We start from the raw sequence: 110,326 nt of genomic DNA, 5'->3' as shown, positions 1-110,326 counted from the left end.
CCATCTATTGGATCCTAATATCTATACCTCAAATTCTCATAATGAAAATGAAAAATCTTCTTTTTCCCATGCTATTTAACTGATCAACAACATTCTCAAATTTCAATTACCCATTAAAACCTAATTCTGTTTTAATGGGTAACTTTTATTTCCAATTTTGACTTCCAATGATTCACTTCCTGCTAAAGAGCCCCCTGGTGGTTGAAGAAAAATCCACATATAAGCCGCAAGGTTCAAAGCTTAGGAAAAAAGTAGCGGCTTATATGTAAAAAAAAAAAAAAAAATATATATATATATATCTAAATGCTCTATTATTCAGGGGGCCGGACCAAATGTGGAGGCAGGCCAGATCCGGCCCACGGGCCGTAGTTTGGGGACCACTGTTAATGTATCGTCGCATCACCTTTTTAAAATTATGTAGTCATTTAAGAAAAATCTTTAAAGTGAAAAATTCTTCTCTCACATAGATCAATTTATTACACATTGTTGCCATAATATAGCCATTGTTGTTGAGATACTGTTAAACTGAAACGAATACTCCTGATAAAGCAATAACAGGTCTCTCTGTTCAGAGGTGTTGATGATGATTTACTGTTTTCTTCAGCCGTGGACTTCTTCAACCAGATCAACATGCTGTATGGCACCATCACAGAGTTCTGCACCGAGACCAGCTGCCCTGTGATGTCTGCAGGACCAAGGTAACAAACATTTTCAATGCATGCAACCTGTTTACAAATTAAACAAAAACCAAAGTTGCACTGGAAATATTAATACTTCAATAAATGGGAAGAACCTCACATGTGGCATTAGAAAGGGTTATTCCACCTTTTTTTGGAACATTGTTTTTTGTAGATTTTTAATCCTACTATACAGACTCACAAATGCACTCTTCCCTTTGTAATAATGGTGAAAAGACAATTTAATTAAAACCTTCAACTTCAGTACTTAGAAAATTAAAGGCAGCCAATATTCTGTGGCCACAGTGTGTAAATAAGACTGTCACAACAGACTCCATGTTGAATTTGGTCAAAGGCGGCTATGATTCAGACGAACAAGAATCACAAATGACTTTCAATATTTGAGCTCCTAAATCAAGAAGCGTTGCGACCACCAAATTTAAACCATGTGAACTTCACTTTCAGAAACTCTTCTCTGACCTATCACTTTTTTTCTGAGTCATTATTTCATGTTGAGAAACAGGACAATGTGAAACTTTATGTTCAGCTAAAATGATGGAGGCGATTGGTTTGTTTGACCGTCACATGAGGAAAACAGGAAATGAGCTTAGTATCTAGATTTGGCACTTCCTCTATCCTCAGTCCATCCAAGACTTTGTGCTCAGCTTCTAATCAGGAGGAAGAGACATGGTTTTGTTTCCTGTTGACACAACCTCTACCAAGAACATCATGCAAATTACCTTCTTTTTTTGGTCATTTTATTTAATTTCACCTGCACTTGAATCAAATTAGTTTGACTGCTGATTGCATTTCCTTTGTAGGTATGAGTATCACTGGGCTGATGGGACCAACATTAAGAAGCCAATCAAATGTTCTGCACCCAAGTACATAGACTACCTGATGACCTGGGTGCAGGACCAGCTGGATGATGAGACGCTCTTTCCCTCAAAGATCGGTGGGCTTTGTTCATTTCTAGTTTGACACAGAATTAAATTGATTCTAGTTGTTTCTCACTTCTTCTTTGTAAACCTTTTTAAACTTCTGCAGCCTTAAAAGTAGACAGAGCTCAAAGTGAATGTGTAAAGGTCACAAATGCTTAAATTTTTTTTTACTACATTTTCATCTTGACTTATTTTTTTATAATCTTTTGCGTTGCAGGAGTTCCTTTCCCCAAGAACTTCATGTCTGTGGCCAAAACCATCCTGAAGCGCCTGTTCAGGGTTTATGCTCACATCTACCATCAACATTTTGACTCTGTGATACAACTGCAGGAGGAGGCTCACCTCAACACCTCCTTCAAGCATTTCATTTTCTTTGTCCAGGTGAGGTCATCACACTACAGAGGGGGAAATTTGTGCAAGACTGAAATACCTAAGCATGGTTCTTATGCAGACTGGAAAAGGTCAGAAGTTTGATTCCAGTCCTGATTGGGATCAGGAGCAGAAACCCTGATTATCACTGGGAAAATGATGATCATTTTGCACAACATTGCATTGAATAATTGTTTAATGTGGAGCTCTGCAGAGTGACGACCTGATGTGGCTCTGACCTCTGTAATGACTTCATCTAGTACTTCAAACATGACTGTTTAGAGACAATGCTGTCAAAATATATTGGGATTTCTAATGTCTTTGATTATGACATTAGTCATCTGTTGGGATGCTGCCATTTCAAAAGCTAATGAAGTTTTTTTTCTTCAAATTTGTAGGAAAGATCAACAAAGCTGTGAATAAATAGGAGTGAAATCTCTAAATTCATTTTGAGACTGGCCCAAATATGGAGAATTTTATAAATTATCTGAATATTTCAAAGTCTTCTTCCTCTTGCAGGAGTTCAACCTTATTGACAGGCGGGAGCTCGCTCCTCTGCAGGACTTGATCGAGAAACTTGGATCCAAGGACAGATAGACATTTCATCATACATTTCCTCCCTTTTAAATGTTTGTTTTTTTCTCCTTTGCCCTTTCTCTTCTACCTCTGATTTCTAGCCTCAACTTGTAAAGAACATTTGTGCCTTTACACTTAATATTTGTACTGTACATTTTCTTATCACCTTTTGTTCTACACAGATTTTGAGCCTTTTTAGCCTCTTGGACTTGTATACAGTAGTGCAGTAAAGGAAAGATATTTTTCACAGGACTGGTTACCGACTGTAGGAGTAGTCTACTGAATCCTTTTTCTTTTTGGACCAAGGTAAAAACGGCTGCTTGTTTTAAGAGTTGCTGCAGAGTGTTTGGTTTGTCTAAACACTTGCTTACTTTTTAACTCTGGGTTATTAGAACTGCAATGAATCAACCAAATATCCCAGTTTTTTGTCTTTGTGAACGGAGGAAAGTAACAGAAAGCGCAATATAGAGTAAACCTGGTCTTTAGTGAGCTTTTAGACTTGTTACAACACAGCAAATGAAGGCAGACACACTTGTGCAGGTGTGTTTATGTATAAAGCTGTTGGTAACATTGCTCCTGTTCAGACCATCTTTAAGTCAGTTTAATTTAAAGAGATGGATTATTGCAATACCTTATTAAGCCCATCTTCAGGCAGCTATTTTATGTTGCCTAAGCAATACAGTGTTTTCCACACTTAATATGTTGAATGTGCTGAAGTTTTCACAGGTAGTTTTGAACATTTTTCTTATCAAGAGCCTATAAATCCTTGGGTTATCCTTTTAATATTAGCCTTATTATAGAAATGATGACAAAGAATGAAGATCATTGTGACCTTTTAGTTTTACTTGTATTTCTGCTGAACCCCTAACCACTCTTTTTATTTTGTGTATTTTTCCTTGGATTGGAAAGCTATGTAATTCCTTTTTCATCTGTATGCCAGTGATGGTTGTAGTTTTGCTTTTTTTTTTTTAATATACTTAGTCTGTTTCCTGTGATATTAGCAGTTGTTGGGCTTTACACTGGCTACAGCAGCAGGTTCTGTCCATATAGCCGATGAAGCTAATTTTCATCCTGGATGTCTGGTCTTCAAAATGTTAATCATGAAATCGATTTATTACGTGGCTTCACATTTCACCCAAACTTGCGTCAGTCTTGTAACTCGCTATGATCGAGCTTATGGAAGCCTGTTAAAATCCCTTTAAATCTAGATTTTCCTCTTACAGATGCAGAAGTGGTGTGTCCACTTATTATTTTTCAGTGTTTACTCTGCCACTATGTTTTTGCTTCAGCTCACAATATCATGTCTAAACTCCTGGTTACATTTACTATTTCAGGTGTAGGAGTTAAAGGTTTTTATATTTCATTGTTTGGTCCAATTATTGAATGGTTGTTTGTGATGGAGTGGGAGTTTTGGGGATAAATGTACCACATTCAAAATGTATTGTAACAGTGTTTTTCTGAACAAAATTGTGCCTTACAATAAAAGTCGTCACAGTATTGATGGATTAAACTTTCAATAAACATCTTAAAGACAATTCTGTTTTGAGTCATTTTGTTTTGTGGAGCAGTGTTTTTTGGATTAATGTAAGTAAAATGGTGATTAAAAAAAACACATGACAGTGATGCCAAGGAGATTATTAAATGTGATTTAATCTATAGTTCTTGAGGAATGTAGCTTGTGTAGGATTTATCGGCGCTGATGGGTATTGGCTGCAATTTAATCAAATTATAGTAATGAGGGGTAAGATTAATCCTGAGCTGTGTACACATTAAACCAGAAGAGTTGAAAGGGGTATTTGGCGTCTTTTACCATAGCTATGTATGAAAATATTCTTGCAGGGTTTTATCTGAAATGGTATTTATATTAAACTCTCCCGACCCCACTAGGGACAAGGGTGTATAGAAAATGGCTGGATAATTAAACTGCATAGGAACGCGTATTTAGAAACTCTGTATCACCCGACAGATCTTACGCTGCACGTTTTCGGTTTTTTTTTTTTTTTTTACTGAACCAATCAAAACGGAGCTAAGACTGTTTCGTATTATGCCCTACGTTTAGACTTGCAGGAAAACGTGTTTAAACCTCAATTAGTTTTGGTAAGCAAAACCAAGTGTAGTTTTTTCTCAGTAAAGATGAATGGGTCCTTTTTCTTGGCAAGATATACTTAACTGTTCACCATAGTTATGAATAGTTATTTTTATGGTAGCAAAGTAAGCACGCCTGAAAGACTTTACCCAGGGCAGTAATTTCCCACCTATCGGGACGGAAAATTAACAAACTGTTTCTCTAAGCTAACATCGTGAAGTAGTTTGTCATCCGGCTGTTTGGTTAAATACCGTCGAAGGACCAAAGGTAAACTCGAATTAAAAACTTTAACAAAAAAATCTCTGGTTAATTTGGCTTTGTGACGCTATAAATGCGTTATAAAGGGAAGATAATGATACTTGGTGTTAAGCTAAGTAGTTTGCTAAACACAACTGATATTTAGAATACAACTCTCTGAAGTCGCTTGTTTACTAATGTTGACTAAGAATACTGATGGTGATATGGGCTATTTTTGTACTTAACATTAGTAAGCTACGTAAAAACGGTGAATAAAGCGAAAGTGCTGCCGATTAGTTTCATTTCAAGATGTAAAGTTAGCTCCGTTTTTCAGATGATTCATGGAGCTAAACTAAGTTTAGTTTCACTTGTTGACTTAATCGACTAACCAAATTCCTCACTACAGTTGACTGAGTGAACTTCAGCCACCTAATCATCACAGACAGATTGGTGCAATTTCTGGTATGTTTCCTTTAGGTCACAAGTGGAATCATGGCAGATGAAAACACACAGTTCTGTGGTAATTGGTGCGTATAAACTAGTTATATGTCATGACTAATGTTTTTGATCGATTGTCTGAACTTAAATGCTTCTGCCTTTCAGCAAGCATGACATTCCAGAGGCCAATTTTACCACTCATGAGATCCATTGTAGAAGAAACATTGGACTCTGTGACGTGTGCCAGGAGCCAGTTCCCCACTCAGAGCTTCAGGAGCACAAGATTCAAGAGCACACACAGGTATTATACCCCGCTTAAGATTGCTTATGTTTATAAACCATATTGTGGGGGGGGGAAAAAGTAGTTACCTTTCAGCCTGTTGAGTATTTTTACTGAAGTGGAATATTACAGGTTAAAATCTTAAGTACCTTCAGAAAACCACTGATCTAAAATTAAAATAATAATTTGATTTTTAAGTATGGACACTATTTCCATTTTCACTGAACTTTATTCTGACCTTTCAAGTCAGACTTATTCCACTTCTACTTCAACCTGTCAACTTGTAGCTCAATCAGCAAGAAAGCAAATTACAGCCCCAAAAATATTGTTACACTTTTATTTTGGTTTCTCCAGATTACATGCAAGTGTGGACTAAAGATCGAGAAGAATCAAAGTGAAGTTCATCAGGTATTGCCTTACTTTTCTTTACATTACATGTTGCCAACAGAATGTTTTCTCCAAAAAATACTTTTAGAATCAGTGTTTACATTTTTGCGGTGTAGGAAATTCTGACATCTATTTAGGGGTAAATTTACTTAATTTGATGAAGCGTTAGAGAAGCAGTACAACTTGTACAAAAAAGTATGTAGACTATACATTTCTTGACTTATAATATTTAACAATCTGAATGAAGGCCACTAAATGTTCCTTATGGTTGTGTCTTGCAGAGCTCCGAGTGCCCTCAGCGGCTGGTCCCGTGCCCGTACTGTGAGCTGGAGCTTGTGTTCAGCCAGTCCAAGGAGCACGAGGATTACTGTGGTACACGCACCGAACCTTGCCCCAACTGCAAGTGCAATGTAATGCTGCGGGAAAAAGCTGTGCATCCAGTCCTGTGCGGAAGCCTAACACCACCCCAAGAGAGGAACAACAACAGGATGGGCTGCGGTCAGACAGAGAGTCGGTCTTCTGATGACTGGTTTGAGGCGCACTCGATCAGAAACCCCCTGAGAGCGCAGGAGGGAGTCCCTAAGAACAATAACATCAGCGCAGCGGAACGCCCTCACTTTCTTCGGCCGTTTGAGGCCTCAGTTTACAGCGGCTCCAGTGGGGATCGGGAGGCGGGGAGCTGGAAGAGTTCTCACAGTACATCTAACCTCTGTGAGTTGATTCTGAATTGTCTTATAGATGCAGAACCCCAAGAAATTTGATGTGTTTTCATCTAAATGAGAATTAAGTTTGATTTTTTTTTTTTCTTCCTGTAATAATTGTGTGAACGTTTGCGTTTTAAGTTCTTGGACAAGGTGATTTTCTTCATGGCGGCAGCAGCAGCGTGCGCCCTCCTGATGAGGAGTCGTCGGGCCTCGACTACGACTATATGTTGGCCCTCAGCCTCCAGAGTGACGGAGAATCAGCAGCTGGAGGAGCAGAGGACAGTATGTGGAGGACTATCTGGGAACGAGAGGACAAGAAGACTAACTCGTCAGCAAACACATTTCCTCTGGCCCACAATAAAAACACTAACTCACCTGAAGGGACGAGCGCAGTTCAGGCCTCCGGCCCAACAGGTAAAATTGGGAGGATTGCGTTCATTCATCCGAGTGTGCACTCGGTTTATGATTTCACTTTGTTCTCACAGATACCATGCTGCCTTGTGAGTTTTGCGAGGAGTTGTTTCCAGAAGAGGACCTTATTCTGCATGAGGTTTGGGAATGTTTTTGGATCCACTGTGGTCTAAGTGGGGAAGTATCAAAGTGGCAGGGATGCAGTTAAGGCTCGTGGTCAGGTGATCATCAATGTGACTGCATCTATAAAAGCATGAGTTTGAGGCCATTTGCAGGTAAATTGGAGTCCATGCGATTATTCCCACATGGGAAACAATTCAGGAAGCTCATATCAGAGGAAACTCCAGGTGTCCAGCAGGGAGGTGGAGGGTTGATGATTTGGACTTTTACTACTAGTAAACGATCATGAGGCGCGCTTAATTCTTCCATGTGCAACAGCATGGAACCTGTTGTGTGTATGCTTGATGTTAGAGTTAAATAATCTTAGACCTGATCACTCTCCTTATGTCCTGATATGTAAAATTGTGGAGCTGGAAGAGAGTGTGCTTTCTTTTTACAGTGGCTGCATGTTTTGCACAAAAAGCTGAATAAAAATCAATTAGGAACTATGATTTTTAATGAAGCGACATAATTATGTAATAGTTCAGAAATGAATGCATTCAGATCCCTTCAGTGACACAAACTGCCTTTCCGTGGGCGAGTTTTGACTGTCAGGTAATTAATTAGTTCATTTTAAAAATCAATCCTAAACATATTCTAGTTAGACCTCAGAGACACCTCTGTACTTTTCTTTGTTTCAGTTCAGTTCCAGTCATCCCAGCCCTTTACGTGGCTGTGGATTTTATCTGCGTGTTCAGGGAACGTGACGTCTAAAACACGTTAAAAACAAAGATTTTAATCTTTGTTTTTTTTTTTTTTTTTCCTTTTTCTTTGTGTCAGACCGGATGCAGCCCCACCTCTGCGTTTGCATCTTTCAGCAAGAAACCGTCTTCACCTCCTAAAGATGACAGGATGGGCAGGAATGCTTCATCAGGGCTGATGCAGAACTTTCCAAACACGCTCGCTTCCAACATTCCCACCTTCCCTCGGTCAGTCTCCCCAGCCTCTTACAGTCCTCCTGCCAGTCCACTAGAGGGCGACGTGGTTATTCCATGTGAATTCTGTGGCGTGGCTCTGGAGGAAGCTGTTCTCTTTCACCATCAGGTATTTTTCCATTTTTCTCCTTTAAAAAAAAAAAAAAAAAAAAAGCTACTTCTCCTGTTTTAATTAAATGTGTGTTTTGTACAGAATAATGCTTCACACTTGGTTTTTAGCCATTGCTGGCTCTATTCTTCTATTTTTTTTTTACTATGGTATGTATACACTGTTTTTGTCTGAGTGTCTCCTCCCAGACTTTACATGGACTGTGTGGCTGTTAAAAAAGTGATCCATTAAGGGAATTAATAAAGAATTTGAGCTAATCCGATTTGCTTCTCAGTTTATAGCTAATCTATAACATTGAGCAAAATATGGAGTAAACTTTAATTTATTTCAGGTTTATTTGTATAAAAGGACATCGTTATTTTCAGCTAAACATAAGAATCAAACACCTTCAGGATTTGTTTTATCTTGAAGAAACTTCATTATTAGCATAATCTGAATTTTGTGTCGTTTCTCTTCTGGAACCAAGGACAAATGTGACATGCGGACCGAGGCTGGCCACCAGCTGAATAACACAGCAATCCAGAAGCCTCTGGGTCCTGCTGGAGATGCCTTTGAACAGACGTCTGCAGATATTCAAAGAATAAGGCACGAAGGTACCGTTGGATATTTCTTCCGGTTAATAATGAAGAGTAAGACAGTAATCTACTCCAGCAGTATTCTACCATTTTGAATCAATTAAAAAAAATCTATCCTCTCAGAAATACTTCAGTGTTTTGGTGTACAATTTGTAAATTCCTGGTCTGTTAAAAACTCTTCTAATGTATAGAGGAGCTGTTCAAAATGTGGCCCTCACTATGATTTTACATGGGCTGCAACCATGATTCAGGAATTGTATAAATAAAATTTTCCCCACCAGCACAGGCGGTTGGAATTTATACTTTTCTTTTTTAGATCTAGATTTAGATTTTTAAATACAGAGTAAAAATAAATCTCGAAATGGAAAATGTTTGGTGCTATTTCAAAGTGTTAGTCTGTTTTTAAACCAAGATTTTACTTTCATTTTAATTACATTGAAAACAGAACCACAAACCTCCCGTTGTTTTTACTCAGCAGCAAACACGTTCATCAATTTTGTTAAAATTCAAATGAGTATTTCCAAAGAAAGATTGACACGTGTTCTGAGAATAGACCAAAACATTTTTCTAGGTCAAGAAAATAGAAAACAATAAACCCTAAAGATTTAGGTGATTACATTTTTGTGTTTGGTATTTGCCTCTTTTTTTTTTTTTTTTTTGCTAAAATCAGACTACATTTTTTCAATTAAAATATTGTGTGTTTAGTTTATTGCTAAACAGGTTAAAAGTCCTTTAAAAAAAAGCACTTTCTCAGCCTTTTGAATTGAAAAATCTCACAGAAATGTATTGGTCTTTGATTAATTTTAACTCGGCAAATTTGGCTTGTGTACATCTGACTTTTCGGGTGAAGACCTTTGGGACTCAAGACTTGGACAAGCGTATGGAGGATGGGATAGGAGGATGTCCAACCGTAACATCTGGGAAGCAGAGGACACTCGTTTCTTTCACTGTGGCTCTGACACCCCTGGTTCTGCTTCAGTACAGGGGTAAAAACAATAATACAATAGAAGTGAAATATGATTTTCATTTAATTTAGAAATATTTAAGCAAAAATGTAAATACGCTGAGTTAAATGCATAATAATTTGTTCATTTTTTTTTTTTTTGGTAAATGTATCCATTAGATTTTATATGCCAGAAAACAAAGAAGGGACGGAGAACAGAACTAAGGTATGTTTTACTTTTATTTACTCAAACTATGTGGTGTTTATTCTGTCTTTATTTAGTCCTCTACTGTTAAATGACTTTAAAAGTTGGAGTATTGACAATATCCACATAAAATATTTGGTTAAAAGTTTAAACCAAACAGGTTCTTATTTCTAAATGTTTTTTTTTTTTCTGTCACCGTACATTTAAATAAACTCTTGACACACAAACTTTGACATGATTTCGAATGAAGGCGACAAGTTGTTACTAAATACAGCTGAAACCTTTCAGTTTCCAGTCTCAACTAGTGATTAGTGTTTATACTTATTTATGCTTGAAAACTCAACAGCATTTCATAAAGGTGAGGAAATGCGACAGAGAGACACCAGCGAGGTGGTTCTCCATATTTGGAGGCATTTTTATTACAAACCTCCTCAGAGTAAATTAGCTCCTTAAACTTCATCAGTCTGAGCTAAACTCTTTCAAATGTCACCTCACAATAGTGAGAAAGACAAAGTGTTACTGGGAAGAAGGGCAGCTTCTCCCAACCCGTTTCCTTTCCTTCAAAACTCTCTACTGCAGGTTTTCTCCTTATTTTATTTCAACGATTCGACTCAGGAAGCTTCTTTCTCTCCACATCCTTAAGGCCGCAAACGTAAATGTCATCAGTGAGTCACATGATGAAGCATGTGTCAACATCTGCTGGGCGTTACATTATTCTGATGCAAGCTTAGACCCTGAGTAATGTAGTCGTGCGTTACTCAGTACAGTACATGCCAGACATTTTCTCGTCCGGCATGAGATATTCACTGTATGACTGTTTGATGATATCACAATGTCTAAAATATAATGTAAAAAAGCCCCTAATCCCCTTTTTTCATAAAAAAGAAAAGCAACAGTTATTCATACTACTGCAAACATAACTAAAATGTTGACTATTAAAGGTGCAATCATGCTATGAAAAATCTGAAGTCTTCCGTATTTAGGTATGGGTGTCGGAGGTCCTTGTTGTGCAGAATATTTGACCTTTTCACCTCCGTTTCAAAAACAACAACGATGACGGCTCTTTAATCCCAATGCCATGACTGTAATATTTCTAAGAAGTTTTACGTGATCAGACTAGAAGCCTACAAGTCGCCGTGAAGCTTTAAAAACAAATATTATATTAGAAAGATCTCTCATCAGATCTCTCATTCTTCATTATTTCCTGATGTGTTTTTTTGTTTGTTATTATTGTTTGTTTTGGTCTGTAAAAGCATTCTTAGCTGTACCGCCGTCTCTCTCTAGCCACCCAAGAAGCAGAATGAGGAGCAGTAGGAAGAATGTGAGCTGGAGCCTCTGGAGAAAACAAACGGACTGCACCTCCTCGTCTGCTTCACCTGTTTTTGCACACATTTAAACAATAAAGGTATAACAACCCAAGTGCCTTTGAAAACCTAAGTATCTTACAGTTTATACTCTATTAATTTTTACAAACGTCTGAGTTGATTTTATTCTTGCTTTTTCCGCTTAATTTTGCGTTTTGTGGTCAAGGCTGATAAATTAAGACATGTATTTTATTAACATTGTATTAGCGTTTTTATTGCTTGGTTCATTTAAAACAAACCCAGTTGAAGTTAATCTGCACCTTGTTTCTGCTGCCGGAGACGTCTTGGTTTTTATCCTTGTGTTGTCATCTTTTTGTTTCTGTCTTCATCTATTTAAAAAAAAAAAACAAACAAAACTTGGATGGATTTTTTTAAAGACAATGTTGGCAACAGATTGAATTTGTTAGAATATGTTTCTCTGACCAAGAAAGTAGAAATTTCTAAGCATTATTCTCACTTTATACTGTTTAACACTCATCTTTTGTAATTTTCTGTAACTAAGTAAGCAGTGATACTTTTTTTTAATTCTAACCTACAGTCGTGAGATAGCTTTAAAAGCATAATATGATGTTTTTGTGACTTTAACACAATAGAAATATGTATTAGGAAGCCAGAAAGTTTTAGTTAGTAGAGCTGCTGCAGTCCATGGGAACACCTTTCATTGTGGATTTAGTGCACACAGCTGAATATTCCTGTTAAAAATGATGTAATACTCTTTGTCTTGTGCTGTGATTAAATATTTCAATAGGGATAATGATGGTTTTATCATTTTCTCAACATCTTGGTGATTTGATTTCACACATTTCAGAACCTTGTCAGATATGAAGTTTCGTGAGCGATGGGCAACATGATACACTTTTGATTCTGATTTTTTTTTCTTATACTGTTTGTGTGGAGGTGATTCTGCAGGTTAGAATATTTTAGCTGCGGCAATTGGGGTAAATTTGAAGCACATAAGTTTCAAGTTTTATTCTCTCAAAGTCATATATTTGTTTAAATTGGCGTCTTTAAGAATAACACGATGCTTACATACAGCAAACTAGACTGAGATCCTTGAAGTTTTTCAGCACAAAGTGAACATTTACACACACATTAGATCACTTCCATATATTGAAATTTTTATAGTTTAAAAAAATAGTGTAGAGGAACAAAATAAGTAATATTTATTCATCTATTTGAAAGAAATTACTTGAAAATTACTGTACCCAAATTATTTTCTTTTCTATGTTAGTGGAAGGAGTATATGTAATATGACCAAATATAATCTTCGGTCCTAAAAAATGTGAAATAGTTATTTATTTTAGAATTGAGTTTGAAACTTGGATATTTGAAGATTCTAGTGTAATTATTCAGCTGCATTTGCATTTTATAGTAATTTGCAAAAGAAAAATAAACAGAAAACATGTTTGGCAACTCCCAGATGCACCCCGCCTTTCACCCCTGTTAGAGATTCCACCCTGGGGAGAGAGCCATAGCTGGCTGCTTGCCACTGCATGCTATCATGTTTGCACAGCCTACTCTGTATCCGAACAGTCGATGATGGTTCGTTCATTAGTTTCTGCTTTGTGAAATAGTCTTTATTTTGAGATTTTACAAATAAGAATATATAACACAACTGTAGAGTAAAAACCATACAAGTTTTATGATTTAAAGTTTTGGTGAAATGTGTGATTGTATTTAATATCTGAATAGTTACTAGTAAAAATGCTCACCATAGTTTGTTGGATAGGGTTTTTGTTTGAACAGATTTTAGTTTAAAAAAGAAAATTCTGGAAAAGTCAGTGTAAAAATCAACAATCAACAATAAGCATAAGTTAAATTGCAATTGCGTTTTGCACCTCTTTACTTTTATATCAGTTGGCTATTCTCACCAGAAACACGTTTATTTCCTAGTGCTTGTATCACATTGGAACGATTTTGGTGGCGCACTGCCTCCAGCCATTGACCTCAATGCAAATAACCACCCAATACAAATAAAGAACAGATTGAAGGCTCATAAAGTGAGGTTTCTATAAACTGCTATGGAGTTTTGAGACAGGAGCTGTTTTTACTTTTAATCTCCAGTTACAGCTAATCTGGTTTTACACAAAAATAAATAGCACGGAGTTCTCGGAACCTCACTTCCAGAATCTTGACCTGAAGACGCTGTTTCACATTTCCCCCGCCTGGTGGTGCGCTTTGAATGAACGCCGGGAGGAGCCGGGAGTCCGGACGGGGGCGGGGTTACAACTTTTCAGTGGGAATTCTCAGTTCAAAAAGCTGCTACTGTCCTGTCGTGTGAGAGTCTGGTTGCTTCTCCTCTCATTGGGATCAAGAAACTCCTGCTTAAATATGATTTTAGCGAGCGGCTCCAGAGTTTTCTATTGTTAGCTGAGCCAAAAACGACCTTCACCGAAGAAGACAAGAAAAGGAAAAGGAGCGTCAAGAAAGTAAAACGCGAATCGTGCAAGGTGGTCACGTTGTGGACCGGGGATCATCTTCACAGCGACACTCCATCCATCCATTCCTTACCTTTCAGTCTCACCTGGACTCATCGAGATGTCCCTGGAGACATATTCAGCGCTGGACGAGTCTTCTCTTCGAGCTTTGGTGAGTAAATGTCCGGAGATGCTCTAAAAGTCTTTAAAAAAAATATTTAGCACAAGCAGCATTGAGTTTTTAGATTTCCACTGGGTGCTTTCTTTAGGCTGAATTACTTTGCTTTGTTATTTTAGGGTGTGTGCACACGGCAAGATCATTTCCAAGAAGCACAATAATACTTTTGACTTAGATGATCAGGGAGCTTCTCCTTTAATTAGCACACCTGAGAGGCAGGTAGGCTACGCACAGTGTTGCTGCTAATCCTCCTGCAGACTTACTCGGTCTGCACAGCAGACAAAGAAAATGTACATTTTCAAGTTTTCCTCTTATTAAAAAACAAAAAACAGGACATGTTTCCCCCCCACATTTGTTTGTGATAAGCAAAGCAATTCAGACATCTGTAGTTTTTAAATGAAAGAATTTACAACATTTAGTTGATGTGAAATGAGGGAAAAAATGTGCACTGCTGATGCGAGGAAGGAAAATATCTCAAATTCACAGAAGAATATTGTTGCACTTCTTCATAATCAGCTTATCTTTATTTATGTAGTGCCAAATAACAGGAGCGTCATCTTAAAACAGATCACCTTGAAACTGGATCAGTCTAAAAAAAATAAAAGTTCAATTAATTCCAATGCAATCACATAGTGACATTCAGATCTAACTACATAAAGTTAAATATTCACTAGATGGCTAATAAAAAAGTAGACAGAGATTTAACCCATGGAAAAAAAAAAGGCAAACAGGCCATTATGTCAACATAAATGAACCTAATGAAGGTGTTTGCTATTGTGAAACTATTGGAGATCATGTCGCATGTCCAGTTATGATAAGAAGAATGTATCGCGTGCACTGAATGCCTGGAAGTAGTAACTATCACTGCTTGGTCATGTCCTGATTACTTCCCAGGGCGTTGGTAGGTGTAGTGTGTTCGGTGTATCATGGCACCTGACACATTTACAAGGAGACGCGACTCATCCTGTTCAGACATCGAGTTTGTTTGAATTCCGCACAAACGCAGTGGTTGTTGGAAAAAAAACAACAAAAAACTATTGCTATTTATTGTTGGTTTACACTGTAAAAAGAGTCATTAGGAATTTGTTTAATGTCTCCTATTTATGTCCTAATCATTATATTTGCGCTTTACCAGCTTGACAATTTAACTTTACTTGACAGCGTTGATTTTTCTGCCTTTCTTCTAAGGAATCTACACTTTACCAATATGAGGGTCTATTAATAAGCTGGTCTTGAAGCACAATAAAGCCGATATGTTTGCTTTGGAGCCGAACTGGGCAGAAATGTCATGTTTGGTTGACCTGAATCAGGCTATTTACTGCTCCACTGATCTGCTAAAGTCTGGGATGATCCGACTGTAATCTGGAGTCAGTGACTCACATTTTACCACAAGTCTATTATATTTTACCCACACAGTCAGCTGGTTTGGGATTTGTGTTGACAACCGATTGAACAGATCTACTTGGTGAAATGGCCACAGTGTATCTGATTTGTTTTTTTTCTTAAAAAAAAAATCTCTGGGCGGTATGAGGAGGTATACTAAAAAAAAAAGTGCTTTAAAAACTCAAATGTTAATTGTATTTTCTGCAACTTTTAGAGTTTTCTTTAGTTAATGTTGTCACATTTGACCTCAGCTCACAGAGGAAATATCATTAACTTGTCTTGCTTGCACAATGCATGCTGCAGGACCCTGCAGTAAACGCTGCCATTGTCCCTGGACCTGCCTCAGAGAATAAAATGCACATCATGCAGCTTCTTCAATTGTCTTTTCAGCTTCCCACTGTGGAGCTGGATTGGAAATGTCCCATCTCTCCCTCTCTCTCTCTTTCCCCTCTGCTGCAGCATCTTTCCCTCAGCTTTAAGGTCACTCCGATCCCACAATTTCACTAATGATGTTCACAGTGTCAGACTTTTCCATCCGCAGTGAACTTTTCAAACAAAACAAACTCGCAACAGAAAGTTCACAAGCGACTGGGATGAAATGCAGTTCATCTTCGGAGCTTTTTAGGAAATCTAACACCCTATTATTATTATTACCCTATTCAGAATCTATTGTCTTGTTGTGTTTTTAAAATGCTAGCAAAAGATAATGGACATTTTGGGACTCGGGCTGGTCTGAGCTGGTTGTAAAGCCTTGGCTATTAAACTGCAACACGAACTCCAGGCCTGTGTTGCTCTTAATGAACTTAACAGTCAGAAGGTCGTATGGCGGTCTCTCTTAGCGCTGCTAATCCCATTGCTACACCTCTATTCAAAGCCCAACCTGCCGCTTTATATTGCTCATCTAATCCCTCGCTAACTCAACCAGAAGGAGCTTCTGTTTTTTTTTTTTTTTTTCTCCCCCTCCTCATTTCGCTTGGCAGGAGCGATTATTTATGCATTCATGAAACATAATCAGTTCTCGAGCTGAGAAGGTATTTGTCAAGGTTCATCTTATGATGAACCGAAGCCTCCGTCGAGTTCAATCGGAGGATAAATCTCCCTTGAATCTGACGACTTAAACCGACGTCTCTTTGCTGGGGAGTTTTTTTTTTTGTTGTTTTTTGTTTTTTTTTTTTTTTGCAGAGTGATGGCTATCAGCTGGCACAGCCCTGATTTGTTTGCTGCGAGGCAATAGTTTGCTGCGCGTCACTGTGTGTTAAACCTGCAGGACCTGTTGCGTACACAGGTGTCTGCTGGCTGTGGTACAGGTGCACAGCCCTACTTGGCGCAGAAGTTGGCGTCTTGTCAGCCGCTCTGTGATCTTCCCCCTAATTATGTCACAGAGCTGCACAGGTGGATGCAGAAAAAAGGTCCAAATGTGACATAATCATCAGCACTGAGCGCTCGGTATTCAGGTGGATTGACATGAACGCTGATGGGTTTCCGTGTTCGGCTGATTTCACACGCTGGATGGGTCCCACGTATGATGATTTATGACCAGTCCTTCCAGGCCTTGACTGTCCTTTCTCCCTGGTGAGCCAGAGGCATTCACACATGTTTAAAATAGGCCAGATTCACTCTGTGGTCCAGTCTGGCTGATAAACGAGACCCCTGGGCCTTTAATTTATGATTTTCTAAACTCTTTTGCGCATCGACAACAGCTCAATGGTTACAGTCTGGAAGGAAGAAGTTCCAATATCTTTTGTAGGATTTTTGCGTTCTCTCTGGATTCACCTTTACTCCCTGTTGAGACTGGACTCATCGTCTGTGAGGAATAAGTTGGAAAGATGGTTGCTTAACCGTCACCTGGAACTTTTTATTTATTTATTTTTTAAATATAAATACTCCCTCTTCCTCCTTAAAGGAAATTAGACGTGAATTTTCCATGGAACGTCAGGCGCATGTCGTTTCATGCAGCAGATTTCTATTGAAGTAAACGTTCTTCCACACAGCCTTGATGATTAATGCTCTGATCACAATCTGCGGTTGCTGTTTATGAATATGATTGCCTTGATTGTTTTCTCTCTAGGCCTTTTTCCTATAGAAGAAGAAGAGAAAATATCTTTCTTTCTGGTTTTTATCCCAGTCGCACGTTTCGGTTTCCCCCTCTTGATTAATTTCGCTGAAGCTTCTGGCAAAGTCATCGTGCCTGAGCCGACGCACCAGGCAGGGGTTATCTACAGTGCTGCAGCCTGCACACTTCAGCTTCTTGTCAGTGAATTTCCAAACAAAAGACCACAGAGATAAGAAGCTGCATCCGCATTTTGGACGAACGGAGAGCTTTCGATTCTGGATTCTGACATAAATATCTGCTCACATTTTGCCTCTGAAAGGAAGTGAAGTAATGTCTTTACTGTAAAATATATCAGTGGAGTTTTTTTTTTTATTTGACAGTACTGTAAAATAGTTCAGTAACATTAGGAGAAGTTACACCATGAGAGGTTATTGTTGCACTGCTGCTAACATTATGAGCACATTTGAGTAAAAAGATAATTGTATTTGTTTTTCTGTTGCATTGTCTTTTTGAAGTCTGGTTTCATCAAACTTCATGTGCAGAAACTCAAGGAGATTTTCCTCTCATAAAAAGTCAACAATGCATATTTTGGAGTCTTAACCTTTTGTATCACCTTGCCTTAATCCTCCAGTAGAGAATTATCACATCAGCTTTAACTGTGCAAGGCCAACATTTAAAATGTTAAGCTTCCATTTTTAAACATTCCCCCCCCCCCCCCATGATTTAATGTTCTGTTGATAAGAGTGCAGGAGAGTGTTTTAATGTCTTCCTGTGTTTTATGGTTCCCCTCCCCTACCTGTTGCTGTGCTCTGCTGGTCATCTGGCTGCAGGAACAACACCCACACTTTCCCAGAGTTTACAGTAAAGACGGTTGTGGCTGTTTTTAAATATTTCTGCTTGCTGAAGAGATTCATGATGTAAATCACCTTTTAAAACCTGCAAGGTGCTTTGCTAAGCTCCTGTTAAGCTTCAGACTGAAGGTCTGCTACCTTCACAGAGAGCTCAACTCATTAACCTGCTAATGTCTGCTTGCTATGTTTAAATATTCCGGACAATGAACACTTTAAGCTGCATTAATTAGTGTTTCATTTTATTATTTTTAGCAGCAATAGCGAAAAAAATATTGCTTTTCAGTTTTATTAAATAATTTGGATTTTATTTTTGCATTTTTTTGTGTTTGTGTGTAAATAAATGCCATATCTCTGTGAAACCGTGGGATTATTAATCAACGTTTTTGCATCTGGAGATTCTTGGTCTTTAAATGAATCGGCAGCAAATCGGCTTTGACCAGCAAATGAACCTGAAAGCTAAACGCTGCGTCTGCTCAGGGTTTCACTCTGGCCTCTTTATGCCTGATAGTTTTTACACTTACAAATGCATTAGATTTTTTTGTTTCCTTTGGCAAAAGTAATAAGTACGAGTTGAGAAAATATTGAAAAATTATATATGAAAAAAACAACAACACACAGGCAGAATATTTTTGGCTCCTGTTGGAGGATTTCTGTTTCTTTGAAAGTTTCTACAAGAGGCTGATAATCAGCTGAAAGTCATTCTTGGATGGACGTTGCATATTTATGTGAAAGATTGAGCAGAGTGTGTGTTTATTTTTTTTAGTTTAATAACCAACCTGTGTCATATTTGGGGAAATATAACAGTTGCAACCAGCTGAAAAGCGGGCGGCTGCTTGTGAAGTCTGAATGAATGAAAAGCTGTATGTTCTGGCGCTGCCTGCTGAGGGTCAAACGGTCTTTGTAAAAGCAGTCAGACTGGCTGACCCTCAGCTGCTCCGCTCTTTACGTCTGAGCGGCTAAATGATCCAGCAGAGACTGATCTGCCTGTCTTCGTCATTCTGCCAAGTGGAAAAGGTCTGGATAAAGGATTGAAGGCGTCTCTTCCCTCCTCTGTGTCCCTGAGCGCCACCAGACGTCTCTTAGATAAACACCGACTGAAACTGTCCCCTGAGTTTAGTTCTTTAAGCTTTTTATTTTGGCTTCTAACTTTTAAAAACCCGTTTTGAATTCAGATGAAATGCTAAATTAAATAAGAGGAGCTTTATTGCTCTCCTGTCGGTGTTCACAAGCGAAAAGGACAGTTAAGAGCTGGAAAATCTCTAAGATTTTACAAGATAGAGTTTTCTCTCTGGGGTGGAAACGATTAACCCTAATTTGCTTTGAGATGCCATGAAATGGATACAAACATCAGTTTTATTATTTATTTGGACAAAACTTTTTTTTTTTTTCTTTTTCCTGGTTTGTGAAGGAAAATAACCGACTCCAGCATTTGGTTGTATTATTCAGAAACGTTCTAGGTGGAATTCGTAAATATATCATGTGAGCAAATATTCTCTGTTAAACTTAAAAAAAAAAAAAAAAAAAAAAAAAAAAGGAACACAACAGATGGGATGCTGTCAGAAAAAAAAAAGTCAAAAAGTTGGTGCTTGGAGCTTTTTCTGCGTGTCCCTCAGGAAGGAGTCGTTTCCTCTGGTCCTCCTAACATCACCAGGCGGATGTTGATGTTTAGCTTTCCTGCTCGCTGCTGTTAATCTCGTGGCGTTCTCGAGATTCGCTCAGCAGATCTGTTGAATTGTGTTCAGTCGGGCTTGCGGCTCCGGTTGTTAACGCTGGAGCGCAGGCCGTCGCAGATCCGAGCGGAGAACGAGCAGTCTGCGCGTTTCCCACAGTCCCTCCTTTTGCTTCCTGCTGGACATGTCCCTCTGTCCGTCCGTGGAGGGTTTTCACTCAGAGCTTCTGATCGTAGAGGGGAGCCGTCCTTCTCCAGCACCTGCTGCGATTCTGCTGACAGGCCAGCAGAATCGCAGCTTTCATGTCTTTCAGAGCGTTTTTATTTGTCATGGCTCCCTCCTGCTGAAATCTGTCATGCTGTAGCGGATTTTTCTGCTCATAAAACCAGAGGAGATAAAGCTGCAGATGGCTGTCTTGCTGTGATGATTTACAGTTATTCAGAGACATGAAGACAAAGACGCAGTGGAGGGGAAGGGCTCTGCTTTTTCAGGACCAAACATGTTGCTTTGGAAAACGTTCAACTCGCAGCAGCAGTATTGGGTTATTGATGGGTGGAAAATGATGCATGCTTTCATTCCCCCCCATTTTGCTCAGACACCTATAAACAAAATTCTTCATCCCGCAGAAGTCGCCTACATACAACATGGAGTCCGTCAGTGTGGAACTTGATAATAAATTCAGCGTTTTGTCATAAAATAAGGTGAGAAAGCGGTGTCGTGAAGACCCAGAAACGACAACGATAAAGCTGTGGATTAATTTTAGGGTTGGGTCATAAAGCAATAGCCCGGCCTTTAAACATCCCATTGAGAGCTGAGCAGTCCATCATGTGGACATGGAAAGACTCAGACACAGCTGTAAAACCGCCAAAACATGGCCGTCCACCCAAACTGACAGGCTGGGAAAGAGGAGAGTCAATCAGAGACCAAAACCCAAAGAGAAAGGAGAAATGGTGGCAAGGCGTGAAATTTGACCTTATGCTCTTCATCCAGTCTGACTGATTTTGATATATTTTTGCAAAGAGGAAGTGATGTTTATGTGTAAACATTTTAACCATGTACTTTTTTTTTTTTGTCCTTCTGCATCACAAATGAGCACCTCAACTTGTTCTGACACACAGAATCCAAGTAAAACGCATTAAAATTTGTTGCTGCAATGTGACAGAATGAGAGAACGTTGCCAGACACTGCAGCTCGCTGCGCTCCAAGTGAAATTTATTGCTTTTCTACTATCAGTGAGTCCTCTGGCTATTTCTAAAATCAACACTGAGGCAGCTTCCTTGTTCTTCTGGCTGATTTAAAACCTGTCATGATTCCAGCTTCCTGGTGTGGCTCAGCTGTTTCTCTGCAGAAAACTGAGGGAGGATAAACGGTTCTTTTACAGTGAAAATGCTCCAAACATCAGAAGCCTGGTTTTGGTCGGCGTATGCAGAGTCGGCTGGTTGACCTGTCGGCATGTGGACTCTGCGGTCTGAGCTCAGATCTGTCTTCAGCGCATCATTACGGCCCTATAGGACACTGATGATGATTAGACCCCCCACCCCCCTGCCCTTTGACCTGTATGCATTCCTCTATGTAGCTGCTCTTTTATGCGTGCTAGCTCGACTGTAAAGGGGGACACGGTTTTCCCGGGTCCGCTCTGTGGCTCCGTCCCACTTTATTAGAGGTGATTAAACCGTGTGTGCGGCCCAAATTTGTAGGCGATAATCTTTCTCGCTTTTCACAGGTTCTCCGGGTCAGACAAAGGATTCTCGGTGTCTGTTGTGGCGGGGCAGGTTTCAGCCTCGACTGTGATTAGGCATTGTTGTTAATTTTTCATCCGACGGCCGACAGAAACTCCCTCCTGAGGAGTCAGGTGTTCCGTGCCTTGCAGGGCTCTCACGGATCCAGATTATGTTTCCATTTTTCAGCTGCGTTGTTTTCCTCAGGAAAACAACGCAGCTGATGCAACCTGGACTTTCTTCCTAATTAACAAAGCAGTGATTTGATTTAGGGCTGATTATCTTTGTGTGTGTAGCAGCACAGCGTCTTCAGCGGCAGCTGCTAATCTGTCTCAGCTCTGCTCTGAGGAGTGTCCCGATTCTCCTTATATGGACAGTCATGAGAACACTGGTCCGATCTGCTTAAACCGCTGGGGAGATGATTAGTTCATCCCCAAAAAAAAAAAAAACTTGTGCAACTCCTGCTGTGACACATAAAAAAAAAAAAAAAAGAAACGCAGGATAATATTTGCGTTACTTGAAAGCAGAAACGTCTTTGTGTCTTAGTTGAAATCTTGAAGTAAAAAAAAAAGGAGTCAAAGGGTCAGAGTTCAGCCTGAGGAGGTCCTGGTGCTCCCAGAGAAGGCCAGGCGGGCGTGTGTGGGAAGGTGAAGCCCTCCACGCATCAGGCTGTGACGTTTGACCCGACCTCTGTGACTTGCAGACGGCCCAGCAGGAGAGAGACGAATACTCCGGTCCGTGGGTTTCAGGTTTTGTTGACTATACATCGAGTAGCTCTGATGCTTCTGTTTCAGCTTTGCAGGAGGCCACTTCATTTATTTAGGGAAAGCAGTTGACCAAAACAACCCGGCCCTTTGTGGAAAACTGAGCGGTTCTTGGCAGCAACAAATGCCATCGAGGTTTCGTGACGAGTATTCGCCATCGAAATGGAGGAATTTTGACTCACTCTTGTTTGCAGAGTTGTTTTAATTCGGCAACAATGGAGTGTGTTCAAGCATGAAATGCTTTAAGGCCACGTTGCAGCATATAAACTAGATTTATGTTCACACTTTGAATAGACCACTTCAAAACTTCTGTTTTTTTTTTTTGTTTATTTAGCCATGCTGAGAGGAATTTGCTTGCCGCTGCTGCACAGCCAACGCTTGCTTGAGCTTACGGTCACAAACTGAGACCTCAGAGCAACGCTACACAATCACACTGCCACCGCCGTGCTTGACTTTAGTTTTTTTCCTCCATTAATGTGGTTCTGGTTTTGCACCAGATGCAACCAGATACGCGCCTTGCAACTACAAAACCATGTATCACTTCATGTCCACCTCACAATAATAATCCAGTGCTTTGTGCCTTTTTATCACATACAGCAGTAGTTTTCCAGGGCACTGTAGGTGCAGCTGAGTCCGCTGCCAGACGGTGCTTACAGTTTGACGGAGTTGTTGTATGTGGAGTGTTTTCTTTTGATTAGTCTCAGGTGTTGAGAGGCTGAAGCTGCTCTCTCTGTACCTATGAATAGATGCTCTAATAAGAAGTTAGCCGGAGCCCTGTAATTAAAACGCATCTGAACTTGTTCGCTGTTTGCCATCTGCTTTCACGGCGATGCGGCTCAGCGCTCCGTCTGCTGCTGCTTGCACGGTTTTACCTCGGCGTGTTTTGACCGGCTGAAGGCTCTTCTTCACGCTCCCCCTCTCTGCTGCTCCTGATGAAATAAACTGACCTCTTCAGCTCAGCGTCGCATGTAAAGCTACGCCAGGCTGCCCTTGTCACTGGGAGCACGCCTCCAGCTGGCTGGGATTACTGGTGACCCCGAGTGCTCTCTAATTGGCTCTGATTGATTGATTCGAGTTGCGTCACACGAATGCCATTGGAGGTTTTGAGGTTTTACTTCCCACTCGGCCGCGCTTCAGCAGGAAGTGACTTAAAGCATGCAAGAGCCTGCTTGTGAAATGTTGTTTGGCTCTCACTCTTGCGTCAGTGTTACACCTCATTAATTTTTGTGTGCGTGAAGTGCTTTGTGAACGTATTCATACCACTTGACACATTTGGTCACGTTGCAGGCACAAACCTGCGTTTATGAGAGAACAACAAAAATCAGTGTCTGATTGAAAAGAATAAATGGTGCTTCTTAAATGTTTTACAAATAAAAATCTGATTGGTACGTAGAGGCACCTTTCCCTGCAGCTACAGATAAACTGCTGGCATTTTCTGATTTGGGTCGGTGAGTTCAGGATGATCTGCAGTGTTCATTTTCCATCCCATATAGAAATTTGCATCCGAGGCAAAACTTTAATATTTGTCTCATCTGACCAGAGCTCCTCCTTCCACATGATGTTTGCTGGGTCCCCTGCATCGCATCACATGGAGCTCAGTGAGACGATTAAAGCTTATAGTTTTATTGCGCAACCCTGCTTAATTTTCAAAACTTTCTCCCGGTTTACGAGGTATGACTGTATTTACAAGGCTCTGTGTCAGAGAAGCTGACAAATTCGTTTCCGTTTCGGTCTTTAGTCGCCACCTGATCCGATCTGTTTCTTTGAACACGACGTATCGGGTGGGGGTCCCCGCCGGGTCCAACAGGTGTGACTTCCTGAGAGGAGATGAGAGGCGCGCGCTCCAGACGGTGTGATGACTGTCCTTCAGACATCGTTAAGGTTGCTGACAGCTCGGTGACGTCTCATCGACTGCCCCTCCCTCTTGAAAAGACGTATTGATTGACTCACTCATCTGCCAGCAGGTGTGCTGTCTGTGATGCTTCGACCGAGCACCACAAAACGACATCGGGGACAAGCGGCTTCGAAACGTGTTCAGTCCCTTTTTAGTTGATTTATGTTTTCATAAATCTTTGCAAACGTAAAGATGGGAATTGTGCTTTCAATTCCCCTTTCAATCTGAAACCTCTACGTCAAATTGAATGCAAACTATTAGTCTCTAGGAATTTACTAAATGAGACTTTTTACTCTTATTTTGCAGACAGCAAGGGAAAGTTTCTGGAAAGTTTTCTGTCTGGGTCATGACGTTATTTCGACAGTCTTTCTGAGTTTGCGTTTGAAAGTTGCCATTTGGGAGAGCCGCTGGTTAAAGGTGGTGTTTGTAATGTTCCCCTTCTTTCCTTTTCAGCTTTCCCTGAGGTCATGGTCATCTGGCGATTTTTGTCAAGCGGACTCTGTGTCTGCAGCAGCACATGTTTCCGTCTCGCTCCCTCTTTAACGGTTATTCTGTTTAAGTTGGCCGGCGTCCAGCTGCAAGGTGTGTTCTGTTTGTCTGGGTTGCTCCATGTTAGTTTCCTGAGCAGGTCGACTTTTCTTCTCCTCTTTTCTTTTCTGACTCTGCACCAGTTTGAATTCAGCATTTATGTGTTTCGACCAATCCGAACAGAAGAACATCTCCGCCGTCCCTCTGATTGGTTCATTTAAACCTTTGAGGGAAAGGTCGCAGGCTGACGTTTGAGATCAGAGCAGGTCAAGTTGAAGTGCTGACGTGACCCAGTAATCGTTTTTTTTTTACCTCTTATCACATCTTGACTGTAACTCATTTGCTGTGCTTTGGAAACATTAACAGATGTTTTTGTCATGTGCTCCCAGTTCAGGAGCTCCGGTCCGTTCTCTTTGTTGTGACTGTAGTGAGGATTAATCTGCGTCAAATTATGTTGATTGCAACAAATCGCTTTCATAATCTTATCAAATTCAGTCTGAAGAGAAGATTGTTTTCCTTTCCAGTGAGACTTTAAAACGGCAAAGGTAGCATAACATCTCTGGACATAATGTGTGATTCTGAATTGAGTTAAAAGAATGAAATTTCAACACATGATTCGAAGATAAAATGACAAGAATGAGATTATCAAGATGAAGGATTGAGATGGTAATCAGTAAAGTTAACAATCCACTTCTTTATCTAAAAAATACAAAACGGACCAAGAGCAAACACTCAAAGATTCAATCGCTGAAACTGGCTAAAGGAGCTTTTTGGTTTCCAAAATGAAATTTGTATTTTATGACCTTTTTCAGCATAACATTAAAACGAAAACCTAAGATGAAGAAAATATTAGGCTAAAGTCTTGAGTCGACCCGTCTACAGATTTTGCTGGATGACAAATTGCCCTAAAAGTCCTTATGATAAACAAATATATTGTTGTTTTGAGACCATTTTAAAGGAATAGTGATGGGGTAATAATGCAATTACGCCCTGTTGGAGAATAATAAATTTTAGTTTCTAACACTAGAACTGGAAGCCATGTTAAATATCCAAAATAAATAAACGGAACAACTGAAGCAACAAATAAAATGGATGCTGCCGTCTCTGGGAACGAAACTTTCCTTCAGTAAAGAGGCTAATTGAGACCAAACAACCAGACTGAATAATTTTTGTCATCCAGCGTCTGGACTGGATGAGAAAAACAATCATGCAGAACTATTGAGCTCGTTTTAATTTATTGTGCCGTTAATTGATTTATTGCTTACCGTGACGAGCTTTGTCTCGAGGCCACAGTTCTGATCTGTCGGCTTTCCCAGCAGCAGCTCCAGCGAACAAACTGTGGTTCAGGAGTAACTGCAGGGAAATCGGAGGCAGCTTGTCTTTTGGATTTATGATGAAAATATTTTGTGAAGGCTACCGTTTCCCATGCTGACATGTATAGTGATATATTGTAGTGTGTGTGTGTGTAAGTGCTAGACCAGTGGTGTGAAACTCAGCTTCATTTTGGGCCATATGAAAATGATCAAACTGCTAAAATATTAATAAATGGCTCTCTGCGTTTGAAGAGTCTAAATGTTGAACATTGATATAATTTGGCAGAATACAGAAAGAACTGCTTTGATTTGATTGATAAAATAATATTTAAGCACACAGTTGTTATCTTGAAAGTTCACTAGAGTCTGGATGGCCTTATAAAAACTCACGGTGGGCTGGATCTGGCCCCCGGACCTTACGTTTGACACGCGTCTAAATCTAAATGAGGGGAAATGAAGGAGATTTTTGTGAAACGTCAAGTCCTCCCACTTTTTCATTGCTGCAATATTTAAGACACGCGTGTCAATTGCTTCACGGTGCTGTTCACGTTTCAGGATGTTCCAACAACATGAAAAGATCTCCTGTGGTGATCAGTGTACAGGCCGCAGATGTGCAGCAGAAGGATGCCGTCGCACTAAATGAAAATCCAACAGCATAATTAAAGTTAACATCCAAGATGTGCACTTTGCTACACTCAGATTTACGTCCAGTCCTGATCCACGCAGGGCCAGAATCGCTGCCTGTTATCGTGAGGTCTGGTGCAGAAGCCTGAAGCTGAGGCAGTTTTTATATCCCGGTGATGAAAAATGAATTGGTCTGCCCTAAAACTTGGCAGCCGTTGTGCAAACCGTTTAATCCCATCGTGACATTTACTCAGCAGCGATCTGGACAGCGTGGTAACAGACGGCTCCGTCAGTGTTTGGTTAGTGTGAGAGTGTCTGCCTGTGTGGGCATGTGAAACAGACGCTCCCCGCGTCTCTTTGTTCTGTCTGATTATTTTCCCTTCTTCCTTATCAAGCATTGTTATTTCTAGTGTCTCATATCATCTCTCTGGCTGGACTGGAACCAAGAAAACCAGTTTCTGACTGCTACAGTCTTTCTCATTACCGCCTATTTTTTTTTCTTTTTTCTTGTGAGTCAGCAGGAATGTGAGGAATGACCTGCACGTTTCCCACCCAGCTTTCATTTGCCCATTTTTAGGCATACCCAAGTGCTTCCTCCCCTCTTTTCCGTTCTTTTCCCCCCACATTGTCATCCTCAAAGCTCTTATTCCTCCGTCTTCTACTCTCCAGCCGTCTTTTTCGTCAGCTCAGCACTTTACATTTCCACAAATTACAGTATATAAAGAAGGCTTCTCTGAGCCAGTGCATATTTTGTCAAACCGCAGCGAGACCTCAAAACTGCCGGCCATCTTCGTCACTGAGTCGACCCTCTTCCTCCTCTTCTTCTTCTTCTTCTGTCTTTGGGCCTGGCCGGGGGCATGCCGGCTCTCGTTTCGGCAGATCAGCATGTTGAGCTGAGCTCAACAACAGCAGCCTTTAGAAACTCTGGGCAAACAAAGATTTCTGTCCTGACTTGGTCCATTAGGTGCATTTTTAAAGTGAGTGTCTGATCGCAGGTTTTATTAAAAAGGAAAAAAAAACCATGCCAAGGAGCTCCTCGGCTCTGCGTGTGCAGACAGGTTCCTGCTGCAGACCCACAGAGGGAGCCCCCGCCACACCAAACTCTCTGCTTCCTTCTTGATAAGATAAAAGCATCCAGCTTGTCGAGGGGCGGCGCAGCCGTCCTCGGGTGTGCTTTTATAGACTCCTTAATTGCCCCTCTTCTGCTTGAAAAGGAGACATTTTCACTAATGCTCACTCAGAGTGATGAAATGGACTCGTCACACAGCTGAATCTGTGGGGTCTGCTGACGACGTTGGAGAGGAAAACACCTGAACGGCAGGTTGACCTGCGGAGCCAAACACTCTTATGTTTGCAAAGCTGAGGCACAGCTGTCGGCGGTTCTGTTTCTCATCCTTGGCTCCCTCCCCCACGCCGACCCGTCTCGTCTCATTAGTGGAGTCAGAACTCGACTCTGGCCCTTTAACTTCACCGCCACACATCAGAAATAAGTCTGGGTTCATTCAGGGCGGCACGCCTCCAGCCTAGAACCTGATCTGGTTAAAAGTCTGAAAGGTGCTTTATAGTTTGAAAGCTAAAAAAATAATTACATACAGAGAGACTCGCAGTAACGTCCTGCAAGTTAAGGCTGCTGGCTCTGCTGTTATCACATTTACCACCCTGGAGCTCGGCAAAAACTCCAGGATTTTGACTTTTTTTTTTCCAGTTTTTCTTTTATGCAATCAAAATCACAGGTTTTGTTGTGCTACTTTAGAAATATTTGCAAGAAATTTTGTTATTTTTCCAACTTAAAATTACAATTCATTTAGTTAAATCAGAAATCCACATACAGAAGAAAATGCCAGTCGCAGCCTCATTGGTCCAAAGTGTGCAAAATAATTTCCCCTGTGCTCGTGGATGGCAAAGAAATGCTGTTTCTTCTGTCTTTTTGTGTGATGGTAATTGTTTTTTGTTACTGGCCTTATCGATCACAAACAAAAACTTGAGATCAAGTCAGGTTGAGGCAGCAGTGTAGGTTGCTGTGAACGTTTTTGTTGTCCGTCAACTTGTCTGATGGGGTTTTAAAAAAAATCCATCATCTATCTTTGCCCGTCAGTTTTTAAAATAACAATGGCATATTGACCTTTAGAAATAATCCTGGCGCAGTTTAAATGGCACATGGCCTTCATTTGTCAAGTCAGAGGACTCCAAAGCCCTTTACAGTCAATCTAAGTGAAATGTCTTGGCCAACGCACAGTGACTGAGACAAACAAAGCGAGGATTTGAACCAGCAACCCACTGGTTACAGGACAAACAATCCTCTCTTCAACAGAGTCCACACAATCGGGAAGCAATTATTTCTCAATAAACTCCAGAATGAAGCAAACGGCATAGAGAAAGGGACTAGCTGAGATAAAGTCCAGATCTAAATACACTCACAGACTGGAAAATCATTACTAATTACTAGTTGAGTGACTTCTGAAAGCAGTTGTCTGGACTGCATTTAATTTCAGGGTATGAGAGTAAACGGGTTTGACGACGGATGACCGACACTTTTTGCAAGGCGCTGAACTTGTGCTCGGTCACGTCTTCATGTCTGACAAAGTCTCTCCAGTAAATCATGCAAATGCGCAGCGCAAGAGAAAAGTCGTCGCTTTTTGCAAGTCAAATTTTTTTTTTTTGCCATCTTTATCGGCGCACCGTTTCGCTCTCGAATCCGTTGTCATGCTCGTCGTCTCGTTGCAGCTGGACGGAACCCTGGATCTGGACGAGAGACGCCTCATCCGTTCAGCCATCCGGGAGCTGAGGAGGCGGGAGATCGAGGACATGGAGGCCGCTCTGGCGAGCAAGAGATTCAGACCAACGCGCCTCAATCAGCAGGAGGACAAGGAGAACCAGCACAGGTGAGTTCACACACGCGCACACACACACACACACTCCCACTGATCCCAAATGAGAAATACCTCAAACCAGGTGAAACCGAGGATTACGAATCCAGATGTGGAACTCCTCGACCGTTGGTGGGGAATGGGGGGGGACTCACAAGAGACGGAAAACCGCAGCCGTAGTAAATTTTTCCTTTTTCCACTTTTCTGTGCTCACATTTGAGGTCCCTGCTTACAGTTCCATTAATTTCCCTCTTTCTCGACCAGCTCGGTGTTTTTCCAGCTCATGAGTGAACTGATCCCAGCAGCTGTCACGCTGCAGAGGAATGTAGATGGACCGATATGTCGGCTGTAGCACTTCTCCACCTCTTCATCTTTTTCTATAAACATGTTTCTGCCCGTCAAATCCAACAACAAACAGGCCAGAGGTTTTCCATCACTTTTCTGCATCACTGTGATTATTGGTTTTCTTAAAATTTATACTCATTTTAAATAATAATTAAAAAAAAACAAAAAACTCTGGTGTTGTGAATTTATCTGCAGTGATAACATCTTTTTAAGGCTCTTGATACTGAAACGTGGTGTGCGTTTTCTTCTTACTTTGATTGTGTTCATTCAGGAGATCAATTCCTCCATGTCAAACTCAATGACTCAAGCTGAAAGCAGTTTATCCATTGTCGTGTTTACATTGATTTGCAGCATAATAAAGTCAGCTGCAATAAGGAAATAAAAAGCACATAATAACAACAGTTGTATAAATGTACTAGTCTGTTTACATCGCCCATCTGGACATTGCAATATCTCCCTCTCTTCTTTGAAGCAGTTTGACAAGACTATCAAGTTGAGAGGACAGCTGTTGTCCCTCTTCAGGCAACTCAATTTTTCTGTCAATTTTAGCTCTTGATTCTGGTTCTGCTGTTTCAAAACTTTGTTTTTCCACTGATGAAGTCATCCTGGTGACTACTGAGATAAATTCAGACTCAGAGCAATGCAAAAAACAAAAACAAAAAAACAACAACAACAAAAAAAGCATAATAAATGTCAATATTTGTCAAAAAAACAACAACTTTGAAATGATTTTATTCCATTTTCTTCTTTGCTCTTGATCTTTTAATAACACGAAACATTGATTTTAATCATTTCTTTTGGGACTGTGGAGAGCTGCTCTGTCAGTGAGACTGTGAAAGTCGGTTGCAGATTAATTGATTGTGCATGTCTAGTTTGGCTGGTTGAAATCGTTGAATCCTGAGTGAATTTAAGGTCAAGGCTACATTAATGTCACAGCATGTGGTTTGGACCAAGAAACACTTTAACGTTATTTGATGTCAGGAGTACACTGAGCACTCTACAGTGTTTTTTTGGTTCCCCCCCCCTCTCTCTCCGTCACCAAGTCCTCTTAACAGAGGTAATCATTCCCATTCACGTCGGCACTCAGGACTCGGGTTACAAAAATAACAGAGGTGCTTCGCTGAGGCTGCTGGAAAAATCCTACCTGCTGTCGCACATCCACTCGCGTTGGCTCACAAAAAAATAAAAAAAATCCAGCTATTATTGTCTCGCACCTCTCGTATGTGGAATGTGAAATATTTAAACTCCAGCAAGCAGCGCATTATTCAAAGCAGGGAATGGTGGGGAAAAAATGAGCATAATGAGGGAAGAGAGAAATGAGTCAGAAAGAAATGGAGTAGTCTGAGGCCAGCAGACGACTGCACACGGTTTGGGTCGCTGCTCGTAACGTCCACGCTTTGCATTCCTGAGTTTGTTTCTTCAGGCTGTGAAAACTGCGTGCTGTCCTTCTTAATAACAAACGAACTGCTTTATTTTAAATTTTTGTTTATTTTTCTCAGATCAGAATCCAGCAACAACTTGGACGTTCTTTCGCAAAAGCTTCAGTCGATCCAGGACGTTGACGAGCTCACAAAAATGGTGACATTTACAATCAGTCTGTCTTGTTGATTCTGATGCTATTGCTGCATTTTGGTTACATGGATGCACTGGGCATTTATTATCCTGCAGCTTCGTGCTGCAGCCGAGTACGAGGAGAGGAAGATGATCCGAGAGGCGATCCGACGGGTCAGGGATGAGCAGCTGCAAGGTGAGCCGAGATTTGTTCGTCAGGGAAATTTTTTCCGATGAAGGTTAATTTTTGGGACCCGTTTGTGGATTAAAAGCAGCGATGGGCTGGAAAGACCCTGAATGAAAGTATTTTCCCACAGCTTGATAAGTATAGGAAGAGATTAGGGCATGGAAAAAAGTCTATTTGTCTTTGTGTTTTTTTTTTGTTTTTCTTTATTCCCAATTCCATTTTCTAACTTTCTAACATTAATCCGTCCGTATGTCTGTCCATCCATCCTCCATTCATCCATCTCATCTTTCAGCTCCTGAACAGCTGAAAGATGGATAGAACCGTTTGCAGGCTCAACATTTAAAGTGTGATCGTTGTAGTAATATCAGGAACTGATTACTTGTAAACATTTTGTATTTGTGCTTCAGAAATTGGTTAAAAATTTTGTGGGAAATTTGGAAATTTCAACCTGGAGAAGCCTGGAATTTTGACATTGAACAGTGTACAAAACCTACATGAATAATTTAACTTTAAAAAAAAATTGGATGTTTTTAAAAAATCAAAGTTGAAATGTTAAATCCCATTGGAAAATATAGATGAACTATTCTGTGCACCATCAGTTTTGTTGGCTAGCGAGGACTTGAGCGATGACGGAGTTTGACCTGAGGAGGGCGTTAAACTAAAGGTAAAACTCTTCTTACCCACCGGCTGGATTAAACACCAGGGAAAGACATGTTCACTGTTCTACACGAACATGAAAACGATTCAGATCTGCTGTATGATTCCTGATTGAACAATTCCTCTCGCTGCTTGGAGCCGCCGGGCCTCGCCCTGCCTCAACCCTTGAGCAAACTTTAAGAAAAATGAAAACAAAGCAGCTCCCACCTTGTCAGGTCATGTCAGTACGACTTATCTCATCAGTGTCGACGTCAGGCTACACGCGTTCTCGCGTGTTTCTTTTGAAGCGTCTGAGCTCTACCGTTGTGTGTTTGCAGAGTCTGCGGAGAAGAGCAAAGTTTCCATCTGCCGCCTAGAGCCGGAGAGCGCTGCGCCCCAGAGCATTGTGGGAGCTGCGGTGAGTACATCGCCGCCAATGAAGCAATCAGGGTTTAATTGAGAAAGGCATCCCGGCGCGTCTGTTGGGTAAGATACGGAGGATCCGTCGTCGGCCTCCAGCGACTGGAATGATCCGAGCGTGGACCAGTGTGCGGAGGCAGAGTTTGTCTTGCATGACAGCCGTGGCCACTGAGGGTTTTTCTTTTTCTTTTCTGCGGACCCATTGAAGAATGCAGCGAGGAACAACAAGAAGGGCCATTGTCGCTTGAGTTACGGCTGCGGCCACAGCAGGCGCGTGCACCAACACTCGGGGAAAACGCACGGCTCAGCCGCCACGGACTCAGGAATGTGTTTTGTTTTCAAAAATCCTCCTAGCGAGATCTGGCTGAGGTTGGAGGGGAGGATGCAATTCGCCTCGACTTTGCTGTTTACTCCAGGCCATGTGTTTTTCTCTGGCAGTCAGCAGCTTACTTGTTTTTAACTGTGCAGCCATTCATAACCTGAAAGTAAAATCTTGCACCTGTTTGAATTGTCCTTTAGAGGATTTCTTCAGATTTGTCTCACTGTAATGACAAAGCTTTGAAACGTGAACGCCTGAGGCTCATGCAAGGGTCTAGATTTTATCTTGACTGCTGATCCTGGGAGCTCCTGATAAATGCTCTGTGGAGGAAAGTTACATTTTATCATATACACACACTTCAGGCAAAACTGTGGTTTTCAACGAGGCAAAGTGACAACTTGCACAGAACCCTTCATTCAAAAGGTCATCCTGAGTCCTTTATGGAAAACAACATGAACTGGAGTAAAAGAAAATCTCATAAAAGAATTAAAATGAAAATAAAGAAACACCAGAAATGTAGATGTGAGATGAGTAATTTGCTGAAACCTGATAAAAAAGTAACTGATAAAATAATCTTTGACCTTTTTTTGTAGGAAAGTTGTGGTTAACAGGAATGTTTTCAATCCTGATGGCTTCTGCACATCTCAGGGAGTTTTTTTTTTTTTCCAAAGCAAAAAGATTAGAAACATAAAACTAGGTTCACATTTGATCTACAACGTATTGCCTGTGTCGTCAATGACCTTTAAATCATCTGTTCGTCATGGAAATAGTTGAGTAATTTTAAGGAATGAACGGATCCATTTTTCTGGTTCTGGTCAGGACTTTTTGCAGAAGTATTTTTGGATGTCCTGCAGCTTCCTGAAGTGTTCCCGTCGTGTTCGGCCCTAATCCACATTAACTGCTTGGGTCGCTGCAGTTTTCAGGACTTGAGGTGAAAATATGTCCTGCATCAATGCAAAGTTCTGTTAGTTCATTTTAAAACGGACACCACAGTGATGCACCGAAATGCTTCACTGCATTGTTTTCTGCAGCCAATGCGTGTCTGTGTCCCCCCCCTCTCAGATAGCAGGATGTCAGAGCGAACAGGATGCGCTAACGTCTAGGCCTTGTACCTCACTTCCTGTCGGACAGCTGAACGGCGTTGAGTCAGTTGTAGAGATGAATAAGTGGGGATGTGTGTTTTTTTTATTTTTTTTATTTTAACTTTGGTCTGGGAGAAGACGAGGCCTCCAGCTGTGCCCTTAGCGGTTTAGTCTTCACCAGAGTGGGGATGTGGCCAAAAACGACTCCAGCCAGCAGCAGCAGGGCTCCTCCACTCACATCACAGCCGCCAATCTCTTTGAGCTCTTCGCAATTGTCTCGCGGAAGATGGTGGTCCAAGATACGCCCCAGCGGTAGACGGTCGCACGCAATCGGAGGCAATGTGATGGCTGCCTCTCATCCGGGCTCTCGCTTTGCTGCCAGAGGAAAGTTGCTCTTAAATCTCTACTTTATCGCCATTCATTTGCTGTTTAGTTGGTTTTGATGACATGCAGGGATAAATAAGATAAAGTCAAAGCTTCCTTTTTATTTCATTAGCTTTTTTAAAAAGTTGTTTCTATGGCAAAGAGAACTTGGTTTAAGACTATAAAGTTTATTATGGAAAGCTACAAACATAAAGTTATCGAGGTGAAGTTGATTTCTATGAAAAATGAAGGATTATAGAGAGGAGGAGGTCAAAGCAAAGGCAGAGGGTCAGAAGTTAATGTGTCAGCCAGGCAGCTCTAACCTGTAGGGGAGGGGTGTGTGTGTGTGTGTGTGTGTGTGTGTGTGTGTGTGTGTGTGTGTGAGAGATGGTGTTTTAGCAGTTCTCACCTTTTTTCTCAAAAGCGCCACGTTGTGAGGACTCGCTGCTCTTTAAGCCCCATAAGACGAAGTGTTGCTCCAGGGTTCGGGATGTACTGGTAATGTTTAGGTTTAGGGTCAAGATTAAGGTTAAGCTAAAGAAATGAATGAATAAAAGTTAATACAAAGTCCTTGTGAAGACAGAAAGTCGTAATGTGTGTGTGTCTGGGAGGGGGGTGAGGGGGGGATCACTTCCCTAAGGAGACAGCTTGGGAGGGAGGGGAAGTCAAGGGAGTGGCTTGTTGGTATTGTGTGTGTTTGTGGTGGTTGTGTGTGTGTGATGTGGCGGAGGGAGCAGAGCGGCAGAGTAGTGGACATCCTGACTCCAAACAGGTTTCCACTGAGAGGCACTGGAAGAGACTGGAACTGGGGCAGTAGGTCTGAGGAAAAGGAGGTAAACGTGACTCAGATTTTCTTCCAGCTGGACCGACTCTCCAGATCAAACGCTCGCCTGACTTTCTGAACCTTTCTGGTTTCTCCTCTGAAGCCTAATCAGGAAGGGTTTCCTTAATCAGTCTGAGGCTATCTGATTGGAAAGTGGGACGTGCCTGGCTCTGTGTTTACATTTCAGGTCGGTACATTCAGGTCCGTCTAGCAACAGATTGGATACTCGTCACTACATCAGTTATTTACGGCTTCATTATAGAATCAACTAATGTTGAGTCGACGTTGCAGGGGGAAAATCTTTTTCTTTTTTAAAAAAAAATATATTTACTGCATTTCATCTGAAAGTGGATGCGTTCTGCCTGCTGTTTAGGTGAGTCCAGGTAGGCAGCTGTTTGGTTCCAGACGGTCTTGCTTGTTCTTGTCTGTCCTGTAAGCATTTTGCAAGAAGAGACCTGAAGAAACAGGAGCTTAATTCTTTGAAACCAAATCCGGCGCTTGCAATAGCGAGGGATTTAGTTGTGTTTGGAGACGAGAAGAGAGAAGAAATTTGATAAAAGGGGTGGAAAAAAAAAATCCCAAAGGTAGATCATGCCGGTATGCAGTGAATCGTAGTGAGACTCTGAGCCGAGGACTTGTGGTGGTTTCCTCAGATGATTGCTACTGTAGCGAAGTCACTGGAGTCCAGCCAAGTGAGCTGTTCATCCGGCTGCAGTAATGGAAAGTGAGCCGCCAGGTTCCTATATTTCCCCGTCATATGAAGGCACAGAGGACCCCTCGACTCACTCGGGTCTAAAGACCCGGCTTCCTGCACCGGCTGCTGAAGGAAGTGTGTTCCTCACTCTGTCGTTTTTACGACTTATTTTTTCTTTTTCTTTTTTCTTTTGCTGACCTCAGAGGACTCTCATGTCCCACGCCTTCCTGCGGTGACCAGGAGGGCCAGCTGTTCTTTTTTGTTTTTTTGTTTATGAGTTTGACACAAACTGAGATGGGGCCAGGTTCGGTTTGTTGCATTGTGGGTCTGCGTCGGTGCAGCTCAGTCGGGTCCTGGCCGTCGGTGCCGGAGGGAAGCCGCTAATGACAGCATGGTGGCTGGCAACAGGTCTGCACTTTGTTTTTATTTCCACTCTATCTTTTTTTTCACCCTGCCTCACCGTCTGTGAGAAACCCGTTCCCTGTGGTTTTACTGGGAGCTTTGAAAAGACGGCTGTCTGACCGCTGGTTTGAGCAGGGCAGAGTTGGAGGGGGGGAGACTCGCACTCTTTAATCGAGTTGGTGGCTCAGGGACAGTCATCCCCCCGCCCCCTTCTCCCTCCGTGAGTCTTTGATTGAATGCTTTATTGTGGAGAACAGTGGCCTTTGTTAGTCATCTTGAATTACTTTACTTTTGTGCTTTCTCTCTGTTGTTTCTCCTCTAAACTCATCAAACACTTTAAGGGCTCATTAAGGGAGCGTTCAGCTAGATTACTGCTTCCCACTGTGGTGTCTCTGACCTTACTAAAGTCTTAGGAGGTCAAGGACATGATTTGGCTCACCAGAATGAAGTCTGGGTTTCTACAGAGAAACTGCTTTAGATCATCTTTTATGCTCTCTTTGGTTGTCAATTTTCTGAAGACTGAACTCTGATTTCAGCTTGAAAACTTAAGCGAAACGTTGCAGAAGTAACTTGCCTTACAAACGTATTTGCAAATTTAGAAGGTTTTTCATTTTTTTGCTTTGAACAAATGGTAATCTGAAATGCTTGGCATAACTGTGCACTGCACCCCTTTTACTTTGACGCTCCTAAATAAGAGTTTATGCCATCCTCATGACAAAAAATGTTAAAATTAAAGTAGATTTTGAGGTCAGGATGCTCCCAAGCCTTTTGAAACTTTTTGCTCATTAATTTTGTAAATTGTCTTGGTGTCTGCACGCCAATGTGTGTAGTTATGATTTAAGAGTGCAAATGCATGTGGAAGAGTGTACGCACGTGTTTCTTGTGTTTGTGCAGCTGATTCTCCTGAAGAGGAGCTTGAGGTCAGACAGTCCTGTCGGTAGCTTTCCTCTCCCACACCTTATCCATCTCTCTTCCATGTGCTGAATCGCTGCTGCCGCTCAGAAAGCTGCAGCATTGTGTTGCAGTCGCGCTGGATGCAGTGCTGCCCTCTAATTCTAAAGCTTTTGACCATCAATTGCAGAAAAAAAAAACAACAAAACAAAAACATATTGGAAAATCTTTAAACTGATATGGGTTTGCATTGTGAAAGTGGTGCATGCATTGAGTCTCTGAAGAGCGAAGAAGAATAATGCTTTCACAGCTGTAGTGAAGATTTCCTTTTGTTTTGTCCACAGCAGTCAGAGAGTCGCCCTGATCTCCGTGCCCCGATCCAGGAGCTGCACACCCAGCAGGCGCAACACGACAGAGAGCTGCAGAGGAAAGGTAGGGCCGCAAATTTTAAATTAATCTTCTCAAAAATACTAAAACCCATAAAAAAAAAAAAGTCTCATGTTTATTTGAAAAAAATAAAACGTATGAAATTAAGATTTTATTTTCAGTGGATTATATTGTCTATGGGTTTTTGTTGTCTGAATCATATTTTTGAAATAAATTGTTTTATTTAACCCTTTATGACTTGAGTTTCAAATCTCCGCCTGGATATCTTTGCTTATTTTAATCGTACGCAGTTCTTTAAATGTCCCGTGATTTAATATATTTGTCCGTTTATCCATAACAACTGGAATTTTCAATATGTAGCGAGTTATTGGCAGAATTACGGAACTGCAAATTTGGCTGGATTGTTGACGACATGTTGGATCTGAAAGGGTTAAAGACCCGCCAGTCGAAGATTTTACCGCCAATTTTCACATCCCTTGTTTTTGAGGGCTCTGATCTACTGACTTTGAGCTGCAGGTGGCATTGAAATAGCACTGCACCATATACGCAGAATATTTGATTGTCATCTTGCTGAGAATTGGATAACACCAAACATTTTAAATGTCCTTTGATTTCATTCTTTATTTTAAAGTTATTTGCTAGATCAATCCTTTCACTATCGCAGGCGTTTCGTCTGCAGCCTCTGCTCAGCTTCAAGCGTCCTTCAGTGTTTGAAGAAAGCAGCTTTTTCTCTGCGTGTTGATTATCGCCCTCACCTCCACGCTTCCATCATGTTTACATATCACACTCTGGGCATCGGTGAAATGCAAGAAGCGAAGTGTATAAACTGCAAACATCCGCCTGAAGGTCAACTGTGGGTAAAAATCCGTTGAAACACTGAATCCACACTGAAGCGTTTCCCTCTCTGCTGAAGGAGCCGTTCTCCTGCCGGTCAGGAGGTCGTATTAGTTTAGGCACATTAAGCTTATTCATCCGACTTTATTAAGTGTTTGGAGTTGGTCACAGTCTGATTTTTGAAGCGTGGGCAGGAATGAATGCATTTCGTTCACCAGAATCGTTGAATCTACATGGATATTGATGAAAAGCAACAATGATCTGTTGTTTACAAGCAGCAAAGCGGTTTAAAATGTTTATACATTTCTCTTTATTGGCCAGAGGAGCTGCATTTCATCCTCTAAGTGTATTTCTGTTGTTTACCTAAGCTTCTGCTCGGGGCGAAGGTCGTAACAAACGTCTTTCTGTGTGGTCCGGCCAGGGCGGGGCTCTGTGTCCTTCACAGTGACCAGGGCTTGGTGGTGTGGGGTTTTCGGGAGGAACACGGAGAAAACCCAACAGCCACACCTCTGCTAAATAAATCCATTACCACAACAAAACGTGGGCTGTCCCGACGTGGCAGAAAAACTCCCCAGTGTTCTCGATTTATCCGTACCGTACAATTTAAGTCAGGGTGAAACCAGGATCAGCCGAAGATGACCACCGTAGAAAAGCAAAGGGAGAAGGTATACTTTAAAGGGACACGTCAACAAAATCAGTGGGCTGTGGTCAGGGTGGGACTGAAGCTGTTGAACTGTTTGAGTGAAAGTGGGAAAAAGTCGTTCTTTTTCTATTTGGAATACACAGCTTCCTTCCTGACCTAAAAAAAAAAGAAGCGTTTATTTACACTCTTGCCTTAAAGCAGCAAACGTCCAGCTGCACTGGACTGCAGCAAAAACTGCTCCGTGTAAGTCTATGATTTAGGAAATGAAATGTTTTCAGAGGCTCTCTGTGGACCTGACCTTGCATTTTAAGGCCCCAAAAGAAACTGAAACACACTTATTACAGTTTCACACAGAAACGCAGCGAGGGAACACAGGTTGGGCCAAAATGCACACACAGTTTTAGAAGCTTTTGTTCTGCTTTAAATAAATCACTGTGCAACAGCCGTGGACTGGTTAGCAGCACCCAGTGATGCCAAATCCATCAACAAGCTATGGTCTCATATTTTGATTTAAGGTTCTTTTATTGAAATGCCACAAAAAATGCAGGAGTTTTGTCCAGGTGTCCAAATAAATCATGGTGCTTTTTTCTTTGCACTAAGAAGTTGAGTTCCTTGTGTGACTTGTGTAGCTCAGCCGTTCTGAAAGGTTGAAGTGGAGGGAAAACCGGGGAAAACTGGTGACCATTTAAACTAAATAAACGATTTGTCGTATACGGCTACAATCCTCGAACTTTCCCCCAGGCACGCTCAGGGAAAGTTGCTTCAGCTGATCTTGTTTTTATAGATAATTTTCTAAAATTAGTAATTTTTATTCTTTGTTTTGTTGGGATTTGTTGATAGTTTGAGGCTCACAGACCAGATACACACAGCAGCCAACATGGACCGTCTTCACTCTGAACATGAACACAGATGTTCAGAAATGGACTTGGGTCTCAAAAAAAAAACAACACAGTTTATAATTAGTTGGATGCACAATTTTCAGCTGACAAAATCGCAGTTTAGCCAGGACCTGTGATGTAAAAATATCACGATTAGCTGTCCAATCCAGTAACTGTTACTGAGCTGGGACTTCCTTTGTAAGAAATTGTCTTTTTGTATAACATCTGACCTCTTAGGTTTTAAAATAATTGCTTAAAAACGTGATTATGTCCCCTCGATAAATGTGAACATTTCTTTGCCTCGACATTTGTGGGTGGCAGTGAAGACTCGACAGGAATCTTGTTTCGTAAATAAAATGGTTTATCAAGTTGCGCTTGGACGTTGCTAGCGGTTGTCCTGAGCGAAGAACAAAAACACAAAGCACTCGTGTTGACCTCTCCATAACATGGATTCTCGGGTCAGATGTTCACTCTAAAGGCACCAGAAATAACTCCTGGTTGTTCTTTGTTTCTGCTGTTATTTTTGTTTGCCGGCAACAAAAAAACAACTGCAGCCTTTGTTGCTATTTTCATGCAAAAAATAAAAAAAGGCCTTTCATTATGCAGCCATGGGGTTTTTCCCAGAAAATGTAGAAGAACTGAAATGACAGAGTTTAACTCATGAACAATAACGTGAGAGTGTGTTGAAGAGGCAACGTGCTCCGGCTCTCACTTTAGTCATAATTGGGTTTTAGACGAGAACATCATTAGATTTAGGCTCATGGCAGCAAATGTTGTGCTAATTGTGCACCATAATCACTTCTCCTATTCAGATCCTGTTACATAATAATCTGATTTTAATTGCGCAACAGCAGTTTGATAGTTTTATCTGTTGTCTGTTAGAAGATGAGAAATGTATCCTATAAGGCAACTTTGGTTTTAGGGGTTGCAGTGGAATTAATAAATACCAATCAGATTATTTCAGTGAGTTGGAAAATGATTCATTTTTTGTAACTTGGCTTTATAAAAAAATTCTAATAAAAATTAGACTCCAATTGCTGTATTGTTTTTAAAATCAGTCATCACAGTCAAATTAATCTGTGGTATTTATTTTATCATTCTTATAATGTATGCAGAAATGTAGTAGGAGTACCTGGGATATTTGATCATTTTGATGAGTAATGCTTCATGTGACTGGAAATATTTCAGGGCCTCCTGTCAGAGTCCCTCTTTGATTTGGCTTTTCTGAATAAAAGGCAATAAAGGGCATGCACAGGCAGAGAACCTCAGTTTGTTGCAAAGCTCGGCCAAACGGAGGTCATTCAGAAGTGTTTTTATTACACATGAGAAGAAGGAAACGGCATGGTTTCTCCATCCGTGGCAGATGAACGCCCTCAAGCATCCCAGGATGCAGCATACCACAGAGGTTTGGAGGTAGAAACCATTACAAGGGGAGGATGTGGGCACCTCTGTTGTTTGGAGTGTGGTTTCCTGATCAGAGAAGGAGACGGAGAAGGGAAATGCTTATCTCTACTCTCATTTTTGCTTCCGCTTTTTCTCCAGTTTCTTGTTTCTCTCAGACTTTGGTCGCAAGATGTTTTTGTTTTTCTCCCCAGACGTCAGTCAGGAACTGAGGGACAGGAAAACTCTACATCCCCTTAAGACTCCATGCGTCTCCATTTCCTCCATTTACTGAACTGATGTCTCTCAGGGAACAGGAGCTTTAGTTCAACAGTGACTCACCTACAGCAACGTCAACATCACAGCTCTACTGATGTGGACGTCATGCTGGACCATAATTAGCATGTTCATTTCCTTTTGCATATATACCGTTGGATAATCCGTAGTCTGGTTTGAATTGTTTCTGGACAAAATTTGCAGAAAAGGTTCTTCTTTTTCTTCCTCATAAAACCAGTGCGTTGTTTTGAACACTGTGAAATCATTAGCTGGTGTTTCAGCTTCTCTTTGTGCTCGACTGTCTGTGGAGACCATTCCTAAGGATTTTGATGACGATGTTTTGTGTTGTAAAACATCATCATCACATGTTGTGTATAAATAAATGGGGCTTGATACCTGAGCACAGACCAGGTCACTCAATAACACTGAGCTACAGCAGCCAAAACAGTCTCTATCATTATAGAGGGTGAATTGTTAGAGGAAAGCGCACTCATTAAAACAAAATGTGTATCATCTTAAAACTTCAGTTTTCTAAGCACTACATAAACAAATATGTTGATATATGATGCAATAAAAACGTGCGTCAACTTAATATTTTCCATTCTTTGACCTGTAAGGGAAAATTTGCAGATTTGTCTAATTTTAATCTTTTTGTCTGATTTATTTCAGGCAAAGACTCCGACTCAGGCATGGTTGTGGTTCTTGATCATTTGGTAAAAGATGACACTTCTGGGCCCATGTTGATCCAGCCTCAGAGAGAAGCTATGACCCCAGAGTCCGACTCGTTACTGTCCGACCGGACCAGGTCCAACTCCACGGCTTCGGACCGCAGCGGGACTTCTGTGCACTCCATGTCCAATCAGGATTCTGTGGCCTCGGAGAAGAGTCTGGGCTCGAACCAGCGACCCCGGCTGGACTCTGGAGCCTCGGACAGGAGCCAGAGTTCATCGCAGCGCGGTCGCCTCGACTCCGCCGCCTCGGAGCGCAGCACCAGCTCCCTGTCGTCTGCCAGACAGAGGCTGGGATCGGATATCTCGGATTCATGCGTCAGGCCCCGTCTGGGGTCCGGGAACAAAGACGGCATGGGCGCGTTATCTAGAAAACGGATGGACGCTGTGACCTCCGACCTCAGCATGAGTTTGCCTTCTGAGGTCAAAGCTCCAACGGAGGACGTAGAGAGACCAGTGAGTGGTTCTGTTTGCAGCACCGACTCGGAATCTGAAACAAGTCCAGCCAGCATCCAGACTGAGAGCAACCAGGACCGCAGCCATGACCAGGACCAGCCGGATGGGGCCGTTTTATCTCGAAGAGATCCTGCAAACGGGCTCCTTAACGGGCACGCTCAGGGAAAGTTGAGCTTCAAGATTCAGAAGGTTAGTGTATAACCTTATTAATGTTGTCCTTAAATATCTGAAAATTATCCAGGCATATTAAAGGTAAAACATCCAACGCAGGCCCTCAGAAAACCACTAGGTGTCAGAGTACTGCAGCAAAGCAAACAAGCCGACTTAAAACTAAAGGAGAGACCAAGTTGTGGCCTAAGCAGAAGGACCGGAATCTTAAAATCCTGCACTAGAGGAGTCATTGTTCTTTATTTGCTTAATCAAATCATTAGTTGAGGGAATCCTTTGTGCAAGATGACAAAGAAATGAAATAAAATCACCCAGAACTGAAAATAAATGCATCGCTGACAGGAAGTCAGGCACTTCATGCTCTCATATGAACTTTCTCGATGCCCTAGTACATCTTCACAGATCTTGGGCATAAACATTTACTATTGCATACCATTATCTTCCTAGTAGCATGCATGCTCCACGGGTGCATCTAAAAAAAAATCACAATATCATCTAAAAGTTCATTTATTCTTGTAATAAACAAGCAATAATAAGGTAAACGACTAGCATTTATTAGAGTCGTGCAGCGGCGCTAAGCTGCACATTAACCTCCAGGATCGCTGACCTTCCAGGCTCTCCATTTAACCGTACCTGATGAACTCCACGGCCCCATTCTTCAGCGTCCTGTCGGCATCCAAAAACCCAACAAGCCGAGCCCCTGGTGGACGCTGTTTGGTTTTTGTTACTGGGTTACGCAAACAAACGGTGCACCTGACTGTCTCTGCTTCAGCTCAGCGACATGTCCGCCTCACCTGCTGTCAGGGAGGGATACTTTCCCCCCTCGTTCTTCGTCCTGGAGCTCTTGGGAAAACAAAAACACTCAGAGTTTCTGTTTCTGTGCCGACTGGTTGCTGTTGAGGAACGTTTCCCACCGTGTTGGAGGCATCGTGTCATTTCTCTAAACACGCTCACCCGAAGCCGGCCCCGGATTTCTTTTATTGTTCGCTCTAAAATGGGCCGATGTGGAGCCAGTCTCCTGAGAGCAATGTAAACACCGCAGGCTCCAGCTGTGGCTGCCGTGCCAGGAAAAGAACAGAGGCCCATATCGACACCAAGAATGAATGTTACACAATGAAAACAAAGCAGCTGGTGCTGAATTTAGCATCATCTCTGTGTGTGTGTGTCTATGCCCCAATATGCAGACTCCAGTTCCTCGCGAATCTGCGCTGCAGCTCGATGTTGGCGCTCTGTGGTTACCAGCAGAGCATGTTGACCTTTAATCTCTGGTGCTTCCTCTCTCTGATTGTCATGTATCTTTGTTTGTCTTTCTTCCTTTTTAGATAACGGCTAATGGAAATCTGACATTCGGTCATGGAAAGACCAGGGAAACTGGTAAGACTCCAGTTCAGCTCAACACTCGACGTGCAGCAGGATCACATTTTCTCTGGAAACGCATCATGTTGGGAATTTAAATCGGTTTCTTTTATGCCATCAGGTGTGGTCGTTGCTGTCAGGGTTCATAAATCTGAAAGTGAAGGGCTTTGAGATCCTCTTCAGAAATCAAAAATAAATAACTGTAATGATGGCAGAGAAATATTTCTGCTCTAAATGCTAAGAGGGATAAAGTGTAACACTCATATGTGTGCTGCAAATCTTACAAGAGAAAATTCAGTACTGTAGGTTATTGCAGTTGACTGGTTAATGCTTAAAAACTCTCGCATGGTTTCTATGTTGGTAAAGTGCCGTTTCAGTTTGTGCTGGTTTAAAATAAATATCAGCCTGAAAGCTTAAAAGGATAAAACAGATGAACTTTGCTGCCTTCCTGTTGCAGTAAAGTTTGTTCTCCCTCAGCCTCAGTGAACTGTAGACAGGTCTTGAAATTTCTTTTTAAAATATTTTTTGTTGGGACACCATGGTTCGATAGTAGAGCAGCGTTTGGTGAGGCTACGGTCCACAACGCTGCTGTCAGCTCTTCTTCTCTCTCTACCCCACTTCCTGTCCAGTTACTGACGAATAAAGGCCATTAAGGCCAAAAACCTTAAAAATATATAGTTTTATAGAAAACTCGTCCTCTCTCCATCTGAAACTCCTCATTGATCCTTAAAGTGTCCAGAATAAGGTGATCTTCACTTAGTAACAGCATCCACACTGAAAAGTGTTGTTCTCAGCACAACCTTGAGTATTGAGTGCATATATACATGTATATATAAAAATCTTACTTTTCTGACTAACTGGACCATCAGTCTTCTCCACTTCAGATGAAAATTATCTTAATCCAGAAGATTTCTTGTGGATTTTTCTGGTTTTAAAACAGTTTTCCAGTTAAGAGCCGGAGATAAAGGAAGCCTGGCATTTTCAGCCGTCAGTATTTTTATTTTGGAGTTTCTGACTCAAAGGCACATAAAAACTCGTCATGCAGCTCTGCTGGTTTCATGAGCAGTCGGACCGTAGGTGATTGGGTTTTATGTGCAGATTGTGTTCTTCCTGTTTTAAGCACAGGCATAACAAACGCAATTCAGAAAATTAAAGCAGATCACGATAAGCGTGACCTGAAAGTCTGCAGTTATTTTAGTAAATTTTACACTTGTAAAAGTCTGAACTTCACAGCGGCTGTTCCCTTTTTGCCTGCTTAAGACAATATATTTCTTTGCAGCTACGACAAAAACAAAGTAAAAGGAGTTGGAAAAAACAACCCAAAAAAGAAGCAAAGGAATGATGAGATCTGTCGGGGCTTTTAGGTTTTATGATAACGTGATCAAAATAAGTTAACTTTCCAGACTTTGAACCTGGATGTAGTGAAAGTGTCTTTGAAGATGTAGAATATGAACAATGCACATTAATTAATATTGCCTCAGAAAATGCTCCAGAAATGGCCAAAAGGCTCATTTTCATTTGTTGTCCCTGGACAACGAGTTATTTGTTTTACTAAAAACAAACAAAGAAAATAATACAAAACAAAATTAAAATGACTTAACTACATACACAAAATAAACTACAACACAGTTATTGTGAAAGAAAAAAGAAATCATTAGGACTAATTTAGTCCTTCCTTCTCTGCATTTCGTCGTTACTCTCTAAGATCCGTTTCTTTTTTTGCAGCACCTGAAAAGAAAGATGTTACATTGGAGCAGCTCAGCCGCACCAACTCTGTCCGAGACAGAATGCGCAAGTTCACAGAAGCCAGCCAAAATCCCCCCGCGCTGAAGAAGACCCCTCTGAGAAACGGGACCGTCTCTGGCCTGACGAATCTCTCCAGAGCTGCAGAGCTGTTCGCACAAGCATCGGCATCCCCCGGCACGTCTGGAGACGCGCCAGCCAGGCCACGTGTAGGCTTAGCGTCCAACACCGCTGCGTCCCGGAGCCCAGCTGCACCTCAGCCCCTCAAAGGAGTGGCCGGCAGACCTCCGTTTTCAGCCGGCCAATCGCAGGGCTCCCTGGGCGGGACGAGGCTTGAAAAAGATATGCCTACATCGGCTGAGCCAGAGGAAGAGCGGACCCCAGGGAGAGCAGCTGAGACGCAGGTCCCCGAGGGAGAGGAAGACCCCGACATGAAGACTTTCCTCACGATTGAGATCAAGGATGGCCGCACCACCACGTCCTCGTCATCATCATCGTCCTCGTCAACGCAGAGAGGCAACATGATGCCCATCACCAGCATGACGCCGCGCATCACCACTCTGGGTCAGAGGCCAGGTAACAGCTTTGTGGAAACACACTTTCAATTTCTAGTAGTTTAGATGGACTCAAAGTGGGATTTTTGTGAGACCAGACGAGCAAAACGTGCGAGGTGGTCCGGATAGATGCAAGGGCTGAACAATGAGCAGAGACTGAGGGGCATTTGTTACAGAGTGGGCACGTTTCTCAGCCCTGATGGGGGGGCGGTGAGGTCACTGGTCCAACAGCAGAGAGCAGATTTCAAACAAATGCAGAAACAACAAGCCGTCTGAGCCGAAACTCAATGCTTTTATTGTTACAGGGAGAATGAACAATCTTGTCTTCCCACACAGAGCGCTACTTTGTGTTGTTCTGTACATATTTATCTAAAACTAGACAGGCTGTCTGTAATTCATCTGGATTTGAATTTCAATGAGAAAAATGTTCCTTTTACATCTTCCTTCTTGGTGAATTTGCCTAGCAAGAGGTGAAAGTTGCACAGTATATCAAAGTTGTCATCACTCTGAGTCTGTTTTTATATTTCAATCAAAACTGCTTGGATGCTTTATTTGACTGGATAGGACATTTCACATTTCATGCATATTGCTTGCTTGTTTGGCCTCAATGCTCACGTCTAAGTAATTTTTTTTAGGGGAAGAGTCTAACGGTGTGTAACGTAATACTAAAAGGCAAAAAGTAATAGAAATTGTCATTGCAATTTTAAGCACCAATTTGTGCCTACTTTTTCTGCTCCACTTTTTCACCTAAAAACTCCTGATTTCCCAGCTGATTTATTCTAATATTTCAAATATGAAGCTTTTAAAGTCATTGTAATCAGGGACGTTTAAGAGGATGCGGGATATTTTCCCGCCTTTCATATCCTGCCAAATTAAAATGATTTTCCTTTCACTTCGCAGGGTTTACTCTATGAAAATGTGATAAAATGATTCCAATAAATCCAGCAGAGATTTGCCTAGTTAATTTTAACACACACCTGATGTTGATAGTAGTGTATATTTGACTAGTTGGACTTATGGAGACTCAGATCCATAAGCTAATAGGGTGGTGGAGATATGAGGATGACGATTAAAGAAAACTTAAGGCTGCTGCGTATCTGTCATCACAATATTCAAATATAAAATCACAAATGTGAGTTTTTGTGATTTTGTTCAGGTCTTTTAAAATTTTTTTTTTAGAAAACTGGTAACATGGCAAGAGAAGAAACACAGATACACAATTTTATAACATTAGTGCTGAAATGGAAGTGACTACGTTTAGGAATGTATCTTGAATTACAGTGTATTAAGCCCAACTTGTGTTTGTGAAATTGATCTACTTTGGTTAACAGATGTAAAAAAAAAAAAAAGACGACAAACTGATTTAGCTTTAAATATGTTTTATTAAAGCTCATCAATCTCTTACTTAAAAAAGTGACTGTTTATCTGTGAGCTCATTTAAAGCATCTGAAGTTTCTCAGTTTGTCGACAAACGTAACCCTCAACCTAAGCAGAACCTGTGCGACCTGAAAGCTCTTCGTCTCCTCGTCTCCCTCCCCTCCCAGATGATGCACTCTGGGCCCTGCGGGGGCTTCCTCATGAGCCGTTTTTCAGCCCAATTTGCTTTAATAATTTTAAAGCTCCTTTTTTGGAATCCGCCTGTCCCGGTTTGAGTGAAGGCAGTTTCCAACTGCATTTCAGGTTTCCCTCAAAGGCACTGTAAAAGCTTGTAAATGTGCCGTGCGTCATGCCGAGGTGCATCACTCCTGTGGTTTGTGATCCAGCTCTTCCGTGTGTGTGTGCATGCGTGTTTGGATGAGGGAAGCAATGAATCCCAAGGAAACTCAAACGTGTGCTCCGGGAGCCTAATGAGGAAAACTGTTCAGGCTAAAAAAATCTGTATTTTCTCCCTTTTTTTTTTTAAAATTGGATGAATGTTTACTCAGACAGCTTCAGCAGCTGACTGAGTCACACCAGCAGAGTGGAAAATCCTGCACAGATCTCCAGGCTTTAAACAACTCCAAAGTTATGTATACATTTAAGTTCCTGTTTTGTGCGTGTCTTTCAGAGCTGACCCTTGGCCTAAGAGCAGCACCATTCAAGATCTCCTCGTCTACCTTCTCCAGCGGTTCCTCCATCAAGGTAGGAGGATATTTTTAGGCAAGTGTTTCATAAAAGCTTTGCCAAAAATGCTCAGAACCAAAATTTCCCAGATGATGTTCTAAATTTGAACCCTGTGTGCGTCCTCTGGCGTTTCAGCCACAACTCGCGCTTAGAAATCACCTCTAAAGGTCCGGGGACGGTCCTCCGGCAGAGGCAGGAGAACAGAACAGAGTGAGGAGAAAGGAGGTAGAGCAGACAAGAACAGTGTTTATCAAACACAGAGAAGGGCCACCAGTCATATCTGTCCTTGTATGGTATGTGAAGAAGACGGAGGGGAGAAGGGAGGTGCTCTTGCATTTCCCTCTGCAGGGTTTTGTCTGGCAGCCATTTCCCTAAATCTCACCTGTCTGGATCCGTCCGTGGAGTTTACGCCGCCGCAGCCTTAAAGCACAAGTCGACCCGAGTTCATCACTTGCTTTGTTTCTCAGAGACGCATCTCTTGCACACGTTCCTATTAGCTGGAAGACGTCTGCTGTGAGATTTGGCAGAAAGCGCAAACAAATCCCCACCTGTCTCACTGTGACCTGGGAGGTTAAGGCCGATGCTTAACATTCCCATTTGGATCATTCTTTAAAACTTCTCGCTCCCTGAAAGGAAGCTTCTTTGTGAGTTGAGAGTGAGGGATTGAGCGGAGTTATGTCCTGTTTAAGTTTTATTTAACGACTGCATTTGGAGCGCGGCCGTAATCTGGTTATGGGATCAAAAAGCTGGTTAATTAGGGCTCCGCCCTGCAGGCCTGTGAAGGAAAGCCTCTGCATGGCTGCAGCGAGGGTCGAAGGTGTCGGGTTTTTCCTGAGTTAGGCTCTTGATGAGACGCCAACACTGGCTGGGAAACGGAGCCCAACTGTTCTTAGACATTGTAGCACAAAATGTTAAAATGTTAAATATTATATATTTGCAAAAATCTTCTCTAACACTCCTTGGTGCATTAAATCCTGCTGCTTTTTATAGGAAATTCCCACCAGACTTCTTAAACAACTCAACTTATCCACACAGAAAATCTTTGTAGATTATATTATGTAACAATAACTTTAACACATCTCCTGTAAGGAGAAATGAACCAAATGCATCCAGACACATCTTTTATTAACTCTTATCTTTAGTCCTTTTCATAAATATTTAATTGGATTCATAATTGGTATTTGACTGGGACGTTATACCACCTTTTGTTTCCTTCGATGTGGGTTTGAGATCATTATCCAGCTGAAAAATTCACCCTCATTCCATCTTAGCATTTCATCGCCCTGTCGTCTAAAATTGCTGCCGCAAACTCAGAATGAGTTTTTTATGATTTTTCTTCAGCAGTGAAGTCTTGTGCATTAAACACGCATATGGGCCAACATGATGGACTTCAGTATTTTTCTGAAACTTTCTGAGCTGCTCTTGGCCAATAATCATTAGTAGTATTTTGACCCAAGCAGAAATTTATTTCCATTTCATCAATACGTTTTCCAACAATAGTGTTATAAATGTCTGTAGAGCTCTTTGCTTTTGCCCACCGTGATGTAATTCTTGTGAAATACCTTATTGAGGAACTACACCAGCTGATATCAATTGGCTCCGACAGAAACAGGATTGCTTCCTGAATACTAATTTCAGATATAGTTGATTTTTACACATTTTCACTTATTCCACTTATTCCACTTCTACATCTAACTTAATTTAAGAATTTGTTTTGATTTCTGTGATTACCGGCGATGTTGCAGTTCTCAAATATTAGAAGAAAAAAAACTTACTGAGGAAAAAAGTAATATTTACTTTGTTTAATGTAAATACAGTTGTCCTGTGAAGGCCTGAGTGGTTTGTTGGAGAACAGTGAGCACACCTGGCAGGTCAGGAATAAACATTTGGAGAAGTTTACAGCACACTGACTTTTGATTTCTTGCTTTAAAGTGAACATCTGCAGGAAGAAAGCAATTTTGTTCTTCAGCTGGACCCACTCATCATGCAGTGGTTGCCATAAATGTGCATGTTATTTGATGCAAATGAGAAAGAGAGAGAAGCATTAAGCTGCTTCACGCAACGTCGCGCCGTCATGTAAGCAGCCTAACATGAAATCCTCCAGCGACGAGCCACCCTTAGTCTTCCTCTCCTGTCATCGGTTGGATAAGCCGACGTATCGGCTCCATGTGCCTGGATTTGCTCAAGTTTTACCAGACAAAGACTTGGGCTGACTTGGCTAATGAGATTGTAAAAACAGCAGCCAACACTGATGGTTAACATCAGCGTGGGGCGGAGCGGTGCTGGCCAGAGGTAGACTCTTTCAGAGCTCTGCTGTTCTCAGACCAAAGGTCATGTCTGATGGAAAGGTGGCGGTCCGGTGGGGAAAAATGGCCATTACGGTTAGAAAGGGGAGTGCTATGAAGACTTTAGGGTAACGTCAGTGGAGCAAGCTCTTCCTGTTTGCTGGTGTTTATTGACCATCATGGTTCCTGGTGGAAGGCCTGATCCGTTTGGGTGGTCCGGACTTCTCCTTGGTGGTCTAACCTCGCAGCTCCCCTCTCCTGTTATTTACTTGCTCCAATCATTTTAATCCCAATAAAACTTGTCGATGCTGATTGCTCTGTTTTTTTTTTTTTTTTTTTTCAGAGGAACGAAGTGTAAATCAGATTCTGATAGAGAAATGTTATAAATTCTCAGCATGGTGACGGTCCAGTCCAGCTTTGCCGAGTCCGGTTTAGACCTGCAGCACTATATGGGATGCAGACCGCCCTAACCTGCAGCCTGGTGGCTGATTGTCTCACTTTGCCACCAGAGGACAAGGACCTGATTGTTTACATGCTGGTGATCTGCGACACATGGTTATAAATTATACCGCAGACTCACATGTGTCACAGAGAAAATGTAACGTCGAGCTGCTCTTTTTGTCTACAATCGCTGCATTGTTTCACAGCACATTGAGTTCAACCAGTTTTTCTTCTTTATATTTAGACATAATGACTTTATCAAGTTACTCCCAGTTTCACGTTAATCAGAAATCCAGTCTTAATGTTTGTAAGTTCCTCTTTCTGGTTTTGATGTTTTGAGTTATCTTGTTGCAGATAAACAAGCCTCAGTACTAAATGAAATGTCCTCAGTGGGTAAAAGCTGTTTTTCATTACTGCTGCTCAGCATTTCTCTATTCATTTCCCTTGGAGCTAAATACTTCCAGTCAAGTGTTTTGCTAACGTGCAAAGGTCAGAGACAACTGCTGCCCTTTGACTTTGACTTCCCCTCTGAGTTTCAGTAATAGTTTAGTTACAGGGTTAAGAGAGAAAGCGACTTCAAGGGCCACAGAGGAGTTCAGAGATCCTCAGCTCAGATAGGAAACTTATTGTGCTCTCCAAGAATCTGGCCTGGGTGGAAGAGTAGCAGAAGAAGAAAACAAGTGTTCAAAGAAATCCAGAAGAAGTCAGGTTTGCCAGAAGACATGTAGGCGATATGCAGAACAGTTCTTGATGCTACTCGCACTGCAAAACAGGGTGTAGTTTTAATCCAAACCATACAGCCAAAATTGTTCAGAATAAAACACATTTCTGAGTTAGAAAGGCATAGTCAAAGTCCAGACTTGAATCCAGCTGAGAATCTATTGCAGGACTTTGAAAACTGAAGTTCACGGATCCTCTCCATCCAGTCTGAGTGAAAGTCAAAGAAGAGCAGAAATTTAGATGAGCAGCTGGTAGAGAAATATCCTGAAAGACCTGCAGCAAAAGGAGGATCTGCAAATGATTCTCAGGAAGTTTATACACAAAACACTATGCAGATTATTACTCATCCTAACATGAGGAAATGTAGAAAAACGGGTGTGAATACTTAGAAAAAGAATAAGTATACTTGACGAAATTATTTTTCTTTTTGTATTGATGTTTGGGAAGTTGCCTGTAATTAGGAATCGAGAGCTTCACTTTCTGCTTTCTGTGCACATTACAGATGCAGTACAAGGAGTTCAACGTGGCAGTATATCCACAGTCTACATTTAATAGGAAAGCTTGAGCATCAAACAAGATGGCGCGCGCACACACACACACACACACACACACACACACACACACACATCAAGTCTGTCAGCACTCTGAATTTAACAGCACTTAAAGTTTCCATGTGAGCAGCAGCTGGAGTCTTTCTTAATTACTAAGGGGTCTAAACCAAAACTGTGGAAGAGATCAGCCCTTCATGCTCTGGTATTAATTGTGGGGCTCTGCTTTCAGTCACTCTTGTACCAAAGAGCTGATCAGTCTGGAACTCAGTCATATTTTATTAGAAAGCAGTTTCAGGAGGAGTGAAATGGAGCCATGGCCCAGGGCAATGTCCAAACCACTGTTTGCCTTCCAGTCGAGGTGTGAAGGACGTGCCCAAAATAAAAGGAAGGTTGATGTGGGAGGGGTGAGTGTTTCAAATTGTTTTCCCATTTCTCCCCCCACCCCGCCCTCAAAGGGTGACCGGCTTAGTGGAATAACCGCAGGGCAGAAGATAAATATACTGTCCGTTGCACCTAAGAAATAAGTGGGTGGGTGCTGCATGGGAAACGAGAGTCGCTGCGCGCTCATTGGCTTTTACTTGGCTGCCTGTGAAGAGGGTCTGCTGGTTGAGGGCATAAAGAACGGGCATAGATTGAGAGGAGCGCTTCTGCCGCTCTGAGAGGTAACAACCTCTTCGTTCTCTGGTAACTCGCCAAGAAAGCTGCAGTTTTGAGGAGATTTGCGAGGGAACGCATTTTCCGTCACTATGCCTGGGGTGAACCTGGACTTCCTTCCAGCTTCGCAGCCTGCAGAGTCTTTGGGCTCTCCAGAAAGTGCTTGTGCCGAGTCTGGCCTGGAGGAGGTGATCGGTGATCTGCTTGCCCCGGAGGAAACCGAGGAGGAAGACAACAAGGAGGAGGTGGAGTTTAGCGAGAAGAAGCTGGAGTTGATGCTGCGATGTGCTGTGAAGGAGATCCACAGTGACCTGCAGGCTTTTGGGAAGAAAATGGATGTCCAGTTGGAGGAGGCAGCAGTCAAGGTGACTGGTTTACTGGAAGCCATTTCCAGACTGCAGGAGGAGAACCTGCAGCTCAGAGCTGAGCAGGAACAGATGGCGAGGCATGTGGAGGCCCTCTGTCAAGTGACAGGACTGCCTGATCGAATCCTGCAGGAACTCTGCTCTGCCCCACGTGAAACCAAAACTTCATCAGACGATGACGACGGTCCTCCATGCACACTTGACGAGAGCACGGTTGAATCTTCATGCGACGATTCGACCTGCTTGTCCAGAGATTCTCCATTGTGCGCGCTCCAGGAAGCATCCGATGTCTTGGTACTGCCGGATCAAACTGTCGCCCGGGATTTGGTTTCAAGCCCGCTGGACTCGTCGGAACCCTCATCAACTTCTGCGACCCGCCGTTCGCTCTCTGCACCATCTGTGATGGCAACGATGTCTCCTGGCAGCAACACGGTACTACTGGCTGTAAATTCTCCTGGTCATGACACCTTTTAATTTAAATAAGCCATGTGAGCGGTGGGTATGCTTTTGTTCCAGCTCATCCACAATCTAAACGTGGATCAGCTTTCCTCGACTCGTCGGCATCCGAGTGCTGCTGCCTTTTGTTCTGGCCGTGTTCTTGTTGACCTACACTCCCCCTCTGGTCACTTAATCCCTCATCATGTCCTCACTTCAACGGAAAAACGTGGATCATCTCAGCTGTCCGTCACTTTGTACAGATAGTTCCTTAGTGTGTGGGCACAGGTTTCTGTTTGCTGTTTGGTGGGAAGCAAAAATATATTTAGTTTGAGGTACACCAATCTGAAGCTGTCATTGTTTTCTGTAACACTTTAACCTGCAGATACTAATTTTAATCTATTCTGATTTCTCTTTCACTGAAACCAACACAACCTAATGGAGGTGGGATGTTAATTTTAGGGTTATTGCTGGATTTTTGTGGCCTGTTTACTATGACAGTTACATAGAAATAAATAGCGTAGTTATTGAAAGATGAGTACTTTGTGTTTTTAAGAAAACGAGATCTTAATTTGCCACAGGGTTTGGTTTTGGTCATCTCTAAGGTCATAAACAGCAGGTGAGCCTCACTATGGGCCCCTCTGCTTAAAAGGATAAAATGACAACTTTGCTGTTTTTTTTTTATTTAACCTTCCCGTTACCTGCTGGGTTTTGTGCTTTTTCTTTCTTTCTTTGCGCCTGAAAAACCCAGAACCATGTTTAACCTATCAGAACTTCCTAAATCTCAGCGTTTCCTCTCATTTGATTTTAAAAACATTACTGAAACTGAGAAAAGTTGATGAATTAATCACCCTTATTGAAGACCGTGGTTATCGGGGTGAGCTGGTTGGCAACGCTGATCAGAAAAGGATCAGATTGAGATGAAAACCGTCCAGTTCTGGTCATCAACGCTTGTCTCTAATTTCATTTGCGATGGTTGATTTATTTTTTGTTTTGATAGCTGTTGCAATGACATCATGTGCACAGAAAGGTGCAAAGAAATGACAGCAAAACCAACACCACTTGTTTATCAGTCTTTCAAAAAACTGATAAACTGGATTTATTCGTCTGTTGCTAATTAAGCCTCCGTTTGTCTGCCTCCAATAACGATTGGGCACTTAATCTCAAAGCTTCTTGCACACAGAGAGCAACACATTCTGTGTGTACATTGTTTCATTTAAAATAAAAAAGTTCTTTTTACTCTTGACATTTAACATTTGCAACATTTCTAAGATCACTCTTGACAGCTCAGTGTGCTTATCAGCTCCTGCAGTGAAAGTGACCTCACTGTTTCTCTCTGATGTGATAATGGACACTGACCTCATTATGTTTTCCAAATTCAGTAAAACTCATTTTCTTAAAATACCACCAGATTGCAACAAATGTCATCTGAATGCTCTTCACAGGACAAATGGCTTCAGTTCATATTTAGTTATATGAAATTTAATCATATCTTTTTTTTTTCTAGCATATTTTGTGCTTGTAGTGTCAGTCCAATTTAATACAAACTGTATTAAAGTACATTTAGTTCATCATAAAAGGCCATTTGGTGAAAAGACACAGTGGTTCGGTTGTTGGTAGCATGTTCTCACAAAACGTATGTCGTTTCCCTCTGTGTACTCAAACTTTGTCTTGGAGTCAAATTGTCTTGTGTGGAACTGTGATAAACCCAATCAATGGGCACCGAGTAGGAACGAATGCAAGAGGCGGCAGGGCAGCCAGACTGCAGCTCAAAGTCACACCTGATATCTTCCTACCTGGAGTGGAGAATGAATGGATGAATGGTTGAAAAGTTGGTTGATCTAAAGAACAAAGTCAATGATTAAGGGTTATCTTACTAGACGGCATTTTGTATTCTGAGCTAGTTAGTATGTGGCAACAGTGGAAGAGATTAACTCCCTTTGAGCAGGAGGAAACCTCCAGCAGAACCAGGCTCTGTACGAACCACCATCGATTGAGACCAAGTGGGGATGGAGAGGATGTAGAGCACACTAAGGAAAAAATAAAGCCCAGGAGCTCTCTGTGGGAGTTCTTTGCCTGGGAGAGAGAAGGGTCAGCAAAGGTTGCCATAGGAAAAAAAAACAAAATCTATGTATATTTTGTGCTGATTGGGGTGGAAGCTGAAGCTCGAACCTGGCTCCTTTTGGGTGGCTGTAGGCCTCAGAGCCCATGTTTGGCCGGGTCGCGTCCCAAAGCATTCTTCATCGGTCAAGAGCCTCTCAGTGCAGCCTGTCCCAGGGGTTCAAAACTCTGAGTCCAGAAAAGTCCGACAAACAAGGGGCCACCCTTGACTGCACAGCTCTGTAGCTGCGGTGGGTATTGTCCCTCTGGGACCCTGAGAGCAGCTGTGGACTGAGCTATATCTGAACCCGGACTCTGTTATTTTAAAAAGCGTTAAAGCTAGAGAACTACACTCTGCGTCAGATATTTAGTGCCATGTATAAATTCAAGATGTATTATTTAAAAAAAAATGACAGCCACTTAGAATATGACGGGCACATTGTCAGGTTTATGCAACAAATATCTGATGTTTGTTCTTATGGAGCTGTGTTTCTCCTCTCGTGTACATAACAAAGAGTTTTTTTCCATTTGCTTGGAAACAATACGTGCTGGTACACAGTCCTGTCCAACGGCGATACGGTCACAAGCTGCAGGCTGGCAGGAGCTCGGTTATTATGAAGACACTCGGTCACACGCCGATCCGAGCCAACAGTAACTTGGCAGGCTTTCCCTCCCGCTCATGTGCTTAATGTCAGTCTCTGTGGAAGGGCATGGAGATGGGGGGGAGATGGTGAAAGGCCAGTCTTTTTGTGAAACGAGTGATTCATGGAAGAGGAGCTTTATCAGTTCAGTAGTAAATGTCCAGAAATGTTCTAAAACCTATTCTAGAAGATCAGTCTGGCTTTTTAAAAGCTCCGTCCTTTATTACTTGGCGTCTTTTCAGTCGTCTCATGATGCAGTGAAATACTGTGACCATCAGTTTTTTTTGTGTTTTTTTTTTAACCAACATTTGTTTTCATCCAGATTTTGTTAATCTGTTGAGTCCTCATCTTTCCTTCATTGCCCCAGATTGGACTGATCCCCGCCCTTCAACCTGAATTGATTCTTGGATATTCATTTCTCAATATTTAACTCGTCCTCTCTCGCTCTCTCTCTCTCTCTCTTCCCCCCCCCTCCCTCCCTCCCAGATGGAGACTGAACCCGTCGTTGCCTCGGAGCCGATGTTTTCGACCGGACCGTCCATGATAGTGGCGTGTCAAGTCCCCGCCATCCCCAACGGCTCCAGCACTCAAACGAAACCTGCGGAGAGCTCCGGAAAACTGACGGCCGAAAAGCTCGCCGCCATCGAGGATGAGGAGCTCCTGGACAAGATGGTACGTCACAAGTTTGAAATAAAACTCCAGATCTTTTGGAAGTTTTTTTTCTTTTAAGTTAAGGTTGCATGTTTAAGAAATCAGTCTGCCCCATTTTTTGTTTATTTCATTTATTTCATGAACTCCTTTGTTGTTCTTGGTTTTCCGTCTCTCTCAGCTCGATGAGTCCAAAGATTTCGAGGAGAGGAAGATGATCCGTGCCGCCATGAGAGATCTTCGCAAGAGAAAGAGAGGTAGCTGCCTGTGGAGATGCCTTCAGTAGTAAAATCAACTGGTTAAATTTCTTTGTGTCTTTTCTGAACAAGCAAAATCAGGGGCTGCCTTTACTGTGATAAAATGTTCATGTTCTTTGCAGCGTTTTTCAGTTCCTAACATGTTTTTAAAAAATGACTTTTCTGCCCCCAGAGGCCATGCTGGGCTGTAGCCAGGAGGAAATGGGTATGACAGGTGGTCTGCAGTGGACATTAATAAATTATTTCTGCCTGGGTTTGCTTTTTGTTATCAGCCGCTACAGTTTTTAACTCGGATGTAGTGGTTGATATAATGCATGGGAGTGAATCTCTCCACTTGTGTTTTCAGTGAGCACTTTACTTTTTAGTTGCTTTTTTTTTGTTTTGTTTTTTTTTAAGTTGCATCAGGCTTGTGGTTTTGCTGTTGAGTTCTCTGGTCTGTGAATGACATTTTCACTCGCTGACATGGAGCTTTACAGCTTCTTTGGGATTTTATGTGTTGACCAACACAAAGGAGTGCATGATTGTGAAGTAAAAAGAAAATGATCCCTGGTGCAACGCGTGTTCTTACGTTCCACCCCTTTGACTCTGATGCACTAAAGTAAAATCCAGTTGACTCCAGAAGTCTCATGGTTACTCTCTGCAAAGGTATTTGTTGGAGAACAAACGGCATCATAACATGAAGACCACGACTCAAGACTCTACTGAGAGGCCAAATAACAATTCAATCGAGAATCTTTGTCGAGACTTAAAAATCGGTGTTCACAGACAATCTGCCAGAGGGTGAGCAGTTTTGTGAGGAAGGATTGGGCGAAAGTTTCCATTTCTAGATGTTGAAGACTAACGGGAATATATCCCAAAAGACTTGCAGCAGCGCAGCAATAACTACGCTGCTGCAAACATAAACATGCCGCACTTATTTGATTGGAATTGTGAAGAAAAGCGTCCTCCTCCTATCATTTCGGAGATGCTTTGAATTGATCAATCACGTTAAAATGCATAAGAAACCTGTTTGTAAAGTGACTAAATGTGGGGAAAAAATGGAAGAAGCATGATTGCTTATAATATTAGGGCAGATATTAAATGAAAGTTTGAAATCCGAATAACGCTCAATGGTTCGCATAGACACCAATTTAGGTAAAAGCTGACAGTCGCAGGGAAGGTATCGGTTCCTCGCTAAATTTAGAGCAGTCCTGTGCCGTGCTTTTTCTCTTTCTGTTCTGGGCTGTTTGTGCAGGACAGGTTATTTGACAGCTGCTGAACCTCCCATCTGTGGGTGTTTGTGTGTCGGAGACATTTTAAAGCGCTGTGGAAAGACTTGTGAAAAATGAAGCTCTCAGATCAGGAAGCCTTGTTTTCATCCATCTCCTCAGCGGTCAGATGAGGTGCTGTCAGCTTGTTTACGATTGCTTGTCCTCCTTTACCTACCTCTCTCTTTTTTTTTTTTTGCTTTTTTTTTTTCCACTGACATCATTTGTCCCTCACCTCCTTGTCTCTCCCTCACCAGACCAAAGAGAGAAGGAGCGCGACACTCGTCTGCAGGAGCTGCGACTGCAGAGAGAGGAGAGGGCACAGAAAGGTCGCGCCGGAGCCGGAGAGGTGGTGATGAGGAAGATGGAGAAGTCGGCCGATGGTTCAACCCTCAGCCAAGTGACTAAGACGAACCGTTTCGCTCAATCCGGTAATTTTCTCCATTTGTCTTGAAACTTCCATCAAGCCTCTTTTTGTTCCAAAGTTCTAGAGCATAAAAAGCTCAAATGTTTTGGAAAAACACACCAAGCATATAAATAATTCACTTTCTTTTAGACGACGGGAGCAAATCAACGCGCAGCACGGTTGTAGAGACCAGTTTTGTGCAGAAAACAGACAGTAAGATGCTAGTTTCACACAGTATTATGTAACTGTGTTGTTGTTGTTTTTTTTTCTCTTTTGTATTAAATTTGTTTGTGCTTTCAGGGGGAACAGTCCAGTCAAAATCATACAGCTTCACCTCGTCCTCGTCCTCCAACGCAAGCAAGAAAGTTGGCAGGTGGGTCTGGAGGCATCGGGTGCAGAAATAATTCAACCGTTCCACTTTCCAACACTTTTCCAAATCTCTGCTTCAGTGTTTTCGATCGCGAGGACGACACGTCGCCTCGAGGCGGCAGCGGCGGTTTGTCTGCCATTGATCGACGGCAGGCGGAGAGGCGCAAGGAGCTGATGAGGGCCCAGACGATGCCCAAGACGTCCGCCATGCAGGCTCGGAAAGCCATGATAGAGAAGCTGGAGAAGGAGGGCGGAGGGTGAGCAGAAACTGAGAGGGGGAATGAGAAAGATGGAGATCGGAGCGTGTGTGTTTACTAAAGCAACCGTGGCTTTTCTTTCAGCCCTGGAAACCAGGCAGTAGCCAAGGTGAACAAGGTGCAGCGCTCCACCAGCTTTGGCGTACCAAACGCAAACTCCATCAAGCAGATGCTGCTCGACTGGTGTCGTGCCAAGACGCGCTCCTATGAGGTGAGCGGGGCGAAGCCGACAGAGCAGCAGCTAAACCGGGCCTGACATGACGTTTTTCTTCTTCTTCTTCCTCATGAAAGTTGTCTTATCTCTCACTGATGGTCAGTTTGTCTTCTCCTTCAGCATGTGGACATCCAGAATTTTTCTTCCAGCTGGAGTAACGGTATGGCGTTTTGTGCCCTGGTGCACAATTTCTTCCCCGACGCCTTTGACTACGACTCGCTGAGCCCCAGCAACCGGAGGCAAAACTTCGAGGTGGCCTTCAGCGCCGCAGAGTGAGTAATCAGAACGTTGTCGTATTTCTAACCAAGAAAAAAAAAAATCCATTTAGATCTAGAGTGTTGTTATACAGCGCAGTGAAAAAATAATTTTCCTCTTTCCACTTTTTTTTTTGTCACACTTTAAATGTTTCAGATCATCAAACTAATTTCAATTCTAAACAAAGCTTCCCAAACTACCTGTCCTCCTGCGCAGCACGTTTGTGATTAAGGTCACAAATCGATGTCTGGGTTTTCTTCTTTAGGATCTTCCGACTATTGCGTAACCTCCACCAGTTCTTTCAGAAATATGTTGTTTTGTTTTTTTCTGAAATGTTTTTAACAGTAAATGTAACGAGACACGCACTCTCCACAAGCGACAGTTTTTTTTGTGCCGACGTTAGACGGATATTGGCGCTCCTTTGGTCAGCAGAGGTTTTCACCGTGGAAATCAAGAACATAGGCCTTAACTGAGGAAGATGACGCCTGACGTGTTTTTAAATGCTGTTCTGAGCTCGTTGGTGACCTCATTAATGAGTCGTTGATCCGCTTTTGGAGAAACTCCACTACTGCTCCGTGTTGTTTTTCCCCTCATTATGTGGAAACGGCTCTCTCTGTGATTTACCGGAGTCCCAAGTCTTGGAAGTGGCTTGGCAACCTTGTACAGGCCTGGCATATGTCAATAACTTTTTCTCACCTTTTCTTGAAATTTCTTTAGATTGAGTCATGAAGTGTTGCTTAATAAATAATTAATTTATAACAGCGACCCGAGAACTGATCCCTAAGGATTACCTTTTTCATAACAGCTACACATCACTAATAGAGAAACCCTTTTATGCAGCTGTTTATGCTGAATTAGTTTTTTTTTTTTTCTGATAGTGAAAGTGTAAAAATAACACAAGGAGTCAGCTGAAGGAGTTGGTGCTCAGGAACCCAGTCCAGCGTAAGCAGCAGGGCTCCCCCAGATGCATTTCCTTTCTTTTCATTGAGCAGATTCTTCCATCCCACTCTTTCTGTGAATTTATCTCTTCATGCCACACGCCAACATTTACTACAGCCTAAAGATGTTAACCATCTCTCCCAGGTATATCCCAGCATCTATCGAGGCCGAGAATAAACCTCTTGTTCTGCATTAACTCTGCCTCCAAACGTCCCTTCAAGGAAACAACGGCTCTGGTTTGAAAAAAAAGAAAAAAAATCCTCCACCTCCCATCTGAGCCTCGTCCTTCATATTTCTCTTGTCTTTTTCTCCCCTCATCTGTTTTGCATCTCATTTTGTCTTTTTTTTTTTTTGTCCCCCCCGCCTGTTTTGTGTGTGTGTGTGTGTGTGTGTGTGTGTGCTCTCACAAGTGGCAGGTAGAATAATGTCCGTACTGTTATCGGCCTCAGTGGCTCGTCTTTTACACTTTGTGTTGCATCCTCACTCGTGTCTCCAGTCACAGAAGATCCACGCAACACACTCCCCGAATGTACATCTGTGCACAAGTGTGTTTATGGTCACTTCATATAGCTGAATGTTTTTATTCTGTTCAATCATTGTTGTTTTTTCCTGTGTTTTATTGTAATATTGAAGTCTAAAGTAGGCATGGGCCTTTATGAGATTCTCACAGAGCGATGACATCGACCAAAAATCCAATGTCATGCTTTTCCACTATTTATACAACAATTAATAAACAAAATCTATAAAATGATTAACAAAACATGATTTTATTGTTCATTTACTGATAACTTATTTAAACATTTAGTAGATTCATTTGTAATTCAATTAAAGCTTTTTTTTTTTTTTTACATGGTTTGATCAGAAATACAGTATATTTTTATAATCATTTTTTGTTTATTTTTAAAGTAATTGTATGGAATTATACTTTTATTTTGGAAAAAAAAATCGGTGAGAATGATTCCTACTGCTGCCAAGGAGCAGCTGGTCACTCCAACATTAATGCCTCTGAACTGTTTAGAACGGTGCGACGAAAACGTTTTTAATCTTTGGAAAGGTAACTCCGTGTGCCTCGTTAGCCGTTCTCAGCCCATGCCTCATTACAAGTTAACCACAGAAAAAAACAACACACTCGGAGGCTGAATGGGCATCAGCTGATGCTCATTTGACACTGTGTTTTGCCCTGTGTGTGTACGCCACATGTTGGACGTTGCAAAGTTCATGAAGCATGTTGACTCATGGATGTATTTATCAACACTGAACGTAATGTTTATTTTTGTGTTTCTTTTTTTTTGTCTCCGTTCTTTCACTGAATCTTTTGGGTTTTTTTGGCTGCTCACTGCTCTGTTTGTTTTTTCCTCCCTCCCTCTGTTTTTCTTTTTCTCTGCAACTGTCCTTCATCCTTTGCATTTCCTGTCCTCTGTCCTCCGTTTCCCCTGCGTTCCTCCTCTCCCTCTGACAACCCTCACCTCCGGGCGTGGGCGCAGGAAACTAGTGGACTGCCCCCAGCTGTTGGATGTGGACGACATGGTGAAGATGCGCGAGCCGGATTGGAAGTGTGTGTACACGTACCTGCAGGAGTTCTACAGGGGCCTGGTGACGAAGGGCCTGGTTAAAACCAAAAATTCCTCCTAGAGTTGATCCTCAACTAAAACTGAAGCTATGGTGAGACGGGGGGACGAGCTTCTGAGGGGGCCTGGCTTTGGTTCTGACTTTTAGTGGTTAGCAAAGTATTCACATCCCTTGAATTTTTTTCACGCTTTGCCACATAATGACGACGACGAGCTTCAATATACGATAACCAACACAAGAGCCTATAACTGCGAGATCTTTGCAAAACTCTCTGAGGGGTGTTGTGCATTTGTTTTCAGTCCTTTTTACTCCGATACCCCTAAATGAAATCCAGCATTAACAAAATGGATTTGGTTGTCAAAGTCGGCAAGAGGCCACCTGTGACGATTTCAGCTATATCGAATTTAAATCAACACCTTATAGGAAGAACTGTTTTGATAGAAACACAGGAGACATCGTGATGTCGGCGTCATTCTGTGAGGTTAACCGTCTTCAGCAGGGACAATTATAAAGAATATAAAAAACAGAATCACAGGGATTCCTCTTTTAAAATTTATCAGTAGAAAAACAATTATTTTGCATTCAGATTTTTGTTTTGAACTTGTTCAGTCTACAGGACTGAGTAGTCTCTAACGCCATCGTACTGCCAACACCAAAAGACTTGCAGCTGTAATTTCGGTGAAATCAAATTGCATTTAATCACTTTTCCACCATTTAGCAACTTTTCTGCATCTTCTCTGTGTATACCGGTAAAACCCAACGCGGTGAATTGTAGTTTGTGGTTGTGGCATAATGTGGAAAACTTCAAGGGATGCAAAAAAATGACCAGTGTAGAGAAAAAACAATGGATAGATAAACATTAATGTCTACTTTTTCCATTTGGTCTGTCATGCTAATTTAAAGCTTCTGTGGTCTAAAGCACCAAACATGGCATATGTGAATGTGTGCATCTCTGAGCTGTGTGTCTTCGGCCCGGCAGAGAGCCAGGGCCGACTGCAGCACTTTAAAAGGAGTTGCTGTATTGCTGTCTAAGTTGAGAAACAAAGCAGAGAGAAGTGCTTTGTTGTCCCGCTCCTCATCCGATCGAGTTTAAGATTACAAGTGTTTATGCTCTTCGCTTATAAAGCCTTTTAAAGATACTTTAATTTGAAACACACAGCAATGTGTCTGTAGATCCTTAAATAGGAAAACATGCCTCATGTTGACATTTCTTCTCTCTGGAGAGAGATTTGTTGTTTATGCTTCCGATATTCTTTGATTTCTGCTGTGACATGTCCAAAGGTTTGCGGAGTCGGACGCCACCTTGTGGTCACTTTCTGCAAACACTCATCATGAAAGGCCTTACTAAATATTACTTATTGGGACCTTTTAAAGTGTTGCACATAATAATAGTTTAGGTGGTTATAAGAAATACTTAAGAATAAACAGGGTTTTCATACTTTTTTCATTTAAAAAAAAAATGTTTCTGGTGTTGAGTTTCTAGATGTTTCCAGCTGTTTTTATAACATTCTGGACATTTTAGTACGAAACGATGACCCAGTTTGGTTAGAGTATCTCAGCCCCTGGACTTTGCTTTACACAGTAACATCTGTATCAACTTATATCAGTTTTTTTTTTAGAATATATCACCTACGACATATTAAATCTGTACTAGATTTTCCTACACCATGTATAGATTCTTTAGCCATTTTTCCCCTTTATATTCGTTGCAAACTGGAGGCGGTATGAGAATAATGATTGAAATAAAAAGTAAATGCTTAATATACATGTGTTTCCCTGATTAAGTCAGTAAGATTCTGTAGATCAGTTTCACTTTTTGAACTGAGAATGACTGAAATGCATTACATTTTAATTTACCTAGATGTACCTGTTCATATCCAGACTTGGAAAAATAATAAAATCCCAAACTTTTCAGGATTTCCTTCAAGCCTTTGTATGAACCGTTATGCAGTAACCATGACGAAACGTGTAGTTGAGGAAACGGGTTGCCCGTCCTCTTGAGTTCAGGCGCGCGTCCAGCCTTGTCCTGACCCGTCTGTCTCTTTCAGGACCTACGCCAACTGCATGCCTTTGCTGGAAGTGGAGGACATGATGATCATGGGTAACAAACCGGACTCCAAATGCGTCTTCACCTACGTGCAGTCTCTGGTGAACCACCTCCGCAGATACGAGATGTCCATGGGCCGCCCCTGCGACCTCTGACCTGTGGCCAGCGATCCTTCACATCCCTGGTGAACACGTCGGGGATTTTCTGTGTGTTTGCGTCGTTTTACTTCTAACATGTGTTGGCAATGCTTCGCTGTTCCTTCTTAAAACAATCTTTGCTGACACAAAGTCTACCTCTTTAGCAGAGAGGACGCCTACATGTTAAAAATCTTCCAAGGTTTTTAATTTTATTATTTTCTGTGTTTAAACTGAGCTCATTGCAGATTTCAGCTGTCTTTTCGCTGGCATCAACACTCTCACACCCCCACAAAAAAATAATTGTTTATATGATATCTCCTCTTTTAATATAACTATACCCATATTTTTTTCTGCTGTAATTTTTCTGCTGATGAATCCACTGAAACGGCAATATTATTTTTCTTTCCATCCTGGTACTTCTTTTTTTTTTCCTTCCCATTTCTAACCAAACTCTGGTTGCTTTAATTATTTTAAATTATTTTTTAGCTGATAAGCATAACGAGTTTTAATTAACAAGTACAGAAGTGTTCATTTTTGTTTATTTAAATGAATTCATCATTGTCAGAGGAATCTTGTGCTTAAAAAAAAAAAAAAAAACCTTCCTGCACAGAGCTGCTGATAAAGTTGTCGTTCTGAAAATATTAAAACGGGGAAGTTGGAGCCTGATTGAAATCATTTCTGATGGCTTATTTAAAGAAAAACGACCACACTGTCGACGACGACGTCCTGCTCAAGTCTGTCGATTTAGTTTATTTATGCTCAAACTGGTTTTAATGCCGGTGTTTTAGTTTGTGCTTGAAGCCATTAGGCAGTTATCTTAAGTATTTTAATAAGCTGAAGTTCTTCTTTTTTTTTTTTTTTTTCTGTAATAACCTGGACTTGCTTCTCTGCCCAGTGTGGGCACTAATGCTGAAAACTTTACATAAGAGAAGATTTGCAATGTGGATTTTTATTTTAAGGTTCTTTCAAGAGAAAATTATGAAAACTTGTTTTCAAGCTTGTTTTTTGGTGAAGAAAAAAAAATCCACGAAGCAGTGAGCATTGAGTGTGTTTGTGTATATAAGAGCTTGAACACATGGTATGATTTCATGTTTTCTGTGCACTGCAGTAAAATGTAAATTACCAATTAAACCAATTTGAGAAATGAAGTTTGTATGAAGGTGATTGCTTTATCTTTTTCACTGATATCTCAGCTCTATCTTTACCTGGAGAAATGTGGGAAAATATTTGTATTTTTAGTCCTAATTCTTTGTCTTATAGTCCCAAACTACCATCATCAGTTATTTTGCATAGATTTTTTCCACCCCAGATTCCATATTAAAAGTAGTTTAACCCATTTCAGGTATGTACTATTTTTTGACAGTCTACTAAATAAAATCCCAACAAAATGCATCCAAGCTTGTGATATGAAGTTCCTAAGGTACCACCAAGCCTGTCGTAAATGTGGGCCGAACTGAAACCGAGACGGACTGAAGTTTGACCTGAAAAATGTGTGGAAACTTTTACACAAATGATAAGACCATTTTTATTTATTTTTATTTCATTCACAACTTTTCCACTCGAGTCTTTACGTGCGTCCACCAAGCCCACCAAGAACAAGCAGCATCAGCCTCAGGCCGGTCGGTCGGACGACTTTTCACCTGAGGCTTCATTCGGTTTCACAGCAGGTGGGAGGAAGCACGAAATGACTCAAATGAGATGGAGATGAAGGGGATAGCGAAGAGATGATTGAACATGAAACGCTTCCAGTACAAAACTACATTTATAGTTATGTTCTAAAACGAAAAAAAAAGGAAACAAGGGGTAGAAAAAAAAAATGTCTCGACTAGAAAGAGCCTGTGTGGTTATTTCCCTTGTTCTTTCCCCATGAGCGAACTACGACAATCTGCTGGTTGTGGAGCGGCCCAGAGGGACCGTTTCTATTTTTGCCAGTTCTTGGCGGTTATAGGTCGGTGTGCTTGACCTCTGGATTAGACTCTGAGGAGGCGTTCTCTGTGTCTACAGTGGACATGGATGATTTGAACGGGCGCTCGTCTTTGAACGGGCTGTCTTTGGCGGGAGCGAAGCGGAACTCCTCCGGCACCTCGTCTTCTGGTTGAGCTTTCTTGTAGAAACCCAGCTTCTCCAGCAGCTCGTTAATCTCAGAGCGGGTCATGTCAGTCAGAGCTATCCGCTGTGACGAGAACACATTGGTTCAATGATTAGTGGACATCCAGACGTAATGCTCTGTCGAGCACCAACATGTCGTCTTATGAAGAAAAAAAATTAGGACACCGAATGACAGCCAGTGTGGTGTTCTGACGCATTTAGATGCAATGATATTTAATAGAAATTTTTACCAGTACTGGAAAAAATTCAAGTGATATAAATACACAAAAACTGAAGAAAAGAGCACCACTACTCAGCATTTTAGTAGAGGTTTGCCCTGTTTCCTGACCGTTGATGTGAGGGAAGATCAAAACATCTTCTGTTTTTTTTTCTTCTTTTTTTTTCAGCTTGTGAGTCTAATTAGTAAACTGCCAAAATGCAAATGTGGCCGGCCAAACAAGTTCATCCTGAAAAGAAAACGGACCACAAGATGCAAATCCTCCACAAATCACAGGACCTACAGCGCGCAGCTGGTACGGCTCATATGAGGGGACATTTTTGTGCAATCAAAAAGATGCTGCGCAAGTTTAACCTTCGTGGGATGTGCTCGAAAAGTAAATTGTTTTCTCTCTAAGAAACGCATGTAGGCCCGGATTATATATTCTCAAAAAAAAAAAACAGGAATTCTCATTTATCTGAATTATCTGGACACAAGAAAAAGAAGGACATGTTTGGCGATAACTCATTTAGATGCTGTCAGGCGACTTAAAACTGGCTGCTTGTCCAAGAAACACACTAACATCCATCCAGACCAGCATCAGGGATTGGTGGATTACTACCAGAACACTGAAGTTATTTCAGCCAAGCAGCAGGAGAAGGGAGGAGTGTGTCCTAACTTTTGCCCTCAGCTAGAAAATACATGTCTTTTTAAGTAAAACAAAGTTAGTCTTTGTTTTCTGTGCAAATAATTGACTTTTCCAGTACGAAAACAGATGAACACTTATTGATTAAAAAACTGAATATCTAAGTGTCCTATTTTATTTTTTTCAACAACTGTATATTATGGCAGTACGTTTGATATTTTATTAAATATTGTATTATTCAGCCTCAATGGGGGCAGTCTCTTCCTCCTAACACACTAACACATTTTTCATCTTGTTGTCTAATCTCTTCAAATCTGCAGCCGGCATTTGAACCATTCGGTTCAGTTTTAACCAAATGTGACGCAGTGAGGAAGCTCCTGTAAACATCCTGAGGAAGTGTTTAACAAGCAAATGGGAACTGTAGCTCGATCTGAAGAGCCACGTTTCACCCGGAGGAGCTGGTTCAGACCAAAATAGGACTATTATCCTGACTCCAAATTAATGCTTCATCTGCTCCAATTTCTGCGTCATGAGAATATTGGCTGCAGCATTCAGCTGAGGCTGAGCGCGTCTTAAAACCTCATTCAGACCTTAAGCTTTCACTAATGTGAGGAAGAGAGTAAATAGATTTCAATAAGGTTACTTCCTTTTCCAACGTATCAAACTCACATCTGAGATGCACAGGTGCATCACAAAAAAAGAGAACAGAAAAAAAAAAAACATTGATGTTTCTTTTTTTTTTTGTTATAATGATGATTTATAGCTGATGCTAAGCAAAAATTCAATTTATCACAAAACTGCACACAAAAAACTATTCTAAGCCAAATACTGTAATGAAAAGACCTTTAAAAATCTAATTTTGTCACATTTCAGATCTTCAGAATGTGAATGATCACGGAAAATAAGATGTTTTGCTACACTCTGTGTAATCAGTAGAGTCCAGAATATTTCAACGCAATCTTTACAGATAAGACTGTTTGTTTTTGGTTTCATCCAGATCTCTGTCCTTGCCCGGTGACTTTATTGCGACTATGCCTGATAATCCCTGTGGTAATATTTTCTCTGGTTTAACTGCTCTCATAGATAAATGGCACCCTCCATGATAATGCATGATAAATAATGACATGAAGTTTCCATTCTCTTTGCTGCTTTCCTCCAAAACATCTGCCTCTCTGGGGACTTTCTTGCAATGTGAGGGTTTTATTTGAGTGCAATATTTTGAACACTAACAGCTGCAGGAGCTGCTTGTAGACACATTTATTTCTAGGCTCTCTTTGGAGTGGCTGGTTAGTTTGTTTGTCTAAGCCCTGTGGTTTGGTCGGCTCCTGGGAAATTAGCAGCTGGATCTGTTCACATCCATTATGGATCAACAGACACAACAAAGACAATAATGACAACGCTAAGATAGTGACAACATTTTAGACACTAAGATGAAGAAGAGTTTAGAAAATCTGATATGATTGAGATTTACAGGGCCTATAAAAATGTGTCCAGCCCCTTTAATGTCTTACCCTTTTACAAATTGATTATGATCAACAAAATATGGCTTTGACAAAAAAAAAAAATACAAAAAAGATTTTTTTTAATTCAAAGTGAAAACTGGTTTCCACAAAGTAATAGTTAAAAAAATGCAACATAAAATAAAAGATTGCATAGCTGTTCACCTCCTTCAAGTCAGTATTTAGTAGATGCGCCTTTGGCTGAAATCAAAGCACAGATTCTGGGTGGATAGATGCCAGGCTGCACATCTGGGCACTATATTTCTAGTCCTTTCTTACTTATAAAACTGCTCCAGCTCTGACAGATGGCTGAGGATCAGCTCTGAACAATCACAAATTATATGAGATTAAGATCTGGTCTTTGACTAGGCCAACCCAGAACATCCACCTTCTTGTCTTCAAACCATTTCTGCGTTGATTCACCTGGATGCTTGGAGTCGCCACCTTTCTGGAAACAAATGTTCTCTAAAGCCATAGTTCTCTTGCAGATGGAAACAAATTGTCCTCTGGGATTTCCCTTTAATTCATTTTACCTCCTGCCTTTACAAGCCTTCCCTGACCTGCTGCAGATTAGCATCCTCACAGAATAATGCTGCCACCACGGTGCTTCACGGTGGGGATGGTGTGATTGTGGTGATGTTCAGTTTTTGGTGTCTTGTCTGATGTAAAAGACTCCATTTCAGTCTCATCAGAACAAAGAACTTTCTTCCACTTCACCTTTTGGCAAACTCTTATTGAACCTTGATATGGGTTTTCTTCTCCACTGGCTTTCTCATTGCCACTCTCACATAAAGCTTAGACTGGGCTACAGTTGTTTTCTGCAGAATCTCTCAACATTTTCTCTGATTTGCTTCAAGTGTTATTTGGTCTGCATGCTGTGATTGTAGCCAGGAATAGTAATTAACCACCACACAGGTGTGTATTTATACTACAATCACTTGAGACACAGTCACTATCCTCAAGTGTTCTCCAGTCCACTCTTTGTGGCACCAATTGACTGGACTTCTATCGAGTTAGGTCAGCCACTTTAAAAGTGAATAGTTATGCAATCAGTTACTTTATGCTGTATAATTTGATGATTTGTGTCAAATATTTTTCACTGGTCTATAACAGCCTTATTCTGACTTCAAACCCTAAAAACAATCATATGGTTTCTCTCTTTTACATTCCAAAACCCTGCCATTTTAGCAGGAGTGTGTGGACGTTTAGAACCACTGTAACTGCTTGAATACACAATTTCCAATCATTAACAGTTATTAAAAATGTATGACACTTACATCTAGTTCTTCATAGTAGTGATTCAGGAGGACAAGCTCAGGATCAGCCCCAGGAATGTGCTTCATCACCAGGTTATGGCTGTGGTGGGGTCAGTCAAGGCCTTTTAGACTTAAAACAATGAGCATGCTTTCAGTGCTCAAGTCAAGTGAAAGGATACTAAAGAGGAATATCCTGCATCACAAAGGCTTTGACCTGCAGACAGAGGTGAGAATTAATGTGTGTGTGTGTGTGTGTGTGTTATTCTAAAACAGATGTGTTGGGATTATCTGAAACCCAGGTTGTAAAATGTGAAGTGAACCATTTCTCTAAGAAGATTTTTAAGTAGGGATCTACTTTCTGCTGCCTCTAGCTATGTAGTATTTTAACAACACAACTTACCTCTCTGAGTCTATTCAGTTGTCATCCACCACATGTCTGCAAAGAGACAAAATTAGATTGGAGGAACAACTCACAAACAGCACTTGTGTTTAGCAAGTGAGACATGTTGTTTCTTAACAATGGAAACTGGTAGCTTCAATATGTGTCACTGCACCCCCCCTACCACCTCCCAAAAAAAATCTGGAAGGAGAAAAAACACCTTGATAGACCTTCTCTGCCAACAGGGTTTGGAATCAGTGCAGCTTTACCTTTTGTTCAGCACTCAGGTTCAGTGAGGCCCTGGGGAGGCTGTCTGGCCTAATTTTGTTGGATATCTGAGCCAAAGGTATGAGGTAAAATGTGACCAAGACAAGAGTAGCATCAGATCATGTCTTTTGTCTCTGAAGCTGGCAGGTTGGTGATAATGTGACATCCTCTGGGTGAAAATACTTTACTTTCATAAGCTTTTGTTCATCAGATGCCATTATGTAGCCTGAGAACCCTCTCACACTCCACGCAACAACTGGGAAGTCAAACTATTTCACATTTTACAGTCATTTGCAGCGACTAAATGAGACACTGCTTTTGTTCCTAACTTTACCACAACATACATAGTTATCCGATTTCCTGAAAGCACTCGTCTAAACGACATTCTGACGCATGCGCTTTGAAAAAAAAAAAAACAAAGAAGAGAGCATCCATCCCCACTTAACAAAACCGATTCATGACACCCGCTCTGTGTTTTCAGTCTCTATTAAACAACTGCTTTATGCTGCTTCCTCCCTCTGTGCAGAAGGCTTGCTGTACCTCCACCCTGGCTTTGGCCAGCCCGTCCAGCTTCTGCAGATCCACATCATAGGCCGAGGCGCAGTGAAGGAAGGAAGCCAGCACGATCAGCCACATTCTTCTTCTCCCGGGACAGGTCGCCGTGAGCAGCAGCGGGTTCCTCTGTCTGACCGGTGGTTACCTGCGGAGGTTTGAATACCACCGAGGCGAAGAGGAGGACAGGCGATGACGAGCAGCTGTGTCACTACCGGACTTCTTGCCACGTCAAATATTTCTCCCAGAACAGAGAGGGAGGCGTGGAGAGGACTCTCATTGGCTACACGAGGCTCCTAAACCAGAATGTATCAATGCGATTCTTTACTAATGCAGGATATCATTGATATGAAAAAGGTGAAGATTAAATATTGCAGAATATGCAATGAAATATTATATTATTACAAATCTTTAAGTTTTTATAGTATGGTGATTACGCGTTAATATACACAAGCAAATATATTGTAACAAACAAGCAAAAAAAAAAAAAATCTGTTATTTTTTTACATTTATTGTTATACATTGTTCTTTTCATAACATGCGTTGACTCTTGATTTATCTAAGACGTTATAATAGAAAATATGCAGGCCACATTGCGAATTGATTACGTTTCACTTTAACTAATCAATAACTTAATCAACAATTGTTGATCAATAACTTAAAGAATAAACTAATGGGTAATAAAAGAGTAAACTAATGGGTTCATTCAATTGTTGTGAATGAACCCATTAAAATTACAAAGTCATTTAATCGTCATCTGAACTTTCTGAAAACGCTTAAAGCCATTGTAGTGTTATTGTATAAAAACTTCTAAATCTGAGGAAAGTAAAAAAAAAATGTTGCTCGTTTATTTATGTTATTCATTTATTTCAAACTTTTTTTAATGAAAAACAACAACAAAAACAACAAGTAATCAGTGGGACAATAGGAAACGTGCACAAGCAAGAATAACCCTAAGCCCAAGTGGGGGCTTGGGTTTGTTTGGCTTTATTTATTTGGTTTGGACCTAGTGTAATAAAAGAATAAACAAAGTTATACAAACAAAATAAATTTAAAACAAAACCTAATAAAACAAAAGAAAAAAAACAGTAGCATAGTATATTTACAGGTTCAAAGGAGTGGGTAGACGAATAAACTTATTTTCATACTCATTCTTACATTTGTAACATCATCCAGTAATTGCTATTTATGTAAAATAATTAGCTTGCCACTACTTTCCTGTTTGAAAAGGAGTAGGAAGAAGTGAATGCTTGTTTAATCCTATCCCTTTCTGGTATTTAGTTAAAAGATGTAATTTCGGTAATATTTATACGGCTTAGTCTAATTTAATGTCAGACCGTGAGAAAAATCGTTGACTGTGACTCAGATGAGACAGAAAACAGATGTTCTGCGCATGGTAAATTAATTGTGCCTTATGTTGTTCGCCATAAACACATTATGAACAATGCAAAAATATCTAAACATGGATGACATGAAGGACATCTATATTAGTTGACCTAATATAGATGTCCAGGTGGGGCTGGAACTCACCAAATCCTCACTTTTTTTTATCTACAGCTGTAGTCCACATAAAACACATATTTTTATTTGTTTGTAAATTATAACAGATTTGGAACATTATAGAACAATATCCCTTTTTAGATTAAAGAACATTATCTTGTGTCTTTCTAACCTGGACTTCAGAATACAAACCACTAGGTGGCACTCTGGTGCCAATATAGAGTTTGTTACGTAGAACAGCGCCTACCGTTGGAATCGACGCAGGTTGCGGTTTAAACCGATAACATTTCGTTTATCTCCATAGAAACCAGAGGGGGAATCGGCGAACGAATGCGTTGCTGGGTGCCAACCGGGCCCTCTCGTTGAGGCGACACTTTGCTCCTACAAGTCTGTTCTAGGTGCGGTAGCTCTGTGTGCGCCTTCCCATCGGGTGCACTGTGTAATTATCAACCCCACGCAGCTCCTTCACTCAGAGGCTGCTCGTTCACGGAAACTGCAGGCGTACGTCGTCCGGGGCGTCTTTCTGTAGTTTGAAGGGCATGTTAGCAGGCTGCAGTTGTAACCTATGCATGTCCTCGGTTAGACACACGGCTTTGGGAGATGTAGCCTGCCTGGTGATAAACCTGTGGTCAGCATCGCTTTAAGCCCACCTACCTACCTGCGCCTCCTCCCCACCAATCCACCGACTGAGGAAGGAAAGAAGGAAGGAAAGGGCGAGAGTGAAGAGATGCCGATGGTGACTCGGAGGTGGCAGCACAGGAAAGTTCACTGTGTTTCTCTGTAACAGGGAGTGAGTCTTATAAATTTTCCACCCAGACCTCGGACTGAACGACCCGTACCTGCACACAGGGTGTACCCAGCAGAACTGCCGCGGACCTTCGCACAGAAGAACCCGAACAGGTAAAGGTGTTCAGCGATTGAGCTTAAACATATTTCTGTTTAGAGACAGTCTTGGTGTTTCCAGCAGCCATTGCTTCGTTCTGTGTATTGTGTTTTGGCTGCTTGTGTCAGAATGTTTCTTGTTTATAAGTCACGTGTAAGAAGAGAAAGGCTGCTCACCTTTCTCCCACCTGCTGATGAATCACTCTTATATTTTCATCCCTTATCTTAAATGCATGCGCGCACAGTTGCAAATTCTGACACCCACATACATGTCTGAGACCATGTTTTAATGCAAAACACTGTCACAGTTAAAATGACCTTCATGCTCTTTTCTGGTTGTAAAAGCTGTCCTTGATGTCTGAGTGTTTATTGGGCCAAATTACCTCATGCTCCATTCCAGATAAGGCAGCGCTCCTTTCTGTCACAGTATCTGAACACTGTTTCTGAGCATAAAATGTACTGCATACATTATTATTGTATTTGTTTTCCATGTACTGCTGCATGCTGTATTGTCACAATTGCATGTAGTTTAATATTCAGTGAGAGGCTGAGACAGATACAAGCATGAAGCCATGCATGTAGTTTGTAGATTAAATGGAAATTGTAGTTGCAAACAGAATCACCTGTGGCAATGCTAGAGTTTAAATCAGTGCATGCAATTCTAATGCAGCCATCATTGCTCAAGTTTTGGTATTTGCTGGAAGAGCAGTCAGTGAGCCATGAAGCTGCTGTTCCAGGAAGGGTTTGTGTGGCCAGTGAACCGACCTCTCAGTAAGAGAGCTAGACGTTTGCATGCAGGGGATTGTGTTTAATTAGTTTGTCTTTGAATTTTCTTTTTGAGAACAAGATTAATTGACAGTGCAAAAATGATTTTGCATCATACATGTATGATATTTTTAATTAGAGAAAACTCAAGCATAAAGTTTCCACTGGGTGGCTTTACACCGTTTGTAATTGATGGATCGTAGTTTGAATTTCAATTCAAATAGCAAAAACAATCCCAACCATGCTATCAGACTCAAATTCACAGTACGACAGTTTTGGGGGCTTTCAGACATCATCAGTTAGAGTTGACAATAACTTGGGCTTCCTGCCTTGGATGCCTACAGCTGATTGAAAAAAAAAGAGAAGAAAAGAATAGGGGGAATGTCAGTATAACTGGTATTGTCGTTGCAATATGTTTATGTAGTATTTTAAGCCCTTGGTGTAAAGCATAAATTTAATGTTAATATCCTTGTTGCACTTTAGCATATTAGCCTTCCGTTTCAGTGGTGCTGTAAGGCAAAGAATCATTAGAAATGCTCCTTAATGCTACATCATAAACAATCTGATCACCTTCTGTAGATTTGTTGGGCATGTCAGAAAATTGTGTGAGCCGCCGCTCTCATGTACCATATGTTTACACCAGTTCCACACAGTTGTTGTAACTGCAACTTGGACCAGTGACCCTGTCATAGCATTAAGTAGTTCTGTGTGCAGTGATTTAAGATGAACTCACAAAATAAATTAAATTTAATTTCAATGATGTCAGTTGATCCTTAAATATCAAGAAGAACTTGAGAATGTGATATTTGTGTAATAGTAACACATCATTTCTGACTACGATGTCAGAAATGATGAGCAAACACATTATTCAGTACGGGTATGCATCAGTGGTGTAACAGGACTCCATGTTCCACAATGTTCTCCTTCGGTCCCTCATATTTAGACCCACATGACCCATGGTTTTCATGGCTGTGACAGCAGCTATAGGTTTTAACTAGAGATTCGTCTAGTCATGAATCCCTTACTGCAACAAACGCCATGCTGTTGGTTGATGCAGTTATAGGCCAAACATATAGGAGCTCCAAGTTTTGATGCATTTGTGTAACAGAGGGAAAAAGTCTGATCTTTCGGTGTTTGACCTGAACATCACTGATCAGGGTCGATCAAGGGAAAACCGTCAGATTCCAATCGATGGCTGAATGATTGCTGTACCTCTCTTATTAAAAACTGAAAGCAGAATAATTTTTGACTTGATCAGAGAAACGGCGCCACCTAGAAAGATGGGGGTGTAACGCGCATTGGCGTTAGGACCTGGAAGGAGCCATTTACAACTGTGGCAGCAGCTGCTGGTTTCATCTCCGTCTGGGTCATCATTAGTATCCTTGTCACAGGGGTGTACGACTCTGGAGGCATTCATCACCAGCACGCTGCATGGCTTTAATTTCAACACTAAAACACCAAAGAGATCAGAATCTGTCGGGAATAAACACGATGCAGCCATGCAAAGCCAGCAATTTTAGATAAGCGTAATCAGCGCAAGCACACAGCTGATTTGTTTTTTACCCTTAGTATCTAAAGCAAATTGGCTTCTCGCTATTTGTCTGACTCATCCATCTAAAGCTATCTTTGTTGTCAATTAATCCTGCCAGAGGAGCCAAGAAGGCCGGCTGGGGGCTGCTGTTTGGGTTGCACTGACTGCATGCTTCCTGGCTCTCAGCTCTCGAGCCTGAAGGAAGGAGCATGTAAACACTGTGACAGGATTGTTATTATCCAATCATTTCACTCCTGCCTCGGTGAACGTGAGTGGGGATGGAAGTGGTAATCGTTCCCAGAAAAGCTAATGTTTGGCTCCTTCTCTTTTATTATTTAATGACGTTTGTTGTGACAGTGGCTGTTTGGATTGTGGCTGGTTGACGTCACTGATGGTGGGGCGGCTGGCTGAGGGAAAACAATGCAGTGCATGTCACAGAACATGGATGTTCGTCCGGAGGGGATAAGTAAGGGAGGGAACGGGAGTCATTGTGATCAGCCTTTTAGGTTCTCATCTCCTGAAAAATTACAGGATGGTGATGATGAAGGTGGGTAAGATGGAACAATGGGCCCGTGCGAAGAAGTGGGGACAGAAAGGATTGGAAAAATGGGGCGATAAGAGAGCCAGAGAAGAAGGATTAGAGGCTGGATAAACAGTCAGCGCCAAAGGGAAGTGTGAGGGGATCAGTTGAGAGACATTCTACAGAAAGACAGTGTTGCCACTGAAGGGGGCTGTCTTGGTTTGCTCTCTCCTGTCCCCTTACCTCGTTTTGCACCCACCCACATCCACGTGTGCCCACTTACCCTGCTCGCTCAAACGCACCCCCTCCACCCAACCCCTCACTCAGTGCAGTGCATAGACCTCAGGAGTACACCATGTCCAGTCAGTTTCCAGGTTATCAACGACTGGACATGCAGCGTGTTTCTGAGTACATGTGAAATACTGAGGTGGTTCTCATCACAGCATGACAGTCGGGGGGCCTCTGTCTGCTCAAGGTCGTGTGAATAATCAGACGAGAGCGCCATTGTTTCTGTGTCCCTGAGCAGGAAGCTCTCTCTCTCTTTCTCTCTCTCTCTCTCTCTCTCTCTCTCTCGCTCTCTCTCTCTCTCTCTCTCTCTCTGTCTCTTTCCCTACTGACCCAAACTGTGCACACAATGCACAATATGCAATTCCAGCCATGTGGGGAATGGGATGTGGTAGCCATTAACATCACTTTGCCGCTGAAAGGTTCTCAGTCTCAAGAAAAATCTGACTCTGGCATTTTTGTTCCTGTCTTTATGATGAATATCTCAGCCATCACTAACTGAAGGATTGGGGTCATCAGCTTTTTTATCCTCACATGTATGGGGGAATGTTCCCGACTGCATGATATTTTGGTTGTTGAAAGTATTTAACATCCTGTTCTTATGTTTGATACTTAGATTGGAGAGGTACCGATTGCTACAGGCAACTCTTTGATGTCAAAATAGTTACTGTGGGTGGAGGATTCAAGGATGGAGTTGCTTTAAATTGAAGTATGGAGTGCACATTTAACTTCTCTCACACTAAATAATTAATGTCTGACCACAGAAATTATTCTTAATGAATGAAAGAGTGCATTTTGTTGTTGTTTCATAGCTGTTGATGATAAATCTGAATGAGTATTGGGGGATAACGGCTTTACAAAATCCTTCAATATTTCATTTACAAGAATAACGGGGAAAAAAAACAATTTTATTATTTTTTTATTTTTATACATTTTTATTATTTGTGAAAATATTGGTTAAGTGCGCCTTGTCAATACTTCAATATATTACCCACTAGGTTGCAAATTGTACAAGTACTTCTTATTCAGTACCCTTGCTTGGCATGTGAGGAAGCCGAGAAAAGCAAACAAGGGATTTATTTAGTCATTAACGACTGAATGGATTGTTACCCAAATCGTTTGGCCTAAATTCCTCCTTTATTTCTGCCTCTTTGTCTTCTGTCTCATTCTATCTGTCTATGCAGCTTCCTCTCTCTTTTTTTCATTGTAATCCACGCTGCTGATTTGCAAGGTTTTGGACCATGCTGTTTTTTTTTCGCTGCTAGTTTTAAGCAAATTTCCACCAGCTCTGTTGCTTGAAAACCATTGGCCTGCTGCTGCAGACGATAGTGAATTACGTTCAGGTTAGGACGATGAGACGTCTCTTCTCATGTCTTCCTTCTCTCTTGTTAGTTCTCACATTTATTCTTTCATTTGTTTGAAATCAATACACTCAGCAGTTTTGTTCATACCTTGAGGAGGCAGGTAATTGAACAGCGACAATAATTTGACACAGGAATGACTCTGTTGTAATTCTGGGTCAATCGGACATCAGGGCAGTCTTACAGTCATCAACTGAATTGACTTGTTTAGGGAACAAGGTTTACTTTATTTCCTTTACCCTTTAAAAATATGATCTATAAACTGAACTGTAAGATTGACAGACATTTTTACATTGCCTTGAAAACTGTATTTTATTTAACATAACATCAAAATGTAATATTTGTTCAGTTGTTGACTGTATTGTGTTTTCTTTATGACGTTGTAGTTTTCTGTTTTTATTATATAAAGCACCTTGAACCGCCTTGCTGCTGAAATGTGCTATGCAAATAAACTTGATTTTAATTGTGAAGAGGAGAAGGGATCAGTGGTTTTCAATATATTTTTAGATACAATTTAATGTTAAATACCCTTAATTCAGTCATCTCACAGTCAGTCTTCATCAGGAACTAAGAATAATTACGACATCAGGTCTTATCAGGTATGTCTCTTAAACCTTTGCAAATCTAGAGAACGACATTTCTATTAATTTATCTTTTTGTTTCCCAGAAATGGACCAACATAACTTGAGGCAAAGCAAGAGACAAAAAGAGGGCCCAAGAAGCAGAGCAGAGGCTTCAGCCCCAGCTTCAGCTCCAGCTCAAGCTGCAGCCTCAGATGGAGCCAACGATCCCACCACCAGTCAGTCTCCGGTTCCCTCCAGGCCTCCGCGGCCCCAGAGAAGTCCCAGGATTGAGGGATCTGTAGATATTTCAGAACCCACAGTGGAAAACAAAACTGAGCCCAAAACCGAACCCAGAGTTGAGCCCAAAGCCAAACCCAGAGCTGAACCCAAAACCAAACCGAAAACCGAACCAAGAGTTGAACCCAAAACCGAACCCAAAACCGAACCCAGAGTTGAGCCCAAAACCGAACCCAGAGTTGAGCCCAAAACCGAACCCAGAGTTGAACCCAAAGCCGAACCCAAAGCCGAACCCAAAGCCGAACCCAAAGCCGAACCCAAAACCGAACCCAAAACCGAACCCAAAACCGAACCCGCTCCACAAACTAACCAGAACGAGACCACTCCTGACGACAGTGTGGTGAGCCAGCCTGAAACCTCTACCCAGACCGAAGAGCACACCGGGCCGAGTGTCAGGGCGGGTCCTAAAGGTCCGGTCAGAGCTGCATCCGTGCCCCAACCACCTCCCAGCAGACCTGTGTCCTCTCATCTGAACCCGCATGCGCAGAGAGCCCTGTCCTTGGTGGGCACCGCTGACACCCTGCCTCAGATTCAGGATGAGTTCAGGTTAGTTCCTCTGTCTCTTTGTTTGTCTTTCGTGTCCCTAAATGTTTTATTTGGCCTCCCATTCACAGACAGCTGAGACAGTTGCCTCAGTACACATACCAGTTATTTTTATACAGTGAGGCTTAGCTAGCTATGCTGTATCATATTAGCATTTAGTAATAGCCTACTATATATTTATTTTTACATTCTAGGCTAATTTATATGCTTTCTAAATAACGAATATATTCCTTTCACAAATTAAAACAGTCTAAACTTACCGACTGCTCTCTATTATGTATCAGTTCAATTCTTTGTCAACACAAATAATAAATCAGCCAATCGCATGGCGTTTTCTTGACGCACTCTGAACCCCGTAGTAGCAGCCCAGCTGATGCTGACTGCATCTATTCCTTTTTGGCCACAATGTCCCCGTCTACTGAGGGACTCCTTCAGCTTCACTGAGTTTCTCTGACTGAAGTAAAAGGGTTGTTAGACGTGATATTAATTTTAAAAATTACTTCTGCACTAATGGGACATTATAATGGTTCAGCTTTAGCACATCATCCATCTTTTCACACGATTTAATGTGCTGAGAGGATTAAGGCTACAAAGTAGCATTATGTTTGATAATTCTTCCAGCAAGGTTTTTAGATTGCTCATGTGCACAACAGCTTTCCTCTTCCTGCTCAGGGAGATAAATGTTGACTGTGGCGGAGAAATCTTTGCTTTTGCAGTGCCATGCTGTCATCTGCCCACAGACCTTCTGGTTTCAACAGAAACATATGTACTTAAACAAACAAAGGTCATGTCAGGGTCTGAAATCTTGATCGTCAGACTGAATCCTGTTGCCTGATGGGCCAAACTGACCGCGCAGTAATGCAATGTACAAAAACTGATCAAAATTCAAACACTAGACTTAGAAAGAACACATTTAAATGTCTCCCGCTATGGCGTGAAAGTAAAGGAAAGGAAAGCCAAGACACAATGAGATGTTGTTGCAGAGGTTGCCGTCTCATTCATTCTGTGAGCTGTGACTCAGGTCTGTAGGAGATGAGTGGCAGTGGGATCTTGCGTAACACCCTTTCCTGACAGGGTGCACATCATCACCTGGAACGTGGGCTCTGCCACGCCACCTGATGACATCACCACTCTGCTTGGACTGAACGTGGGAGACGGAAACACAGACATGTACATCATAGGGTGAGTGGGTGTCCTGTGTGGGGGACACATCAGTGGGTTCCTCACTGGTCACTTTATGATGGCTTGTCCTGCATATTATGCTGAGGAAAAATCCTTATGGATTTCTCCTACTTCAGTTGTTTTTTTTTTGTCACAAATAAATGTTTTAGATTATCAAACGAAATTCAATATGAGACTAATATAACCTGAATAAATACAATATGTAGCTTTTAAATGATGGTTTTCTTTTTTTTATTATTTAGAAAATAGCTCTCCAAGCAAACCTGGCTCTGTGTGGTAAAGTAGTGGCCTTCAAGACCTAATAGCTGGTTGGCAGTGACAGCTGCTACACTGCTTTTGATAACAGACATCACTTTTAGATCGTGTGGAGGAGTGGTTCATGGAAAATGTGTTGCTTTTCGAGACTTTTCTGCCTATTTCTTGTTGTCAAAGAGGTTCAGTTTCAGCAATTTCTTGATTCTAATGGACAGCCCATTCTCTGGCTCAGTTACAAACCAAATAAATGTGATTAATTACTACTGTTATTTCTCGATTTAACAACAGTGGTGGTAATGTTTCCATGTGGGACCAGGCTGGTATTTAAAGTAGCTCTTTTCCCCTTAAGTAATTGAATTATCATCATAAAACTGCATATTGTATTTATTTAAATTAGTTGCTCTGAAACATTTCAGTGTGACAAAAAAGCAGAGTGTAAGCAGTCTGCAAAGGGGGGAAATATTTTCTCAGAGCACTGTGGACACAGTGTCGACGGTGCTGGTAATAAAGTGTCGGATTGAGAGTTAAATGTGTCCAACTGGAAATTCTCTGGGGTTTATTTTTTGTGTCATTTTCTTTCCAAGGCTGCAGGAGGTGAACTCCATGATTAACAAAAGGCTGAAAGACGTCCTCTTCACAGACCAGTGGAGCGAGGCCTGCATGGAGAGTCTGAGCCCCTTTGGTTATGTGCTGGTCAGTAATAGTTTGTTTTCCTTGCAAATAGTAATGCTCACTCTCGGAATAAAACGCTAAACGGCTCATCTTTGTGCATGCTGTATTATCACTGGGGAGATCTCAGCTTCTTGCTGTCTAGGCTTATTTTGTTCCCTCAGCAACGGATGGGGTGATGATTTATAACGGGCATCTATGTCAGTGGATCTATTATCCTCTGCTGTCTGCAGAGCTCTCACTGAGTGTTCCTCACTGCAACTTTGTAGCTCTATAATTTACGCCTTAAAGGGTCCATATACCAAGAAATTATGGTAATACTCAGATGTGGTTGAGTACACCTGCTTCCAAAAAAAAAAATCTACATAAGACATTTACCAAGAAAAAGCAGTAAATTCTCTTGTTGTGTTTGCAGTTTTCATATCGAAGCACACATTGCAGCTGTGGTAGGTGTGGCACTGGCTGCTTCTGGAACAAAGCGTGGCACGGTTGCTGTGCTGAGCCAGAGTGCGTGTGAATGAGCTGTCAAGCAAAAAAGTGTTGGACAAATGTCTCCCAGGGTGCCGTTTTATTTTTGGATCATGTTGTCGGTGTGGACGCGCCTCTGACAGTGAAATTGATGCTGTCCCCCAGCTATTACATGGCTTACTAGGTTGGTTTGATCCTCTTCAAATTCATCTTTGTGTGTCTGCTTCTGGTGAATATTGAGACAGTAGGTCAGGAGTTTTGAAACACAGGACGATTTTTTAAAGCAATTGTTCCATAATAGGAAGTTACAACGCCTTACAAAAGTAATAATTCCCCTCACTAATTATTTACTGTGCACCCCGAGGCTTTAATGTATGTCAATAGGATTTTATGTTATCCACCAACTCAGTGGTGTGCAGTTATGAAGTGGAAGAAATTATACATGGGTCTCAAAAGATTTTAATAAAAAAATGCAAAAGACATGTTGTGCAAACCCAAACAGCCTTTTCTTGTCTAGAGCCCCAAAACCTACAAGACACTGTAAACAAGTTTTACCTATCACATTTTCAAAATACTTCCTAAATGGTGATTTTTTTCAATTTTTATATATTAGAGGTGCACCAATTGCTGGCTTATTGTCAAATAGCAATTTTTATAAACCCTGGCCAGCTGATTCCGATTTTTCCCGATACAAATTATTTTTGTTTGAAATGTTGCTAAATCCAAGAAAGTTGCTGAGTTGGAAACAGTGATTCACTGTTGTTAGCTGCAAATGTGCAGACATGGCCTGGTGGGCCATTCTGTCAGTCAAACCTCTCTCACAGCAGAGCAAAAGAACACTGGATTTTATTTAGTAAAGAGAGGCTAAATACATGCCAGACAGTGTGCATCCTTTTCCTTCCAAGTCAAATTATCCACCAATTTGTGTTGGTCTATATCTTCAAATCCAGAGGAAACACATTGAAGTGTGGCTGTAATATGACGAGATGTGAAAAATATAAAGGGGCATCAACGGTGAACAGACACAGTAACGAAAGAGCTCATCTGTCTTGCTCTCTGCTCTCTAAGTCTTGTTTTCAGGTTCCTGCGAGTACAGGAATCAGCCCTTCGCTGCAGTAGTACAGAGCTTACGCGGCACTTTTATTTACTGGTGATTCACCACAAACTTTCTGCTGATCGCCTCGATCATTTCTGTGTTTGTAAGCTAGAGTTTACACTGTCTAACAGTAGCATGGCACAAACCAGTAAGTTTGGGAAATCAAGTTGTTTCCAATAAACATAATTTACATCATTTTAATGAAGCGTGGTTATTGCTCTAAATAATGAAGTGTGGAGGAGGACTGTGATGTTTCTGTTGTCATCTGTGTCAGAGACTGGGATGAAGAAACTGTTATTTAAAATTAACAAGCCTCCCTGCTGACGTCACCATTTGTTACTCACAGTTCATTTCCTTTGGCATGGACAGTGTTGCATAAAGTCAAATGTACATATCTGGCCCGGTCACTCGTCTTTGGGTCTCAATAACTTATCTGCTCTGAGCAAGAGTGGGACAGATATTGATTAGAGATCCTTTTCAGCCACAGAACAGGCAGGCAGCGTTATGTCGGATGGCTTTATAGTTGCGATGAACCTCTTACGCAACAAAGTTGTTCAAATAGGCTGTTAGTATGCAGAAAAAATGAGGCTAGTCACGTGGGGATGTTTGCCTGTGAGGGATTTCAGTCCGGGTGTGATTGTGCTTCTTCAGACTGTGGTTGGGGGTTGGGATCTGTGGACGACTTGACAGAGAGGGGGGGGGTTGGGACATGTGTACATGTCTGGGAACAGGTTTGACATATCATGCACATTCCTGTTCCCGTACTTGACGTTGTGGTGTGTTTAACGCCACAACAATACCTCCAGTGTTGTTTAATGTCAGAGGAACACAAATGTCATGATCTGCATATTGTACTGGAACACAACACAAGACTGGAGGTTGGAGGATAAAGAGCGCTAATGTTACCTTTCTTCCTATGTTTGGATGAACTAGATGCTGTTCCGTCCTCTATGTACACTGCATTGTGTTCAGGAGCTGCACAGCAAAGCCGCAGGCACTTTGACGAAGGGTCATGATGTTTTGCATTTGTACAGTTGTGCTTTTGTGCAACTCATGCAAAGTCGCTCATCATATCTCTCCTGCCTTTTTATGCTCCTAGCCTTACCCAGCTTTACATTTCTGTCCCTCAGGTAACATCCGAGCGAATGCAGGGCCTGATACTGCTGGTCTTTGCCAAATACTTCCATCTGCCTTTCCTTCGTGGAGTCCAGACAGAGACCACCCGCACAGGACTGGGGGGTTATTGGGTAAGATGGCTACCGAGACCTGCAAAGGGTTAGAGAAACCGCACCCACTGCGGCTGAAGGCGTGCATTCCAGTTATTGATGCATTGATGTAGACATAAGCAGGAAAGAGTGTGCCCTATCAGTTTTTAGAATTTGTTAGTCAAATGCTGTGTCGTTTATATGTAATGCTAAAATGATGCATGTCAGGATCTAACAAACAGGCTCTCTCAATGCATGGAAAGTCAGTTAGAATCAACGGTGTCAGTGAGTCTCATTAGTCCTGAATCCTGATCTTAAAATCCAGTACGACTGATGCGTACAAAAACCATTGTTATAGCTCCTACAATACAATTTCTTTCTGGGTATGTTTCATTAAAACTCTCACACACTCACACTCATTACTTTGCAACATTTGTCAGTGAACCTGCTTCTTTAATGTCTCAATAATATCCAAAAAAACTATTTTATTGTCTTGTATTTCTACCAAACGGCACAATATTTTCCATCTTGCCACCAGAACATAGCTAAGATGGGTTTGCTGTGATTTCCAGTTATTTCTGATTAACTGTTATCTGCTTCAGCTCATTCTGGGAGTTCTTTAATTATTCTCCACAGTCCCTCTCTTTTGACTCATTTCTGTCTAAAGCAAAGATCAATGTACAAAATATCTTCAGTGTACCACTAACATCAACCCAAGTATCAGCAGGGGTACTTGTAGCACAGCTTAAGAACCGTTGAATTTCATTATTATAAACCTTTAGATCAATTTTTGCCGTGTTTGCCAAGATATCCAGATTTTCTTCTGGAGCATTGTTTTAATGAGTCACAGGAGTAGTAGCAGAGAATCCACTGACTCATTTTGTCTCCCCCCCCCGGTGTGCACCTCACTCTCTGCATCAAATATTGATGCTGTCTGCTCTTTAATGAGGGCACTTCCTGTTTCGCTGTGAAGCATACCCATACAGCCGACACACACCATGCTACTTACTGTTTGAGGAGGTTTATTATAATTACTGATGATAATCAATCATATACTCAGTAATTATTACATTTTCATTCAGCAACATGTAAAAACGATGACTGCTAATGCTTTTTGTTTTGTATGTTGCTCTTAGACGTTTAAGAAACCCTCAGTTAAAAACCTCCGTTCTGCCTTTTCTGCAGGGGAATAAAGGTGGCATTAGCGCCCGCATGACCGTGTTTGGCCACAGCGTCTGCTTCCTCAACTGCCACCTGCCTGCTCACATAGAAAACCATGAAGACCGTATGTACGACTTCGAGAGCATCTTGCAGCAGCAGCAGTTTGATAGCCAGGGGGCCACTGGTGTTCTGGATCACGAGTAAGTCTCTGCACATACATCCACAGGTTCAGACATCTATTAGTCATGAATCAGACTGGTTAATATGTAGTTTTTGTAAGCTTTGGAAACATCAGATGAGACCACTGGAATATTTAAATGTACAGTGAATAGCAGCAGTGTTTGTGTTCATTAAATGGTGTCTACTGTTGAAACGGGTGAAAGATTTATGTTTTTTCCATTACCAAACAAGACAACAAAGAGATGAATGAGCCAATGGCTCACTGTTGGAGCTCAAACAATACTAGGATGTTCTATAAAGAAGATCTATGGTAACAATAATGTATTTTTTATTATTTCATTTACTGAGAAAAAATATAGAAAAGAAAGACATTTAGTACAATTGTATTCTGAGTTTCCAGTACTACTTCATTTGTTATCAAAATGTTAAAATCAAAATTTATATAAAGAAAAACAAAACAGATGTGCTTTACTTTGACTAATATATCCAGACTGTAAACTATATGTACTGAGTCACTTTAGAGTTTAAGTTATGTTTTTGTTTTTTTATAAATTTTTTTTGTATTAAATATTCTAATTTTCTGAGAAGATGCTTTTTGGATTGATTAAAAATCAATGCCTTAGACAGATGTTACTCTGTTTTATATTGATATATAAATATATTTCACATTTTGAATTAAATGACCAAAATAAACAATCTTATTCTAAATTACTGAGATGCTCGTGTATGTGTCTGCTGTCAAAACCCATAAACACAAGTCCTTTATAATGCTCCGGTTTTTAAAATTATACATTCTCATCAAATCTTTTCTTTACTTTCAGTATTGTGTTCTGGTTTGGGGATCTTAATTTCCGCATTGAAAAAATGGATATCCAAGCTGTGAAATCAGCGATCGAGAACAACAAGTACTCCATGTTGTGGGAGAATGATCAGGTAAAAAGAAGAGGGGTTTGTGTTGTGTGTTTTACTAGAGGACTCTGAAACTATTCAACTACTGCTCATTAAAAGTACTTAATACAACATGTGGTTTCTGTTTGCTTTCATTTGCATTTTTAGAAAACTAAAAACCTATATAAACCCAAAGATTATGTCAATTTTCATTATGACTTCTACATTAAAATGAACCAGGACCTCATAATGATTTACTTATTTTCAATTCCTTCATTCTGCCACTAGAGGGAAATAGAGACACCCACAATTCTGTAAGCAGTTAATTTATGAGAAGGCGTGCGGTTTATTTATTGTAATTTTCTGCAGCTAAACATGACCAAAGACAGTGAGACCGTGTTGGAGGGATTCCAGGAGGGGCCGCTGAGATTTCCTCCCACCTACAAGTTTGACGTTGGAACAAACACGTACGATACAAGGTTGGTGAGGCCAGGGGGGGTATTTCAGATTCTAGGCCACTGATCACAGATCAGAGCCGAGCAAAGAAACAGTTATTACACTCTGATGTCTGAAAGGTCCCCACTACCCTGAAGGGGATGTGAAAATGCTTCTTTTTTTTTCCCCTCCCACATTCTTCGTTTTAAAAAGCAGTTTCTCAGCCTTGTTCAATCTTTGTCTCAAAATCATTCCAGTGGGAAGAAGCGTAAACCAGCTTGGACTGACCGGATCTTGTGGCGCCTGAGGGCCACAGCACCAGCTGCTCAGAACGTGGCAAAGCGTGTTTCGGTTTCGGGGTTGGCCAGCGGGATCAGAGTAACGCAGCACTTCTACCGAAGCCACATGGAGTACTTAGTCAGCGACCACAAGCCGGTGTCGTCCATCTTTACCCTGGAGGTGAGACACAGTGGGAGACATTATGAAGATGCTGTTTTACTATTAGGATCTGTGAAACATTGAAATACCAGTTCTAACAACAAGTTCATTTAAAGAAGGTTATCTGGACTCAAATGTTTTACCCAGTAAATAAACAGTCTTCACTCAAATCAATGCGTATATGCATACTCTCTTTACTGATGATCTGAATATTGAGGGTTTATATTCAGATTACTTCCTGCATAATTGGTAACCAAGATTTAAAGACCTTTCATACAAAAAAATAGCAGCCGAGACTTGTGACCTAACGGTAGCTAAAGTATACAAATGTTGCTAATTTGCCACTTAAGCATGAGAACACCGACAACCCAACAGCTTTAGCAACTTTTGTCCTGCCTTTATGTACTTACAATTACAGTCATGGGCAAAAGTTAAGATTGACGGAAATCTTTTTTTGCACACTTTACTGCTTTGTTTTTTGTGGATGTTTGCATTGAGTCTAAGGTGCATTTATTTCCACTATTAAATTTGTTTTCAGCTAAGCAGAATGACCTGTTAGCTTCCCTTGGCTCCAGAGAAAACGTCAAGAGAACAGGGCAGCAATCACTCGTTTAATGTATTTGAATTTAAAGAGTAGGGAGGTTTCTTTTAAAAGAGGGGTGCAATTAAAATTGTTCTTCTTTTCTAAACTGTGGTTGCCTCCAAGGAAATGCATACTATCATTTTCTATTTGTATTAAATCATCTGAAGTTCATCAAGAAATTTGAGTAGAGCAGTTCATCTGTTGCTTAGAAATCCTCAGGATGTCCAAGAAAGTCTTACAAGTGCAGGGATTGTCTGCTGTAGAGGGTTCAACTAGGTTGCCACCGAGTCAGAGCTTGAAAGAAGCAAATTCTCTCAAAGATGGCACTGGGATCTTATGGTTGAACATTTTGATCATGATTTTCACTTCTGTTAAACAATGTCTTAACAGAATGTCTTACATGCCTTAGCTGCTTGCATTCTTCCCATTGTGATGCGGAAGGGGTGACAAAGCAGCTCAAGGAGCAAGACAATCATTTTTGGGACCGTGGCCATATAGAAAACCTCCGCAAAATCTTAATCCCATCAAATTACTGTGGTTTATAATTAATAAAAATGATGAACTGACAAACTTCAAGCCCTGAAAAAGCAGGTGTGGGTCACCATAAGTTAGGGTTTCGCTAGAAGTTCTAGAAGTTAGAACAAGTACACCATAGTCAATTACAGACATTTTGAAAATGAAAGATCAGCACACATGTACTGAGTAGGTGGATTTATTACTAAATATAAGCCTTTAACTTATGAATTGTTTATTATTGAATGTCTTTGTACCATCAAAACCTCCCAGGAGAAGGTTTAGCAAGACTGGAACTGCAAAGTTACTGAGTAAAAAAAAAAAAAAAAAAAAAAAATCGTGTCACTGTCCTAGTTTTTCTCAGCTGCTGGAGTATTTCTGTCTCTCACAACAATTAAGGCATATAATTTTAGCAGTTAATGTTTTAATAGTTTTTCCTTCTATTTTAATCTGTGGAGCCCATCTCAAAGCCCCGTACAGTATTTCGTGACCCACATCAAGAGACTTATGCTCAATCTCTTCAGTTTCCATACAGGGCAGACGTTCCTCTGGTCACTCTCATAGTGGAGGATGAGTGGAAGAGTTATGATGATGCAAAGGTGATATTCAAACTGATGCCCAGCTATTCTCGAAGTGCTTGGGACTGGATTGGATTGTACAAGGTAACTTGTCGTACTGCTTCCTCCCCGTTATAGTGTCATTGTCAGCAAACACATCTGCAGACGTAATTTCAAGAATTTTGTGTGAAATAATTAATGTTGTAATTTTTTTGTTGCGCCAACAGGTGGGTTTCAAGCACCATAAAGATTACGTGGGATACATGTGGGCTAGGAATGAGGGGGCAAATCTCTACAGCCAGGAACATCAGGTAATCTAGAGACACGTTGAATTCTCTTCTTGGAGAATATTTCTGTCGCATTCGATAAATATTTGAAAATCTTTTCTCCAGTTACAGTTTTCAGAGGAGGAATTACCCAAATTCTCAGGGGATTTTATCTTGGGTTACTATAGCAACAACATGAGCACCATTGTGGGTGTAACAGAGCCATTTCAGGTAATCATAACGCGTTGCTTTTATCTTTGAGCTAATAAAAAGCTTTTATCTTCATCTTCACAGTTTACTGGCATTTTGCAGCTTTCTCAACACTTTTCCATCCATCCTCAGATCCAGCTGCCCGCTGAGAGCGATTCAGGCAGCTCTTCAGACAGCTCTGACGTCAGCTCAGAAAACGACAGCACTGTTGTCATGAAGTTGATGACCCGCAGTCCAAGTTTACGGCGCAAACACCGCAGTCGCAGCCGCAGCCGTGGCCGCAGCCAAAGCAGCAGCCAAAGCCGCAGCCGTAGTTTTAGCGGCGGTCGTTCCGGGAGTATCGCTAGCAACCTTTTGAGCAGCCTCTCTGGCAACTTTTTCAGCAACGTCCCTAGCAGCCCCCCCAGCACCCGCCCTACCAGCCGCTGTGGCACCCCCGCTAGCAGCCGCCCCAGCACCCCTACAGAGCTCAGGGTGATGGAGGTCAGTCTCGCTGATGGCACCGCTGCAGGGAGCGAGAATACGGGACGCCCAGCAGAGGGCAGCCAGAGTCAAGGGGCAACAGACAAAAACAAGGAGTGTTCAGGAATGTGATGCAACAAAAGCCCCGGTGTTTTTACAGGTTACATAACCAACTGTTGTGTCTTTATTTCATACATTCACAGCTCTGTATGTTTTCTGTGAGGAAAATATACAGTTTATAATGCCATCCTTTTCAGAAATAGTCATCTGGTTGGTTACAATGTTTCTACTTGCCGTTGAGTTGTGCACTTGGCATATTGTGTTTTTTGTTTGTTTGTTTGTTTGTTTTTTGTATATCTTTCACTCTGTCCGGAGTTTTCTCTACCTTTGTCCGTTCTCAGGTGTGGACAGTACAGGGACTGACAACTTGCATTTAGATTTTCTCACAGATTCACAGTTATAAAGTGACACACACTCCATCATCACTTTTCACAACAATATTTGATCTGCCAAGTCGTTGGGTCAGTATAGTTCAAATCAACAACATAAATAGATAAAAAAAAAGTAATTTAATTATTATGTAGTAATTTGACCCTAAGTTCTGAATCAAATCTAACTTGTTAGCAGTGCATTGTAAAAGTATGTGTGTACTTCCTGAACATTTACACATTTTATCACATTACAACAGCAAACTGCAATGGGTTTGCTGGAGGATTCTAAGTGATAGATCAACACAAAGTAGTGCAGTACAAGCAAAATCATATGTAATTTTTTTTACAAATACTGTTTTCTATTAACATTCCCCAAAACTTTATTTTTCACAAACCACTTTTCCATTTAATTACACCTGCAACAGTAGTGTTGGAAAAAAAAAAATTAAATTAGAGAATTCTGTTGATAGCTGGGGAAATTATCCAAATATGAACCGCATATCACACCCAGTTATGAAATGATTTCTGAGTTTGGTTTAAGCTTGTAGTTCTGGCTGGTTGCATAAACTATACGTCATCGCTGCATCACTCCATTGACCTGTGAACCTGACTTGTCCCTATACAAGTCTCTGACTGCCTCACTTGCCTCATCACATCTGTCTTTTAACAAAACGTGGAGGCTCAGGTGACGCCTTAATCTTAATCCCGTGTGGATTAAAGTGCTGCAAGGTGAACCTCTGCCCCAGTCTCAAGTTGTTGTTTTTCAGGAACAAAAAAAACTTGAACTTTTGGTCTGATTTGACCAGAGCACCATCTTTCACATGTTTTCTGTGTTCCATACATTAATTTTGGCAAACTGCTTGTGTCTTTGGGCTTATTTAAATAATGTCTTTATTTATTTTCTTACTACTTTTTGACTTGGTCCAGATCTGTGGAGTCCACTTCTAATAGATTTTCTGTCTACAGATTTGCCCACCTTACCGGTGGATCTCTGCAGCTCCTCCACAGTCACCACAGGCCTCTTGGCTGCTTCTCTGATTAATGTCCTCAATATCAGACCTGTTATTCGGTGGATGGCTTCAACTTGGTTGAAGTACAGTTTTGCTATTTTTTTGTTCTACTTGTTTTAAACGGTACTTTTTGAAATGACCAAAACTTCACCATAACCTTTCTTCTATCCTGTTTATGATGTTCGGGTCTTCATGACGTTCCATCAACTTTCACCAGTGAACCTCTGAGGATATAATTTCCCTTCCAACTTGTCTTTGTGTATCATGAAAGGTCTCAATAAAATACCTTAAATTTGCATTTACAACAAAATGTGAAATAGTTAAAGGGATATTAATACTTTTGCAAGGCACTGTGTAATCTCACTGCCAGCGTATATCACACTACTAGTGTCTGAAAGCTGCTAAAGCTGCATGACTTGGCTTGCGAAAATGGAAAAATGTTCAACAAAGACGGTTGAGATGGTTCTTCTGAGTCCTGAGCTTTATTGCTTTCTGCAGCAAGAACAGCACATCAGATCCCTGTGGACTCTGTGCACTGCTCTGAAGATTCACACAGTCTTTTAACAGTTTTCTACACACACCCACAAAATCACACCATCCTCAACACACATTAAAACACTTTAGAAACTTGTTACCCCTTTGATTAAAAATCTATTCTGTCCAGCCTCACAACACAAATTAAAGAGTGTATCAACTCTGTGTTTTCGCTCTCTGAGCTCGTCGTCACGCCTATGAAATCACAATTCACTTAGTTATCCAACACGTTAAAAGGTCAGCATGTCATACTATTGACTGGTGCCACTTATTTTTGCATAGAGAAACATACACAATTTCTATCACACTTGCCTTGTGGTCCATACTTTGACCTGTCAGTCATAAAATATGCAGGAAGCACTTCAAATGATTCTTTCAGAAGAGATTCATCCTTCCTGGATGCATTAAAATCAGAGACAGTGGATCAGAGGCAGTGATTCAGGAAGCTCTCAGACGCTCAACACATTCTAGTCTAAAGAGTAAGAGCATGGGCGCCCTTAAATAGATCGTTGTCCAGTCAATAGCAGGATGCTGCGGGTTTGGACGGAGGTGTTGGGTGTCACAGCACAGCTGTCCCACCAGAACTGGTTGAGTAACGGCTGACCAGGCCTGAACTACAGAGGTGATGACTGCAGCAATACCTGAGCTGATCCATTGTGACGCATTTATGCACACACACACACACACACACTCCTGAGCTTCATAGGATTATTTTTAAAAGCTTTTTTTAAGAAAAGAAAATTGCATTGTTTAATTGGATTTTAAGTCTATGTTAAAATAAGAAATATTTAAATCATGTTTTTTTTGTTTTTTGCTCAAACTCTGAAGTTCAATCTGGAAAAATTTTACAAAAGTGGGCAGTAAATTTGCTGGATTGACCTGCTGGAGAGATTCTTATGTACCTATAAGCCCCGTCAATCAAAGATGAAATGCTTAACTGTAGATTAACATGACGGTGGGAGTGAATAAACTTTCCTTACTGAATGTTTTAATTTTTAAAAATGTGAAATATATATATATATATATATATATATATATATATATATATATATATATATATATATATAGTTGAAGCTTTTTTCTTTCTTGCTCAGATTTTTCCCTCTTTGATCCTATTAATAAGATGATGACAACCGTAGTCTCAGTCGTGGTGTTTTATAGTTACCGTGTGATCTCTGATGCACCGTTTTAGACGTGTAACTTTGGGGCTGTTAGAGTAGGACTGTGCTGTGGCCGTAATTTGTGTGTGTATGTCTGTAGTTAGTTGTTTGTGTATGTGTTTTTTCTGAAAGTGTGCGAGTGTGTGCTTTGGATGACAGATGTGTGCGTGTGTGTGTGTGTGTGTGTGTATGAGTTACGGGGGCCGTTGAATGGGACTGCGGCTGTACTTGCATGGTTTGCTGCTGGACATACCGTACATTCCGGTACTGTTGTTTTTGTGCCGTAAAGTGCTGTTTTTGACTCCTCTTTGTCATATTTGTGACTGTGAAAATTCTTAGAAAAACGTGATAAAGACAGTATGAATTTTTGGCTTCGATATTAAATGTTAGTGCAAGAAAAAATATGGGTAGTTGTACTCGGATAAATTTGAGATTAAATTAATCTTTTCATGTATTTTCCTGATTTTTTTGAAAGGGATTAAAAGAGCAACCTGCTGGACGTTTCTTTGACATGAAAATTAATTGTCCAGGTTTAGATCATTTAGATGCATTCAATACTGCATTCATGAATGGTGACTATTGTGAAATTTTTGCTGAATGTTCCTGTTTTGTAATTGTGTAGGTTAAATATCAAAAATATGAAGTATGTTGAGAAAAATCATACATATATATATAAATATATATATACATAAGAGACAATCTATACCATAAAGATTATTTTACTTAAATTGTGTATTTATTTTCTTATTTAACTTAAATTCTGCTGGCCAGTTACAGAGCTTTATTTCAGGGCAAGTGTCCAAATTATATCAGAGATAATTTATTTTATTTTTACTATAGAGATGATTTCTTTCCATCTTAGTGAATTAAAACTCTTCTGTCATAAGTGTAGATGGTTTCGTCTACGTGTGTTTAAATAATTGTGATTGAATGACAACAAAATTCTTAAAACCTGGATTGCTGATCCATGAAAATGTTTAAATTCTGCGATCAAAGCATCTCGGAGGTTGTTTATGAATTTGTTGCTTTGTTCTCCAATTACAAATCTAGTACAACACGATCCAAAAGAATAAATTATGATCTTTTGAATTCTGCTTTTTGTCTTTATTGCTTCTGTACACATCTCCAGTACAGTTGCACAGTATTTATACCGTTTGAACTTATATATTTTTTTTTAATCAATTTTATATGTTATATTTGAAACCAGGCAAGCGTAAAAGAAATCCTGAAGGAGATTTCTCTTCCTGTAAGACCTTGAATAATATTAATGAATACAGACAATGTGTCAAATCTGACTGAGTTTGGCCTGTTTTTGCACTAAAGGATAGGAAAAGCCTTCAGTTTTTCTGAAGTATCAAAATCATTCCATTACACATAATGCTACTGTTTCAAATTTTTGTTTCCAAACTGAATTGGAAAACCATGCATCATTTATTTTTTTTTTATCACTTTGTAGTTATGGGATACTTTGAGTTTATGTATCATAAAAACTCCACTAAAATCTATCAAAGTTTGTGATACTGAGACAAAAAGTGAAATGGTCAGCTTTTGCATTTGCGAGTTAATGGTATTTCAGTTTTTATTATTGGTAATATTTCTATGAATTTTTACGAACTAAACATGAGAGTCAAAATAAAAAGTTATATGCTGAGTCATACACAGATGCCGTTTAACTCTGTAGTTTCCAGGTTGCTTTGAAAAGAGATTTGTCTCCGTTTGTGAGTAAAAGTCGGTAAAGTGACATATTTCTCTCAAGAGGTTAAAGAACTGTACTTCTCCGAATTTTTGCTAAAATTAGAAGAGGCATTTTCTCTGTTATTGAGCTGCTATTTCCCTCTGACAGGTCATTCTGCTACTGACCTGCTATTTTAACCATCTACGTAAATATACAAGAGTAAATACAATTAGAGATCCTGCAGAGGGCAACATCCAGGACATCTTGCATCATGCTTTTCCACCCTTTGTAACAAGTGTCCGCAGTGCTTATTCATGCTGACTCTTCCTTTCTGATGCAACACTGCTCAGCGATTGACCTGCATGGTCTGGTGACACAAATAAAAACCATAAAACACAGTAATAGTCAGAGGCTGAACTGAGCCAAATGATAAAGGCTGGCAGTAAAATCAAGGTTGTCATGTTAACAACCTTTTCCTCAACAAAACAGATTCAATTTTCTCTCCTTTAGTTTTCAGAACATAGACGGTGTTTATTATCACTGTCTGTGATCTGAATTATACATTTTAATCTTAACTCATTAATAGGGAAAAAAACCATGTAATTGTTTTATTTGATAAAAGCAAAAATGTTCTGTACATAAAAGGCTGATATTCTCCAAATCAAATTTTGTTTTGGGGTTATAGCCAACGTAGCAGATTAAATTGATTAACTAAGTCTATCTCTGGGTTACTGTGGAGCAGCATGTTCACAAACATCACATTTAATCATATTACACAGGAAGGCCTAAAGCAGTAGATGTACATCTGAGCTTTTTAAGCATTAATTATTTTTCAGATACAGTTTTCTCTGCGTATATTGTTCACCTGAAGGCCACTTTTCACTCTGAAACCAAGTCAGACGTGATCACTGGCCAGGTTTACGTGGTTCTCTCACCAAAACCATCATTTTCTGTGAGTGACTTATCAGATTGTTTAGAGTGAGTTATACCAAAGAGTGTAAATGACTTTAGGAAAATGACGTTTTACCTGTGTCATAAGTTTGTTCAGTGATAAAACACCCCCCAAATGCCACAATACTTGCTACAATTAAATTTGCTAAATTATTTGTTTATATACTTCTTGATTTAAATGCAAATTAAATGTGTAAAAGTTCAATTATACTTTTTACTCAAAGTAAGATATTGTTTTTAAGCAGTTGATGTTTAAGTTCTTTGTAAATTCTGTAAAAATTGAAGTTTTAAATCATGATTTGGCAAATTTACCTCATGACAGTACACAGTAAATTTGTGGCCATTTAAAAATGCAACATTCAAAGTTCTTGAAGGAAAGGCATATTGTAGTACTGTCAGTGTCACATTTTTAGTCAATTTAAGAACTTATAGATTTAAAAAAGCAAGATTTCTAAATGTTTACTTCTCCACTTTTTTGCACACCCAATTCTAGCCGATGTCAAGATAAAGTGGTAAAAACTAGAAGAAATACTGCTATATTAACTGCCAGATGTTTGCAAATTCAGCATCAAAGTTTTACTCATGTCCAGGTTTAGGTTGTGCAGTTTTTATGAGTTGGTTTTCAGAGTTCATTTTACAGCATTTTAGTCATTTCTGGAACTTATTAAAATTTAACTTATTTGTTTAAATTTCTAGTTTTCTATTGCTCTTTGTAGGATTTCTTCTACAACACACTCCTCCCCCTGCTGTTTTCTCTCATTAATTCATTTAATAATTAGTTAATTAATTCATTCATTTCCTATATGTGCTTGTCCCATTAGATCTCAGATATGCTTTGCAAAGAAAACCAAGACTGCATATAGCGACCAATTACACAATAAAATACGTAAACAACATCATTGCAAACAATTAGACTAGAGTTTTGACAAAGTCCTTAAAAATACACTGGGACACACGTTTTTGTGGTAAGTTCAGATTGCCAAGTATTATGCCATCAACTAAAGAGCTTTCTTTACAATATAAATTGTTGCTCAAAGTGGAGAGTCTTATTATTATTTTTTGATTTGTTTCCATATTACAAGAATGACTTTTCTCCAGAATGACTTGGCATACCAGTAAAAAGGGTGACTCCCAGTTTATAAAGTATAACAGAGCGCTGAGAGAGAAAACAACAGTTAGAGATTATATCTCGATACCCAACGTTATACATTACACAGCATGTGAAGAATTAACAGATGAATTCATTTTCATTGCTTACAATAGACAACAGGGGGCAATATACCAGTTGAAAAAGACCAAATCACAATCATGATTCATTTTGTCTAGGTATTGTTGGGTAACACTTGACCAAGCACCGAACCAAGTGAGATTCATTTTGAAGCTTTATAAAAGTAAAATTTAAACATTGTGTGTGTGTGTGTGTGTGTGTGTGTGTGTGTGTGTGTGTGTGTGGAGAAGCACAGAAAGTATTTATACATGCAAAGTCACGTGGAATTTTGCTGATAAAAGCATCACACTGTTAAATATTTTATTTATGAGCAGAATTTCAGACAAACTGAGATAAAATGACATTTAAACGGACCTCCGCTTATTCTGTATGATTTCACATTTCAAAAATCCACTATATTGATATAAATGTTCGCGTTCACTGGGAGCAAACTTGACTCTTGTTTCAAACGTAGAGTTGTTAAGCATGTGATTTTTGTCAATTTCGGACCAAGCACCGCATTCCTGCTCGTAGTTGGGTGCTGCCTCCTGATAGGTTCAGCAACACGGACCGCCTCCTCTGACGTCAGGACATCAGACTTCACAGTATAAATAATGGAGCTCTGCGCCATGAGGCTCAGGTTTAAGGATCAAACACAGAGGCGCTGTAATTCCGTGCTCTGAAATAACAGAGAAAAAAAAGAGTCAGGTTTATTGAAACGTGATACCTAGTCAGCGTAACATTCATATTACTTTGTAAAAGCAGCCGCAGCCATGATGAACGGAGAAATTAATGGTTTCCACAACTCCCTGATCGAGGAGGACTGCTTCTTGTTCACCTCAGAGTCGGTGGGAGAAGGACACCCCGGTAAGGCTCGACATGCCGGCCTTTTCTGCTTCACATACCAGGCAGTTTTACAGCATTGTTTTAAGGTTGTGTCTTTTCTGCCTCTGTTTTTACTCGGTACTTGTAATTTTGAGTGTCTGTCTTGCATAAAAAGCTGTAAATATTTAAGGCAATTCTTTCCAGCCTCGCGGCTGTCGCGGGCCAGTGCTCGGAGCACGCGCTGCTACAAGCTAATGCTAGCTAGCTCATAAAATGCTGAGTCCTGTAGAGATTTTTCCCACATCGTGGACATGACTGGACACACAAAGGTTCTGGACGTATAATTTGATTTCAGTAAGCAGTGTTTAGCTTTGTGCCATAAGTAGGTTTATATCAAGGGTTGTTTCCGGTCTCGGTCTAGTTGCCCGCGCTGTCTCCTCCACCACATGTACAGCTGCTGAAATGGCGACTGTAACGATACACCGTGTCCCTTCTCTCCCCTTGCCTCAACTGTGACCAGACAGCATTATTACAATTTCTCTCTCTTCAGTCATCTGATGCAGATGTATATCTTTTTGTGACCTTTTTTTCCCCAGATAAAATCTGTGATCAGATCAGTGATGCAATCCTGGATGCCCATCTCAAGCAGGATCCAGATGCCAAAATTGCATGTGGTAAGACATGCTTTATTTCTCTCATTTTCATGACTGATGTATCTAAGATTTGCTTAAGACTAAAGCTCCTTTGTGCTAAATGGAGCAAATCGCTGCAATAATAATGGCTTTAAAGACTCAAAGGTGTATTTCTTATTCTTTTGCATCTGTCTTTCTAATGCAGAAACTGTTGCCAAGACTGGGATGATTCTGTTGGCGGGGGAAGTGACATCGCATGCTGTAGTGGATTATCAGAAAGTTGTACGTGAAACCATCCGTCAAATTGGATATGATGACTCATCCAAAGGTGCAGCATTTATTTTGTTTTTTTCTCCTTAAAGCTTTCCGTTTATACGTGTAGGGGCTTCACCTGCAACTGTTTTCTATACAGGCTTTGACTACAAGACCTGCAATGTTCTTGTGGCTCTGGAGCAGCAGTCTCCTGACATTGCTCAAGGTGTTCACATTGATCGGAGTCAAGAGGACGTTGGGGCAGGGGACCAGGTAAGTAGTCGGTGCAAGATTTAGAGTTTTTTCTGAAGTATTAAATGCTTAAAGCTCACTTACGGTGGTTTTGTTTGTGTAGGGTTTGATGTTCGGATATGCAACCGATGAGACTGATGAGTGCATGCCACTTACAATTATCCTTGCCCACAAGCTGAATGCTAAAATGGCTGAACTGCGACGCAACGGCACACTCCCATGGCTCCGGCCAGACTCAAAGACGCAGGTAGAGTTCTCATATCATGAGCCTTTTGAGTATGCTCATCTAAAAGTGTGAAATATTTGGTAACGGGTGTTAAAAGTTGTTCCATCTTCTGGCTGATGCTTGTCGTGGAAATTGATTTTGGAAGCCTTATTTAATTAATTTGCCTTCTTGCAGGTTACTGTGCAGTACCGTCAAGACCGTGGCGCCATGCTCCCTGTGCGAGTGCACACCATTGTTATCTCTGTCCAGCATGATGAGGAAATCTGCCTGGAGGAGATGAGAGATGCACTGAAGGAGAAGGTCATTAAGGCCGTTGTTCCTTCTGTCTACCTGGATGATGACACCATTTACCATCTGCAGCCCAGTGGGCGATTCGTCATTGGAGGGCCTCAGGTACACATCCCATCATGTGACTTGAATTTAACTAGACATTCTGGAAGTTACTAAATGGGACACAACTGCACTTCTCTACAGGGGGATGCCGGCCTGACTGGACGCAAAATCATTGTAGGCACCTATGGCGGCTGGGGAGCCCATGGTGGTGGCGCGTTCTCCGGGAAGGATTACACAAAGGTGGACCGCTCTGCTGCCTACGCTGCACGCTGGGTGGCCAAGTCCCTGGTAAAGGCTGAACTGTGCCGAAGAGTGCTGGTGCAGGTAAGATGTGTTGCCAAAGTTTGCTGCTTCTCTCTTCAGAGTGAGGGGTTCCCAGAGGTTTCCGCCTGGTGTTTTGCGTGTTTTTTTTTTTTTGTTTTTTTTATATATATGCTTGTTATAACATATGTGTACTATATTAGGTATCCTATGCCATTGGAGTTGCCCATCCACTCTCCATTTCTATCTTCCACTACGGGACCTCCCAGAAGAGTGAGAGAGAACTGCTTGATATTGTGAGGAAGAACTTTGACCTTCGTCCCGGAGTCATTGTCACGTAATGTCAACCTCTGAGGCTTCATCAAACAGCAGTTCCTGGGCCTTCTAGGGGAAACAAAGTATAGGAATGGGCCAGCATTAACATTTTGATTTAAGACAGTTTAGGGGTAATTTTTACACACTGAGAATAATTAGCATAATCTAATTGCCATGTTTTTTTTAATTAGAAAATTGACAAGCATGTCTGCAGCAGTTGAGATGGTGAAATATTTGATTCTTTGAGTATTCAGTCCCACAGAAGATTACTTTCTTTGCACTTTATAGAATTACAAAAGTTGTAATGAACAAACATAAGCTTGCTAGTCAGGCTATCTGCTCCGATACAGTCCACAGTTTTCATGCCGCATCAGCTTATCGGTTGTCGTCTCTAACAATATGCTGGCTTGATATGTGGTACATGTTTTGTTTCATCACTAGTATTAAATTTGAGTAGTAGTATTTTCAAGCGAACATTTTGTCTGTCTTGTAATCAAGGGACAGTGTTATGACTAAAGTTCACCGTTTTTCTGTATAATGTTTGATATTGCACATATAGATAGAAATCTTTGTTTTTGTAAAATGGACAAGTGTGGTTTTTATCTGCAAGCTGAAGCTTCTATCTGAGGGGTAAGTGTTTGAAGATCCATTTTTCCATCCAAGTATCGGCCAGTTTCTTCATCATGGGTCATAAGGCTCGACACTGGCATCTTTACCTTCTTGTGTGAGAATCATTGTGTTTCAGTTTGAGTATGCGATTGGTGCTAAATATTTTGATTATGTATTCCAGGGAGCTGGATCTGAAGAAACCCATTTATCAGAAGACTGCAGCCTATGGCCACTTTGGCCGAGACTCCTTCCCATGGGAGGTGCCCAAAAAGCTCAAATACTAAACCTGTTAAGCTTTTCCCCCCAGGCTTGTTGGTGTATACTACAGAGAAGCCTCCAAGGTTCCAGGGGTGAAATGCACTTCTTTCTTTCCCCTCTCCTCCCCTCACTCTCACACAAATGACACATGACTCCCTGCTTCACTTGATTGTCTTGTTACTGTTTTCTGATGGCTGCGCAGTTGTGCAGGGTTCTAGGAGACCTCAGAAACTTGGTGTTTTAAAGGGTAGGATGGGTTCCATGAACTCATGCGTCGTAGTTCTTCATGTTCTCCTGTCTTGATGTTCCTTCGCTTTCTCGTTGTGATAGTTGCTGAGTAGCTGCATTCATTCGTTCTCCTTTGGCATTCCAGTCTCATCAGTACTGTGAGTCTTCGGTGTGATGTCACTGCGGTAGCATATCTGGCAATATGCACTACCCTTAAGTTTCTGGTGCTACTGAATGTAAGGAGCCTGCATGACATCTAAACTTGCTTGGATGCCTAATTTAACTGATGGAGAGCCTTCACCTGACATGATCCCCTTTCAGTTCAGCTTCTTTAACATTCCTCCTATCAGTTTTTGACACTTATTCCTGATCTGGTGTGTGTTTTTAGTTATATTCACTCATCTTTGTGGAGGATCCTGGAATAGCACAATTAAAATGAAAGGGTTGTTACTGTTGTCACTAAAAATGCTATGCATTGCAGGCTATGGGGAAAGCCAACTCCTAATCATACAGGCTCAACAGAGCATAAGGCCTCAAATTCCCCCACAGACCTTTGCTGTTTTCTGACGTAATACAGAAAAGTCAGAAGCTGCTATGTCACTGCTTTGGTCTGCAGAGGGTATCGGATATACTTGATAGGTATTGGGGAAAAGTAACTTGTTTTATGCATTGAAATTCAATTTTATCAGTTTTTTTTATGGATCCCTTGTTTTTTTTCATGGTTTCAAAGTGGCTAAATATTCTTGTACTCCTTGAGTTTATTGATGGCAGGTGTAGCTACAGAGAAACCTGTTTCACATCTTTAGCTCAACGGGGCGTGATTTTTGCTGCAGAGTCTTATTGACCAGGAAATAAAAACCTCAACACTATTTATTTGTTCTCTGAAACTCAGCGTGGATACAGAGAAGCTGATGTTTTAGAAGGCAGCTTTAAAAAGACTTGGAATTACTGAATTGTGAATTATTTTGACTTTCAGTGTTTGGCTTGAGGTCCCAGAGTGTTGTACAGAAAAGCTTTGGTCTGCCTCGATGCGTCACTGGCAACTGTAATGACTTTTACAGCTTATTTTTATTTCTGGATTGCATAACTTATTTTTTTAGGTGGGTTAGTTTTGAAATCCCGTTAAACTACCAGGTGTGATTCTTTGGCTCTTACCTATCCTCATTAATGTGGTGGCCTCATTTGGCTGGTGTGGTACAGAGAAACCAGCCGTGTTTACATGGCCATCACATGATCTGGATAGACTAAAGGTTTTGGTTTTGTTCCCTTTTGCCACTTGGTGGTCATCCCAATGGATACAGTAAGTGTAAGAGTGCCTTTCTTTTTTCTTTTTCCTCCACCCACTCTAATTTGCTTTTTCCTTCTCACCAACATGCATCCAACTTCCACAGAAACAAGTAGCTCGTTCTGTAATGTGCTCCATGTCCAAATTGGATAGTTCCCTGATGCTCTGTAATAAAAAAAAAAGCTATCCATCTTAAAAACTCTTGTCTGTTATTTTGTGTTTTAAGAGAAGTGTGGACATTTTTTGCAAACATTTCTGATCAAATTCTGATTTCAGTATTGAAATGCACACGAACTGGGTTTAAGCTTGTTGCAAGCAAGTGTTTATACAGAAGTATACAGGAAACAAAAAAATGGTTCCAGCAATAAATGACTGCATTATGTGCATGGTCCTCATTACAATATAGCTTATTTCCCACATGAAGTAAGGACTAGAAGGTGTTGCATTTCCAAATTATGTATCTGAAATAATGTATTTTGAACTAAAAATGTATATAAACCTTTAACACATTCAGTTATTTTCACAGCTACTTAAAAGTTAGTTACATTTGAATACAAAAAACTGTTATGAACTGAATAAAATCTTATTCAAAACATTTTCCATGGAAGCAACTGTAAAGGAAGTTGACTGTGTAAATAAAACAATAATGCTTTTGTAGACATGAAGAGGATCAATACACTATTTATCTGCATGATATGGTTGTCAAAACTTGCCTACATCAGATTTGAAGAACATCTGATATGCTCATTGATGATGGGTAAAGATTTTTCCAGTGATCATAAGATCACATTATAAGTGCAGATCAATATACACTGCTCAAAAAAATAAAGGGAACACTCAAATAACACATTCTAGATCTGAATGAATGAAATATTCTCATTGAATACTTTGTTCTGTACAAAGTTGAATGTGCTGACAACAAAATCACACAAAAATCATCAATGGAAATCAAATTTATTAACCAATGGAGGCCTGGATTTGGAGCCACACACAAAATTAAAGTGAAATGTTCCCTTTATTTTTTTGAGCAGTATATTTGAGGTCAATACGACCTGAATACCATTGAAAGTTATCTTCTCAAAAACTCAACTGTTCTTAGAAAATGTTTGGCACAAGTGTCCGATCTATAATTCAGTTCACCCCTAAGAAAAACTCATGAGTCTATAACTTTGGCTCCTTTACAAACTGTCCATATTTCCTAGAATTTAAACACCAGCCAAGACCCAAACCCGCATAAGAAGATAAGCTAGTAGTGGTCAGTAGCTGGTTTCCAAATATATGAAATAAAAGAGCAGACATATCATTTACTGTCCCAGTGGGGAAATTCAAGCAGCAAGATAATGTTTGGTGACATCAATGGTATTCAGTGCAAACTGGAGCTACATAATATTAACACAACAGTGCAGTATTTAAAAAAAAAATCTTCCTGTGTTTTCTATTTAGTCGATTTTTGTCGTTTCTGGTGGATCGCTTCACTGGAGTTATACTTTTGTTCTGACTTTTTCAGGAATTGAATATTATGTAACGGTAGAAGTTGTTATCAAGACAACTGGCATGACATGTTTAAAAAATGAAGTGAGTACAAGAGTCTGTTATTGACAGCTGTGTGAAGTAGAATAGAAATGTGCTCTGAAACAAGTTTGAGCTGGTCCCACTAACCACTGATCGCCGAGGGCACGAACAAAGGTAACCGCTGTGGCAAACACATCAGGGGAAAAGTGAGCTTTGGGAAAATATCTTAAAATGAAGTTTCTCCAGACAACCAGGAGAGAAAATACTTGTTTTGAATTGACATTTTAATCACTTGCAGAACTTCTTCAAGTCAGTTCTTGTCACTGACTTGTAGAGGAAACGATTATGTAACTCTTGGACGTTGTCAAGAGTTACAACTTAAAAGTTTGTGGTTGAAACACAACTTTTATGTATTTTTGGGGGGATTTTATGTGATAGATCAACCAAAAAAAAAATAAAAAATCACTTAGAGTACATAAAGAATTGTTACAACTGCAAGTATTTTGTCTATACAAGCTTTAGACATGCACAGACATTTTTGCGTGTGTTTAGAGTACAAAGGAGGTATGCAATTGTAAAATATTTTGAAATAACATTTAGTACTTTGTATTGCAAATAAAATCCAGATGTTAAAGTTTGTGGTTTTAACATGACAAAACTTTAACAGATACAAAAACTCCAGCAAAGTACGCCACACTGCCACATGTACGGTTGGTAGAAGCGCTCCAGTTGCACCATGAAGGACGGTTACAGCAGGGGTGCATTTTCATTCCCACCGGCTCAGTCTGATGGCTATATTTAACTGATACTGATGGCTTGGCTGGCGTGTCGCCCTTACTGAACCATGAATGGACAACATTCCTCACCACTACAACACGCTCCCAGCTGAAACACTCTGGGTGTGATAGTTTATCAAGAGCTTTGTGGTAAAACCTTAACACTGATAAAGATCCAGCTCTTTTGCTCTCACTCTGGTTGGTCTTTAGTACACAGATAAAGGCTTTCGGACATCTATCTGTGTGTAATTAATCTACATTATGTGTCTCCATTAGTGATAAAGTTCTTGAAATAAATTGACTTTTGAGTAATATTATTTATTAAGGAGGAGGGGACATACTATGATCTGCTCCGTGTAGCCTCAGAGAAAACACTGAGAGCAGAGGCGCAAAAAGTGGGTATGCAGCGTATGCAACGCATAGGGGTGCAGCACCAGAGGGGGGGGGGGATTTATGTTTTCGCATCCACCTGAATAATGTGCAGTTGCGCCACTGACTGAGAGTTTTCCCACATCAAAGTGGGCACCGCTTGCAGTATCCTCACATGCCAAGACCAAACAACCCGTTGTGAAAGCCAGATAAAATGACACTGAGGTTAAAAACTACTGCGGACTCGAGAGATAACATCTCCTGATATGTGTGCTATTCCCCACACGCAATGCAGCAGGTTGAATGTGGAAGGGCAGAAGGTTGCCTGTTAAGCTGAGGTCAGTGGGATTTATTACACAGATTAGGTGACAGCTGATGCAATACCGCCGGAGCTTGCCGCTACTCTATTGTATTTTTTGGGGCAGGAAACTAAAAGCAAACATGTAGTTTACTCCTTTAATGTTTAGCACAGAGGGGAAAAAAATCACATGACTTCAAGTTTTGGCTAGTTTGTTGAAGCAGCAGTTTTAAAATTGAGATGTGGTCATCTGTTGACCCTATTATTTCTTAGTGTACATCATACATACACACCTGTTAGGTGCTAAGGATAGCAGATTTGATCTGACTCAAATGATTGTTTACACTCTTGAAACACTTTATTTGCTCTTGAGTTTGCAACCATCCTTTCAAGGACTTTACTATTTCGAATTCTAAGTGAAGGTTGAGTGGAAGGAAAAAGTGTGGCTGAAAAAAAAAAGCGCACAAGAAACATGTGTAATCAGAGCTTTGAAGATTGTGAAGTAAAAGTCAAGTAGAGGATGACCCAAATATGTTGCTGTTGAATAAACCAAGACTTCTTAAACGCTGCAGCTGATTACCTTCATACTGTGACATATTGATACAATAATTAAAGCAAAAGGAGCCATAGCCATTTATTGAGTGCAGTTCTCTACTAAAAAAATCCCCTCTTTTATGTAATTTCCCAATTATTTGAAAAAAAAATTGGTTTTCATTAAGTGGAAGCCTTGATCATCAAATTTTTACCAAAGCAAGCACTAAAAGTGTAACAAATCTACAAATAAGTTTCACTTAGATCATCAAATTCAGTTTATTGAGATAACGCAACAAATTAACCAACAAAAAGGTTACACCAGGAAGAGAGCAAAAATGTACAGCGATTTGCTAGAGGGGAATGTTTCACGTTTTAACAAACACACTTTGACACATTGTTTCACCAAACTCCATTTTGCGCAACAAGACAAGTGCTTTGATGTCGGCTGTGAATCGCCTTTTTTGCATGATGTTAAACTGGCAGTCATTGAGAACTGGTGATGTGTGATTGGGTTATTTTCAACCAACTGAGAAGCTGCAAAATTGTAAATGATTAGGTGAGAGCAGAGAACATGTGCCTGAGCCTACTCTGGTCTAAGTTCAGTCACGTGCAGAAGGAGGAATGAAAAGTGAACCGGAGAAGGGCGTCAACGCTCCAACGGGGGAGTGTGGCTGATGCACCAATGGCTTCGCAGACCCCACTTCTCTTGCCATGGGAAGACTTTACATAACATATCCTGACAGACCACATGGCAACAGGATGAAGTTTTCATATTTTCAGGCATTAACGAAACAATGAGTTAATCATCCTCCACAGTCTTAATCAACGCTGCCAGAAAGTAAAATCAGCTTTGTGTTTTCCCAGTGTTCGCTGATGGTTTAAACTTATTTAAACTGTGTTTTCCATTTGCTGTTCTTTTTTTTTTTTTTTGTAAACACAGTTTTATTAGTTTTGTGTTTCAACAAACAAATAAAAGAACATAGATCTGTGCATCATGCTGTTATATCACATTGCCTAAGTCAGAGGTTCCCAAACTCTGACTTAGGCCAAACTCTGACTTCCCGTGTCATTGCAGGGGGGGGCGCGGGAAGCCGTCTGGATGAAAAAAACAAAAACAAAACATGAACACTGTATGCGCTGGGTTTTTACCTTAGAATGTCAATTTGATACAGTAGAGGCTTCCACACTTCCCATATTTGTGTCCTCTGTCACTTTTATCAGTTAAAACTGTTTAATCCGTTGTTAACATGTTGTAACCTGTTTTTCCGAGCTGCCTTTAAACGCAACATGAGCGCTACGACGCTCGCGCTGGAGGAGACCTGCTGCTGGGCGGAGCTACGTAGGTTTGTGTTAGAATCACGGCAGCAAACCAGCAAAACGCAAAGAACTTTTCACAGTTTTTCCCTCCAAACTAACCGACTGAGTTGAGTAAAGCTGTTAGATGCAGGTAATGTTAGCTAAAAGATGACTAGCTAATATCAATACAGAACCTTAAGCTTAACAAGTTACCTGTAGGCTACCGATGTTGGTGTCTATTTTCAGCTACGTACATTCATTTTGCCCCCCAAAAAGTCGATGCCCCCCGTCACACGAGTCCTTTCAACTAGAAAACCATTTGTAATCCATAGGGGGGGGGGGGCGCAGAAAATGTTTGGAAACCACTGGGGGGGCGCAGAAAATGTTTGGAAACCACTGGGGGGGCGCAGAAGAAAAAGTTTGGGAACCACTGGCCTAAGTGGAGAATTAGTAAAAGGGAACAAAAAGTGTCTTTAGTGGTGTTATGCTTTACTTACTGTCATTATGGTCACCAAACATTTACACATCGGACAATAAGACAGTCAGAGCTGGCAGTTATGGTGATAGAAAAAGGCATAGCAACACAGAAGGAGGATGTTCATTGGTGAGACTGACCACTTTATTAGATTCGGTCCCCTCTTCATATTTGCTCTTCTAATTTAAAAAGAGTTATGCTGGCTACACATTTTCTGCAGATGACTTACTGTTCTGCTTAACAACACGTGTTTATAGAGAAACTATGTAACTGATTGGAGTCATATAAGCCAGGTACGTCTTATGTTATGTACCTGCCTGTCTGGTTTCAGCTTGTTGGATCTGGCACAGATCAAAGTCGGAAACAAACATTAATCACTCTGTGCAAAAGGTCACAAATGGAGTGAAAACATTATCACCCCACTGTCTCTGTTCATCTAGGAATAAAGTTCACACATAGATCTGGTTAAAATGTCCATGTGGACAGTAAAATGCAAGGAAAGCTATTAATAACTTTTTGAACTTTGACCTGAACATGATCACTCTGAATTGTGTCAGTAGCATGTTTCATAATTTGTGCATATTGCTTAGCAGAGAACAATAAATGGATGGTTTGATATCCAAATTTTTATTTTTTTTTAAAGTAAAGATCTGTAGAGTGCAATAAGATTTAACACATTGTAAATCCACCTTTCACCGCTGTTACAGCTGAAATGTATAAGCTGAATAGACAGAAATGTTTGCCCGTTTTTTCTTTATAAAATATTTCAAATCTAGTCACACTGAATGACTTAAGAAAAGTAATTTTTATTATCACAGGCTCTAAATTGAATTTAGGTCTGGACTTTGACTGGGCCACTCACATGCCTTTACTGAAGTATTCCATTGTTGCTCTGTATGAACGATTGGTGTTGATGCAGATCCTTCCTGAGGACCAGGATTAAAAAAAAAAAATCTTAAAATATGACAAATCTTTGTCCCTCATGTTTCTGTTTGCTTGCTAATGTTCCCTCATAGAACATCTGGGTTCATATTGAGATCATAACACACAAGAGTTACTAATCAGGAGCCTCCAAAATTTGTTAAAATATTTATTCAGGGGTGTCAGAGTAAAAGTGGATTTTTAGATTGAAACAATCTAAAAGCCATCACCTTTACTCTACATTTTATAAACAATTTCTAGTGAAAGGAAATGTATTCTTCAACCAAGACCTATAGATCAAAAATTTGACCAGCAATTATAGAAATAGTTTGAGACAATATAGAAGAAGCAGGATAGTAGTAAAACTGACAGTTGCTGCCACCTGCTGAGGATTTCATGTAAGTCGTTTAACTCAGAAGATTTCTTGAGTCAAAGCTTATGTTTCTCAGAAGGAAACCTGCAAAAATGTCACCTCGACAAAATGAATGCAGAGTCACAGCTAAGGGTGGGCGAGTCAATAACAGGGGACATTATCCTGCCTCTATTGGAAAACTATAAATGGCTTTTAAG

At 40.9% G+C, this 110,326-nt stretch overlaps 6 protein-coding genes across 13 annotated transcripts in view; 5 read left to right on the top strand and 1 right to left on the bottom strand.

Annotated features, from left to right (window-relative positions):
* The window catches only part of LOC106961886 (MOB kinase activator 1A), a 13,430-nt gene extending 10,615 nt beyond the window's left edge, over window positions 1-2,815 (top strand). For both annotated transcript variants that reach the window (XM_015055981.1, XM_015055982.1), the window contains exons 3-6: window positions 605-698; window positions 1,499-1,632; window positions 1,836-1,999; window positions 2,507-2,815. In XM_015055981.1, the coding sequence (XP_014911467.1) occupies window positions 605-698; window positions 1,499-1,632; window positions 1,836-1,999; window positions 2,507-2,584 (470 nt within the window). In that variant the 3' untranslated portion in view covers window positions 2,585-2,815. The remainder of the gene's footprint in view (window positions 1-604; window positions 699-1,498; window positions 1,633-1,835; window positions 2,000-2,506) is intronic.
* A 1,827-nt stretch (window positions 2,816-4,642) lies between these two features.
* trafd1 (TRAF-type zinc finger domain containing 1) lies at window positions 4,643-12,147 on the top strand. The gene is made up of 12 exons (XM_015055983.1): window positions 4,643-4,916; window positions 5,364-5,413; window positions 5,490-5,625; window positions 5,959-6,012; window positions 6,273-6,702; window positions 6,834-7,109; window positions 7,181-7,245; window positions 8,046-8,309; window positions 8,776-8,902; window positions 9,735-9,870; window positions 10,008-10,053; window positions 11,317-12,147. Exons 2-12 carry the CDS (start codon window positions 5,379-5,381, stop codon window positions 11,344-11,346), a joined length of 1,599 nt encoding a protein of 532 aa, XP_014911469.1. The 5' UTR covers window positions 4,643-4,916; window positions 5,364-5,378; the 3' UTR covers window positions 11,347-12,147.
* A 1,468-nt stretch (window positions 12,148-13,615) lies between these two features.
* smtnb (smoothelin b) lies at window positions 13,616-66,560 on the top strand. Of its 5 annotated transcripts, XM_015055961.1 has the most exons (21): window positions 13,619-13,985; window positions 29,514-29,671; window positions 31,501-31,579; window positions 31,670-31,748; window positions 32,714-32,793; window positions 37,714-37,801; window positions 42,437-43,140; window positions 44,442-44,493; window positions 46,201-46,794; window positions 48,820-48,893; window positions 57,554-57,739; window positions 57,897-57,972; window positions 58,145-58,177; window positions 59,477-59,650; window positions 59,776-59,838; window positions 59,926-59,998; window positions 60,075-60,251; window positions 60,336-60,462; window positions 60,586-60,737; window positions 63,144-63,321; window positions 65,277-65,366. In XM_015055961.1, the coding sequence occupies exons 1-20, from the start codon at window positions 13,935-13,937 to the stop codon at window positions 63,289-63,291; spliced, it is 3,168 nt and encodes a 1,055-aa protein (XP_014911447.1). In that variant the 5' UTR covers window positions 13,619-13,934; the 3' UTR covers window positions 63,292-63,321; window positions 65,277-65,366. The 5 variants fall into 5 exon arrangements, with proteins under 5 accessions (XP_014911446.1, XP_014911447.1, XP_014911448.1 ...); XM_015055960.1 differs by lacking the exon at window positions 63,144-63,321 and having other exon boundaries at window positions 13,616-13,985; window positions 65,277-66,560; XM_015055963.1 differs by lacking the exon at window positions 58,145-58,177 and having other exon boundaries at window positions 13,622-13,985.
* Window positions 66,561-66,927: 367 nt separating this feature from the next.
* selenom (selenoprotein M) lies at window positions 66,928-72,606 on the bottom strand. Its single transcript, XM_015055968.1, has 5 exons — window positions 72,305-72,606; window positions 71,519-71,554; window positions 71,298-71,332; window positions 71,140-71,218; window positions 66,928-67,585 (listed from the first exon to the last, which is right to left on the bottom strand). Exons 1-5 carry the CDS (start codon window positions 72,398-72,400, stop codon window positions 67,355-67,357), a joined length of 477 nt encoding a protein of 158 aa, XP_014911454.1. The 5' UTR covers window positions 72,401-72,606; the 3' UTR covers window positions 66,928-67,354.
* Window positions 72,607-73,510: 904 nt separating this feature from the next.
* On the top strand, window positions 73,511-91,669 carry LOC106961879 (inositol polyphosphate 5-phosphatase K-like). Of its 3 annotated transcripts, none has more exons than XM_015055966.1 (14): window positions 73,511-74,563; window positions 74,633-74,716; window positions 79,828-80,566; window positions 81,638-81,745; window positions 82,585-82,693; window positions 85,364-85,480; window positions 86,624-86,799; window positions 87,601-87,712; window positions 88,037-88,146; window positions 88,360-88,561; window positions 90,161-90,298; window positions 90,421-90,504; window positions 90,586-90,690; window positions 90,802-91,669. In XM_015055966.1, the coding sequence occupies exons 3-14, from the start codon at window positions 79,830-79,832 to the stop codon at window positions 91,261-91,263; spliced, it is 2,460 nt and encodes an 819-aa protein (XP_014911452.1). In that variant the 5' UTR covers window positions 73,511-74,563; window positions 74,633-74,716; window positions 79,828-79,829; the 3' UTR covers window positions 91,264-91,669. The 3 variants fall into 3 exon arrangements, with proteins under 3 accessions (XP_014911452.1, XP_014911451.1, XP_014911453.1); XM_015055967.1 differs by having other exon boundaries at window positions 73,516-74,716; window positions 79,828-80,105; window positions 80,298-80,566; XM_015055965.1 differs by having other exon boundaries at window positions 73,511-74,716.
* A 7,052-nt stretch (window positions 91,670-98,721) lies between these two features.
* mat2ab (methionine adenosyltransferase 2Ab) lies at window positions 98,722-102,150 on the top strand. Its single transcript, XM_015055980.1, has 9 exons — window positions 98,722-98,966; window positions 99,521-99,598; window positions 99,762-99,884; window positions 99,969-100,081; window positions 100,164-100,307; window positions 100,461-100,679; window positions 100,761-100,943; window positions 101,084-101,217; window positions 101,986-102,150. The coding sequence occupies exons 1-9, from the start codon at window positions 98,873-98,875 to the stop codon at window positions 102,086-102,088; spliced, it is 1,191 nt and encodes a 396-aa protein (XP_014911466.1). The 5' UTR covers window positions 98,722-98,872; the 3' UTR covers window positions 102,089-102,150.
* The last annotated feature ends 8,176 nt before the right edge of the window (window positions 102,151-110,326 follow it).

This window comes from Poecilia latipinna, unplaced genomic scaffold (assembly GCF_001443285.1).
Source record: "Poecilia latipinna isolate Pla-1442-1.1 unplaced genomic scaffold, P_latipinna-1.0 Scaffold1346, whole genome shotgun sequence".
Classification (NCBI taxonomy): Eukaryota; Metazoa; Chordata; class Actinopteri; order Cyprinodontiformes; family Poeciliidae; genus Poecilia; species Poecilia latipinna.
Note: the sequence above shows the minus strand (reverse complement) of the source record. Positions and strands in the feature narration are given on the sequence as shown.

Coding starts and splice junctions, on each gene's coding strand:
- trafd1 (XM_015055983.1), top strand. CDS start 5,379: ATGGCAGATGAAAACACACAGTTCTGTGGTAATTG. Junction 5,626..5,958: donor AGATTCAAGAGCACACACAG/GTATTATACCCC, acceptor TGGTTTCTCCAG/ATTACATGCAAGTGTGGACT. Junction 6,013..6,272: donor ATCAAAGTGAAGTTCATCAG/GTATTGCCTTAC, acceptor TGTGTCTTGCAG/AGCTCCGAGTGCCCTCAGCG.
- smtnb (XM_015055960.1), top strand. CDS start 13,935: ATGTCCCTGGAGACATATTCAGCGCTGGACGAGTCTTCTCTTCGAGCT. Junction 46,795..48,819: donor CACTCTGGGTCAGAGGCCAG/GTAACAGCTTTG, acceptor CGTGTCTTTCAG/AGCTGACCCTTGGCCTAAGA. Junction 60,463..60,585: donor CCAAGACGCGCTCCTATGAG/GTGAGCGGGGCG, acceptor CTTCTCCTTCAG/CATGTGGACATCCAGAATTT.
- LOC106961879 (XM_015055966.1), top strand. CDS start 79,830: ATGGACCAACATAACTTGAGGCAAAGCAAGAGACAAAAAGAGGGCCCA. Junction 82,694..85,363: donor GCCCCTTTGGTTATGTGCTG/GTCAGTAATAGT, acceptor TCTGTCCCTCAG/GTAACATCCGAGCGAATGCA. Junction 88,562..90,160: donor CGTCCATCTTTACCCTGGAG/GTGAGACACAGT, acceptor CAATCTCTTCAG/TTTCCATACAGGGCAGACGT.
- mat2ab (XM_015055980.1), top strand. CDS start 98,873: ATGATGAACGGAGAAATTAATGGTTTCCACAACTCCCTGATCGAGGAG. Junction 98,967..99,520: donor GGTGGGAGAAGGACACCCCG/GTAAGGCTCGAC, acceptor TTTTTTCCCCAG/ATAAAATCTGTGATCAGATC. Junction 100,308..100,460: donor GGCCAGACTCAAAGACGCAG/GTAGAGTTCTCA, acceptor GCCTTCTTGCAG/GTTACTGTGCAGTACCGTCA.